The sequence below is a fragment of the Lithobates pipiens genome, unplaced genomic scaffold (genome assembly GCF_037356315.1).
Source record: "Lithobates pipiens isolate NorthernLeopardFrog02 unplaced genomic scaffold, aLitPip1_a1.2 Scaffold_8, whole genome shotgun sequence".
Classification (NCBI taxonomy): domain Eukaryota; kingdom Metazoa; phylum Chordata; class Amphibia; order Anura; family Ranidae; genus Lithobates; species Lithobates pipiens.
In genome coordinates this window covers 493,404,306-493,548,484 of record NW_027507903.1, presented here as the reverse complement: position 1 = coordinate 493,548,484, position 144,179 = coordinate 493,404,306, and the positions used below count along the sequence as shown (strand labels likewise).

At 43.5% G+C, this 144,179-nt stretch overlaps 1 protein-coding gene across 1 annotated transcript; it reads left to right on the top strand.

Annotated features, from left to right (window-relative positions):
• The first annotated feature begins 61,940 nt into the window (after positions 1–61,940).
• Positions 61,941–127,773, top strand: LOC143960472 (estradiol 17 beta-dehydrogenase 5-like). The gene is made up of 9 exons (XM_077469116.1): positions 61,941–62,162; positions 67,892–68,059; positions 83,742–83,858; positions 86,309–86,386; positions 88,342–88,464; positions 94,570–94,679; positions 110,917–111,082; positions 113,590–113,672; positions 127,468–127,773. The coding sequence occupies exons 1-9, from the start codon at positions 62,076–62,078 to the stop codon at positions 127,508–127,510; spliced, it is 975 nt and encodes a 324-aa protein (XP_077325242.1). The 5' UTR covers positions 61,941–62,075; the 3' UTR covers positions 127,511–127,773.
• Positions 127,774–144,179: the final 16,406 nt, after the last annotated feature.

The window sequence follows — 144,179 nt, the reverse complement described above, 5'->3', positions numbered from 1 at the left end:
CATCAAAGCTTGACATTCTTTTTGACAACCATGGGTTGTTATCAGCACTTTGTTCAAAAGCCTGCATCGCTAAAGGTATGGCGGGAGGCATTGCATATGCGCTTATTCAATTATGTATTTTTTATGGAAGGCCTTTAAAATTCAGTAGGTCAATGCTAAACTGCACACTGCATCTATGACAACAGCATTTTTGTGTAGTAGAAGAGTCCAGGTGTTTAACTGGACTTCCTGCAGTTAAACACCTACCAATTAAAAATATTTGACACATCCTTAAAGTGGTTGTATACTCATTTTTTTAACTTTTACCTACAGGAAAGCCTATAATAAGGCTTACCTGTAGGTAAAAAAAAATCTCCTAAACCTGTACGGTTTAGGAGATATTCCCCTTGGTATGCGCCGCTGACTGCAGTGGCGCATGCGCACAAGGAAATTCTCGTGTGAAAATCCGGCAGTGGCCGACCGGCCCGGATGAAATCTCCCGCGCGCATGCGCGGGAGTGACGATATCGCGGCTCGGGCCACTCACAGCGCCGGAGCCGCGATACCTGGAAGAAACGCCGAGGGAGCTGACATGGATCGGGCCAGATGTCGGGGCCTCGTTCTAAGGTAAGTATTTCATAATGAGCTAGTATGTGGTTGCTTTGCAGGTGGTAAAAAAAAATTTTTTGCGGGTTTACTACCGCTTTAAACAAAAAAAATGACATTATGACAGTAAAAAAAAATATGAAGTAAAAGATGAGGTTGTGTTGAGTAAACAAATACCAAAAATGTCTTAATATTATTGTGAATGATTGATTGGGTATCAACTTAATATTTTTAAACTTTTTTTCTCTAAACTTAATGATGTAACAGAGGATGACTTCATAATGATCACAAAAAAATCAATTTTCTTCATCAATTTAGGCCAATATGTATTCTGTTACATATTTTTTGGGGGAAAAACATCCCAATAAGTGTATATTGGTTGATTTAACAAAAGTTATAGCATCTACAAATGACGGGATATATTTATGGAATTTTTCTTTAAAAAAAATTCTAGTAATGGCGGCATTTAGCGACTTATAGCGGGACTGCGATAATGCAGCGGACAAATCAGACACTAACTGACACTTTTGACACTATTTAGAGACCAGTGACACTAATACAGTGATCAGTGCTAAAAAATTGTACTAATGACACTAGCTGGGAAGGGGTTAACATCAGGGGCGATCAAAAGCTTAACTATGTGCCTAGCCAGTGCTTGTGTACTGTGTGGAATGTGCTTTCACTAGGGAAGGCAGAGATCCTAGTCCCTGTTTTGCAGGAACACCAGATCCATGCCTTCCCTACTGACAGAACTGCAATCTGCCTTGTTTTCATAGGTAGAACACGATTCTGTCTCTCTGCCTAATGATCGGCAGGTGGCGACAGACATCTAGTCTACGATATCCGCAGATCAACACCTGCTGTGTATAATCACAGCGGGTCACCGGTGGCACGCATGTGCTCCCCAGAACAGGAAGTGCAGGATCATGTACTAGGTATAATGATCCCGTGCAGCAGGGCTGCTATGTAATTTATGCACTCGGCAAATGGTTAATGCTGAACTCTGGGCATGTATAGATAAACAAATCTCTTTAATTCAGGTATACTGTATATATTTTATTTGAAAAATTAATAAAACCTTATTTTAGTTAAAAAAAAAAAATTAATCAGCAAAATCACACTTAAGCCCCGTACACACGAGCGGACTTTTCAACATCCAAAGTCCGACGGACTGATTCCGTCAGACTATTCGATCGTGTGTGGGCTGCAACGGACTTTTGACTCGCCAAAGTCTGAAGGACTTTAGAATATGGAACATGCTTCAAATTTTTCCGAAGGAACTCCGCCGGACCCGGTCCCTTCGAAAAATTTGCTCGTGTGTATGCTATTCCGACGGACTAAAACCGACGCTAGGGCAGCTATTGGCTACTGGCTATGAACTTCCTTATTCGAATCCAGTCGTACGTCATCACGTTCGAATCCGTCGGAGTTTAGTGTGATTGTGTGTGGCCAAGTCCGCTCAGCCGAAAAGTCTGTCAGAACTCTGTAGGAACTCCGGCAGAACTCCGACAGAACTCCTTCGGAAGTCTGTCGGACATAAGTCCTCTTGTGTGTACGGGGCTTTAGACTGTGTTCACACTATAGCATTTCATGAACGTGCACAAAATTGCTGATTTTGCACACATTTAAAAAACAAGTGTCACACTTGCCATGCTATTTGTTGTTAATGGCACCAAAAACAGAGGTGCTTTATTTGCGCAAGAAACACAACAAAACTCACAGTGGAAAAACACATGAAGCTCAAAAAGGTGTGTGAGCTACTTTGCCACATTTGTCGCACATAGGGCAGCCCATTGAAATTAATGGGCTGTCCTATGCATGTGGTAATACAATGCACAAAAACGCGTTTATGAAACGTGATGTAAATGCAGCCTTGAAAGGCAGTTGTACAGTTGTAAGATGTAAGAGACCACAATAATTATTTTTAATTCTTTATTTTGGATGTTTGCACTTGGACAGTAAAACAGTAATTATAATGCATAGCAGGTAGAATCAAAGACCCCCCCTCCCCCAACCTTAATCGGTCACTGATACATTTCTCATTATAGTACAGCACAGTAAGATATCTGAACTGCAGAGCTTTCATCTTCCTTTAGTTTGAATGTAAACAATTGCAATTTTTTTTCATTAAAATTTTTGTTCAACCTTTGTTGCATTTAAGATCTTGTACAGCCGTTTACCGCTCACTTACATGCACTACAGCGATGTCTGCATGGCATTTTCCAGGACAGGTTTCCTGATGGTGAGAACAGTACACTGTGCCTACACAATGTACATGGGTTGGACAAAAATATGGAAAAACCAGGGAAAAGAACAAAATCGTAGCCTAATATGGTTTTGGGCCACCTTTGGCATTCAAGATGGCCTGAATTCTCCTAGGATTTGCGAAATTTTAATCTTGGATGGGGTATAATGGAATCTGATACCACTCTTCCTTGTCAAAAGATTTTATTGAGTGTACAAAGGAATACATAACAAATATAATGAGTAAATATATTGTAGTAAAGGTAAGATGCTAAAATTACTAGTTAATAATAAATGATAATATAGCATGTAAATAGAGATAATTGGGTATAACCTAGATTACTGTAGGTATTGAAGCGCTATGGAGGAGTTGTTAGAGAGTACGTGTAATTCTTAAATTATAATTGTGTCCACAGCATAGGCTGTGTCAGAGATATCTGAAGAGGTATATACTCTATTAGGAAAAAGAGCTTCAAAATCAGAAAGGGAGTAAGGAAGAAGAGAAAGGAGAGAGGGAGTGAAACATAGAAGAGAGGGGTCCACAGGGTTGGTTTGAGAAATGATCTGATATAGAAGCAGTAAGATGAATCCCTAGATATGGTATTGATTCTTCCGCCCAGGTAAACAGAAGTCCTACATTTTCTGAATTTAGTTCCAGGTTAGATAGGGATATATTTAATGCCAAGCATTTTCTAGGATTAATTAATAGGCCAGAAAAAGCAGTGAACCTATTGAGGATGGGAAAAAGATTAGTGCCTGAGACCTGTGGGGATGATAGAAATAGGAGGATATTGTCTGCAAATAAACAAAGTTTATGCTGATATCCTCCTAATTCATCCTTGTCTTGTGCCTCTTTCTATATTGAAGGAGTCAGATTTATAACCTGCATACTTAGTGTATGCTTTTGGTTTATTATACAATACAGTGATCCAAGTTATAAAGTTAGGGCCAAAATCCCATTTCTGAAGTGAGTATTGTAAATAGGGCCAGGAGATGAAATCAAAGGCTTTTTTAATATATAGAGATATAAATCATGAAGGAATGCGGCAGGTTTTAGCAATGTGTGCCAAAAGGATCGATCTACGTACATTATCGCCTGCTTGGCATGTAGGCATGATGCCTACTTGATAATGATGTATAAGATTTCCTATTATTCCATTGAGGCGGGCCACTCGAATTTTTGCTAATAGTTTGATATCCAAGTTTAACAAGGAAATGGGGCGGTAGTTAATACAGGATGTGTCATCAAAATGAGGCTTAGGAATCATACAAATAGTTGCCATCAATGATTCCTGTCTGAAGGATTTACCTTCTAGTAAGACATTAAAAGCTTTGGCCAAAATAGGGGAGAGGATCTCTGAAAAAGTATGATAGTATAAAGTAGAATAACCATCAGGGCCTGGTCTTTTGTTTAGTTTTAATTCGTTGATTGCTATTGTTACATCGTTCACAGTGATGGGTGCTTTAAAAATATGTCTTTTGGGTGTCAGACATCTCAGGTAGGGTGATAGCTGAGAAGGAGGCATCAGCCTCAATGGTATTACATTTATTTGTTTCCGAATATAGGGAGGTTAGGTGTGAGTGGAATTTATGGACAATTTTAGTAGGATTACAAGTATATGTGTCATTAGACGATTTAAGTCTAATCGGCTTAAAAGATTTGTTTAATGACTTAAGTGTGCGTCGCCAGAAAAGTACCAAACTTATTGGATTTCATGTAGAAGGCATGTCAAGAACGGTTTAAGTATTTATCCGCAGATTCTGTGAGGAATAAGTCATATTCCAGATGGGCATTTTCTAGGCGACTTTTGGTAAATGGCGTTGGATTATCTAGAAAAGCTATAAAGGAAGAGTTAAATTCAGTCTGATACCACTCTTAATGCAAAAGTCATTCCAGTTCTCGCAAAGATGCCAGAGGAGGAAAACAAGCCTGAATCTTGTTATCTAAAATTGGCCATAGCGGCTCTAGGATATTGAGGTCCAGAGACTGCGGTGCCAAGGGAAGGTGCAAAGACTTCTTCCGTCTGCATGCTCGTCAAACCACGATTTGACAAGACCAGGTGTGTGAATCAGAACATTATTATCTTGGTAAATGGCGCTGTCTTTGGGAAACAATGTCTGCACCATGGGGTGCACATGGTCAGCCAAAATTTGTAACGGCAAGGAAACAAAAGAATGTGAGGAAAGGGGGGATAACCTGTTTTAAATGTAATTTGAAAAAAATAAATACATCATTTCTCCTTTAAGAGCAATGGGCGGAAATGACATTTGACGTCGCTTCCGCCAGTCAATGCTATGGAGCCGAGTGGGGGCCATCTTCCCCTCACTCGACAGGCAGCCAAACAGGAAAGAGGATGCAATTGTCTCAGGCCCCTCTCCCGATAAATGTGATCTTACAGCGAATCTGCCGCAGAGACCACTTTTATCTCAAAGCGGACCGTCCCTTGAAGAAGAGGACACAAGCTATCTGCTACCACAACTACGGTATTCCTCTTCAAACAGTCGACATATAATGGTCCGTAAGGGGTTAAGTAGGTCATCAGTCACCAGAGGGATGTTTAAAGAGCGCCCCACTGATTTTGGCTGATTGTTTACAGTTTTAAAGTATTAATTGTTTATATTTGTGAAAACCAATAAACAAGGCCGTGGTAGTATTAATCCAGTTTGGTGTGCCCAGTGTTCTTTGTATGTTTGGAGTTTATGGCGCCAACCAGCCCACGTTACATCATTTCTGCTTTCAATGCAAAACATATCATCACTTTCACACCTGCAAATCATGTAGTCAGACATCCGCACCTGACAAAACTCATTTCGGGGAGGTGGCAAACTGATTTCAGGGAGGCAGCGCGGCACTTCACTCCGTCCCCCCAATTTAACACAACTAGAGGATGATTGAATGAAATGGAATCTGTATACACAGATTTACTTCTTCTGATATATATTAAAGGAACACTCTAACCATCATGACCACTTCAGTGATTTGAAGTGGTCAAGGTGGTAGGAGTCAGTATGTGGGATGCCATGAATATACTAAGGTGGTCTAATGATCAGCTTCTGTCTAACAGGGAGGGCTACACAGAGATCAAAATTTGGCTGATCCCTGCTAAACTGAATTTTAATTTGTGTGTACCCAACTTTACCTAATTCTTTACTTCAGCTGGCTTCTTCCAGCCCTGACTGGTTCCCCACAGCCGCCTATGTATGTTTTACTGACTATGGTCACACCCCGGCACCCTTATCATACCATACTCTATTATGGAACATTTCACCACAGCAGACGGCCTGACAATGGGAGACTTGGGATGTCTGTGTAGTGTTTCCATAATTTTTCCTCAACCCCTATGTGTTGATATGCCTGCATGTTTCTAATGGAAGACCATGTAACAGGGTGACAATGCAGGAGCACAGCTGGTAGACATGGATAGAGTGTGATAAAGAGAAAAACTCACCCAAGCTCAACCGCTATATAGTATAGTTGGTATGTAGAGTAGTCAGTGCTCTGACTAATTGAGCTCACAAAAGATCCATAGAAAGTACAGGCTGTACAGGCAACTCGACAGCTTCTCCTTAGAAAATATTTATTAAAGCATTACAGCAATAACATCATTCAAAACGTTGATGCGTTTCGGCCTTAGGCCTTCATCAAAAGCATGATGTTGCTTTTGATGAAGGCTTAAGGCTGAAACGCGTCAGTATTTTTGGATGATGTTATTGCTGTAATGCTTTAATGAATATCTTCTATGGAGAAGCTGTCGAGTTGCTGGCCTGTACTTTCTATGGATCTTTACAGAGTGTCATCACCCTACAACAGGAAGTGCCTGAATAATGACCTTTTATACAGTATCACAGGGGAATTTGTTTGTTTAATAAAAGCTGCAGATTTAAAAAGATTGAACTATTACTGTTGAAATTACTTTAATTTTAAAGTTTATATGAATATAACAGATTGGGTTTATGGTGGTGATGATGTGATATTGTATTTGATGGTAACGTGCAAGATGGGGATAAGGAGACACTGCAGGAGTTCAACCTAGGGTAAAATATTCAACAATGACCCAGTGTATCAACAGCAAGTCAGTGTAGGTACATCAAGTTCCCCTCTACTTAGGGGTTTACTTCATACCTCCCAACTTTTTGAGATGGGAACGAGGGACACCTATTAGCAAAAGTATGTAGGCATAGGACACACCCAATGCCACGTCCCCTTAAGACTGGGTTCACACCATCTCCGCATCTGTCGCACAGCAGGGTCCGGTGCTGGTCCACCATTTCAGGTCCAATTTCAGCCCGAATTTTGGGCTGAATTCGGACCTGAAACGAACCAAAAAAGCACAATTTTTTCGTGTAAAACGCATCGGACCTGCTGCGGAGATATGTAAACTGGCTCCATAGAGAGCCAGTCGCATTCTCCTGCTATGCAAATTGGATGCGGGAAAATCTGCATCCAATTTGCATATGTTTGAAGCCAACCTAAAGGAGACTTATACAAAAAAAGGATTAGTTAAACCCTAGTTTTTGTGCTATAAACAAAAAAAGAGTGGCAATTTTGAAAAAAAACGCATTATTTTTAACATTTTGCTATAATAAATATCCCCCAAAAATATCTAAAAAAAATAATGTTTTCCTCAGTTTAGGCCGATACGTATTCTTCTACATATTTTTGGTAAAAAAAAAAAATGCAATAAGCATATATTGATTGGTTTGCGCAAAAGTTATAGCGTCTACAAAATAGGAGATAGATTTATGGCATTTTTACTAGTAATGGCAGCGATCAGCGATTTTTATTGTCGTACAATTTTGACACATTTTTGGGACCATTGGCATTAATACAGTGATCAGTGCGATTAAAATTGCATTGATTACTGTAAAAATGTCACTGGCAGTGAAGGGGTTAACACTAGGGGGCGGGGGAGGGGTTAATATGTATCCTAGTTTGTGTTCTAACTGAAGGGGGGATGGGGTGCAGGGAAACTAACAGATCGCTGTCCATACTCTGTATGAACAGACGATCTGTCAGTTCACTGCTCAGAGAACCGGAAACTGTGTGTTTATACACACAGCTGCTGGTTCTCCGTGTGCCCAGAGTGATGTCGGGAGCCCAGCGGCGATCGAGACCGCCGGGCACTCGCATCGGCACAGGGAGCGCGCACGTGCGCCTCAGGTGGCGCGCAAGCTCCCCCTAGTGGCCGTTTATGCTACTGACGTAGCATAGCAGCGATTCGTGCAGCCGAGCCATGCTGACGCAGTACAACTGCGGCGGCTGGTCGGTTAGTGGTTAAAGGCTAACACCACCTTTTCAACATGTTACTTATTACACTGATATATAAGGTATAAAGCCCCTTTCACACGGGCAGATAGAATTCAGCTTTTAGCTGCTGACAGATCAAGTTATCTACTGCATGCTTGTTTACATTGGCATTTCCCCTTTTTTCCTTTCCGTGAGACGATCTTGGGTATTCCCATGGACTCGATGACCCACGATCACGCTCACGAAGCTCCTGGCAGGCACACGCCGGGGCACACGCCCGCCTCTTAACCACTTAAGCCCCGGACCATTTTGCTGGCCAAAGATCAGAGCACTTTTTGCGATTCGGCACTGCGTCGTATTAACTAACAATTGCGCGGTCATGCGATGTGGCTCCCAAACAAAATTGCCGTCTTTTTTTTCCCACAAATAGAGCTTTCTTTTGGTGGTATTTGATCATCTCTGTAGTTTTCATTTTTTGCGCTATAAACAAAAAAACAGTGACAATTTTGAATAAAAAAAATATGTTTCGCTTTTTGCTATAATAAATATCCCTCAAAAATATATAAAAAAACTTTTTTTTCCTAAGTTTAGGCCGATACGTATTCTTCTACATATTTTTGGTAAAAATAAATGCAATAAGCGTTTATTGATTAGTTTGCGCAAAAGTTATAGCGTCTACAAAATAGGGGATAGTTTTAAGGCATTTTTATTAATATTTTTTTTTTTACTAGTAATGGCGGCGATCAACGATTTTTATCATGACTGCAACATTATGGCAGACACGTCGGATAATTTTAGCGTGATTTTGGGACCATTCACATTTATACAGCGATCAGTGCGATTAAAATTGCATTGATTACTGTGTAAATGTGATTGGCAGTGAAGGGTTTAACACAAGGTGGCACTGTAGGGGTTAAGTGTGTCCTAGGCATGTGTTCTAAATGTAGGAGGGATGGGCTAGCTGTGACACATCACTGATCATAGCTCCCAATCACAGGGAGCTATGATCAGTGACACTATCACTAGGCAGAACGGGGAGATGCTTCTTTACATTAGCAACTCCCCATTCCTCCTCTCCGTGAGACAATCGTGGGACCCGCGATCCTACTCACAGAGCTCCCGGGTGGCGTGTGCATAGCTGGCGGTGCGCACGCGAAGGGACTTACAGGTACGTCCATTTGCGCAGCCGTGCCATTCTGCCAACTTACATCAGCGTGTGCTGGTTGGGAACCGGTAAAGGGCAATGTACAGGTACGTGATTCTGCTTATGTGCCCTTTTGCCGTAGTATATCTGCGTGAGGTGGTCTGGAAGCGGTTAAAGGCTAATGCTACCTTTTCAACATGTTACTTATTACACTGATATTTAAGGTGTAAGGCCCCTTTCACACGGGCGGATAGAATTAAGCTTTTAGCTGCGAATAGATCAAGTTATCTACCACAGCTAAACTAAAAAAATGCTTTCCTATGGCCCCATTCACACACTGCATTTAGCAACGGTTTCATTACATGGGGTTTGGTGCGGTTAGAAAAAATTTATTTGACTGCGTCCAGGACCGATTTATTGCAGCTATCTGCACATAGCTGCAGGTAATCGCAGTGTACTATTTCACCTGCAGATAGCAGCAGCAAAAAGGAAAGAGAAACAAGAGGAAGCACATCAGAAATGGCAGGAATGTTCCAATGCAGCTGCAAGTAAACACAGCTAATCGCAATGTACAACTGCAAGTAAACGCTGTGCCAGGATTCTCTGAATTTCAAAAGAATTTCAAAAGAAGCGAAACATGTTTTTAACAGCAGCAGAACAGCCGCCCATGTGAAAGGGGCATGTTGCTTACTGCAAAAATATGCTACCTGCTAAAATATATGCATTTATTATATGCATTTATTATTTTTTTAAAGGTGAACTTAGCCTTCAAGCATTTGCTTGGATGTAATATGTTTATTTCCTATGATCTATCTAGTAACGATATTTTCCCTGAAATACTTCATTCAGGAAATTCAGCATTATGTCCAGTAGATGGTGCTGACAGTCATAGGAAATAAACGTTTTAAACTTCACAGGGATAATTCATGATAATTCATGATGGCTGTGCTTCTTTTAAATTTAAATAGACCCCTAAGTTTCGCTACTAAAAATCAAAACAGATTTTGCACAGGGATCTATGCATTTTTCTTTTCAAAGCGACTGGGTTTCAGGCATACCAAAAGACTAAACAGTGTATCAATTAAAATGTTCACAAACACTGAGATCTATACTGTACAGTCATTTGTTCTGTAGGACATACTGTTCATCTAGTACAATGCTGGCAGTGTAGGCATTGTACTTTAATGACCTTTGAGTCATAAAGGTATTCGTGAGAGAAGAACATGTACATTTCCTGGTTGCTCTCATAGTTAACTGACCAGTTGCACCTGGTTTGTCGGGTTAGATCAAATCTATTACTACGAGAACAGTTTGTCCTAATTCACCACTGGCACCCAACCACACGTGTTTGAGCAAGAACTGTGTGTGTACTATACATAGCAGATAACATTGCAACACTGCTTTCAGGAATAATACAGCTAGATAATTGGATAATTTTGCATTGTGGTGGAAGAATTGTTTACACTTAAAATCCCTGCATATAAACTGACCATCAAAAAATGTAGATTGCAGTTGACCGCGGAAGGTACTGTAGTCCAATTTCATGATTGCAGTAAGTGGATTTTGGGGGAAAATGCATTGGTAGCCATGACAATTTAGCTAAACATCCCTGTCCGCTAGATGATTGGTTGGCTTTGCCTGCAAGCTGCTAGAAATTAGAGGCCAGTGCTGTAGCAAATAGGATTAAAGCAAATCTTTAGATACTATAACTTATTTTGTTACATAAACTACCTACTGGTTTATAGATAAGGCATACCCAGTATATGAATGCCCCCTTTGTTAAAGTCAGGGCTTTTTTTCAGTGGGAACATGGGAGAATGCAGTTCTGGCACCTTTAGCACTAAATATATGTAATGGCAAGAGGTGCTTTGGTATGCTGGCGGGTCTACAGTATTGATGTTGGCTGCTGGGGGATCTACTGTTGAGACAAGGGGGTGACTCAGAAGGCGGGGTTACCTGCACCTATTCTCTGATAAGAAAAAGTCTTGGTTAAAGTGGACCTGTAACTTGCCACCCCCCAATTCTAGAGGTCCCACCTCTTGCACCATTTACACTTTTAAAAATACTGTATATATGCCTTTATTTCCAGAGATCTTTTGTCTGGTCACGTGACATTGTGGGTCCTCTTTCTCCAGTAGTGATCAGGTTCAAGATACTGAAGAGCTCCTCTTGTGAGTCGAGGCTGATGGGATGATGTATACCCTAGTTGTGGGGTTTATGACAGCCTGGGCTCACAGGAAGTGGGTTTAAAAATGACTAGCACTAAAGGACATTTTGGAGAGTGGACATTTTACTTTTTTATTTTTTTAACTATACATTTTTTTTTTGTTTCACAAAGTTTTAACTTTACATTTTTATTACATTTTAAATTGACAAATTCCAACATTGTTGACATAGGTTTTTTTTTTATAACTCGTGGTAACATTGCTTAGTCCATTGTTTAAACAAACAATAGAGAACAAAGAAGAAGAATACAAGGTAGTGTCAGTACTCTTGCTTATCAATTTGTGCCTACTCCTAATGGGAACTAACTGTAAGCAGACATTGATCATCAAGATCTTAAAGCCAACATTGAAGAAGGAGGAAGAAGATCTACAGTGTCTTAAAAAAGTATTTATACCCCTTGAAATTTTCCACATTTTGTCATGTTACAATCAAAAACATAAATGTGTTTTATTTGGATTAATTGTGAAGTGGCCGGAAAATGATAAATGGTTTCCAATTTTTTTTACAAATAAATATCTGAAAAGTGTGGCGTGCATTTGTATTCAGGCCCCCTGAGTCCATACTTTGCAGAACCACCTTTTCGCTGCAATTATAGCTGCAAGTCTTTTTGGGTATGTCTCTACCAGCTTTGCTCATCTAGAAAGTATGTTCAGGGTGATGTGCAATGTTGGTTTTCCACAACACATAACGTTTTGCTTTTAGGCCAAAAAGTTACATTTTGGTCCCATCTGATCAGAGTGCCTTCTACCAAATGTTTTCTGTGTCCCCCACATGGCTTCTTACAAACTGCAAACAGGACTTCTTTTGGCTTTCTTTCAACAATGGCTTTCTTCTTGTCACTCTTCCATGAAGGCCAGATTTTTGGAGTGCACGACTAATAGTTGTCCTGTGGGCAGATTCTCCCACCTGAGCTGTGGATCTCTGCAGCTCCTCCAGAGTTACCATGGGCCTCTTGCAGGGCTGGACTGGGACAAAAATTTGGCCCTGGACTTCATCCAGACCGGCCCACTTTAATTTTGCAAACACGCAAAAAACAGTATATAAACTGTACGCAATTGCGCAAAAAAGCCCCTAGAGAGCCCCCTTTACATCAGGGTCCCCAGAGAGCCCCCCCTTACATCAGGGTCCCCAGAGAGCCCCCCTTACATCAGGGTCCCCAGAGAGCCTCCCCTTACATCAGGGTCCCCAGAGAGCCTCCCCTTACATCAGGGTCCCCAGAGAGCCTCCCCTTACATCAGGGTCCCCATATAGCCTTCCCCTTACATCAGGGTCCCCAGAGAGCCCCTCTTACATCAGAGTCCCCAGAGATCCTCCGCCTTACATCAGGGTCCCTAGAGAGCCAACCCCTTAGATCCGGGTCCACAGAGAGCCTCTTTCTTACATCAGGTTCCCCAGAGAGCCCCTCCTTACATCAGGGTCACCAGAAACAGGGCAGGTAGTGGGCCTGGACCCTGTGGTTGGGGACTCCTGGACTGACTCGGGGCTATGGGCCCCAGATTCGGGGCTATAGCCCCAAAAGTCCCCCCCCAGCGATGCCACTGGCTGTCACTTAAACCGGCCCACTGAGCCATCGGCCCACCGGGAAACTCCCTATAGTCCCTATGGCCAGTACATGCCTGGCCTCTTGTCTGCTTCTGTGATTAATGTTCTCCTTGACTAGTCTGCCAGTTTAGGTGGACGGCCATGTCTTGGTAGATTTGCAGTTGTGCCATATTCTTTCCATTTTTGGATGATAGATTGAACAGTGCTTTGTAAGATGTTCAAAGCTTGGGATATTTTTTTATAACCTAACCCTGCTTTAAAATTCTCTATTACTTTATCCCTGACTTGTCTGGTGTGTTCCTTGGCCTTCATGATGCTGTTTGTTCACTAAGGTTCTCCAACAAACCTCCAAGGGCTTCACAGAACAGCTGTATTTATACTGCGATTAAATTACACACAGGTGTACTCTATATACTAAATAGGTGACTTCTGAAGGCAATTGGTTCCACTAGATTTTAGTTAGGGGTATCAGAGTAAAGGAAGCTGAATACAAATGCACGCCCCACTTTTCAGAAAAAAATTTTTTGTTAAAAAAATTGAAAAACATTTATCATTTTCCTTCCACTTCACAATTATGTGTCACTTTGTCTTGATTTATCACATAAAAACCCAATAAAATATATTTATGTTTTTAGTTAGTAGTTAGTAACTAAACGGGGTATGAATACTTTTCAATGTTACATAGTTACATAGTCAGGTTGAAAAAAGACACAAGTCCATCCAGTTCAACCACAAAAAAAAAAAAATATCATACAATCCTATATACCCTATTCTACCGTATACCCACAGTTGATTCAGAGGAAGGCGAAAAACCCCAGCAGAGCCTGATCCAATTTGCTAAAGCAGGGGAAATCAGATTTTCCCCGGATCAACTTTACCTATAACTGTTAGTACCCAGTTATATTATGTACATTTAGGAAATAATCCAGGCTTTTCTTAAAGCAATCTACTGAGCTGGCCAGGACCACCTCTGCAGGGAGTCTATTCCACATTTTCACAGCTCTTACTGTGAAGAAACCTTTCCGTATTTGGAGATGAAATCTCTTTTCCTCTAGACGTAAAGAGTGCCCCTTGTCCTCTTTGTTGACTGTAAAGTCAATAATTCAACATCAAGTATCACTATATGGACCCCTTATATATTTGTACATGTTGATCATACCCCCCCTAAATCTCCTCTTATCAAGAGTGAATAAGCTTGGCATTGCCTGCTATTATTGAGCTTATGATCTACCAAAACCCCCAGATCCTTCTCCACTATGGATCCCCCCAGCTGTACTACCCCTAGTATATATGATGCATGCATAGTCTTAGCACCCAAGTGCATAACTTCACATTTATCAACATTAAACCTCATCTGCCACATAGTCGCCCAATTAGACAGAGCATTGAGGTCGGCTTGTAAATTGGAGACATCCTCTAAGGACGTTATTCCACTGCCTAGCTTGGTGTCATCTGCAAAGACGGAAATGTTACGTTTGATCCCAGACCCAATATAATTTATAAAAATATTAAAAAGTAAGGGTCCCAGCACTGAACCTTGGGGTTCACCACTGATAACCTTAGACCATTCAGAGTAAGAATCATTAACCACTACTCCCTAAATTCTGTCTTTTAGACAGTTTACTATCCATTTACAAACTGATATTTCCAAACCTGTAGACTTTACCTTACACATGAGCCGTGTGTGCGGAACTGCATTGAACGCTTTTGAAAAATCCAAGTATATCACGTCCACCGTCACCCCTATGTCCAAGGTTTAAATCAAGTTTGTCTGACAACTTCTGTCTTTCATGAATCCATGCTGTCTGTTGCTTAAAATATTTTTTTCCTGCAAGAACTCGTCTGTGTGGTCTTTTATTAATCTCTCCAGTATCTTCCCAACTATAGAAGTTAAACTAACAGGTCTATAGTTACTTGGTAAAGACTTTGTTCACTTTTTAAATATAGGCACCACATTGGCCTCTTGCCAATCCAGTGGTACTATTCCTGTCATTAATGAGTCCCTAAAAATGAGATACAATGGCTTTGAAATTACAGAGCTCAATTCTTTTAGGATCCGTGGGTGGATGCCATCAGGTCCAGGTGCTTTATCCACCTTTATTTTGTCTAAATATTTCTGGACCATATCACTTTTGACCCATTGTGGATTTGGGGCCATGTCACTACCACCCCCATTATCGACATGAGCTCCCCCATGCTCCTTTGTATACACAGAGCTGAAGAAAGTATTTAATAAATTAGCCTTCTCTTTGTCCCCAGTCACCCACTCTAGATTATTTTGTAAACGGCCTACATGCTCAGACTTGACCTTTTTACTATTAATATATTTGAAGAATTTTTTGGGGTTTGTCCTACTATCTTTTTCAATCTGTCTTTCGTTTTGAATTTTTGCATCCTTGATTTCCCTTTTACATATTCTGTTATATTCTTTGTAACATTTAAATGACAATAGTGTTCCTAGAATACATATTGTGCTAGAATCTCATTTTTACAATAATCTTAATTCCATCTGGTGATAAAGTCATACACACATTTTGTTTAAATAGTTAGAAGCTCTCAGGCTATTTAACTAAGTTTGCAATGTTTTTTTAATGATTGTAGAGTAGTTTGCTAATAAAAGTTTGTATTGTGCTTGGGTGTTCAGTGATAGTCTAGTGATGAGTAGAAATTTGTTAAGTTAGGAGTTTTGGTATTTCCACATGCTGGATATAGTAAGTTTTGCAGCTATTAGTATATGTGCTACAACTGTTCTATAATTTACTGGATATACCTCAAGATTTATCCCCAATAGTGACATGCCATAGCGGGAGTAAGTTCTAACAAGTTACCAGTAAGGGCAGCTATAAAAAAGGAAAAAGAATTTCAAAAACTGAGTAGGTTTTTGCAGGACTATAAGGTATGGTATAAATTACCTGATGGTTCATTATACCTCCAACACATAGGGGATACGGATGGGTAAATCTTTGATATTTTATATGGGGTCAAGTACCACCTGAATTTTTGTGAGTTATCCCAGTGTTCAATACATGAGGAGGCTTTACCATTAATCATTATACTGTAGCTTTTTGCCATTGATCCTTTGAAAAGTTCTGTGAAAGATCTTTTTTTCAATTTGATCATGTTAGGATTTTCGTCTTCTGTAAGAGAGGAGGATAGAATATTATAGAATAAGGTAATATCTTTCTTTCTTTGGTTGTTGTGGTGTGTAAAAAATTGCTATATTTCCCATAGGGTCGAGATCTTTTAATCGAGAACAACTGTTAATTTTACCCATCACTTTGTTTTTTAAATGAATAGGTAGGCACATATATATGCGATAAACTTAAGTGATCTATTCTTCTACTGATAGTGGAATCCTACAATAGTCTAATACTCTTATAGGCATTGAAATTTGAGTATATACAATGCCACATTTTATTGTGCATTTTTTAACAAAGGAGGCATTTCATTATTTTTTTTATGAGCTGGTTTTTCACTTTAATTTGCAAAGCACAATAAAAAAAAAAATTGGGCTTGTTTTGTAAGTAAAACATGAACTACAACTGAATGGGAGTAGGATGGGGAGGCCACAGCTCACAGCTGTGGTTCATGCTTCCCCAACAAAACCTGGCTTCTCAGAATTGCAAGTCACTTTCCAAATTATCTAAGGTCATGCATGCACCTGGAGAAGCCTTTTTAATATATAAATATAAACCATAAATATCTGCGCTTACCAAAAAATACTGAAAATAACCACAAGCAGCTGAAATGATATCAACTGATATAATGTGCATACAAAAAAATATTATGACTGATAATTCCTCAAAAATATTAAAATCCAACCATCATGCCCAATTACATTGATCCAATTGTGTGCATAGAATGTCAAACAATTATTATTCCATACATGCTAATAACCTGTGTAAACACCTAGAAATCCTACCCTACAAGTGCTACAGTGATTGAAGTGTTCAAAAGAAAAAGTGTAACAAATTCATATAATACTATATAAAAAGCTTCAATTGTTCCATGACTTTGTTTTGTTTTACAAGTTGTGAACCAATCAGTGTGATGACATGAACCAGTCATCCCAGGAAAAAGTTCACAAATCAATCATTCAGTAATCCTCGCACCCAAAACAGACTCTTTGGTAATTTCCTCAGCTTATGTTTCAATAATTGTTATTGTAGGTTTACAATACAGAAAGAAAAAACAAACAAGGTTCTCATCTTTTCGGTACATCAGTACAACAAGTTCAATGCACAAGTCAGTTGTCCGCTTGGTTATTTCCTAAGACACTCTTTCGGTAACATATCAAGTTGTACAGTTCTTTCCAGTGCCTATTACAGTTAGCCTGCGGGGTTAGTGATGACTACCAGTCCATATCCAACTATGAATCATAACTCCAACGTGGAGTAAAACATCGATAGTCTACACTTTTAACGCCTCCACCCGCCGGGAAGACCCCACCCCCCTCCCTCCAAGGGTGACCCTGGGTCCCCCCCCCCCCGGGCGATAGCCGACCACCATCCTCTGCGCGGTTCTTAACCTGCCAAGAATTAATATACAATATTGCAACTGATCGTGCTTCGATTGAGACCAATAAGAAATGAGTATTGAAGCAAACAAAAAGGGAAGGGAGAATAGTAAGAAAGATCAGAGAAGGGAGAGGAATGGGGAAGGGTGGGAGGGTAAAAGGGTTTGAGGAGCTGTGGCCCCGTTGTGCAAGGCCCATACCGCTGGAATATAGTTACTCAATATGTGCCCTGGAATCGTTAGTCAGGTAAGCAATCCATGGGTCCCATATTCTATGGAGCAACCCCATCTTGTCCTGTGACAGTGCTGACAACCTCTCATTTATCATCAACCATGACATTTTATGTTTGAGCTGTGCAATCGGCAGGGCGGCGGATCTCCAGTTCCTTGCTATGGTAATTTTAGCAGATATAAATATAAATGTAAGGAGTCTCCTTTGGGACTTAGAGGCCTCTACCACCCTGCCGCCCAAGAGGGCTTGTTTAGCTGATTTAAATTTCCTCACCTTAAAGTGTTTCTTCAATCTAAAAAAAAGTATTAAAAGTAAATGGCTACAAATACAGTAGCTGCTGAAATTGAATAATAGGGCACTTACCTTTCAAGGGATCCTGAGCAGTCCTCACTCAGGCTCTTCAGCCATCTTTGGGTCCAGGCACCACCATGTTTACTTTGGGAAGCCAGCTGCGATTGCTTCACAGCCATCTTCCCATTGCGCATTCGCAAGCTGTCTTGTGATCTTTGTGAACGGTCCCGCAGCTTTCTGGGACCTGTGAAATATCCAAAAAGAGTAAAAATCAATAATTGGTGTTGCGCTCTAGATAGAAACTAAAATAACAGTGAGATAGAGAAGGTATTGTAAAATCAAAGTAGATAAAAGGTGGACGCATCTGAGATCAAGTCCTAAATTCTAATCAAGCAATAATGTAAACATCCTGAATACATTCATATATATAAAGTGCAATTGATAAAAGTGACAAAAGTAACATATATAAAGATATGAAAAAAAGGCTATGGTGGTACCTCATACTATATAGAATTTACAAAACAAAGAACCAACATGATGGATTATCATGGTACCAATGAGGAATATATGCACATAATGCTTTTCAATCATTTTATTTTAACAACAGTAGATACATAAAAAAATTATAAAACCACTAGGATGTTCTCATGAGGTTCGTAGATAATATTTTTTCAGATAATGTCAGTAAAGATGGTTGACGCATTTCACATACCAGCTTCTTCAGAACCATCTACTTTTGACTTATAATCAGAGAACCTTAAACTGGAAACATGGGAGAAATAAATATTATTAAAGATGGAAACGTGCTAAATAGGGCAAAAAAAATTTAATATATGTAATGATCTTCATTCATTGATACAGTAACCCATATACAAAACATGGATCATTGTAACTTAAATATTATGAACCCAAGACAGTTCAATCTATAAATCGGAAGCGATGTGCCCAAAAATGGGAGGAGTGAGTGGTGTCCAGGAGACGCAGGACCCTGACTAGTACACAAAAAGAAGGGGGTGGTGGTAACAGCCACTGTGGAGGATGCAGAGCGCTCCCAAGCCCAAATATCACTGTTTTAATCCAATGTGATTAAAAAGGGTAAATGGAAAGCTTCAGCTGCACCAATAACAGTGCTATGGTAAAAAGAAAACAACAAAGAGATGATAGAAAGTCAGCATAACATTGCCCCAATAGGGACAAGCAGCCACATATTACCATATAACTATTATAACAGCTCAAATGGACTTACCATTGATAAACCTCCACTCCAAAATACACTCCGCTTACCAGACCTGAGACCTTACACTGACTAAATAGTCAGTTTAGCACCAAACAGGCATCACAATCAGTAACCATCATGTGCAACATCTGTGGTGGCATCAATGAGGGAGTCTTGTTAACCCTCACAATCTATCCCCAACAGGGCGGGCACCACAGCGCAAGCACCATCTCCTTCCCGGCCAAAATCAAAACAAAAACAACGCGCATGCGCAGACATGTCCGACCGGCCCCACATCACTGACACAGGTGGGCCGCAAACATACATCAAGCCAAGCGCTGTGCCATCCCATTGCACTATACAAGCCAGTCTCAACCTAACCTACATATCAACCCCTGGAGGGACCTACTCAGCCATACTGAATCAGACTTCCCGCGTATCCAGCTCACACCCACAGTCCCATCCATAGGAGACCCTAGAGAAAAAAATATAAATAAAAGATGATTACAATACGGTAAATGTATTCTTTTATTAGGCCAGCACATGTTTCTATAAATCTCCCATGCATTCCATATATTAAAAACATTAACCATACATTATTTACAATAAGTAAAAGCATGATAGGAGACAGACATTACAACCTATACAGGCAGGAATCATGAACAGCGGATAATCTCCTCATTACTATCAAAGATATGGCCAATAGCTTAATGACTCGTTGTGACCGGGTGCTCGAATAGCATTTAAATTGAAGATCCATTTTGCTTCACGTTGAAGCAGTTTTTTGGTCAATGTTTCCACCCCGTGGGTGTTCTCTGACCCTTTCAAGGGCTGTGAAACAGACCATCGAAGTATCATTTTCATGCTTTAGCGCAACATGTCAACCTATGGGCGTATATAGCAATTTTTCCCTAATATAGTATATGTGGTCGTATACTCGTCTCTAGAAATTTCTGAAAGTTTTATCGATGTAAAACGAACCAGAAAAAGCAATATAAACATATAGTCTGCATAAAATTTCATGTTATATATTTCTCCATGTGGCAAGGTATATGATGAGCCTTCTAGCATCCAGTCGCAATACTCACAATTGTTACATCTTAAAAAAAGTGGAAAATTGCTAATGTATTTGTTGATGATGCGGTCACCTGTCAAAAAGTGCCACTGCCTCCCAGTCGTATTATCTCATGATTGCTAGAATATGTTGTTATTATTCTTACAGTATACTTTTGCTGCTCCTTATGCCTTTTTTTGACAAAACAGTAATATTTGTCTATCCTTGTCAAGAGCCTTTTTAAAGGTCTTTTTAAGGATCGTTTTACTATAGCCCTTCTTAGTTAGTCTCAATCTTAACAATTTGGATTCAGCTCTGAAGGACTCCTCTGTCGAGCAGTTTCTCCTTAAATGCAAATATTGTGAGTAGGGATGAGCTTCGTGTTCGAGTCGAACGTACGTTCGACTCGAACATTGGCTGTTCGTCCGTTCGGTGAAATCCGAACACTTGGTCTGTTCGCGTCAAAATTCGCGTGGCACTCACGGCCCACAATGCACTGCGATGGCGCAGTGCATTGCTGGCTCATGATTGGCCAAGCATGCACTGTGACCCCGCATGCTTGGCCAATCGCAGCGCCAGCAGCGAGGAGAGCCATGATTGGCCACAGGCAGGATGCCTGTGGCCAATCATAGCTCAGGCTGTGTAGTGCACGCCCCACACTATATAAGGCCGCCATTGAGTCGGCCTCGTGTAGTGTGTTGGCATATGAAGCAGTGGGTGTTCTGTGTACCTTCAACACAGTACACACCGATCGTTTTTGGCTGATTTCCTATCTTGCTGTTGTGTAGTGGTTATTGTCTGTGCCCTGACCGCAGTATACACCACTATATTCACCTCACCTATATAGCTAGTGATCTATCTTTAATAATAGAGCTTGCAGTCAGTAGTGTTAGGAGATAGTGCGTGCTGTCTGCGTGCTCTGTACCCAGTACATACCGCTATAATCCACCTACATAGCTGTTCTCTATTTGAGCCCAATTGCCATCTGCAGGAGTTATTGGAAGTTGTGTGTGCCTCCAGCACAGCACAGTATACATCTGTATATACCCCTTTATCTCTGCTGTTTTCTGGTTATTGTCTGCATGCCCTGACCGCAGTATACACCGCGATATTCACCTCACCTATATAGCTAGTGATCTATCTTTAATAATAGAGCTTGCAGTCAGTAGTGTTAGGAGATAGTGCGTGCTGTCTGCGTGCTCTGTACCCAGTACATACCGCTATAATCCACCTACATAGCTGTTCTCTATTTGAGCCCAATTGCCATCTGCAGGAGTTATTGGAAGTTGTGTGTGCCTCCAGCACAGCACAGTATACATCTGTATATACCCCTTTATCTCTGCTGTTTTCTGGTTATTGTCTGCGTGCCCTGACCGCAGTATACACCGCGATATTCACCTCACCTATATAGCTAGTGATCTATCTTTAATAATAGAGCTTGCAGTCAGTAGTGTTAGGAGATAGTGCGTGCTGTCTGCGTGCTCTGTACCCAGTAAATACCGCTATAATCCACCTACATAGCTGTTCTCTATTTGAGCCCAATTGCCATCTGCAGGAGTTATTGGAAGTTGTGTGTGCCTCCAGCACAGCACAGTATACATCTGTATATACCCCTTTATCTCTGCTGTTTTCTGGTTATAGTCTGCGTGCCCTGACTGCAGTATACACTGCGATATTCACCTCACCTATATAGCTAGTGATCTATCTTTAATAATAGAGCTTGCAGTCAGTAGTGTTAGGAGATAGTGCGTGCTGTCTGCGTGCTCTGTACCCAGTACATACCGCTATAATCCACCTACATAGCTGTTCTCTATTTGAGCCCAATTGCCATCTGCAGGAGTTATTGGAAGTTGTGTGTGCCTCCAGCACAGCACAGTATACATCTGTATATACCCCTTTATCTCTGGTGTTCTATAAAAAAGGCATCTGCAGGAGTTAGTGGGTGTTGTGTGCCTCCAGCACAATATAAACTACCCAACTACTGTTTTACCCAACTCCCTTCAGGCCATTACCATGTCTGGAAGGCCAGCAAGGAGAGGCAGACAGGCGCGAGCCGATAAAAGAGGGCAAGCAGGCTCTGTGTCTAGAGACAACAGTGCTGGTCGTGGACGCGGTGCATTGTCATCAGCACGTGGCCATGGGACATGCTTGTCCTTCTTTTCGGCAGCTGGACATGTTGAACCGCAACATGCCAACGACTTGGTAGAGTGGATGACCAAGCCCTCTTCATCCTCCTCATCCTCTCTCACCCAGTCTCAGGGTAGTAGCAAAGCAGTTGCCAACGCATCGTCTTCCCTCCTCTCAATGTCATCATCAGTGACTCCTTCCCTAGACCCACCACGTCCTCCTGAGGAGTCTCCTGAACTCTTTGAGCACAGTGTTGGGTACATGCTCCCGGAGGATGCCCAGTGTTTGGTGGGCTCTGATGATGACACTCAGCTAGAGGAAGGCAGTAGCGTGAGCGCAGAGAGAGGGGATGCTCAAGAAGGACAGCAATCTGGCAGTCATGTTCCACAAGCTGCAGCATACTGCCAGGTTTGCTACAGCGATGAAGAGGGAGGGGATGATGAGGGCACTGACTCCACGTGGGTGCCTGGAAGGAGGGAGGAGGAGGAGGAGGAGGAGGCACATGTCCAACGAGGCAGGATGCCCTCCGGGGGCCAGCTTAGGGGCAGCACACCGACTGAATCACACCGCAGAGCTCCGCCTGTGCAGAGCGCTGCATCTGCGCGTTATTCTAAAAGTTCTTTGGTGTGGGCCTTTTTTGAGACGAGTGCATCAGATCGCACCGCTGCTATTTGCAACATATGTCTCAAGCGTATCTCACGTGGCCAAAACATCAGCCGCTTGGGCACCACATGCTTGACCAGACATATGTTGACCTGCCATGCAGCTCGTTGGCAAGCGTACCTCAAAGACCCACACCAAAGAACAAAGCGGACCTCTCCTTGCTCCTCATCAGCTGGCATCTCCAACCCCACTAGACCTTCAGTCCTCTCTGAAACCTGCTCTGAGAGGAATGAAGGTGTAGAATTAGGTGTGTCACAGCCAAGTGCTTCCGGGAACTCTGCTAGTGGTACACCCACGTCCGATTATAGCAGGCAAATGTCCCTGCCCCAGCTGCTGGACCGGCGGAAGAAGTTTACTCCCAGCCATCCACATGCCCAGCGGTTGAATGCTAGCTTGGCTAAATTGCTAGCACTTCAACTGCTGCCTTTTCAGTTGGTAGACTCGGCCCCCTTCCGTGAGTTTGTACAATGTGCGGTTCCTCAGTGGCAGGTCCCCAAACGCCACTTTTTCTCACGGAAGGCGATTCCGGCTCTCTACCGGCATGTGGAAGGCAATGTCCTTGCCTCGCTGGACAGGGCGGTCAGCGGTAAGGTGCATATTACCGCTGACTCATGGTCCAGCAGGCATGGACAGGGACGTTACCTGTCTTTCACGGCCCATTGGGTCACTCTGGCTGCTGGGAAGGATGCAGGACAAGGTGCAGTAGTGTTGGAGGTTGTTCCGCCACCACGCCTCCAAAATGCTACTATTGGTTGTGACACACCTCTCTCCTCCACCCCCTCCTCTTCTTCTTCCTCCATGGCCTCTTCCAGTGCTCTGTCCTCAGAACCAGCGGTGCTCCGTAGGCGTTCCAGGGGCTACGCAAGTACGCAAGCAAAACGATGCCATGCCGTGCTTGCGCTGGTTTGTTTGGGGGACAGGAGCCACACTGGGGCGGATGTTTTGTCAGCTCTGCAGGGGCAGGCCAAGAGGTGGTTGACGCCACGCCATCTTAAGCCAGGAATGGTGGTTTGCGACAATGGCACCAACCTCCTCTCCGCCCTCCGACAGGGACAACTGACCCATGTGCCCTGTGTAGCTCACGTCCTTAACCTGGTGGTGCAGCGGTTCTTGGGCAGGTACCCCGGCTTACAGGATGTCCTGAAGCAGGCCAGGAAAGTCTGTGTGCATTTCCGCCGATCATTTAATGCCTGTGCTCGGCTGGCTGAGCTCCAAAAGAAGTTGAACCTGCCCAAGAACCGCCTTATATGTGACATGCCCACCAGATGGAACTCAACATTGGCCATGCTGCAGCGGCTGCACACGCAGCAGAGGGCCATCAATGAGTACCTGTGCGACTACGGCACCAGGACAGGGTCAGGGGAGCTTGGTTTTTTCTCACCACGCCAGTGGGGCATGATCAGGGATGCATGCACTGTCCTGTCACCGTTTGAGGAGGCCACAAGGATGGTGAGCAGTGACAGTGCATGCATCAGTGACACTGTACCTCTTGTCCACCTCTTGGAGCAAAAGAAAAAATATGTGTAGCGCTTCAATATTACTGAATATAATCAACATAAAATAATTAATGTGTAATCAACATAAATTGTAGAGTGATACAAAAATTCATATAGTTAATAATTTGAGAAAAAGAGTCCATAGGATGGGCACCAGTTTCACAATGGAGCTGATATAGAGATGACTGGACCGTCATAAAACAAAAACAGGTCACTGGGCAAGTATATTCATGTAGGCCAGCTTGTCTGTAAACGTCAAAAGAAGGTAGATAAATACTTCTTACCAGCTCTGTTGGACTCACAAAGTCATATGACAATTGAGTCTGAAAAGGCTTGAGGTCTCACTCTGGGACCAGAGAATATATGGAAGGAGGTCCGTTGGACTGGTGGAGGAACTTCAAACAGCAGTGTACTCAATGGCGTGTTTCGCAAACTGGAACATCGAGGTAGTTTGGAATCCAGCTCAGACACGGTCCAATACTCCAATCGCCCCAAATGGGGAGAGAAATGTTTGAGGGTTTAAACCACACAGAAGGGAGAAAAGAAAAAAGAGCTCCACATGGTGCGGGTCAAATGATATAAAATACGGATTTATTGAAGTCAAAAAGTTATAAATGACTTGGTGATCACAGAAATAAAATGAAGTAAAGTTAAAAGCAATGTAGGGTGCCAACAGCTAGCTAACACCTCTTGGAGCATACGCTGCGTGGAATAATGGACAGGGCACTTGAGGCAGAACAGAGGCAGGAAGAGGAGGACTTCCTTGCCTCTCAAGGCCCCCTTTTTCCAGACAGTGTTCCTGCTGTGCCACCCATCACACAGGAAGAGGATGAGGAGGAGGAAGAGGAGGAAGAGGAGGAGGAGGATGATTGTGTCAGCATGGAGGTGGAGGCTGGCACTCAGCATCAGCATCAGCAGCAGCAGTCTTATAGGGATGATTTACAGTCCCAAGAAACACGTGGACTTGTACGTGGCTCGGAGGAGGTAGCTGCGGATCATGTTGTCCTTAGTGACCCAGAGGACTCCGGACCGAATGCCTCAGCTAACCTACGCTGCATGGCCTCCCTGATCCTGCAAAGCCTGCGGAAGGATCCTCGTATTCTTCAGATCAAGGAGAGGGACCATTACTGGCTGGCCACTCTCCTTGATCCACGGTACAAGGGTAAGGTTGCCGACCTTATCTTGCCATCGCAGAGGGAGCAGAGGATGAGACATCTCCGGGAGGCCTTGCAGAAAGGTCTGTGCAACGTGTTCCCAGAGACTGGGAGGTTACAAACTCCTGGTCCTGGACAACGTTTTGCTGAGGCATCAGTCAGAAGGAGCGGTGGAGAAGGTGGCCGTCTGACTGATGCTTTCAGACAATTTTTTAGTCCGCAGCCCCAAGGTATGATTGGTTCCAGCACCCATCGCCAGCGTCTGATTTACATGGTGCAGGAATACCTAGGGGCAAGGTCAGACTTGGACACCTTTCCCACCGAAAATCCTCTGGCTTACTGGGTCTTGAGGATGGATCACTGGCCAGAGCTTGCACAGTATGCAATTGAGCTACTGGCCTGTCCTGCATCCAGCGTTCTTTCGGAACGCACCTTCAGTGCTGCTGGTGGCTTTGTTACCGATCACAGGGTGCACCTGTCCACCGAATCAGTTGATCGACTGACCTTCATCAAGATGAATCAGTCTTGGATCACCCACAGCTACCAAGCACCTGAAGCTGATGTAACCCGAATAATTTTTTTTGAAATACCACATCCCTTCAAGAATGCCTATGCTGATGCTGAGTGACTGTCCTGTTATGTTGATTGTCTATCCTCTTCCTCCTCCGCTGATATGTTGGAAGAACATTTTTGGTTCTGGGTGATGCCAGCAGCCCAATTTTTCTGCCCCTGTTTAACAGGGGCGTTTAAGTACAATTTTTGATGCAATGCTTTGCAGCAGGGCTAATTCCTGCAATAAAACTAGAGTATATGGCAGAGGTTGCAGTGTGGTGGCACCAGCACCAGTGCCTAAGGCCCAATTTTTCTGCCCCTGTTTAACAGGGGCGTTTAAGTACAATTTTTGATGCAATGCTTTGCAGCAGGGCTAATTCCTGCAATAAAACTAGAGTATATGGCAGAGGTTGCAGTGTGGTGGCACCAGCACCAGTGCCTAAGGCCCAATTTTTCTGCCCCTGTTTAACAGGGGCGTTTAAGTAAAATTTTTGATGCAATGCTTTGCAGCAGGGCTAATTCCTGCAATAAAACTAGAGTATATGGCAGAGGTTGCAGTGTGGTGGCACCAGCAGCAGTGCCTAAGGCCAAATTTTTCTGCCCCTGTTTAACAGGGACATGTAATTACAATTCTTGATATAATATTTCACAGGAGGGCCCCTTCCTGTGCCCACCCAGAGTAACGGCGAGGACTTATAGTGTTGTGGCACCAGCACCACAACCACCAAAGGTCAATTTTTCTACCACTGTTCAACAATGGCATGTAATTACAATTCTTGATATAATCGTTCACAGCAGGGCGCTCCAGCGCCCACCAAGAGTCACTTTGAGGGCTTACAATGTTGTGGCAAAACCAACACCTTGTTCCGCCATTTCTGCAGAGCATATAGGGCAGGCCCCTACTTTCAAACATCCAACTTACAAACATCTCCTACTTGCAAACGCAAGGAGACAGCAGCAAGTGAGATGAAAAAAGATGGACGACAAAACAAATTATACAGGGGTGATAACCCTTCCCTATGTTTTCCAAAAAGCTTAAAAATAGTTTTTTTGACTGGAGCTACACTTTAAAAATGTACCAGTTGAAAATTACAAACAGATTCAACTTAACACAACAAACCTACACAGTCCCTGTCTTGTTTGCACCGCCTGTATACTGCTGTTCTGAGTATATAGGGCCTGGGGGCCACACGCATTTCCTTTTTTTAATATGGGTACAGGGTTCCCCTTAATATGCGTACAAGACCCAAATATTCTGGTAATGGGCAGGGAGGGCTACCCATGCCATTTTTCTGAATGATTTTCAACCATATTGCAGGAACCAGATATAACATTAAAACCGCAAGCAGTTTTAAATGGTGTTATTTCCGTTTAATGTCATTTTGTGCAGGGACTGTTCTAAACACGGGAAACACGTGGCACTTCACAGGCATACTACAGACACCCCCCAGGCACCATATTTAAAGGAATATTTCACCTTTTTTTTCACTTTAATCGTCAGTAAAATCAGTGCTCCCGCCAAAACGGCCATTTTTAAAAACATTTTAGGCATTGACCCATGTCCCCTGGGGCCGGAGCCAGGTCCCCAAACCCTTTTTAGGACAGTTTCTTGCATATTAGCCGTTAAAATTAGCACTTTCCATTTCGAACGTTCGAGTCCCATAGACTTCAATGGGGTTCTAACGTTCGTAACGAACGTGGGGTCCGTTCGAAAGTTCTGGTGCGAACCGAACCGGGGGGTGTTCGGCTCATCCCTAATTGTGAGTAAGGGATGCTTCTAATCAATGGCTGGGGATGGGAGCTAGCTGCAAGGAGTAAGGTATTTCCAGCAGTTGCTTTCCGAAATAACGAGGTATCTATAGTTCCATCTTCCTGTTTAATAAAAATACAAAAATGCTAAGGACTTAAGGTCATATTCCATTGTAAATTTGAGGTTGAAGATATTTTTCAGCCAACCTACTCATGAATATTTCCAAATCCTCTACATTCCCACTCCAAACCATGAAAATGTCATCAATATATCTGTGCCAGCATATAATGCTGGCCAGATACATCAATAAAGAACTGTTCGAAAACAGAGTATGCTCCCACCACCCCAGGTACAGGTTGGCGTACGATGAGGCACAACACGTCCCCATCACCACCCCCTGGACCTGGAGTTAGTGGGAGCCGTTGAATGAAAAAACATTTTTCAGAAAAATATGTTGCAATATTTGTATAATGAAAGCATTATATGGTCCTGCCAATCTATCACCTTCACTAATGAAGCTCTCTACTACTGAAAGGCCTAAGGAATGAGGTATACTACCGTAGAGTGCCTCTACATCGATAGAGACCAAGAGGCTATTAGCCAGAATCTTTTTCTTATAAAGCATCCTTAGCAAGGCCATTGTATTTTGAAAATAAGATGGCAATTGGGTGACATGGGGTCGTAGAAAGGCATCACCCAGAGGGCTTCCTTTCTCACTTTTTGCTCTAATGCCCGAAATTATCGGGTGCCCAGGTGGTTTCAAAGGATTCTTGTGTGTTTTGGGCAAGGAGTAAAGTGTGGAATTCTTGGATGAGTAATCCGTAAGGCCTCAAATACTTCTTTATCGATAATCCCATCATTATAGGCTCCAGTAATGATTATATCATAATCATTATTGAAGGTTTGAATATTCTCCATAAGGATTAAAGAATACCATTCCTTTGTAGCTAGGCTATCAAGACACATTTGTCGATAATTTTCCTTATACATTACCACAACATTACCTCCTTTGTCGGCCATTTTGATGGTAATCGCTCTATTGTCCTGTAATTGAAGAATGGCCTGATGTTGTTGAAATGTAATATTATTTTCCCTATTGGATTTAAAATCCAATTTTTTTCACATCCATCATGACCTGTTGTAAGAATTTCCATATATTATGGTTAGTTTTCAATGGGGAAAGTTTGTAGATTTCTTACGAATCTTTGGGATTTCCTTGGGGGGAGCTGCTTGAGGAGACACCCCCATACACGTTGGAGGACCCTCCTCCACAGAAACACTCAAAGAGTCTTCATTTTCATCCAGTATGTCCATTAGGCCCTTGAGGGCCATGAAATCTCTGAAGTAAACCCCTTCCACTGCTCACGCTCCAAAAACTCCTTAGACGTCTGGCAAATAGATTCAGATCTTTGACTACTTCAAAGCTGTCAGTAGAGGCAGCTGGACAAGGCTGAGCACTTCTAACTCAACCTGAGATAGAGTTTTACTAGACAGGTTTATCACCTGTAACTGATTCTCTATTTGATTTTGTACACATATTTGTCCAGATTGTGAGAGATCATTTGTTTGTTGGGAGGATCTTGACTTGGGGGAAACAATTGAAAATCCTTCTCCTTTGCAATTTTTGGAATCGTACCCAAATTCCAGGGGGGGTGTTGGGATGTATATAAGTAGATAATGATGGGGACAACAATGTCCTATTTCCTCCAGTTAATATATCAGATCCTGATGTTCCTCTTTGAGCTTCCTCGGAAACTCACCTCTCAATGTGTTTTCTATGGATAGATCAGTTTCATAATTCCTATCATCTACATAGTCTTTACTTTTCTTGTCCCTGCCACCTGCATTGGAGTTCCCACTGGTTGTTTGTCTTTTCCAGGAACCTCTTTGTCTTCCTCTTCCTTTGGGGGGCTGTGAAAATTGGGAAAGACGTGAAGAATGTGAGACAATAGATGAATCAGAATCAGTTCCATCTCTTACGTCCCCATCACTTATATTTTTATTTTTATTACCACCTTGATTGGTAGTCCCATTTCTTCCTCTCTGTTGTGGCCATTTATATGCGTACTTTCCATTAAACACCATTATGTCTCTCTCATTGATGCCGCCCCAGATGTTGCACATGATGGTTACTGATTGTGATGCCTGTTTGGCGTCAAACTGACTATTTAGTCAGTGTAAGGTCTCTGGTTTGGTAAGGGGTGTGTATTTTGAAGTGGAGGTGTATCAATGGTAAGTCCGTTTGAGCTGTTATAATAGTTATATGGTGATATGTGGCCGCTTGTCCCTATTGGGGCAGCGTGATGCTGAATTTCTATCATATCTTTGCTGTTTTCTTTTTATTGATTCTTTTTTGATTTATAGAAACATGTGCTGGCTGAATGAAAGAATAACTTTATTGAAATCATCTATTATCTATATTTGTTTTTTTCTAGGGTCTACTATGGATGGGACTGTGGGTGTGAGCTGGATACCTGGGAAGTCTGATTCAGTATGGCTGAGTAGGTCAGATTCCACCTGGCATGGGAGGGGGGGTGGTTCGAGGTGGAAGCGCCCGGGGGATCTTTCCTGCCCTTTTTCCCTTTCTTTACTTTCTAGTTTGTGGAAATTCCTCCAGGGATTGATCATTGTTGCCAACCACCCGTATTTTTACGGGCAGCCCGTAAAAACAGGGTGCTTTTTACCCACCCGTAAATGTCCCTAAAAAGTGCCAGTAAAAATGGCGGTGACCAGCTCAGCTTGGAGCTGCGCAAATCCCAGAGATGCCTGAGAGCCAGCTGCCAAGATGATCCGATCAGCACCTCTGAGAATTTCACCGCATACCACTGCCTAACAATCAGCATTACTGTAACCAGCCCTCCTCCTGCAGCTTGCCACATTTGACAAGTAGATACAGCCGTCGGCCAGCCGAAAGTGTGTGGTTGTGCTGTATTGAGGTGGGCAGGAGTCTGCTCTGCTCTGCTCTGTTCCCTGCACTTTACATTACCAGGCATCACCCTCACTTGTTCTCCTGGCCATACTGTGACAGAGGAGAGGCACGGCTGTGGGCTGCATGTTCTAGAGAGCCTGCTTCTCTTCTGTCAGGACCGGAGCTGCTGTGAGTCTGATTCTGTTTGACAAGGAGTGAGCCAGAGCAGGCTCTCTGTAATGTCCCCCCCCCCTTTTCCGGTCAGCAGAATGAGCGCGGAGATCAAGGACACACAGACAGGGCTGTGTGCATTCTTTCCTCACCCTTCTACCAGCAGTGGGGGGTGGTGATTAATAAAGCAGCAGCAGTACTGAGCAGTTTGCAGAGGGGGACACAGAGTTGCAGGTAATCATTGTGCAGTAACCCCTAGCAACTGAATGATGGACAGTAACCGAATAGTGCTGGGCAGTAATATATAGTAACCGAATAGTGCTGGGCAGTAATGTATAGTAACTGAATGGTGGACAGTATTGTATAGTAACCAAATGTGGGAGCAGTCTCTCTCTCTCTCTCTCTCTCTCTCTCTCTCTCTCTCTCTCTCTCTCTCTCTCTCTCTCTCTCTCTCTCTCTCTCTCTCTCTCTCTCTCTCTCTCTCTCTCTCTCTCTCTCTCTCTCTCTCTCTCTCTCTCTCTCTCTCTCTCTCTCTCTCTCTCTCTCTCTCTCTCTCTCTCTCGGGAAATGAGGGGAAATCTCTGGAGTTTGACATAGGTGACAAAATACTGATGGGTTACAGTAATCTGCCTTGCTATACTGAAAATAAGAAATATGTGTTTTGACTTAATATCTACCTTAACCACTTTCAGACCGGACCATTTTGCTGGTCAATGACCAGAGGTCTTTTTACAATTTGGCACTGCGCTGCTTTAACTGGTAATTGCGCCGTCATGCAATGTTGTACCCAAACAAAATTTGCGTCCTTTTTTTCCCACAAATAGAGCTTTCTTTTAAAGGTATTTGACTGACTCTGCGATTTTTATTTTTTTTGCGATATAAACGTAAAAAGACCGCAAATTTTGAAAAAATATGATATTTTCTACTTTTTGTTATTAGAAAAATCCAATAAACTCAATTTTAGTCATACATTTAGGCCAAAATGTATTCAGCCACCTGTCTTTGGTAAAAAAAAAAGTCAATAACTGTATATTTATTGGTTTGCGCAAAAGTTGTCACATCTACAAACTAAGGTACATTTTCTGGAATTTACGCAGCTTTTAGTTTATGACTGCCTATCTCATTTCTTGAGATGCTAAAATGGCACGGCAGTACAAAACCCCCCCAAATGACCCCATTTTGGAAAGTAGACACCCTAAGGAAATTGATAAGAGGCATGTTGAGCCCATTGAATATTTTATTTTTTTGCTTGAAGCGATTGAATAATGACAAAAAAAAAATTTATTATTTTTTTTACACAAAGTTGTCACTAAATGATATATTGCTCACACATGCCATGGTTATATGTGGAATTGTACCCCAAAATACATTCTGCTGCTTCTCCTGAGTACGGGGATACCACATGTGGTCGACTTTTTGGAAGCCTAGCCGCGTACGGGGCCCCGAAAGCCAAGCACCGCCTTCAGGATTTCTAAGGGCATACATTTGTAATTTCACTCCTCACTACCTATCACAGTTTTGAAGGCCATAAAATACCAAGATGGCACAAAACACCCACAAATGACCCCATTTTAGAAAGTAGACACCCCAAGCTATTTGCTGAGAGGCATTTTGAGTCCATGCAATATTTTATATTTTGCCACAAGTTGCGGGAAAATTACAAACTTTATTTATTTTTCACAAAGTTGTCACTAAATGATATATTGCTCACACATGCTATGGGCATATGTGAAATGACACCCCAAAATAAATTCTGCTGCTTCTCCTGAGTACAGGGATACCACATGTGTGGGACTTTTTGGGAGCCTAGCCGCGTACGGGGCCCCGAAATCCTAGCACCGCCTTCAGGCTTTCTAAGGGCGTACATTTTTGATTTCACTCCTCACTACCTATTACAGTTTTGAAGGCCATAAAATGCCAAGATGGCACAAAACCCCCACAAATGACCCCATTTTAGAAAGTAGACACCCCAAGCTATTTACTGAGAGGCATGTTGAGTCCATGGAATATTTTATATTTTGCCACAAGTTGCGGGAAAATTACAAACTTTTATTTTTTTTTTTTTTTTTTCACAAAGTTGTCACTAAATGATATATTGCTCACACATGCCATGGGCATATGTGAAATGACACCCCAAAATAAATTTTGCTGCTTCTCCTGAGTACGGGGATACCACATGTGTGGGATTTTTTGGGAGCCTAGCTGCGTACGGGGCCCCGAAAGCCAAGAACCGCCTTCAGGCTTTCTAAGGGCGTAAATTTTTGATTTCACTCCTCACCACCTATTACAGTTTTGAAGGCCATAAAATGCCAAGATGGCACAAAACCCCCCCAAATGACCCCATTTTAGAAAGTAGACACCCCAAGCTATTTGCTGAGAGGCATGTTGAGTCCATGGAATATTTTATATTTTGCCACAAGTTGCGGGAATATTACAAACTTTTTTTTTTTTGCACAAAGTTGTCACTAAATGATATATTGCTCACACATGCTATGGGCATAAGTCAAATTACACCCCAAAATAAATTCTGCTGCTTCTCTTGAGTACGGGGATACCACATGTGTGGGACTTTTTGGGAGCCTAGCCACGTACGGGGCCCAGAAAACCAAGCACCGCCTTCAGGATTTCTAAGGCCGCGTACACACGGGCGGATTGTCTGCCCAACTAAGTTCGTCAGACAATCCGACAGACAGTCCGTTCAACTTTTGAATGAACGGACTTGACCACACACGATGAACAGACAGTCCGCTGAAAGCTTGCGCAATGACGTGTACAGCACGTACGACGGGACTAGAAATACGACGTCCAATACACTGCAATGCAACCTTCGGCGTGTAAATCCTTTCTGAGCATGCGCCATACTTAGTCCGTCCAACTTGCCTACACACGAGCGGACTGTCCGCTGAAACCAAGTTTGGACGGACAAAATTAAGGAAATTCTGAAAGACTTAGTCCGTCAGACTGTCCGCTGAAAAAGTCCGCTGAAGCCCACACACGAGCGGATTGTCCGCTGAAACACGGTTCAGCGGACTAAGTTGGGCAGACAATCCGCCCGTGTGTACGCGGCCTTAGGGTGTAAATTTTTGATTTCACTCCTCACTACCTATTACAGTTTTGAAGGCCATAAAATGCCAAAATAACACAAAACCCCCCCAAATGACCCCATTTTGGAAAGTAGACACCCCTAAATTTAGGGGTACACTAGTGAGACTCACAGGTAAAAAAGCACCTAGGCTGTCAGCGACTGTATCAAAACGCTACAAAAAAACTGTTAGCGATCGCAGGGATCAGGCCTGACCCTGCGAACGCTGCAGTTATGTGTGTTGTGTTTTGTAAGTGACAGTGATCGATCGATACTGCACTTGGGTGGGCTGGGCTGGGCTTGGCGGAGGGGCTAAACGCAGGTGCTAGCAGGCATCTGGGCTGATCCCGCTAACAATGCGTTTTGGGAAACCTAAACTGCTGGCTACGCTAATATAGATCTGATCAGATACTATATTACTAAGGGAGGTGTATGCTTTGCGCGTGGGTGTTAGCGGTACTGGCACTAACCTGACGCTGCCTGGGGCGACGCAGACCTTATCTGACCCTCGAACTTATATCACCCGCCGGGTGATCAGGGGGTTAAACTTTTATTAGGTAATAAATGGCGGGTGCCCTGAAACTATAAAAAAATAACTAATCAACCAGCGTCACCTGTAACAGTTATATGGTGATCACTGGTGAAAGGGTTAACTAGGGGGCAATCAGGGGGCTTTATGCGGTAGTATATGGGGGTCCCTGGCGCTATAAAAAGCTGTGGCGAACCTAAATACCTACCTGCCTAACTAGCGTCACCTGTGACACTAATACAGCGATCAGAAAAACGATTGCTTATTAGGCTTGGTTCATACTGGAGCGATGCGGGAACGCTGCGAATGCGCGGAGGGTTCCCGCATCGCATGCCTCCCGGCGGCAGTTCACACTGCCCTATGCGAACTGCAGGGAGTGTCAGTGAAATGATAATGACACCCCCAGATCAGTTCGCATATCACAGTGCGATCTGCAAACTCGGACAGGAATCGGATCGCATGGTGTGAACACCCATGCGATCCGATTCTGCTGCGGACCAAAAAAAGGGTCCCGTGTGAGTTTGCGGCGGGTGCGATGCGAATTCAGCCATACTATCTGTATGGCTGAACTCGCATCGCACAGAGATCGGATGTGATTTGCACTGCAGTGCGGTTGCGAATCACATCCGTTCTCATAAACCGCTGCAATGTGAACCCAGCCTTAGTGACACTGGGGTGATCACGGGGTTAAACCTTTATTGGGGGGGTTAGGGGGGTACCCTAGAGCTAAAGGGGGCTAACCCTAACTGCCCTAACAGTTATTACAGTCACAAATGACACCAATGCAATAAAAAAAAATGCAATTGGTGTCACTGTGACTGGGGGTGCAGGGGTGATTGGGGGGGTGATCGGGGGGTAAAGGGGGGGTGAAAGTGTGCCTGGCGTGTTCTACTGTATAGTGTAGTGTTTGTGCAACTCACCGATCCTCTCTCCTCGGTGCCGAAACGAAAAATACCGACACGGAGGAGAGATTACATCACTTCCTCTGCCTGTGTTTACATTACAGGAGAGGAAGTGATGTCATGCTGCAATTCCATTCGTCAGGAGCGATCGCGAGGGGGTGGCCATGAATGAATGGCCGCCCCCTCATCCCGGATCGCTCCTGCACGGAATCCGACCGCCGCTGGCACCGGGGGGGAGCCCGATCGGGCCCCCCACCCGCAGGAAGGCAGGGACGTACATGTACGCCCATATGCCTGCCCGTGCCATTCTGTCTACGTACATCGTCGTGCGGCGGTCGGCAAGTGGTTAAATCACATTGCTAATTGCACATGTAACTTGTTTGTTGCCTAAATTCTGAATGTCACACTTAAAACTGTAATTTTTTAATTGCCAGTAAAAACTTGGCTGTGCCAGTAAATTTTGGGTGTCGTGCCAGCAAATTTCAATCCGGTAGGTTGGCAACACTGGGATTGATATGTAGGTTAGGTTGAGACTGGCTTGTATAGAGAAATGGGATGGCGCAGCGCTCGGCTTGATGTATGTTTGCGGCCGACCTGTGTCAGTGACTTGGGGCCGGTTGGACTTGTCTGCGAATGCGCGTTATTTTTGTTTCGATTTTGGCCGGGAAGGAGATGGCGCTTGCGCTATGGTGCCCACCCTGTTGGGGATAGATTCTGAGGGTTAACAAGACTCCCTCATTGATGCCACCCCAGATGTTGCACATGATGGTTACTGATAGTGATGCCCGTTTGGTGCCAAACTGACTATTTAGACAGCGTAAGGTCTCAGGTCTGGTAAGCGTTATGTATTTTGGAGTGAAGGTGTATCAATTGTAAGTCCACTTGAGCTGTTATAATAGTTATATGGTAATATGTGGCCGCTTGATTCTCTTGGGGCAGTGTGATGCTGAATTTTTATAATCTCTTTGTTGTTTTCTTTTTACCATAGCGCTGTTATTGGTGCAGCTGAAGCTTTCCATTTACCCAATTTAATCACATTGAATTAAAACAGTGATATTTGAGTTTATGAGCAGTCTACATCCTCCACAGTGGCTGTTACCACCACCCCCCTTCTCATGTGTGGAGTGTGTGGGTTCATATATACAGGTACATTGCTTTTTGCAGTTGTTTCATTCCTTTCTCTTCTCATTATTCTATGACCTGGAATTCAGATTCAATTGCTAATGGAACTTTATCTGATAATTATATAGGTGTCTATTATGCAACATAAGAAAGTCTTATCTCCTATACAAGTGGGAACTTCTTATTAGCTGTTGCTAAGGCTTTATTTGAGACAAATTTTAGCAAATACACCTAAATAAATAATTATTTTTTATCTTTTTTATCTCTATTTCTTAATAATGATGCCTAGTAACTGTGTAGTGCTGGGACAATGTTTTGATTGGAGAATTACTTTGATTATTTTTATGTAGGGGTTATACTGGTCAGGGTCCTGCATCTCCTGGACACCACTCTCTCCTCCCATTTTTGGGCACATTGCTTCTGATTTAGAGATTGAACTGTCTTGGATTCATAATATGTAGGTTACAATGATCCATGCTTTGTATATGGGCTACCGTGTCAATGAAAGAAGATCATTACATATATTTAATGTTTTTTGGCCTATTTAGCACATGTTTCCATCTTTAATGATATTTATTTCTCCCATGTTTCCGGTTTAAGGTTCTCTAATCATAAGTCAAAAGTAAATGGTTCTGAAGAAGCTGTTATGTGAAACGCAGCAACAATCTTTACTGACATTATCTGAAAAAAATATTATCTACGAACCACAAGAGAACATCATATTGGTTTTATAATTTTTTTAATGTATCTACTGTTGTTAAAATAAAATTATTGAAAAGCATTATGTGCATATATTCCTCATTGGTACTGTGATAATCCATCATATTGGTTCTTTGTTTTGTAAATGACAAAAGTATCATATAATCTTCAGACTGAATGGATAAAGTGCACACAATTAAAATTGGCCAAAAAGAAGACTCTTTAAGTGAATATAAAAGTGCTCCAAGAAGATAGTGTCCATATAGACGAGTAAACTGAATCTGTGAAGTGCTGTTCCTGTTAACACTCTGTGCGGAGAGTACTCACATTAAAACATATAAAAACAAACACATCACCACGAGCGGGGAGCTCGCAACCTGACATCACTTCCGGTGCCTATCTGTTCCAACGCATAGTGTCATGGCCATCCAAGAATATCCAAGAAGGCTGTCAAAACTGTCAAAAACAGATACCCACTCCCCCCTCGAAAAAAAATAACTGCCAAAAGTTACAGAGGTGTGGGGGGGGGGGGGGGACGACAAATGGAACTTCCACTTTGGAGGAAGTTCCGCTTTCAGATGTTGACCACTTCATTTAATAAGCTGGCCAATGACAATCTTAAATCGAAAAAATGTGTTTCTCCTCCATACACAGATCTCCATTTACTGTAGATGGTTCCTATATACAGCCAGACGATATCATAAAAGGGACAAGGCAAGAATTAGAATTGTGTAAAGCTCTTTATTTGTATTAAAAACACACTTGCATGCTAATGTGGTAAGGTTTGCACTGAGCATAAAGCATATAAGGATCAATTCACTAACAGTTAAACAGCGGCAAATAAAATGCAGTAAAATAATGCATGCTGTAAATTAGTTGTGAGTGTGCACTTGTAGGGTAGGATTTCTAGTTTGTTTGTTTGTTTTTTGCATGGATTATTAGCGTGTATAGAATAATACTTTCTTTATATATTGTCAGATGGTTTTTGTACTTTGCTTTAAGGTGACTTATATAGCAGATGTGAAAACTCAGACTAAAAATTTGCTTTTAGCTTCTTGGCCGTTGGCTGCAAATTCTTTTTTTTCTATTGGTTGACATCAATCAATAAGTCACTAGGGATGGGCTTTATGTTCGGGTCGAACATGAGTTCAACTCAAAAATTGGCTGTTCACCTGTTCGCCGAATAGCGAACAATCTGGGGTGTTTGCGGCAAATTCGAAAGCTGCGGAACACCCATTAAAAGTCTATGGGAGAAATCAAAAGTGCTCATTTTAAAGGTTAATATGCAAGTTATTGTCATAAAAAGTATTTGGGGACCGGGTCCTGCCCCAGGGGACATGTGTCAATGCAAACAAAAGTTTTAAAAACTGATGTTTTTTCAGGAGCGGTGATTTTAATAACACACGATCGGAAAAAGTCAGATCGGATTTTGTTGTCGGAAACTTTTAGATCCAGCTCTCAAACTTTTTCCGTCGGAGAGCCCACACACGATCAAATTTTCCAACAACGTAATCCGGTCGGACTTTTTCCATCTGAATTTCCGACCGTGTGTATAGGGCATTTGAATGACAATTACTCAGGCATGCAACACTGTATACCCAAATTACATTGTTATAATTTTTTTGAGACAGCTGGAGCTTTCTTTTGGTGGTATTTTATTTATTTTTGCTATATTACTAAAGAAAATACCAAAAAATTTTTTCTTCTGTGTTATAAAATGTTGCAAATAAATGTCTTCATAAATGTATGGGCAGAATGTATTCTGCTACATTTCTTTGGTAAAAATAACCCATATCACTGTATACTATTTCGTCTCTATGAAAGTTATAGATTCTACAAACTATGGTATATATATTATATATATATATATATATATATATATATATATATATATATATATATATATATATATATATATATATATATACACACACACACACAGTATCTCACAAAAGTATCTACACCCCTCACATTTTTGTAAATATTTTATTATATCTTTTCATGTGACAACACTGCAGAAATTACACTTTGTTACAATGTAAAGTAGTGAGTCTACAGCTTGTATAACAGTGTAAATGTGTTGTGCCCTCAAAATAGCTCAACTCACAGCCATTAATGTCCAAACCGCTGGCAACCAAAGTACATGCTCTGCTTCAGTATGTCACAGTGTATGTTGGCATGGTTCCCTCAATGAACTGTAGCTCCCAAGTGCTGGCAACTCCTTGACCAGACCATGACACTCACACCACCATGCTTGATTGTAGTCAAGACACTTTGTACTCCTCACCTAGTTGCCACCACATACGCTTGACATCATCTGAACCAAATAAGTTTATCTTGGTTTATCTTGGTGTATCCAAATAAGTTTATCTTGGTCTCATCAGACCACAGGACATATAATTCCAATAATCCATGTCCTTAGTCTGCTTGTCTTCAGCAAACTGTTTGCGGGCTTTCTTGTGCATCATCTTTAGAAGAGGCTTCCTTCTAGGATGACAGCCATGCACACCAATTTGATGCAGTGTGTAGCGTATGGTCTGAGCACTGACAGGCTGACAAGCTGACAACCTCTGTATTTGACGCTGAGCACGTGAACTCAACTTTTTTGGTTGACCATGGCGAGGCCTCTTCTGAGTCGAAACTGTCCTCTTAAACTGCTGTATGGTCTTAGCCACCATGCTGCAGCTCAGTTTCAGGGTCTTGGCAATATTCCAATAGCCTAGGCCATCATTATCTAGAGCAAAAATTATTTTCTCTTTAGAACTTCAGAGAGTTCTTTACCATGAAGTGCCATGTTGAACTCCCAATAACCAGTATGAGAGAGTGAGAGTGATAATACCAAATTTAAAACACCTGGTCCACATTTACACCTGAGACCTTGTAACACTAACGAGTCACATGACACTGGGGAGGGAAAATGGCTAACTGGGCCCAATTTGGACATTTTCACTTAGGGTAATACTCACTTTTGTTGCCAGTGGTTTAGACATTAATGGCTGTGTTGTAATTTTTGTTGCCAAATTTCTTCGGAACATGATAAAAGTAAATAAAAGAAAGTTATTGCTCACACACAGCATTGTCATGCTTACAACTACATCCCTAAACACATTCTACTACTCCTCCTGAGTAAGGCGATACCACGTGTGAGACTTTGTCACAGCTTAGCCACATAGAGAGGCTCAACATACAAGGAGCACCGCTAGGTGTTCTAGGGGCACAAATGACACATCTCCCTACTGCCTATCACATTTTATGAGGCCCTAAAACACCAGGACAGGGGAACACCCACAAAAATTACCACATTTTCCAAACACCCCAATGTATTTTTAACCATGTGCTTACTGGGCACTTAAACCCCCCTCATGCCCAGACCAATTTTCAGGTTTCAGCGCTGATGCACTTTGAATGACAATTGCGCGGGCATACAACACTGTACCCAAATGAAATTTTTATCATTTTTTTCCCACAAATAGAGCTTTCTTTTGGTGGTATTTAATTACAGCTGGGAGTTTTATTTTTTGCTAAACAAACAAAAAAAGATGCAAAAAAAAAAATCATGTTTAATAGTTTGTTATAAAATTTTGCAAACAGGTCATTTTTCTCCTTCATTGAAGTGCGCTGATGAGGCGGCACTGATAGGCTGCACTGGTGGGCACTGATAGGCTGCATTGGTGGGCACTGATAGGCTGCATTGGTGGGCACTGATAGGCATAGTTAAGGCGGCACTAATAGGCACAGATAAGGCGGCACCGATGGGCACAGATAAGGCGGCACTGATGGGCAAAGATGGGCACAGATAAGATGGAACGGATGGGTGGCACAGATGGGTGGTACGGATGGGTGGCACTAAGGGGCACTGATAGGTACCACTGATAGATGGGACTGATGGGCACTTATAGGTGGCACTGATAGGTGGCTCTGATAGGTGGCACTGCTGGGCACTGATGGGCGGCACTGCTGGGCACTGATGGGCACTGGTAGATGACACTGATGGGCACAGATATGTGGCACTGGGGTGCAGCACCTTTGTTGAGGCAGATTGTGGGCACTGCTGGGTGGCACTGTGGGCACTGCTGGGTGGCACTGACAGGGGGGACACATTTTTTATTGATGTGGCAAAGCAGGGGGCAGGTGGGCACTGGCAGGGGGCAGGTGGGCACTGGCAGGGCTGGCCGTGATCAGGACTGATGTCCCGACCACGGCCGCCAGTGATCGGCTCTTTTTTTTTTCTCCTCGCGCTGACAGCGCGAGGAGGAATAATTGCCGATTACCGGCTCCGTTGTATCACATGATCAGCTGTCATTGGCTGACAGCTGATCACGTGATAAGGGGTCGGGATCGACCCCTTGCTCAGATCAGTGATCAGGCGAGTCTCAGGGGGTGCGCAGGCCGCTCGTGCACGGGACGACATCAATAGACGTAGTCCCGGCAAAGGAGATCCGCGCTGTAGCCGTCATTCGGCTATAGCGCGGGTCTCAAATGGTTAAGACAAAAAGAGTCTTTTGAAAATGTCTTTTTTGCCACACGTTTTTGTAAAATGTGGAAAGAAAATTAAAATATTTTTATTTTTTTTTACACAAAGTTTTCAATCAATAAGATATTTTCAATACACAGCATAGGGATACTTAAAATTATACCTCAAAACACATTCTGCTACTCCTCCTGAGTAAGAGTACTTTTTTAACAGCTCAGCCACATAGAGTGACCTCACATCGAATGAGCATCTTTAGGCATTCTAGAGGCATAAATTACACATCTAATTTTTTGACTATCACATTTCTGAAAGCCCTGGAACACCAGGATAGTGGAAATACCCACAAAATGATCACATTTTGGAAAACAAACGTCCCAACATATTTTCTAAGAGGAGCTGTTGCAGAGCTTTCTGGCACGGAAGCCAGTGCTGGGACAGCGTGGTATGAGAGGGAGTATGAGGGCAAAGAGCAGAGGACTGAATCCCCCCACCCCGAGAGCGGCAGCGTGATGGACCGGACTCCCCTGACCGGACCGCCCCCCCCACGCCCGTGAGTTGCAGCAGGTGACCCAAGAACCTACAGCAGCGGCAGAGCGGGGCATTGCAATGGTGGAGAGGGAGTGCTAGGGACATGCTCACCCCACAGACGTGGACAGTGACGGAGGGAGGACATCCAGCAGGAGCAGAAGGCTGACAGGGAGAGACGGGGGTAAGTGAATTGCAGACCGCGTATTGTGAGTACCTGAGTATTGGGAGTATTGGGAGTGCCTGAGTATTGTGTGTGTATTGCGAGTACCTGAGTACTGTGTGTATTGTAAGAACCTCAGCATTGTGTGTGTATTGTGAGTACCTGAGTATTGTGTGTATTTTGAGTATGTGAGTATTGTGTGTGTTGTGAGTACCTGAGAATTGTGTGTATATTTTGAGTAACTGAGTATTGTGTGTGTATTGTGAGTACCCGTGTATTGTGAGTCTCTGAGTAGTGTGAGTATCTGAGTAGTGTGTGTGTATTGTTAGTACCTGAGTATTGTGTGTTTATTGTGAGTATCTGAGTATTGTGTTTGTATATTGTGAGTACCTGAACATTGTGTGTGAGTGAGTACCTGGGTATTGTGAGTGCCTGGGTACCTGTGTATTGAGAGTATTATGAGTGCACAAGTGCTGTGAGTGCACCTGGACTGTGAGTGCATGTAGACTGTGAGTTCACAAGTGCTGTGAGGGCATGTGGACTGTAAGTGCACGTGGGCTGTGAGCGCACGTGGACTGTGAGTGTTGCGAGTACCTGTGTATTGTCTTGTTAAGAACCTGTGTATTGTTGAGTAATATGCCACGTACAGACGTTTCGACAACAAAATCTCGAATTTTTTTCTGACGGATGTTGGCTCAAACTTGTCTTGCATACACAAATGTTGTCGGAAATTACGAACGTCAAGAACACAGTGACGTACAAGACTTATGACGAGCCGAGAAAAATTAAGTTCAATAGCCAGTGCGGCTTTTCTGCTTGATTCCAAACATGTGTGGAATTTTGTGCATCAGAACTGTCTACACACGCTCTGAATTTCCAACAAAAAAGTTTTGTTCTCAGAAAATTTGAGAACCAGATGTCCGATGGAGCATACACATGGTTCGATTTTCCAACAACAAGCTCACATAGAACATTTGTTGTCGGAAATTGAGGGGACTCAATTCTTAGAGAGACAGAGAGGGCAATCTGTCACAAAGACCTGAATCTCCGAACTGTATGTTGTCTACCGGGCACTCGGGTTCGGCACATCACGGATCTGGTGGACAGATTACTGGGGGCATGGGAAGACCCAACTGTCATGGTGCACATTGGCATAAAGTGATAAAGTCATAGGAAGATGGAGTGTCCTAAAGAACAATTTTAGGGACTTAGGAGCTAAATTGAGGAAAAGGACCTCCAAGGTAGTATTCTCAGAAATACTACCGGTACCTCAAGCCACACCAGAAAGGCAGAGGGAGATTAGAGAAGTAAACAAGTGGATGAGGAGCTGGTGTAGAAAGGAGGGGTTTGGGTTCCTGGACAACTGGGGCGACTTCTCAGTCGGTTATCAGCTCTATAGAAGAGACAGATTGCACCCTTAACGGGAAAGGTGCAGATCTGCTGGGAGTGAGGATGGCCGAAAAGTTAGAGGGGCTTTTAAAACTAGGCAACGGGGGGGGGGGGGGGGGGTCCAGAGGTAAAGATAGTGAGTGTGGAACATATTCCAGAGGTTAGTATTGTGGGCATTAGTGGTAAGTTACCTAAGCCCGAGGTAAGTATAGTAACAAGTCCTATTTGCAATCCCAGAGCACCCAATAAGTATATAGTATGTGACTAGTCTAAACTACGTGGCATGTTCACCAATGCCAGGAGTCTGGCGGACAAGATGGGAGAACTAGAGCTACTGTTGTACGAGGAGGATTTTGATTTTGTAGGAATTACAGAGACTTGGTTCGACAGCTGTCATGATTGGCTGGCAACCATTCAAGGGTATTCCCTATATCGCAGGGATAAAGAGGGTAAAAAAGGGGGAGTGGTGTGTCTGTATATAAAAAATGATGTACAAGTGAATGTGAGAGATGACATCACTAAGGGAGTAAGGGAGGAGGTGGAATCTTTATGGGTATAGCTACAAGGGGAGGAAACTAAGGGGACTGGGAGTATGCTATAGGCCCCCTAACCAGAGGCAGGAGGCAGAGGTGGAACTCCTATCACAATTTGGATTAGCGGCAAGTATAGAAAGTGTCGGTATAATGGGGGATTTTAATTATCCTGGGTGGATGGCACTGCGCATTCATCTAAGGCTCGCCAATTCCTAAATGTCTTGCAGGACAATTTCATTGGTCAGATGGTAAATGCACAGGTCAGTTCTTTTCAGTATAGATCACACAAATAGGAAACATAAGGAGAATACAAAGACGCTGAATTTCAAAAGAGCCAACTTCCCTAAACTACGATCCTTGCCAGAAGATAATAATTGGGATAAATTCTTAGGAACAAAGAACATAGAGGAAAAATGGGTATGCTTTAAGATCATATTAAATAAGGGCATTAGCCGTGGGTGTGGTTTTGGCAATGCAATAGAGCAGACGTGTCTCTCCTGAGCTCCGGCGCCAGCATAGAATTAATAGCCTTCACCGACACACCGACACCGCATCCACCCTGTACGAGCATGGGGAAGAGAAGGGGCAAGCCCCTGTCCAAAAAAGGCACCTTGACTGGCTCGATTAAGCCATTTTTGTCCATGAAACCAGACGAAGTGGAGGACCCAGACGGCCTAGGCCGCTCGCCGCATGGCACACTCTCGGGGACAAGCTCCGCCTCCCGACACAGGCCTGACCGTAGACACTGCTTGCCTGACTCATCAGCTGGATCGGAGGGAGAGGAAAGCACCCTTAGACACGCCGGGTTCACAGCCTTGGTGAATGACCTGCCAACTAAGACGGACCTGGCCTCCATGCTCCTGAGCCTCAAGCAGGTCATTACGTACTAGAAGAAATTGCTCTGACGAGAAAAGTTTCCAAGCCGAAGCTAATGAATTGCAAACTCATCTGTTGGAAAGAGGATACTCTAAAACCTCGCTTAAATAAGCCTATAAAAAATCTTAAGAAAAAACACGACATGAACTCTTAGGCCGCGTACACACGGGCGGACTGTTCGCCCAACCTTGTCCGCTGAACAGTGTTTGGGCGGACAGTCCGCCCGTGTGTGGGCTTTCAGCGGACAGTTTCAGCGGACAGTTGGACGGACAAAGTCTTTCGGAAATTCCGAAAAACTGTCCGCTGAAACTGTGTTTGAGCGAACAGTCCGCCCGTGTGTAGGCTACTTTCGAAATGAGCAAACTGTTCCCGCTCGGAAAGTCCGCCCATTTCGAGCGCGTGTACAGGTAGGCGGGGCCCGCGACGGAGACGTCGCGGGCTCCGCCGCCTGGAATGGGCTTAAAGGGGAACCCCAACGCCGAAAAAAATCGGCGTGGGGGTTCCCCCAAAGTCCACACCAGACCCTTGTCCGAGCACGCTACCCGGCCGGCCAGGAAAGGGGGGCGAGCGAGCGCGCCCCCCCTCCTGAGCCGTACCAGGCCGCGTGCCCTCAACATGGGGGGGTGCCTTGGGGAAGGGGGGGCCGCGCGGCCCCCCCACCCCAAAGCACCTTGTCCCCATGTTGATGAGGACAAGGGCCTCTTCCCGACAACCCTGGCCGTTGGTTGTCGGGGTCTGCGGGCGAGGGGCTTATCGGAATCCGGGAGCCCCCTTTAAGAAGGGGGCCCCCGGATACCGGCCCCCCACCCTATGTGAATGAGTATGGGGTACAATGTACCCCTACCCATTCACCTGTGAAATAAAGTACAAAAAAAAACACAACACAGGGAAAAAATATTTTATTGCACAGCTCCGGGGGTCTTCCGTCTTCGGGGGTCTTCTCGCCGGACTCCTCCGCTATCTGTGTGTAGCTCTTTTACTAGCGGAGGAGTCCGGCTTTCTTCCTCCCCGCCGCCGGCCTCTTCTTCCGACTTCGGGGGTCTTGTCTCCCTCTTCGGTTCTTCTGCCGGGCCACCGCGCCTTCTTCTAGCTCTTTTACAGGCGGTGGCCCGGTCTTCTGTTGCCGCTGCCTTCCGTTCTTCTGTCGCCGCCTTCGGTTCTTCTGCCGGGCCACCGCGCCTTCTTGTAGCTCTTTTACAGGCGGTGGCCCGGTCTTCTGTCGCCGCTGTCGTCGCCGCCGCCTTCCGTTCTTGTTCTTCTTCTTGTTCTTCTTCTTCTTCTCCTGGAGATGTTGACTCGACGAGCTCTCCGGCCGGAATGCCAGAGCCGCGCTGTGCGGTCACTTATATAGTGACAATGGGGCGGGGTCACATGGTATATGTCACATGGGTTGGTCACATGGGTTGATGTCACATGGGGACTATGACATCGTAAGGGGGCGGGGTCACCATGTGACCAACCCATGTGACATATACCATGTGACACCGCCCCATTGTCACTATATAAGTGGCAGCGGAGCGTGTCCCTGGCATTCCGGCCGGAGAGCTCGTCGAGTCAACATCTCCAGGAGAAGAAGAACAAGAAGAACAAGAACGGAAGGCGGCGGCGGCGACGACAGCGGCGACAGAAGACCGGGCCACCGCCTGTAAAAGAGCTACAAGAAGGCGCGGTGGCCCGGCAGAAGAACCGAAGGCGGCGACAGAAGAACGGAAGGCAGCGGCGACAGAAGACCGGGCCACCGCCTGTAAAAGAGCTAGAAGAAGGCGCGGTGGCCCGGCAGAAGAACCGAAGAGGGGGACAAGACCCCCGAAGTCGGGAGAAGAGGCCGGCGGCGGGGAGGAAGAAAGCCGGACTCCTCCGCTAGTAAAAGAGCTACACACAGATAGCGGAGGAGTCCGGCGAGAAGACCCCCGAAGACGGAAGACCCCCGGAGCTGTGCAATAAAATATTTTTTCCCTGTGTTGTGTTTTTTTTTGTACTTTAATTCACAGGTGAATGGGTAGGGGTACATTGTACCCCATACTCATTCACATAGGGTGGGGGGCCGGTATCCGGGGGCCCCCTTCTTAAAGGGGGCTCCCGGATTCCGATAAGCCCCCCGCCCGCAGACCCCGACAACCAACGGCCAGGGTTGTCGGGAAGAGGCCCTTGTCCTCATCAACATGGGGAGAAGGTGCTTTGGGGTGGGGGGGCCGCGCGGCCCCCCCTTCCCCAAGGCACCCCCCCATGTTGAGGGCACGCGGCCTGGTACGGCTCAGGAGGGGGGGCGCGCTCGCTCGCCCCCCTTTCCTGGCCGGCCGGGTAGCGTGCTCGGACAAGGGTCTGGTGTGGACTTTGGGGGAACCCCCACGCCGATTTTTTTTTCGGCGTTGGGGTTCCCCTTTAAGCCCATTCCAGGCGGCGGAGCCCGCGACGTCTCCTTCGCGGGCCCCGCCTACCTGTACACGCGCTCGAAATGGGCGGATTTGCCTCCGCCTTACGTGGGCGAGTCCGTTCATTTCAAAAGTTGAGCGGACTGTTTGGCAAACAGTTCGTTGAAACAGTCCGCTCGTGTGTGGGCAAGTCCGCTCATGCAAATTTTGAGCGGACTGTTTGCCGAAACTGTTTGCCGAACAAGGTTGGGCGAACAGTCCGCGCGTGCGTACGCGGCCTTAGCCCTTGTACACACGGTCGGAGATTCCGACAACCAAATCCGTCGGATTTTGTCCGTCGGATTTTGTCCGAAACTGTTGTATACACACGGTCGGACGAAGTTGTCGGAAATTCCGATCGTTCAGAACGTGATGACGTTATTTCGTTAAGACAGGACTACGTTCACGCTAGTAGCCAATAGCTTTGATGTAGGAATTTGATCTGAGCATGCGTGGCACTTTGTCCGATCGGAATTCTCTACACATGATCAGAGTATGTCCGATCGGAGCATTTTGTCGGAAAATATTTCCGGCAAGTTGGAAAATTTGGTCCGATGGATATTCCGACAGAAACAGTCCGATGCAGACCACACACAGTCGGAATATCCGACAAAACGCTCCGATCGTGTGTACAAGGGCTAATACTCTCATAGGCAAAAAATTGATAGCCAAAAAGAAAATGCTACTAGAATTATAATATCATATTCTAATCAGCGCAATAAAATTTGCAATATAGTGCAAAAATATTGGCATCTTCTGTCCATGGATTCCAATCTGGGCAGATTTGTGTCAACAAAACCACTTATCACCTTCAGACGTGCTACTGCAATAAGAGACTGTATTGTTCGGAGTGAATTTAAGGGGAAGAATCGTAGTGATCCCTGTACAGTCAAGGGTACATATACGTGTGGGGGGTGTACCTTTTTTCGGTACATACAGGTGGCATCCACATGTGTATTGCCAAATGGGAGACTTTTTAAAGCAACCCACTTTGCCAATTGTAAGACTAAGGAGGTGGTATACGTATTATTATGTCACTGTAATTCCTTTTATGTAGGGAAAACTAAGGTAGAATTACGATCTCGAATGTCTAAACATATTTGCAATATGAAGAAAGCCATCCCAGATCTCCCATTGGGAAGACATGTTTTTTCCCTGCACAATAGCATCTTTACCAGGGTTAGATTTATAATTCTTGATAGAGTGCACCCAAATGTAAGAGGGGGGGACTGGAACAAGGTCATATTGCAAAGGGAAAATGCTGTCTTTTTGGCTCCGTTCACACCTAGGCTTTTCTGCCCGTTTTTCTGCTCTAAGCCTCAGCTCTAAAAATTCCAAAGACAAATCCCATTCATTTCAATGGCCCCTGTTCTCATCTGAGCGTTCTGTCGCCTATACTGAAATGGATTTTTCAATTGCAAGCTACAGTTTTTCCAGGTTTAAATGAAGCAGTGAATTATAGACCCTTTTTGGAGGGGTTTGTATCAGGGGGTATGGAAAAGTGGACACGTAAATATCAAATGTACTTTTCCATATATATTTTATAAAAATGTATAATTTTGCATATTTGTTGTTATTTTATTTACCCAAGGAGTTCGAAAGGCTGGGCATGCATGCATCTACTGTATGTGCCCGAGATGCCCAGTTTTTTGCAATTCATTTTTGTGGATACAACTGTTTATTTATTTATTGAATAATTGGATTTTATCTATAAAAAAACTATCAACTATTTTATTTATTTTTTGTCTCTAGGGGTGGAATTTTGGGAACTATTGGGTCTATCTTTGGTGCGATCTCGGCATGAGCAGGCCACTCTGGATACAGAAATATGGATATGGCAGTGTGTGCTAAAATCGATATGATTTTCTGCCCGTTTGGGCCTTCTCTGTGGTTTGCCCGCTTTTTGGGCATGTGTCGGCCTGGCGTTTGGGCTGTAGGTTCTCCAGACACGTCCAATTGCTAGCCTATGTGCACGATGACGTAGCTGTCAGCTTGTTGTGTTGACACTGTGTCAGCGCAGCAAGCACGAGAGTGCAGCTGTCAGCCTGTTGTGTTGACGCTATGCAGTATGGGAGATGTGGTCCGTCCATCGTTCCGCCTCCCTCCTGCCATCATTGGCATATTGGAGGCTTACTGCGCACGCATGTCGGTGGGAGCGTGACGCATGACGTCATTCCTCTCACGTCGCCATTTTGGATATGGGTAGGGGGTGGCGCCGTGCGCCGTGCAACCGGGGGAACGCTTTTGTTTAGCAGAATGGGAGGGGCAGGTGACTATTATCAGTTGCACCTGCTGGGAGGAGGTAATTTGGCTGTCCTGAACCACATAAAAGAGCAGGTAATTTAGCCATTCATAGTGCGGTGGTCTGTGATGGGGCAACACATTGGCGGTGTGGACTGAGGTAAAGACAACACAAATTAATTTTTCTTGTTTGGAAATTCTTGCGTGTCAATATTGATTATAAGACCATCATTGATTTTGTCTCTATGTTTTACTAAGACAATTGATCTGTCTTTTACAGACAGGGGACTTTTTTATGATAAGCGCATTATCCAATTGCGTTGGAGGTTTATCCACTGTTTGAATCTGTAAATGCGCTGGATCACGAAAAATATATGTGTATACTCATTCAGCATTTTGAGAGGTTTTCAAATCCCTTCTCAGTGTATGTGCCCCTCTATATGATGACCTCATCTTTTTTGATACACAGTACCACTTTAAAGGTATTTTCTTTTATTTATTTTTTTAGAGATATTTACAATATTATATATACCAAAATCAGGATATATTGTATATATTAGATGTAGTGGAATATTTTTATTCACACATATATCCTTCTCTTTCCTCATTTCCAGCTATCTGCTATCGTGGTCCCGGTTCGCATCTAGAGGACCCTCGGACCCATCCACCCCTCACAGTAGACAGTCTTCTTTTCCTTTTTTATTAATTTTTATTCTTTATGTATCCCGAGTTGCAATAATTTATTTTGCTTAATTGCTGTCATCAGCCAGCTTTTTGCATGGTCTACATCTGGTGCTTTAGATGTGCATGTATAATTGCAATGCAGGCATGCCTCCTCTTCGTTCTCCCCCCCCCCCCCCCCCCCTCTGTATTGGTAATGTGTATACATGTGTCTCTTCTTTTACTTTTTAGATTGCTTTTTCAAAAACAAACGTGCATAACGAATTATCCCTCAAGAAGGAGTATAATAATACTCCGTAACGCGTAGGCTACATCGAATGCACACAATTTATCAATCTGTTTCATATATGTATTTTTAAATGCATGTGTTCATTACGATTCAGTTCGAGAACACAATGCCTTTAGAAAGATAATATGTACACATTATTTCAAATAACATGATCGTATGAAGGAAACAACATTCTATGTTTTGAATATTTATTGTTATTTTTTTCTTTTTTGATACATTGTTAAAATAAAAATAATTTATACTTTTTTACAATTATTTGTAAGTCTCACAGTTCATGCCTATAAAGTCCCGCCCTTTTGAGGGGAAAACTTTAGATATTTTCTAACTTTGGGATGTTGGATATATACAGCGGAATATATTGAATACCTTCAATTTTTTGATTTTATCGTCATTAAGAAGGAGGTATCCATGGTTTGCTCCGATCTGTCCCAGGTCCTGATTAGAGTTGAGGAAACTGAACAGCGGCTGGATCACCACGCGACCATCATCAGAACGCTGCAGACAACCACCCGACAACTTGCCATAGCACATAGGATGGCCTTCTACAAAATAGAGGACCAGGAAAACCGCAACAGGCGCAATAACATCAGGATCAGAGGCCTTCCTAAAGCAACGGGGGATGATGACCTCCTCCCCTCCATCCAAGGTATTTTTAATGGGCTCCTGAGCCGGGCTGCGGATAATCCCTTGAAAACTGACAAAATTCACAGGGCCCTGCGTCCCCGCAATCTCACTGCTGATACCCCGTGGGATGTAATATGCAGAGTGCATCACTATCATTGAAAAGGAACTCATAATACAGAAGGCCAGGGAAGAAGCTCCATTGGATTTTGATGGGGCCATACTTACCTTCTTCCCGGACCTTGCAAGAGAAACTTTAGACAGGCGTAGGGCCCTATACCCCCTTACAGAAATTCTGTGTGCGGCCTCTATCAAGTACAGGTGGGGCTTCCCCGCAGCTTTAATTGCAAATGCAGACGGCAAAACGGCCGCTCTCTGATTTCTGGAGGATTTGGAGAAATTCTGCCTAGACTTCAACATATCCCCCCCAGAACTCCCTGGATGGCAGGATGTTATCCTGCCCTTGCCGAGTATTTCCGAGCCAAAATGGCGGAAGGTGGACCGCAAACAATGTTCCTCCCCTCCTGGAGCTTCTCCTCACCCAGGCTGAGCCCCAGATCAGTTACACCAAGACTTGCTTCCCCACCTCCGGCCGGAGATGGAGCACCTCGACTAGCAAGTATAATGTGTCTGTCATAGTACTGAGATGGTTTCCTTAGTTAGTTAATGTCACTCTATTGACAATGTTCATTAAGCTATCCACAGTTTGCCTATACTTTGAACTGCGGCAGGCTCTGATCTATATCCCAGGTCTCCTGCTCAGTAACTTGGGGTTTGTGTTCTGCCTGAATGCTGTGCTTGGTGACAAAGTGATGTTTATTGTTTAATGTTAATTTTTCGTTTAGTTTATTTATGTGGGTCTAATTTCCCACTTTACCTACTGATAGGAGATATTGTATGATGCCGGCGCCGGGGCACCTGGACACTGCTCGAACCCCTTGCGTGGATCGTGTCTGGGTGCCCAGGCTCCCCTGTCCTTTATGTAAGGGGTGCTGTTTGGTGCGGCATTCCTGTGCCCCTGCTCCTTGGTGGGCTGCGGGTGTAGAGGTGCTGGGCCTTATATGCACCCTTCTTTCACACTGCAAATATATGCGTGCACATGTAGCCGCCCCCCTCAGATGGCTCGCGATGTGTTTGCTATATGTTTCTAACCTCTCTAACCTTTCCTTTTCTTTCTTTTCTCTCTCCCCCCCTATGCTCCCATCTTTCCCTCTCCCCTTCTAACCCCCCATCCCACCCTTGCCCTGCCTGCCTCTGGTCCATATCTTTATGACACCCGTGTTCGCGATTCCTCTCCTCGAATTCCCATGGCCTCAGTAAACTTGCTCTCTTTCAATGTTAGAGGTCTTCACACCCCTTGGAAGAGGCACAATCTATACAGGGAACTAGGTTGCCTGCGGGGAGATGTGATCTTCCTACAGGAGACCTATCTTATGCAAATGACTTCAGTGAAACTATACTCACAGCAGAATCCCACATGGTATTATAGTCTTTCGGATGTTCACAAGGCTAAAGGGGTGGCCATTGGACTCTCTATGCTAAGCAACCCAGACTCTAGGTAGCATGCCCTGTACCCTGGCTACCCTATACTCCCCTAACTGTGACCAAGCGAGCTTCATAGCATCCACACTTAAAACATTAAGAGACTTCTCTCGTGGGTGCGCTCTCCTCTCTGGTGATTTTAATGTGCCCATGGAACCGGTTCTGGACACTTCCAGATACATTCGCAAACAACTGCATGACGCGCAACTAATTGATGCCTGGAGGATTATGCACCCACGGGACCGAGACTTCACCCACTATTCTCAGGTCCACCAAACTTACTCCCGAATTGATCTATCCCTCATTGACTACCAACACCTACCATTACTCGTGAAATCGACCCTAGAAACCTCCCTCATATCAGACCAGATGCCAATTATACTTACTATAAAGATACTGTCCTTGCCACTTCATCCCATAAATTGGAAACTGAATGAAGAGCTTATTACTGAGGAAATTGACAAAAAAATGATAGGAGAAGAATTAGTGCTTTATTTTAAAGATAACTCGAACCCTGAGATTTCTCCGGGGACACTGTGGGAGGCCCACAAGGCTCATATCCGGGGTAGGATCCAGGAAAAAAAGAGAACGCACACACCAACAGACCAAATTACTTAATGAGATTAAGCAGCTAGAACAGCAACACAAAGCTAAACAATCACTGGCACTTTTCCACACCCTAGCCGAGAGAAGGGAAGAGCTGAAAACTTTTATGCATATAGACCGGAAACAACAAACTCGTTTGGTGGCCCAAAGCTTCTACGAATGGAGAAACAAGCAAAGCAGGTTGTTGGCACGTTCCTTGTAACAACGGAAATCTGCCTCATTTATAGCAAAAATCAAAAACTCTACGGCAATTATGGTACATGATACGCCAAAAATAGCCAAAGAGTTTAGACAGTTTTGCCAATACCTCTACCATGTTCAACATTCTGTCACTGATAGGGAGATTAAGTCGAAACTCATTAGTGATTACTTAGACCATGCTAACCTAACCATGCTCCCACCTGAGGTTCTAGCCTCGTTAGAGGGTGAGCTTACCACTGCGGAACTGCTCACTGCCCTAAAAGCCATGGCCAATAGCAAGGCACCGGGATCGGACATGTTCACGGTAGCCTATTACCGATCCTACCCGGATATATTAATACCTCACTTGACTACTTATGCCAACGTGACCTCTGACGGTGGTAAGCTCCGGCCGGAGACCATTCATGCACATATCACCGTCATACCCAAAACCGGGAAAGACCTCAGTAACTGTGGAAGCTATCGTCCCATTTCACTATTGAATATTGCCAAAATATATGCTAAAGCTATTGCAAACAGACTTCTCCCCCTGATCCCACAGTGGATATCAAAGGATCAAACAGGTTTCATTCCGGGAAGGGAAGCCCGAGATAACGCCCTTCGCACCCTCTCATTGATAAAACATGTGCGCAGAACCTCCCAGCCCACCCTTTTATTTTCTTCCGATGCTGAGAAAGCGTTTGATAGGGTGGACTGAGAGTTTCTCATGGCAACATTGTCCCACCTGGGAATTAATGCTCCTCTTATCTCCCAAATCTCTGCGCTCTATAACCATCCCACAGCTCAATTGCGAATAAACGGCACGCTAAGCGACCCCTTCACCCTACACAATGGCACACGCCAGGGCTGCCCCCTCTCCCCAATCCTATTTGCACTCTCTTTAGAATCCTTCCTTTCCATCATCAGACAAAACCCGAGTATACACCGAATAGTTATAGGCCATGCGGAACACAAATATGCTGCATATGCAGATGATATTTTGCTCTAAATACAGCAAACTCTAATAACCCTTCCTAACCTAATGTCTGAGTTTTCAACATATAGCACCATCTCTAATTTTAAAATCAACATGACAAAATCAGAAATCCTGAATATATCTATCCCCACGGGTACCGCAACACACTTGCAACAGACCTTCACCTTTAGTTGGCAGGTGAGGAAAATTAAGTATTTAGGCATTTTTCTCACACCAAATCCAGCCGCTTTATTTCGCACAAATTTTATACCCTTCCTCAACACAATTAGATTAGATATACAGAAATGGTCTCAGCTTGCTCACTCATGGTTGGGGAGAATTGGGGTGGTTAAGATGAACAAGCTGCCTAGGGTATTGTTCTTGCTCCAAATGATACCGCATGGAATCCTGTTTTTTTTACACTACTAAATTCCTTAATTGGTAAGTATTTATGGAATAGGAAAAACCCAGACTTTGTAGGTCCCTACTTATTAGATCTAAAAGAGAAGGGGGCCTGGCCCTACCAGACTTTAGGGTGTATTTCAATAATATTGGCTAGACTCTCTGACTGGAAATATTGCAAAGACACCAAACTATGGGTAACCTTGAAAACGGAGCTCAGTGGGACTGATCTCCCAACCCAAATGTGGATACCAAGGAAATATCTGCTGACACATCTCCACTAACGCACTCCTCTCTTATGGCTTGGGACTCTTTGTGTAAGGCACATGGTTGGCCATATAATCTTCCATTAATGTCTTTGACTGGCCATAATTATTTTCCACCAGGAAACATGGACTCTGGGTCTCACTCTTGGCACCTGGGGACCAAAACCCTTCTACATCAGGTCATTGGCCCCTCAGGCGTACTACCGCTGTCTACCATATTAAATGACTCTCCCATCTCTAACATGGATCAATGGAGGCACCGGCAACTAATGGCTTTTGTCAATTCACTCCCGAAACCCCTGCGATCTCTCACTGACCTGACACCTTTGGAAACCGCATTCAAAGATATTCAACCAATAGAGAAGCCTATCTCTTATTTTTATCATGCTCTGCTATCGCTATCCTCTACTAAAACCCCTATGTTTATCCGCAACTGGGAAGTGGGAACATGATCTTCAAAAATAGTTAAAACCGGACCAAAAAACCAACACATTCTCGCACTGGCCCACACTTCTTCCGGTGCATCTAAAATGGCAGAGGTGAGCTATAAAATTTTGACTAGATGGCCCTATACTCCTGTGCTGCTGCACAACACTTTCCCACAAATCTCACCTTTGTGTTGGAGAGACTGTGGAGAGAGAGCAACCCACGCCCACATCTGGTGGTTTTGCCCAAGGATACGGCCATTCTGACTTACTGTTCTATACTGGATCAAAGAAATTCAAGGCTGGGAAGTCCCTAATGACCCATGGTTTGTCTTATTTCACTGTACAGGTAAACCAGCGGGACCCTACAAAAGATCAGTGATACCACATCTTCTCAATGCCGCAAAAAACCCTTATTCCACAATTTTGGAAGACAAAACCATTCCGACACTACGTCAATAGTTGCTGAAGGTAGACAACATCTGTTATATGGAGGACATGACCCTCTCTCTTTGGGGAAATTCTGATCTTGCAAAAAAAATATGGTCCTGCTGGTTTGCTTTCAAACATACCACCGCATATGCGGAAATTATGTCTCAACCTGTGTAATTCATAGATTAATAAAAAGCATTGTCTGATGTGATTGGGCCGAGGCAGATACATCTCCTGCCCACCCTCCCCACATCCTTTCCTCACCCTACCTACCCCCTCTCTCCTCCTCTGCTCATTCTTCTCTCTCTTCTTTACTCTATATTTACTATAATGTGAAAGAGCCATACTTTATTTACAGACAACCACAAAGACGGTGTCAATGTGTATACTCTTAAAATAGAGACCATATAGTTGATCCTGCTGTACTGTTTTATGTAATTTTTATGGGGATTCAATAATATGTATAAATACTGATCAAACAAAAAAAAATAAGGGCAATAGCCAGTACATCCCAATGGGAAATAATTTTAAAAGAGCTAATAAAAGTCCTGGGTGTATTAACTCCAATGTAAAAATGCATATAAAAGCAAAGGGGAAAGCTGGGGATCATAATCAGCATTCCAACTTTACAAAGAATGCAAATAATATAGAACACGAAAGGCACATAATGGAGGAGAGTAAAAAAATATCCCAAGAAATTATTTAGTACATAAATAATAAGAAAGGGAGATCATATCATATTTATTCCCATAAAGGATGATGAAGGGAATCTGGTTACTAAGAATGGAGAGATGGCGAAGGTATTGGATTTATTCTTCTCCTCAGTCTTCACGAGGGAATCGAGGGGGCTTTAGTAACCAAAACTGCAATGCTTAACCTCATGACATGTCACAGGAAGCACCCTCATGGCTAACAGAGGACAGAATTAAAATTAGACTTGGGAAACTTAACATTAATAAGTCACTGGGACCAGATGGCTTGCACCCGAGGGTCCTTAAGGAACTCAGTCAAGTGATTGCCAGACCATTGTTCCTAATTTTCTTTTTTACGAACAGTCTACTGACTGGAATGGTACCAGCTTATTGGAGAAAAGCCAATGTAACACCAATATTTAAAAAAAAGCCAAGATACATCCCTGGGAATTACAGACCAGTTAGCCTAACATCAATTGTATGCAAGATTTGCATGGATTCATGAAGAATCGTTCTTGTCAAACCAATCTATTAACCTTCTATGAGGAGGTGAGCTGCCATCTAGATAAAGGAGGGCATGTAGACAGGGTGTATCTGAATTTTGCAAAAACATTTGATACAGTTCCCCATAAACGCTTACTGTACAAAGTAAAGTCTGTTGTCATGGACCATAGTGTGAGCACATGGATTGAAAACTGGCTATGGGGTGAGTTCAGAGGGTAGTGATAAACGGGGAGTACTCAGAATGGTCCGGGGTGTGAAGTAGGGTCCCCCAGGGTTCTGTCCTAGGACTAATCCTATTTCATTTATTCATAAACAACCTGGAGGATGGGATAAACAGCTCAATCTCTGTATTTGCGGATGATACTAAGCTAAGCAGGGCAATAACTTCTCCGCAGGATGTTGAAACTTTGCAAGAAGATATGAACAAATGAATGGGGTGGGCAACTAAATGGCAAATAAGGTTTAATGTAGAAACATGTAAAATAATGCATTTGGGTGGCAAAAATATGAATGCAATCTACTCACTGGAGAGAAATCCTCTGGGGGAATCTAGGATGGAAAAGGACCTGGGGCCCTAGTAGATGACAGGCTCAGCAATGACATGCAATGCCAAGCTTCTGCAAGCAAAGCAAGCAGAATATTGGCATGTATTAAAAAGGGGTTTAACTCCAGAGATAAAACAATAATTCTCCCACTCTGTCCAGTTTTGGAGAGAGTCCAGAAAAGGGCAACAAAATAAATAAAGGGACTGGAGGACCTTAGTTATGAGGAAAGTTTACAAGCACTGAACTTGTTCGCTCTGGAGAAGAGACGCTTGAGTGGTGATATGATTTCAATGTACAAATACCGTACCGGTGACCCCACAATGGGGATAAAGCTTTTCTGTGAAAGGGAATTTAATAAGACATGCAGACATTCACTAAAATTAGAAGAAAAGTGGTTTAACCTTAAACTGCGTACTTTACTGTAAGAGCGGTTAGGATGTGGAATTCTCTTCCACAGGCAGTGGTTTCAGCCGGGAGCATTAATAATTTAAAAAAAACTATTAGATAGGCACCTGAATGAAGACAACATACAGGAATATACAATGTGATACTGATATAGAATCACACACATAGGTTGGACTTGATATCTTTTTTCAACCTCGCCTACTATGTAACTATGTAACATAAAGAGTCTTTTGAAAATGTGCTTTTTTTGCAAAAAGTTTTTGGAAAATGTAGAAAGAGCAGGCCAGAGTTGGTACAGAAAGCAGACAGAGATATGGTCAGCAAATATCCAAAGCATTAGTTTAGAAAGCAGACCAGGACATGGGTCAGGGCCAAGGTCAGCACAGCAATATTGTGGTGAAGTACTGTAGCGACGAAAGCAGCCTCCTATACAGAGGCCAGCCTGAGAAGGGCAAAGGGGACAATAGTTTTAGGTGTAAAGCCTAATTATGTTTTTGGAGCATACATGACTTTTTTTGGAGGTCTTCGGCCTGTAGTAGGAGGGGTGATATCAAGTAAGTGCCTTTCGTGCATCTTGCTCAATGTATAAGAGTGAATGAGATCAGGTTTCCTGATAATGTGAGAAGGTGATGGGTCATTGTGTGGACTTCTGATAAATAATGTAGGATTTGTACAGGGCCAAGTGGAAAAGGTAGATGGATACTTTTTTATATCAATGGATAGATCTTCTGGTGGCTAAGTACAAATCTAAGGGGGGTCGGAGATTCGCTGTCCAAGGACCTCGGCTATGGAATGCTCTACCAATCAACATCCCACTGGAAGAAAACCACCTGGCTTTTAGGAAAAAACTCAACACCTTCCTCTTCTAGCTGATCACCAAAGCTCGTCACAGCGCCTTGAGGCGATTTAGTTCGCGTTGTGTGCTATATAAATATTTTATTCATTCATTCAAGTAGGGCTTCTTGATTTTCCACTGAGGCGTTCTTGTGGATACAGGAAAGAATGTACACATCTCATTTGCCTCTCCATTTCAGGGCCCCTATTCATCTTGGTGGCAATCAGTTGTTGTGGGAAGCCCTGGGTCAAACTGTGCCACATGTTACAGTTTGCTAGCAATAAAGGTGAAAAATGTCAGATGAGGTGCCTACACATCCCACAATCCTCTGCTGCCAGTGAATAGCTTTTCCAGAAATTCAGAAAGTGATATGACTATCTCCTGGTTGAGCACTAGAGGGAAAGTACTCTTTGTATAGCATTAAAAGAAGTGTATCTGAACAAAGATAGTAAAACAGCCAGCACCTGGCTACATGAGGATGGCCACTCTTGCAGTGTTCCATTGGTTAGAAGCTTGAAAATGTGATATCTTGATTGGTTAGAAGCTTGAAAAAAAGTAATATCTTTTTGCAAATACAAGCGAGGCTCTTTTGTGTAAGTGTGTCTCCTGTATGTCTCCTGTATGTTTCCTTCTGAGTCGATAGCCATGCAGACTAATTTGGTGCTGTGTGCGGACTATGGTCTGAGCACTGACAGGCTGACCCCCCCACCCCTTCAACCTTTGCAGAAATGCTGGCAGCATTCACACTTCTATTTCCCAAAGACAACCTCCTGATATGACACTGAACACGTGCAGTCAACTTCTTTGGTTGACCAAGGCGGGCCTGTTCTGAGTTCTGAGTGGAACATGTTCTGTTAAACTGCTGTATTATCTTGGCCACCATTCTGTAGCTCAGTTTCAGGGTCTTGGCAATCTTTTTATAGCCTAGGCCATCTTTATGTAGAACAACCATTCTTTTCAGATCCTCAGAGAGTGCTTTGCCATGAGGTGGCATGTTGAACTTCCAGTGGCCAGTATGAGAGAGTGAGAGCGATAAAACCAAATTTAACACACCTGCTTCCCATTCACACCTGAGACCTTAACACTAATGAGTCACATGACACTGGGGAGGGAAAAATATGTAATTGGGCCTAATTTGGACATTTTCACTTAGGAGTGTACTCACTTTTATTGCCAGAGGTTTAGACAATAATGACTGTGTGTTAAGTTATTTTGAGGGGACAGCTAATTTACACTGTTATACAAGCTGTACGCTCACTACTTTCCATTGTAGCAAAGTTTTGTTCTGAACTGCGGTATATATACTATATGGACTGCATTATATACTCTGCTGAAATATTGGGCCTTGGGTGTTGGTGGTGCAGAACACTGTAACTCCTCATAGTTACTCTTGTTGGGTGCAGGAACGGTCCCTGCTGTTAAATATTATTTCATAGTGGCCTGTGAGCATCTGCCTCTCTTTGGAGGCCTTCCGGACGTGATGGGTATTTTTTTTTAACACCGCACTACACTGTATACTGTGAACACCACCCAAAGTGTATTTAAAACTGTACACACTGTGATATCTACTGTGTACACCACCTGCACTGTATTTGAAACTGTACACCGCCAAATGCACTGTATACATAGGCTATGCTGAATGCAGAGTACATTAATATATATCACCGTCCACTACACGGGCATTTTGTAAGCAGCCTTATATAGTGTGGGGCATGGACTTAGTCCCCCTGAGCCATGAATGGCCAAAGGCACCCCACATTTGGCCAATTATGGCTCTCACTCAGGGACGTGGTGTGATTGGCCAAAGCATGCAGGTCAGGCGTATGCTTTGGTTAATCATCATACAGCAATGCACTGCGGTCTTGCAGTGCATTATGGGATGCTCGAATTTGCTGCGAACACCCCATAAAATTCACTGTTCGGCAGACAGGTGAACACCTGATGTTTGAGTCGAACTTACAATCGACTCAAGCTCGAAGCTTATCGCTAGTGACAACACAGGAGCACAACTGGGGGGACAGTGGCAGAGCATTGTCATTTGGGTTGCCACCTCATCCCTTTAAACCCAAACACATATGAATTCCACAAGTTCTGTGGCTAATTAAAATCACTTGTTGCCTTATCTTATCATTAAATTTGCCTCAGAACCTGTGTAATTCATATGTGTTCGGGCTTAAAGGGATGAGGTGGCAACCCTAAGTCACCCTATACCTGCAAATACCAGACAAGAAACATCAAGGCAGGATCAGCAACTATTATTTTATTTAAAGCTGCATATTTAAAATGACTTTTAAAATGGAATGTCAATGTTGAAGCTTGTGTGATGTTTTACATTAATTTTAATGATGAGTCAACAGCTTTGAATCTCTCTCGGTTGCTGCCTAGTGAACCTTTGTAGTTGCTTTATAAGTAACTCAGGTGTGTCCTAGTGGCAGAACACCAAACTAAATGCAAATAGGTGTTCTCTAAGCGCTCAGCAGCAAGGAGGCTGTACTTCAATCAGCCTACTCCGTCATGGACAAAATAAAAGCAAAAATGCAGTGTCGTCTTACAGCAAGTCAAAGTCCCTGCAGGTGACAGGTGTAAGGATCTGCCAGAAGAAGCCCAAACTATGGAACTGACTCCCGATTCCTGCATACTCCTGAATGATGGCCACAAAATGCCAGTCATTGGATATGGCACCTATGCACCCCAAGAGGTAGGTATGCTATTCCTGGTAGTATTTTCTTCTCATTTACAGTTCTTTATATATTTGTTGCTATATAATTACCAAAAGTGTTCAGAATTTGTAGTCAGCTCTATAAATGATTGCCTAGCTTGTTTTCAAACACTAGCATAAAATTATATGTGATGTTTCTGATAGAATGTGGGTGCCATTATGAGTTAATGGAACCACAGATCTCCTGCAAAAGTAGTTAGATTTAGTTCACATCTGTGTTTTTCTCTGGAAAGCAATCAACAGTGGATCCTCAAATTGAATGAGTCAGGTTTGTCCCTGGTACCTTAATGCAGGTTATGACAGGGGGTATCATTTTGCCACGGTGTTGTGTACAACCCCCTCCAGCTCCATTTGAAGGTTAAAGGGGGTAGTAAATCTACGTCTCATCTGCCCCCAACTGCAAATATAAATGAGCCCTAAGACTGGGTTCACACTTATGCGAATTGGAAGTGGTTTAACCCACATATAATTTATATCACAGAAGACTGTGACCGGCTCTGAATGAAGCCAGTTCACACAGCTCCAGGGCGGCCACAGTCTGCATTGGAAAAGGATACTTTGTGTCTTTGGCTCCGCTTTATGTGCGAATTCAGGGAAAAAGTCAGACCTGATTTGCACGTAAATTGGTGTACAGGGATGCACCAGACCCCCTGCTGGGACCCGCAGCCTCATCAGTGTGAACCCAGCCCTAAAGTGTAACTATAATCACTTCTCCTCTCTTCTTCAAAAAAACTGGCATCTTTGCTTGGCCTTCTGCCTGAGTTCGGGAACATTGGTCATCTTGATTGGCTGGGTCAGTATGATGTACATTTAAAATAAGATTGTGCACAGGCAAAGACAACTTTCATCCAAAAGTCAAACATTTTCTAATTTTGATTCAGTTTGGAAAAAATGTGTGAATCCTGGGAGAAAGTTGTGTGGCAAAAAAAATATAAATAGATCCAATAATATGTTTCTTCTGCAATAAAAAGCATTCCTGCTTGCAATTTGTTTATTCTAAGTATAGTATCACTATTAGTGTGTGTTTTTTTTTTTTTTTTTTCATTTTAACTGTCTGTGTCCTATCATAGGGATTCTCTGAGCTTCCCAGAGATACAACCGAATTTAAAATAAAAGCTCAAAAGTGCTTCTTAAAAAGATGTCACCAGACTAGGGGTCCCCAATGGATGATTTCCCCTCACCTCCTGTTCCTATTCACGTGACAATGCTAGCATTTTGGAATTCCCATACCTTTCAGTAACAGAGACAGTGGTCCCCAGGACAAATACAGAGTCAGATCTTCCTAGCGGAGACAAAGACAGCAAAAAAAAAAAAAAAAAAACTTGACAGGGGTCAATGCTTTATGCTTTCCACACATTTCAATATGTTTTATACGGATGGGCAGGCTGGACCTTTATTATTTTTATTTTTTTCAATTTCTTCATTTTAGCTTTTGATACCAAGCATTATCCTACCTGTGTCAATAGGGTGTCAAATGCACCTTTCAATAAATTCTGAATTATCTTAGAAGCATCTAATACACACCTTTACAGTAGTGAGCAACGCACATAAGAGACCCACACTTAAAAAAGGTCAGGGGCACTTTCAGCCTATTAAGAATGAATGTTGAGTTAATGATATGTTAATGCAATGGTTAGCCAAAATGGGCTCTTATAGTGATTCAGTGGCTTCTGTAAATGTAGCATAATGATACTTACAGTATATGTTTCACTGCTGGTGAATGTGATTTGCGTTTTCTGTGACAGAGCTAGACTGGCTGCTCAAATCTTTCAGATCCAATGCTGCCATATGTGTTAGATGCCTTCTTTAGATGCTGAGTACTGTGGTTCTACTTGCCACCACTGCACTAATATGAAGGATCAGAGCCTCTGCAAGCTTGAATGCACTAAAAACCTTTTTGGCACTTGCACTTTATTAGGTTTAAATTTATATTGTCTTTCTATTTCACATGGAACACTTATCATTCATTTATTATTTAGCATAGTAGATTCATTACACATTGTCTTTTTATGTATGTATTTAATGATTATTTCTGCATGAATATGATCTAGCACATGTAGCACTTTATAGTCAACACTCTAGTACTTTAATTTTGGAGAGCAGCACTATATATTGATTTTTTTATTATATTTTTGTTGGGTGGTATTTGACCCGGTTGGTGCTTGCTGCAACCAAACACCTTATTTTTTTTTAGTTCAGATAGCGTGGGAATACCTATTGTATTTATGAAATATCACATAATGTGATGAACACTTTATGGACACTTTATTTTTTTTATTGTTTCACATTTATTTTTACATGCTTTGAGAAGCACCGTTGTGTCAAATAGGTGCACTGTTGTGTGTTTAATATTTGGTATATAATCAGTTTTTTTTTACCTAGCGCAGCTATAAATATATGATTCACAAGTCTCTCTCTAAGTGGGTCGCCTGATAATATTTCTGTATGTCGGGTACTACAATACTGCCGCGTTGTTTTGGTAAGGACCTAATACTAGGTCTCCTGTGGGCCCATATCAAGCTGATAAACAAGGCTTTTGTTTGTTTGAAAAAAATCAGAGGGGATATTAATCAGCAGAGCCTTAAATAGGTATGTTAGTTTGGGTAGGATGGAAATTTTAATAGTGTTGCACCTCCCAAACCAGAAAAAAAGAGCCCTGTTTCCCTTTGTGAAGTATGTTTTGACTTTTACCGAGCAGGGGTGGAAAGTTTTTAAAGGGATTGTAAAGTAATTATTATTATTATTATTATTTTTAATAACAAACATGTTATACTTACCTCCACCTGCTCTTCTGGGGAACCTCGGCGGATGTCTCTGCTTCCTCCCGCAGGTACTTCTCGCATTCATGCAAGCTCCCTCGCATGGTGAGAAGCACCTGCGGGCGCGCTCCCGTGATACAGCCAGCGGCTATAGCCGCTGGCTGTATCACACGGCCCGCCCCCCCCGGCGCGCCACATCATTGGATGTGATTGACAGCAGCGCGAGCCAATGGCTGCGCTGCTTTCAATACATCCACCCCAGCCAATCCGCGCCCAGGCTGAGCGGCGAAGAGGACGTTCGGGGCGAGCGCGGGACTTTCGAGGGGTCAGGTAAGTAAAACGGGGGGACTGGGGGCGCCGTCACTGTGAGATGTTTTTTCACCTTAATGCATAGAATGCATTAAGGTGAAAAAACATTTACCTTTACAACCCCTTTAAGGCATAGGTCTGTTTAGTTGTGGAGGGATAAGTGTGCCCAAGTATTTCAAGGCTGACAAGGTCCACCTAAATTTAAAATTAGAATGCAGAGCGAAAACTTGGGGCAAGATCATGGTGATACCCATCGCCTCCTATTTGGGCAGATTTATTTTCAGATTGGAGAAAGCACCATATGTTTCAAATTTGCTAAGGAAGTTTGGTATAGATATAGTGGGGTGAGAGAGCAGGACAAGTATGCCGTCTGCGTAAGAAGAAACCTTGTGTTGGGTGTCCCCAAGCTGGATGCCTGAGATGTTAGTGTTACCTCTAACTTTGCAAAGGGTTCCAAAGAGAGGTTGCAACGGGGCATCCTTGTATGATGCACATGTATCTTTTACTGAAAATTTGCTCTTGATATTGTGTGACTTATTAGCATAAATATTGAAACTACCACCATTTTATTGTCTGGGGTCTCTGCTTTCAGAAACAATTTGAGGGATTTATCTAATCTTTAGGCCTAAAACGATTTTTTATTTAGTTACAAAATAAAGGCAAAAGGGTTAAAAAGTTGCTCTTATAGAGCCTAGTACTGATGTAGTATATTTGTCCTGCTGTTTTGTGTTTTGGGGTATCCTGCAACTCCTAGAACCCTCTCTCCACTTTTGAGCACTACAATAAATAGTAAAGAAATACCCTAGAGATAGGAGCTTGATTGTCAGTGACCTGTTGGGTCTATCTACTGTATCTACAGCCATAGGATACATAGGGTAACCCAATTATTTCCAGTGTTGCCTGGCTTTTAAAAAGGATGTTCTAACATGTCCTCAGCACAGGACATTGTGTTAGGGAATGTTAGTAAACAGTTGCCAGGCGTTAAATGTGTTTGTGTTTTTTTTTTTTAGATTATATTATATATATATATATATATATATATATATATATATATATATATACATACATATATATATATATATACATACATATATATATACATACATATATATATACATACATTTTCGTGTTTGATTAATCGTTTTTTTTTAAATGGATTAATCGACTAATTTCAATTAATTATAACTCACATACAGATCCAACTACTTTTAGCTGATCTCCTTGCATTGCAACTCTGCATTAGTCAGTGTTAAAAGTGGTATACACTATATACAATCACCCAACACTAGTTAGTTTCCACAATCCATGACTTAACTTCACAGTTCACACAAATACGTTTTAAATTCAAACTGTAGCACTGAGGTCATTTTTTTATTAAACTTTAAGAAAAACTTAGAAAGTTAGTTTAACTTTAATTATAAAACGTATCTAGTATATTGACTGTCAGTTACTTTATAGTAGGCAAGTAGGCATCATTTTAGCCAGTCACGCAGACATACCAGAGTGTTTACATTTTGTTTTGTTTTTTACAACAATGTTAAAAACGGAGGTTATCAAATTTGGCTACACTTAGCTCACTGAATGATCCCAGTTAACCACATCCATATTTACCATCACTGTCCAGGCTGTCTGGTGACGTCACGGACATTGACGTCACCGGACTCCTCCCCCTTTCCCTTCGTTAGCAGACAGAGGCACTTGGGGAAGGGGGGAGGAGTGTGGTGATGTCGATGTCTGTGACATCATCGGATCTCTGACAGAACTCCCTGAAGACCCGGAAGCCGGCGGAGAGGTGAGTACTGATCCAAAAAATTAACGATTATTCGAGGAATTCATCTTTAATTTTACCAGCCCTAATTTTACATATATATATATATATATATATATATATATATATATATATATATATATATATATATATATATATATATATATATATATATATATATATATATATATATGGGAATCCCAAGTGATTTTTAAATAGTAGGAAATTGCTCAATACTGAACTATTACATCTGAGTTCTATAAGTTATGGTTTTTCTTAACCTTTTGAAGCTTTACGAACCTCCCAAATCCAGAATTTATGAACTGGAAATTCCTTTGAAGTTAGTGGAAATCCAAACCAGGGCCAAAAAAGGTCATAGTGCAGAGCAGCAGAATAGTTTGGGAAGCTCCTGACAGTACTGCCTGACCGGATGATGAGGCCAAAAGACATCTTGAGCCACTTGCTTAAAGTGTGCCGCCGGGTAAGGGGTGCTGTCACTCATAAACACAGAAGTGAAGGGCCAATGCCAAAACAAAGGGCCAGCATTGGAGGTGGTAGAATGGAGTTCCGTCAAGTTCCATTTAAAAAAAAAAAAGCTTTGGGTTTATCATTTGAAGAATGATGGCTACACAGAACTCCGAATGATAACTATGAATCTGACAGTTTGCGTCTCAGGTCAGTGACCATCTGACAAAATGTTAAGGCTGGGTCCAAAGCTGAAGGCATAATGGCACTGGAGTACTGTACCTGATAGGATACTGTAGAAATGGCTTACTGGCACTTAAAAAACAATTAAGTGGTTCACTGACATTTGGGACAACACCATGAAATGTGTTATTTTGACAATTGTTTTTTTTTTTTAACCCCCCCAGGTTTCTAAGAGCTTGGCAGAAGAAAGTGTAGGAATTGCCCTTGAAGTTGGCTTTCGTCACATTGACTGTGCATTTATTTATGGTAATGAAGTAGAGGTGGGCCGAGCCATCAGAGAAAAGATTGCAGGAGGAACACTGAAAAGAGAGGACATCTTCTACACTGGGAAGGTGACTGTACATTTATTATGGGGTTTTTCCAAAAATGGCTAACTCAAGAACATACAGAAAATTAGCAAAAACTGAAACGTACAAATTTATATTTGCAGAAATTTCTAAAAAAATATATATAGCTTCTTATATAGTCATCCGCACATCAGAAAACAAGCTAGGAGTGGGATGCCCACAAATTTAAACCAATAAACATTTTTTTTTAATTACTTTATTTTATATAAAATATCAATAAAATGATAAACAAGATACTTTATTGTGGTACTTTCCACCCTGCACGTGAATATACTACATTAAAATACAGTTCCAATCACACAAATATTACATTCACTCTGCAGTATGATGACGAACATGTGCGGAGCAAAGTTCCCTGAACCATCACATTGTACATGATGCTGCTTACCACAAAAGCATCATGTAGCCCCTAAGGTACCACCGAAATACCTAGCGGCGCAATGTCAAGTGTACAGTGCCGGAGTTAAACCCCTGTCCTACATGGCACCACAACTAAAACAAACCATGCAACATTTCAAAAATAATTCAATAAGCAATGGGTGTGATTGGGGATAACAGAGGGGGAAAGAGTTCACAAACCCAAAGCTATATTGAAAAGGACAAAGACACACAAGGGAAAGTGGGTGAAGGGCAAATCTTCAGACATGCTCTTCCTCAAAGTCCATGAGATTATAGTCTCTGAGAAGACTGTGGACCAGTCTGTGACAATGGACATCATCTCTGGCTGGTGGATGAGGCACTTTCTGGCACACCATACCGCATCCTCCCAGGCACCATCAATGTGCTCCTGTGTAAATGTCCCACAGAACAGTCCATTCAGGACACCAAGTGTGTGATGGCTGTCTGCAGTACAAAGTGAGGTCTGGTTCCAAGGCCCTCAACAGGTCCTATGCAAAAGGGCACTCCCTGAAAATATGCGGAGCAGTTTCCAACTTGATGATGCAAATGGGGCAGTCCCTGTATCTCCACGGGTTTCTGGCATGCATAAATGTCCTTCGTGGCAACCCCACCTTGGATTGCCTTCAATGCCAAATCTTTGTGCCTGTGTTTGAGTCTATTTGATGAAACATTCCTCCAGACTACCTTGCAAGTGGCTAGGGGTAGGCATGGAAACATCTCCACAGTGTCCCTGGCTCTAATTAACTCATAGATAGCCTTTGGTTTCTACAAGTTGGGCTTGACTCCATGTAGCCCCTGCTGCTTGATAAGCTTAAAAGTAATACCTAGGAGTGCACCAGATGTAGGGGATAAAAGTGTCCCATATAATGGACCTCCAACGAGGCAGGAGGAAAACATGGGACCATTGTTCTTTCAAGTAAAGTTGCCGGTACAGTTGCAGGCAAAGAACACCCTGCATACACCCTTTAGTAGTGATTTCAGGCACTCCCTTACCGCCTATGAGGGGCTCCTTGAACATGACCACCCACCTTACCCTGTCCATTTTGGAAAAGTAAAACACTGCCCTGGTGATGGCTTTGCAGGTGATGACCCGAGGGGGGGCAGGCCTGGGCGAGGTACTGCAACACAACAACCTAGCTTCAGAGAACCATTGTCTTTTCTTCGAAGGTAAATTCTGAGGCTCCATAGTCCAAACTTCTATTTCATCTTAGTCTCTCCACCCAAGACTTAGGGCTGAGCCCTCAGCTCCGAAACCAGACTTCCAGAATTTTGATGAAGTCCACCTTGATGCAGAATGGATGGAAGTTTATGGTTGTCCCTTTAAAGTGTTGCTAAACCCAAGACCCTGCATTCACTGTATCTGGTCTCCCACCATGCACAGAAAATGGGAATGCAACAGTTTTATTAAATAAAAACTGCTAAATACCTTTTTTTTTTCATCAACCTTCTTGTGACTATCAGTGTCTGGTTAAAGCTTGTAGGAGGAGTTTTCATGCTGCTCTGACTGTCCTATAGGGCTGCAGGACCCCTGAGCCTCTGTCTGGACAGTGCCGACTGGACCTGTGCTCTCCCAAGAAAAAAAAATAAATTCTCTAGCAATACACACCAAACTGAGCATGTACAGAGTGACTCCAAAGGCTCTGCTTTATCAGGGGATGGATAGGGGACAGTGGAAGAAGGGAAAGATCAGAGAATACAGGATCAAATGGCCTTTTTACACAATGCAGTGGATTAACCCCTTAGGTTTTACACTTTAACAACTTCAATACCAGGCACTTATGCACCTTCCTACCCAGAATAATTTTCAGCTCAGTCATGCTACACTGTATCTAAAGAACATTTTTATCATTTTTTTATTCTCACAAATATAGCTTTCTTTTGGTGGTATTTAATCACTGCTGTTTTTTTTTATTTTTTGTGAAAATTTCGAAAAAAAACCCTTTTTTTTAGTTTCTATTGTGAAATTTAGCAAAGTCTTCTTTTTTCTTCATAAATTTTGGCCAAAATGTATACTACTACATATCTTTGGTAAAAATAACCCAAATTGGTGGATATTATTTAGTCTGTGTAAAAGTTAGTCTACAAGCTATGGTGCCAATCACTGAAAATTGATCACATCTGATCACACCTAGGTACTTAATGGCCTATCTCAATTCTTGAGACCCTAACAAGCTAGGAAAGTACAAATAACCCACAAATGACAACTTTTTGGAAAGCAGACAGTCCAAGGTATTTAGTAAGAGGCATTGTGAGTTTTTTGAAGTTGTAATTTTTCCCACAATTCTTGGGAAAATGAAGAGATTATTATTATTTTTTTTTTTTTTTTTACACAAACTTGTCATATTAACAGGCTATTTCTCACATACAGCATATGCATACTTGCAATGACACCACAAAATACATTCGGCTACTCCTCATGAATATGGTTATACCAGAGACTTTTACACAGCCTGGCCACCTACAGAGGTCTAACATTGAAGTAGCACCTTCAGGCGTTCTACGAGCATAAATTGCACATCTCATTTCTCAACCACTTATTACAATTTTGAAGGCCCTGGAGAACCAGGACAATGGAATTGCCCACAAAATGACCCCATTTTGGAAAAAAAAACACCCCAATATATAACATAAGAGGCATAATGAGTCTTTTGAATGGTTTGTCTTTTCCATAAGTTTTGGGATAATGTGGGAAAAATAAAAATACGTTTTTTTTCTACAAAAAGTTGTCCATTTATAAAGATATTTTTATCACATAGCATGTACATTGCAAAAATGACACCCCAAAATACATTCTGCTACTCCTTCTGAGTATGGCAATACCACATGTGTGACACTTTTACGCAGCCTGGCCACATACAGAGGTCCAACATCCAAGTAGCACCTCCAGGTGTTCTAGTAGAATAAATTACACATATAATTTTTTGACTACCAATCACATTTTTGAAGGCCCTTCATATTTCTAACACACAGGTACATACCAAATAGCAAAAGATTACCTGTGGTTTTAGAAGTGCAGTGGTTCACAGAAGAGAGCATTGGTCCAGGCAGCAGGCAGGGATGTGGTCAGCGACAGCAAAAGCTATTGTCCAGGCAGCAGCCAGGAATACTGTCCATAGTTCGTACAGGCAGAGATACTGTCAGCACAGCCAAAGTACAGCCAAAGCATTGGTCCAGGTAGCAGGCAGATATGTCCAAGCAGAAATACTGTCCATAGTCAGTAGAGGCAGCAGGTGAATATATGGTCAACACAGCCAAAGTATTGGTCTAATCAGCAGGAAGAAAGATGGTCCATAATGTCCTGGGTCATTACAGGTAGCAATATGCTCAACACAGCAAAAGTACTGGTCCAGGCTGCAGGAAGGACCATCAAGCTTAGGGCCAGGGGTAGAGGCCTCTCCCACCCAAATCTCCTTGAAGCCCCTTGATCAACAGGCCCTGTTCTTGGAGCACAGAAAACCAAAAACCTCTACTCCTCTTTCTCTACTCAGAATGCTATTCTGAAGCCCCTCACACATGTGCGACCCCTGTGTTCTAAAGTAGAAGGGCAAAATATCAGTCCAAGTGGCAGGCAAAAATATGGTCGATCAACAGGCCGAGGTCTGTGCACGTGGAAGTCAGAAACGTGGTTTAAAACAACAGGCAGAGGCATCGTCAGTAAACAGGCTGAGGTTGGTGCACATGGAAGTCAGAAATGTGGTTTAAATCAGCAGGCAAAGACATCATGAATAAACAGTCCAGGGTCAGTTAATTAACATGGAAGGTAGAAACATGTTTGCAGGAAAATGATCCACACGGGTATTTGAAATGGGGAAATGGCAGTCTGTTAATAAGGGGAACTAATATCTAATGGATGTTTGATAATTTTTGAAGCAATCTCCGATGCACAGTCCAGGTTGGGAGGGACATTGGGGGCAGTAATAGCTTGAATCTCTTCTAACTCCTCCTCTGCTGCATACAAGGCATTTTGTAAGGGTAGGGAGAGTTAGGGGTTAAGGTCTAGGCACACTTTATTATACTAGAAACTGCTTGCAAAGATATATACAGTGCCTTGCAAAAGTATTCTGCCCCCTTGAACGCTTCAACCTTTTGCCACATTTCAGGCTTCAAACATAAAGATATAAAATTTAAATTTTTTGTGAAGAATCACCAACAAGTGGGACACAATTGTGAAGTGGAACAAAATCTATTGGATTTTTGAAACTTTTTTAACTAATAAAAAAATGAAAAGTGGGGAGTGCAAAATTATTTGGCGCCCTTGCGTTAATACTTTGTAGAGCCCCCTTTTGCTGCGATTACAGCTGCAAGTCGCTTGGGGTATGTCTCTATCAATTTTGCACATCGAGAGACTGAAATTCTTGCCCATTCTTCCTTGCAAAACAGCTCGAGCTCAGTGAGGTTGGATGGAGAGCGTTTGTGAACAGCAGTTTTCAGCTCTTTCGATCAGATTCTCGATTGGATTCAGGTCTGGACTTTGACTTGGCCATTCTAACATCTGGATACGTTTATTTGTGAACCATTCCTTTGTAGATTTTGCTGTATGTTTGGGATCATTGTCTTGTTGGAAGATAAATCTCCGTCCCAGTTTCAGGTCTTTTGCAGACTCCAACAGGTTTTCCTCCAGAATGGTCCTGTATTTGGCTGCATCCATCTTCCCCTCAATTTTAACCATCTTCCCTGTCCCTGCTGAAGAAAAGCAGGCCCAAACCATGATGCTGCCACCACCATGTTTGACAGTGGGGATGGTGTGTTGAGGGTGATGAGCTGTGTTGCTTTTATGCCAAACATATCGTTTTGCATTGTGGGCAAAAAGTTCGATTTTGGTTTCATTTGACCAGAGCACCTTCTTCCACATGTTTGGTGTGTCTCCCAGGAGACTTTTTATGGATATCTTTGAGAAATGGCTTTCTTCTTGACACTCTTCCATAAAGGCCAGATTTGTGCAGTGTACGACTGATTGTTGTCCTATGGACAGACTCTCCCACCTCAGCTGTAGTTCTCTGCAGTTCATCCAGAGTGATCATGGGCCTCTTGGCTGCATCTCTGATCAGTCTTCTCCTTGTCTGAGCTGAAAGTTTAGAGGGACGGCCAGGTCTTGGTAGATTTGCAGTGGTCTAATACTCCTTCCATTTCAAAATGTTCGCTTGCACAGTGCTCCTTGGGATGTTTAAAGCTTGGGAAATCTTTTTGTATCCAAATCCGGCTTTAAACTTCTCCACAACAGTATTACGGACCTGCCTGGTGTGTTCCTTGGTCTTCATGATGCTCTCTGCGCTTTCAACAGAACCCTGAGACTATCACAGAGCAGGTGCATTTATACAGAGACTTGATTACACACAGGTGGATTCTATTTATCACCATCAGTCATTTAGGACAACATTGCATCATTCAGAGATCCTCGCTGAACTTCTGGAGTGAGTTTGCTGCACTGAAAGTAAAGGGGCCGAATAATTTTGCACGCACCACTTTTCAGTTTTTTATTTGCTAAAAAGGTTTAAAATATCCAATAGATTTCGTTCCACTTCACAATTGTGTCCCACTTGTTGGTGATTCTTCACAAAAAATTACAATTTTATATCTTTATGTTTGAAGCCTGAAATGTGACAAAAGGTTGAAAAGTTCAAGGGGGCCGAATACTTTCGCAAAGGCACCAGGGGCGGACTGACAACTCATGGGGCCCCCGGGCAATAGGAGATTATTGGGCCCCCGGGCAATAGAAGAACAATGGGGCCCCCGGGCAATAGGAGATTATGGGGCCACACAGTATACACACATACAGTATACACACACAGACACACCGTATACACACAGAATACACGGGCAGTGCCCGAGTGCCCCAATGGTCAGTCCACCCCTGAAAGGCACTGTACATAAAAATATAGCTTCACCTGCAAAGCTTTTGCAAGATACTTTTGAAGTGCAGAATCGCTCGGAAAACAGGATGCATTTGTGGTCAGAGCTAACATTTAGAATTTTAAGGAAATAGAACATTGTACTTTTGGCGTCTTTTTCCGAATTCTGTGGGGGAATAATGTTATAGGGAAAATGTTGCTCATGAAGTCGACTTCATCAGACTTTATCAGAACGAATGCTTCCTCTGGCATGTCCTTGTTGGTAAATCAAGGCAGTGACAAAGTCTTCAATATACTTGAGGTAGGTGATTTGTTGGTTTTCAATAGATTTTTGGAAGCAGACAAACAAATTAAACATAATAGTGCAAGTATAAGGGTAAATGGCGCTACCTATATAATGAAAGGCGACAGAACCTGTTCACTTGTTAGGTGCTATGTGCTTCTATAGTGACTAATAAAAGTGCATATACCAATAGTACAATCCTAATAAATTACCAATGTGCTTATACCAGTGGTGCAAACCTCACAAGGTTGCCAAATAAATATGAACTTGATATAAATAAATATTTAAAAGTGATACATAAACAGTGATAGTCCAATAACAAAAATGCAAGTATATAAAAAATTTTTTTTTTTAAAATGTATATATATAAAAATAGTCCAAAAAGTGTAAGACAGATATTAAATAAGATATTAAATAATAATTAAATAATAAAAAATTGTTCAAATTATATTAAACAACCCCAAAAAATTTGCATGCCAAGTCCAAAAAATACATCAAAAAAATCAATCCAACCAAAGCCTTATGTGATAATTAACGTGGTGATGATAAACACAGGAACAAAATCCAGGTGACTTTTAAGTGCTCCCCAATCACCAGTTCCAATAACCCCTATAGGGTTATCTCGCATAGCATATGGGCTTGATGTACCAATACTATTTCCCAAGATAGATCATGCAGCCAGGCTCCACCCTTTCCAACCAGTATAAAGCTCTTATGGACTTTCATAGGATATCCCGCAGCTGGACCGAATTAAGTATGCAAAAGATCTCTCCCCAAGCCCAGGTCAACCAGTTGTGCTCCTCTCCTTAGGCTCGGTTCACACAGGGGGCGATGCGAGGCGACACGACTTGCCTCGCCGCGACCTGCCGCGACCTCAGCGGCGACTTGCAAATGACTTCTGTATAGAAGTCAATGCAAGTTGCCCCGAGGTCGCCCAAAAGTAGTACAGGAACCTTTTTTCTGAGTCGGAGCGACTCGAGTCGCTCCTCTTAGAACGGTTCCATTGTACAGAACAGGGGCGACTTGTCAGGTCGCGGCACGGCAAGTCGTGTCGCCTCGTGTCGCCCCCTGTGTGAACCGGCCCTAATGCTCTCTCCAATATCCAATACAGATAAGGTTTTCATGCAAAAAATTAGATATGGGCTCCCATAGTGTAGTATTTAAATAAGGAGATGTTTTATGCCAAAATTAAACAGTAAAAAAAAGAGACAAAAAAAGTAAAAGTAAAAAATAAAAACAAATGTTCCATACTATGGAAACTCCTCACAAAGTCCTACAACTATGGAAGAAATTACAGCTTCAGACCCGTGGGATGTCTCAATTGAAGTGTGCGCTCCAGCTGCGTTCCACAGGCTCACTGACCGCTATCACACTCGGAAATTATGTCAGTGCGTGACTCCGCCTTACATACGTTTTGTTATCAAAGTCTTCTGAGGCGGTGCCATGTTACTGATCTAACGTCCTTAAATAGGCCAGCGACCGTGCAAGGCCCACCCCTAAAAATATATATATAATGAACTATGTTAATATCGAAAACATGTACTTGCAAAAAAAATGTAAAACAAAAGTATAAAACGAGGGGCTTGTTAATGTCATATTGACCCCATAAATAAACTTAACCATGCATCGCCGCTACCTCATATCAGAGGAAGCAGTACAGATATGTCCATTAACATCAAAAGTAGTGTATATATATATATATATATATATATATATATATATATATATATATATATATATATATATATATATATATCTATCTAAATACAAGGAACAATAATGATAGACTGGGTACATGAGTATAAATAGCATACCTCTGTATGCATACTCCCCCTAGTGGTAAATAAACGAGAGGGTTTTATAAGTGCCAAAGATGCTTACCCTCCAGAGCTAGTAAAAAAACAGCCAAGGAAAAGGGAAACATTCAAATCCAAGACTGACCATAAGGAGTACCAAATAAAAGATCTAATTACCCGTTACAGTACTCATGTCACCTACGTGATCGAATGCCCCTGCCACCTCCAATATGTGGGTAGAACCACTCGTCCCTTATATGTTTGAATAAGAGAGCATATTAATAATATCAAAAAAGGATTCCCTAAGCACAATCTTTCCCGGCACTTTGATGAGGTGCATCACAGGGATCCATCTGGCCTCTTATTCTATTGATACAGTTAAAGAACATTGGAGAGGTGGTAATAAAACAATTTAAATCTCACAAAACGAAATGAGTTGAACCTATCGATTGGGTTCTCTTGCCCCTAGGGGCCTGAACCTGGACATAGGTCTGAACTGCTTCCTTGCTAACCCTTGAGTGGTGCCTATAGCTGGGGGGCCACTGTAGCTGGGTGCTATTTATTTATTTATTGATGGCACCATGCACATTAATGTACAATTCCCCACTAGTGAGTAACATGCATGTTACGCTTTGAAACAGCTGTTACACTTAGTAGGTAATTTCTGACTGTGGGGATGGCAATGCTATTGATGGATATAGATCTCTGGGTATTATGGTATTAAATTAACTTGTTTTATTTTTCTAATGTACTTACTTATTAGGTGTTCGCATTAGCTTTTCCATTAGAATGTAGGGTGTAGTTTATTATTAATATTTTGTGCTATATCTCTGAATGGAGCACGGATGATTTTATAGGGTAATATCAGGTTTGTACCTCCTACCTGATTATTCTTATGGCAATTACTACTATTTACCACTAGGGGGAGTATGTACATAGAGGTATACTGCTTATCAATACTACCCCGCTTTGGGACTGCTATAATTATACTTATTCATTCTGTCATCAGTTTCCTTGTATTCAGATTATATATATATATATATATATATATATATATATATATATATATATATATATATAATTTCTGATGTGAATGTACATATCTGTACTGTTTCCTCGGTAGCGGCGGTGCAGGGTTAAGTTTATCTAGGGGGTCACTATGACATTAATAAGCCACCCATTTTTTTTTTTACTTTTATTTAAAAAAAAATTATATTAGCATAGTTTATTATATATATTTTCATAAGGGGTGGGTCCTGCACGGCCGCTGGCATATGAGCTTTTCATTAGAATGTAGGGTGTAGTTTATTATTAATTTTTTGTGTTATATCACTGATGGTTTTACCGGGTATAACAGGTTTGTACCTCTACCCGATTATTCTTGTGGCCGTTACTACTATTTACCACTAGATGGAGTATGCATACAGAGGTATGCTATTTATACTCATATACCCAGTTTATCCTCAGTGTTCCTTGTATTCATATATAGATATATATACACTACTTCTGATGTTAATGGACATATCTGTACTGTTTCCTCTGATATGGGGTAGTGGCAGTGCAGGGTTACCTTTATTTATGGGGTCAATATGACATTAACAAGCCCCCCGTTTTATACTTTTATTTAAAATTTTTTTGCAAGTACATGTATTCGATATTAACATAGTTCATTATATATATTTTATAAGGGGTGGGTCTTGCACGGCCGCCGGCCTACATAAGGACGTTAGAGCAGTAACATGGCACTGCCTCAGAAGACGTTTTATAATTAAATGTGCGTAAGGTGGAATTACGCACTGACGTAATTTCCAAGTGTGATAGCGGTCAGTGAGCCTGTGGACCGCAGCTGGAGCGCACGCTACAAGTGAGACATGCCACGGGTCTGAAGCTGTCATGTCTCCCATAGTTGTAGGACTTTGTGAGGAGTTTCCATAGTATGGAACATTTATTTTTATTTTTTACTTTTTTTACTGTTTTAATTTTGGAATAAAAACATTTCCTTATTTAAATACTACACTATGGGAGCTTTTTGCATGAAAACCTTATCTATACTGGATATTGGAGAGAGCAATAGGAGAGGAGTACAGCTGGTTGATCTGGGCTCTTTTGCACACCTAATTCGGTCCAGCTGCGGGTTAGCCTTGGAAAGTCCATAGGAGCTAGATACTGCTTGGAAAGGTTGGAGCATGGTTGCATGATCTATCTTGGGAAACAGTTTCGGTACATCCAGCCTATACCCATGTAGGGGTTATTGGAGCTGGTGAGTGGGAACCCAAGAAGGGGAGCACTTAAAAGTCACCTGGATTTTGTTCTTGTGTTTATCAAGCACTTAATTATCACATAAGACTTTGGTTGGATTGAATTTTTTTTTTAATGTATTTTTTGGACTTGGCACGCTATTTTTTTTGGGTTGTTTTATATAATTGTAACTATTTTTTTATTATTTAATATTTGTCTTACACTTTTTGGACTATTTTTATATATACATTTTTTTTTTATATATATATTTGCATTTTTTTTTTATTGGAGTATCCTGGTTTATGTATCATTTTTAAACATTTATTTATATCAAGTTCATATTTATTTGGCAACCTAGTGAGGTTTGCACCACTGGTATATGCACATTGGTAATTTTATTAGGACTGCACTATTGGTATATGCACTTTTATTAGTCACTATAGAGGCACATAGCACCTAATGACAAGTGAACAGGGTCTGTCGCTTTCATTGTATAGGTAGCGTCATTTACCCTTATACTTGCACTATTATCATTCTAGTCCCTTACTGGGGACCTAGCAGGGTAGGCTGCACACCTTATTTCCCCTTTGGCCTAAGCGCAGATACATTAATTATTTTATTAAACAATTTAAACATGGCCATATGAAATGCAACTTTCTTATACCAGTAACGGGACTTCCGGTTTGACAAATAAGGTTGTAGCATCTGATCGTTTAAATCCACCCCCCAACCATGAAAAGATTGTACTCATGGACACATTCAAGCTTTACAACGGGGACCGCGTCTTCTCTGGATCTCCACCAAGATGTCATTGTGGATAGTAGAGAGGATGTCGACATCTTTCTTGTCTCTCCACATCATGGCCAACTGGTATGATAATTGTCCACATATAAATGGTATCCTTTATCCAACAGAGGGTATGCCAGCTCCTAGACAATTTTCCCACTGGTTCCACTGTTCTCATACCTGGCTCGCTTACTTGCTTGAAGTGCACTCGGCCATTAAAATGTATAAGGGATTCATCCACACAAATGTTTTGATCTGGGATAAATACTACAGCAAATCACTGGGAAAAATAATTTATTTTGTATAATTTGTCATGATTGGGGTGATCTCAGGGAGAGCATTGCAAATTATCATTAAAATGTAGGAAACCCATAATCACGTTGTAGTGTGTCCTAGACATGACAGCGGAATATATTGGCATGGAGTTTATTCTTTTTTTGTAAGCCCCATATTGAACGCAAGGCCCAAAAACTATTTCAATTCATTCAGTGTGAGATGTTGCCACTGGAACATGCGGGCCTAGGGCGAATTGGGGTTGGCAGTAATAAATTGCTCTGCATACAGATTGGTTTGATCCACCATATTCTGCAGCAGGAAAAATAAATAATAAAAATCCAATTGTGAAAAATTTGTAGTGTTGGGCTGCACACCTGGTTGTGCAGTGAAAGGGAAAATTTTAGCGGATCCTGAGTTGGCAGGCAACCATAAGAGGTGTGCCAGGGCATCGGGAAGGTGGGACTAGGCCTGGATTCTTTGGGTTGGGTGTGCAATTCCAGTACTGGTACTGGGGTCTGGTGCTGCTGGTAGGCAGGTCTTCTGATCTTGGTCCTGTTCTCCTTATTTTAGAAGGGACGGTTTCCTTTGCTGACACGGGCCTGTGCGATGGTACTGATGGCAGTACTTCTGCCAGGCCTGTGCAATGGTACTGATGGCAGTACTAATGGCCCGCCTGTGTGGCGGTACGATGGTGGGCCCATATGACAGATCTAGATAGGCTGTGTGATAGATCCAGAGATCTCTGACAGTTCTATGGTGACAGGTTCTCTTTATTGGGGGGGGCGGGGGGCGTGTTGTGCACAGTAAAAATGTACAGTAACTGACACACTGATCTCTCTCACTGATCCCTACTCTGTCCTCACATGATTTGTGTGTGAGGAGAGAGCAGGGATCAGATAGTAACCACTCAGATTGTTTACATTTGTTAATGACTGTGATTGGACACAGTTGGTCATGTGGTAAACAGTCAATTCAATTCACTGTTTGCCGTGAACGGGAACGTGCTATGTCCGAGGGACAAGAGACGTCCTCGATCGCAGTGCTGCACGCCCCCGCAGCTTATCCTGTTGAACGTCATGACACCCAGTCAGCATAACGCAACCACTTCCCGGCCATCATTATGCTATAGGCTGGGCGAGAAGTGGTTAAGCTTGTTCAAAGTCCTCGTAGTTCTGGATGAGTGAGTTGATGGAGCGCTGATCAGCACAGAACACCGTCACGCCTTCCATTTAGAGTGAGCACTTGACTTCCCTTATGTCTGGATCCGGGGCTGTAATCCCATGATCTCTGGATTCCATTTGATCCATTCGGCAAATCACTCTTTACAACAAACAAAAAGCAGAGATAAAAGAGGGCAGCATTGCCTGACCCCAGGGAGATATGACAAGGGACCAGTTTTCCAGCCATTCACAACCTACCACAAATGTCATGGTACATTAGGTCAACATACAAACAAAACATTTCCCCAAGACTAAGCCTGCACAGGGCTCTGCACATAAACCAATGGGAGACACTGTCAAAGGCCTTTTTCAAGACTGAGAAGGGCTGTATGCACATGGCAGTCTTTGATGTATTGGACAGTTTTCTGCAGAAGCACATGCCTTTCCACAACTCTGCGATCACGAATGCTAAAACTCTGATATGGGCAGATCTGTCCAATGACAGTCTTTAGTCTGTTGGCCAGTTCCTTGGTGAGGATCTTGTAGTCCACCTTCGAGAGAGATGGGACGCCAATTTTTTAGCTCCCGTCTCTCCCCTTGTGCTTACACAAGATCTTGATTATACCCTCCCTGAGCGAAGGAAACATTCTGACCTCCACTGCCATAACCTCATACAGCTTGAGCCGGCCTGGGATCCCACAGTGCAACATAGAGCTCCACTGGGAGATTCTTGCAGTTCAGGGTCCTGCCCTGCCTAAAGGATCTGATGGCAGAGTGCATCTCCTCCAACGTCAAGGGAGATTTGTTGGCTGATGAACCTGCAGGATCAATAGTGTTACTAATACCTGACAAGAACCTGTTGGCTGCTGCAGTGTTTGTTTCTTTTGGGGAATAGAGGTTGGTCTAATATTTGCTAACCATTCGCATCACAGCCTTCTTCCTCTTCCAGAGTGTTCGAATCTCATTGTGCATCTCCAACAAAGGTGTATGTATGCCCTGAGTGGAGTTTACACTTCTCACCTTTTCCAAAATTCTCCACCTTGGAATGGAAGGCGATGCGCCTGGATTCCTCCCCAGTGTCCATTCAGGCACTTCTTGGTGTCCTGCCTCATGTCCCAGCCACAGTGTTGAAGGTCCTGCAAGGACTGCAACTGATGCTTCAGTCTGAGTTTCCTCTTTCAACACACACTTGCTGGCATACCCTTGCCTAAATAAAGCTGTACTGACATGTCTTTCTTCCCAGCAGAGTGATATCTACATGCTTCAGGACTGCGCCTACACTCCTCTGTCCTCCCAGTGGACCCATGGTCCCTCCTACTGGTCTGGGGGTGGGGACTGTAAGTCTGCAGGGGTAGCCATTTTTGTCAGGTGTGGATGTCCCACGGTGACTCTGTTTAGGAGCTCGTCTGCGGCCAACATTAGGTTGTAGACCAGGGGTCTCAAACTGGTGGCCCTCCAGCTGTTGCGAAACTACAAGTCCCATGAGGCTTTGCAAGGCTGACAGTTTTAAGCATGATTCCCACACTCAGAGGCATGATGGGGCTTGTAGTTTTGCAACAGCTGGAGGGCCGCCAGTTTGAGACCCCTGTTGTAGACTGTTCATGGGCAGGAGCTTTTCCAGACCCTGTGGACCAAACTGGATGCCCTGGACGTCTCTTGGTGCTACCTCGATGTATCTGTGCATTCCAGGATTAACTTTGTGTTCGTTCCCAGGGCAGTCAGCTTAACTCAACGATGCTTACATCGCCTAGCAGGAGGAGAAGAGATTTTTCATAAAGTTGAGCAACTGGTGGGAGTTTGGGAAAGTCAAGTTCCTCACATTAATGGAAAAGATGGATCTCTCTCTTTCTTTCCGCGCGTGCTCTCTCTCGCGCGCGCGTGCTCTCTCTCGCGCGTTCTCTCATGCTCTCGCTCTCTCTCTCTTGCGCGCTCTCTCTCTCGCGCGCGCTCTCTCTCTCACTCTTGCGCTCTCTCTCACGAGCTCTCTCTCTTGCGCAATCTCATTCTCTTGCTCTTGCGCGCTCCCTCCCTCTCTCGCATGCTCTCTCTCTCGCACGCTCTCTCTCTCTCGCGCTCTTGCTCTCTCTCGCGCTCTCGATCTCTCTTTCTCGCGCTCTCTTGCGCGCTTTCTCTCGTGCGCGCGTACTCTTGTGCTCTCTCGCGCGCACGCTCTCTCTCTTGCGCGCTCTCGTTCTCGCGCTCTCTCTCACGCTCTCGCGATCTCTCTCACGCTCTCTCTCTTGCGTGCGCACGCGAGAGAGCGCGCCTCTCTCTCTTGCGTGCGCACGCGAGAGAGCGCGCCTCTCTCTCTCACGCTCTTGCTGTCTCTCTCTCGCGTGCACTCTCTTGCGCTCTTGCTCTCTCTCTCTCGTGTGCACGCTCTCTCTCTCTCTCGTGCGCTCTCTCTCTCGCACGTGCTCTCTCTCCTGCTCTCCTGCTCTTGCTCTCTCTCTCTCGCGCGTGGGCTCGCGCTCTCGCTCTCTTGCATGCTCTCTCTCGCGTGCGGGCTCACGCTCTCGCTCTCTTTCTCTTGTTCTGTACACCAGCTCTGCCCATTATAAGGGGTTCTGATGATCCCTGTTCTGAAATCCTGGGCCTGCACCCATTATGGGGAGCATTCTCTATCCCTGTACTAAGTTCTGGGGTCTGCACACTTGCTGTGCCCATTATGAGGACTCTTTTAGTCATTGCAATGAGTTCTGAGGTTTGCACAACAGTTTTAATTTTTGTGTTATGAGGAATTTAGCAGGATCAGCTGGGACACAGAAAGGTAGACGGGAACATCCAAAACTGTCCCAAAGCACCCCAATTATTGCAAATGTTATGTTAGTGCTATTATATTACTTTATTATATATCTTCAACTTTTTTTTTTTCTTTAGCTCTGGTTGACTGACCATACGCCTGAGAGAGTACGACCCGCAATTGAAAGATCCCTGCGAGATCTTCAGCTAGATTATATGGATCTATTCCTTATACACAATCCCATGGAACTGAAGGTACTATTTAAAAAAATAAAAAATAAAAACACAACTTTTATGTTCCCTCTCCTGGGAGCTCCAAACATTATTTGCCTGTAAGATTCTTCCATCTGATCACATCCTTTTCTGTATATGATGCTGTAAACTAACATTGAATTATTATTATTTATTTATGTAAATATTCAGTCTTTCATTGTATCTGTCCGTGGACCACTAATGGGCCCGTGGACCCCTAATGGACAGGCTGCCACTGCTTACAAGCTTCCCCCTAACTCCATTAGTCAAGTAGTTTGAAAGCAAAGTCATTCTTGAAGATACACTTACAGAGACTCTATCAAGGAAAAAAAATGTAGGACCTACTATAGCCACAAGGTACAACAATTCTGCAGAACTGTTACTTCTAGGGTGTGTTGCCTGAACTGCGGAGGCTGCTGTGAGATGTGCAATTAATAATCCACCCCCGCTCATGTATTTTTTATTTTATTTTCCCCCCATTAACTTTTTGTTGGCGCTGGGCAAAATTCACTCTGCTAGTAAATCCAGCATTGTCTTACCAAAGCCAAGTCCCATGATACTAATCTTTGTTGTGATGTTATCAGGTGCAAGATGCCTCTTCCTGTTTTAGGCAGCAGGCCCCCTGAGGAAATGCCGCCAGGCCTGCCCTATTCCAGCTTTAGATTAATTGAATGGTGCTGGTGGTCACAACACAGAAACTGCACTGACCCACATCCCTAATTATAAATGAATAACCAGAAAATTCCTCTAGATGGGAGTTTAAAAGGGAGCAGTGAGTAACTAGATCACAGGGAAGTAGAAAAATATGTAAAGTTTTAATTTGTTCAAAGTTAAAACAAAGAGAATAAATTTAATGTACAACACATAAAATATGCCAGATGCAGATACATACATATGCAATTATTAACAACCACCATTGATCTTTTGAGAAATGGTGAAAACCGAGATACCCAACGTTTTGAGTTTGCGATAGGATAGGGGGTGCAACAGGACATGAATACATCTATAATTGGCAAAAGAAAAGGTACATACATACATACATACATACATACATAGTACCAATATATTATACATATTTAGACATGCATGAAACATTAATTTATTTTTTTATTTTTTTCAATTTCACTTTTTATTGGCCGTATAAATTGCATAAACATTCAGTGTTTTTTTTAATAACAGAAGTCTATGGCTCAATGCACATAACCCACAGCTGCACTAACCACTGCAAAACAGATATATCCATATATACTGTGAATTTAGTAGTAAACTTACCTTTAATAACAGTCTTCCATTCTGGTATCGCTGGCTGTTGCTGTCCCAGGCAGAGTGCATTTGGCATCACTCTGCCTGTGACAGGAGCAGGCGCTATACAGGAAGCATTGGCTCCGCAGCCACTTGCTTCCACTACCAGCGGCTTCATTCACAAAACTGCTACTCTGGGATGGCAGGTCAGCAACCTGTGATCTGGGCTTGCCAACCTGCCATCTTAGAGCAGGAGGTCGAGGGCCACATCAGAAGGCTCCGCGGGCCACATGTGGTCCCCGGGCCACTGGTTGGGCACCCCTGGCTTAAAGATTCTTATCTCTGCTTCTTCTTTCCCTGTGCTTTGAGAACTGGATAAAGCTTATTGGTCTGTTGCAATTCACCCTGTCTGCAGTCTTCACTGTGACTGTAGACAAGGACTAAGAACAATATGGATGACATCTGCTCTATATACCTGTTTGATTCAATGTCTTCACTGTCAGAAGCCAGAAATGGATGATTTCTGCGCAGCAGTGCACTTGTGTAATAATTTTCTTATTTTGGTAGGCACTGCCACCCCTAGGCTTGTCCACTTTCCACATCTGTGGGCTTGTCTCTCTTTACTGAAAGCACAGACAGACTGAATGTAAACAAAGCAAATGTACAGATCTTTCATAACAGCTTAAAGAGTCTGTATAAAAAATACATCAGCAGCTACAAATACTGTAGCTGCTGACCTTTTAATAAAACGACACTCAGCTGTTCAGAGATCCTGCGATGTTGGCACCCCTAGCTGATTCGTCAATCAGCTCCAGGTGCAGCCTGTTTCCTACTACGCATTCAGGAGTCACACTGCGCTTTCTGAATGGGACCCCTGTGTGTGCGTGTCCCAGAAGGCGGGGGGGGGGGCGGAAATGACATAGATTGCTGTGCGATGATCTTACCAAGAAGTGGGAGCGGGTACCTGTCAAAACCAGGTACCCGCTCAAACCCCCCCCAAAAAAATGCCAAATGTGGGGGGGGGGGGGGGGATGTGCAAACAAGAGGAGCATCCCCTTTTGAAATGAATGGCAGGACAAACGCAAAGTGCTACATTTTAAAGAATCTCTGTATACGTATATTTAAACAGATGATACATTTTACATACACAATACCCTTATGAACGTTTTCCATATCACTAATAAACATGTTTTGTTTCTTCCACATAACAGCCTGGCGATGACCCTTATCCAATGGATGAGAATGGAAAAGTCATCTATCACAACACAGACATTCGTGACACTTGGAAGGTACAAAGCTAGTTCACGAACTTGAGGAAAGTTTACAATAAACAATGAAAGAGGAAGTAAACCCTTCCAAACAACTTGGACCTATAGGTAAGCCTAGATTAAGGCTTACCTGTAGGTCCAAGCAATATCTCCTAAACCTATATGGTTTAGGAGATATTTGCCCGAAAATGGGCACCGCTGTCTACGGCGCATGCGCCGTAGACAGCGGCGCGCATGCGCACTAAATGCGGCAAATCCAAGAATGGATTTGCCAAATTTGTCGACTCCCGTGCGCATGCGCGGGAGTGACGTCATCGCGGCCTCGCCGTATGACAGCGGCGGAGCTGCGAGGCGCGACTCCCGTGCGCATGCGCGGGAGTGACGTCATCGCGGCTTCGCCGCTGTCATTGGTCGGAGCTGCGAGACGCCACCAGCAAGATGGACGCGGCGGACTACAGGGATCAGCGGCGACTTCGCTGGCTCCTGTGTCAGGTAAGTGACACATAATGAGCTACTATGCGATGCATAGTAGTCCATTATGCTTTACCTTTGCAGGGAAAAAAAGAGGAAGTAAACCCATCAGGGTTTACTTCCTCTTGAAGCAAACTGCATAAACCTGTTTCAAACTGCATAAACCTGTCTGGCAATTATCAGTGTAATGTATAGAAAACATGACCTAGTTTTTTCACTATACGGATGATGAAACCGCTGTATGCAGTTTAGAATAAATGGCCCTATAATAAGCTGTATCTGTGCCGTGAACTAGTCGCCCTGGATGAACCATGTGACATTGTCCCTGGAACAGGACGTCCAGAACATTCAGTCCTAAGATACTGTTTCAGCAACGTTTTACTATGTTTAGTAAGTGAAATACTTTATCCTCCTTATTTTCACTTCTCACAAATAGATTTTAACATCACCAGAAATGGCTCCATGTTAAAGCGGAGGTCCACCCTAAAGTGGACCTTACGCTCATTGGAATCCTCCCCCCCTCCGGCGCCATAATTGGCACCTTTCAGGGGGGAGGGGGGTGCAGGTACCTGTACAGTACAGGTATCTGCACCCACTTCCGGCGTAGATTCTGCAGAAGGTACGCCCCTTTCCGCAGAATCGACGCCCCTTTCCGAAAGTCCCCCGCTGCCTGCTGGGAAACACACGGATCCCAGAGACAGCGGGGACCATCCTTATTGTGCAGCGCGACTCGCGCATGCGCCGTAGGGAACCGGGAAATTAAGCCGAAAGGCTCCACTTCCTGATTCCCATACCCAAGATGGCGACGGCAGCACCCGAGAGACGATCGAGAGATCAGCTTCGGGTGCCGACATTGCGGGCGCGCTGGGCGGGTAAGTGTCATTATTTTAAAAGTCAGCAGCTGCAGTATTTGTAGCTGCTGGCTTTTAAAAAAAAAAAAACGGCGGACTCCCGGCAGACTCCCGCTTTAAGCTTTGCTCAATGCAAACTATTAGGTATTGCTGAACTCTGGACAGAGCAGATACATTATTGCAGCTCCCTGGCTATTCGGGTCTCAGGAGCTGATTCCTGATTGGCTGGGAGGAAAATTGGGAAGACAATAGCAAATATTAAATTGCTATTGTCACACAAGTGGGCGGGCTCGGGGCGCTTTTTTTTTAAGCCAATTAGTTTGGCTCTAATCATGTACTTCAAAAAAAAAAAACCTCCTTGGAATCCATGCGTCCAGTGCCCCACATGTACATTAGGGGCTGGGCACGTGGATTAGGGGGGTGGCGCCCCATATGGATGGGCCGCCACTGATTACATGCATGTGGTACCTTCAGCTGTAAAAAAAAAACGCATTTTAAAAGCATACATTTTTATAGTTAACATTTAACAAGCAAGGTGTACAAATAAAATACCCCCACAGTAATGTGCTTTAGTGATTGACTACCAAAATATTAAAAAGCGCTTTGGCCACTCACATCTATTAATGTGTATATTATATATCTTTTTCATTTGAGGTGATGGAAGACTGTAAGGCAGCCGGTCTAACCAAATCAATTGGAGTATCAAGCTTTAACCGGCGGCAGCTAGAACTCATACTTAATATGCCTGACCTGCGATACAAACCAGTCTGCAACCAGGTAACTGACACAAATAACATATATTCTCCAACAGCATGTGACGCCACAAAAAACAGAAACAAACTAGTAATTCAAGTTTTGCCTGTACTCTTGTCTCATGCCAGTCAGTCATCACAGGGTATGTTGATTCTAGGCCATTCCAGGTCAGAAGTGGTCGGAAGGGTGAGGTATAAAGGGTGGGGCAAAACTGAGAATGGAATACAAATTTTGCAAAAGGGTGGAAGATATATAAAGTTTTCTCATAACCTTCATAGAGGCTTTGTGTAAATATGTGAATTCCTTCATGGCTGATAAAAAAAAAAATGTAACAAAAGTAGGTTAAAGGCTGATCATGTTTTGTTAACCACTTCAGCCTCAGAAGATTTTCCCCTTAATGATCAGGCCATTTTTTGCAATACGACACTGTGTTACTTTAACTGAATATTGCGTGGCTGTGCGGCGCTGTACCCAAACTAAATTGACGCCTTTTTTTTCCCCAACAAATAGAGCTTTATGGTGGTATCTGATCACCTCTGCAGTTTTGATTTTGTGCTATAAACAAAAAAAGAGCGACAATTTTGAAAAAAAAATATTTTTTTACTAAGATATCTCCATTCCCAGTTGATGCTTTTTTACAAGGAAACCGGTCGGTAGGAGAGCTTTCTGTGATGTCACCACACACCAGCAGGCAATGTGAATACATTTTATTTATTTTTTTGCTGCTGAGTTTTTTTTTTTATTATCCTTTTAAATGTGCTTGGAAAAGTTTTTATCTTTGGAATAAACTCCTAAAGAATTTACCGCACATGAGTTCCCCTCTGTTTTTTTACTTTTATAAAACCTGAATGGAACCTCTGAGCTGAGCTGATAAAATAAAGAATCGCTTTATTCTTTTGCTAAAACACGAAAAAAAACACTATGGAAATAGTTGTGAGGCCTGTGGCTCACCATCCAGGAAAACAGCCGGCCCGTGATTGAGGAGAAACACAGACAGGTGTGCATGCAGATTACTGGAGAGCTGGAGACCACAAGTTGAATCCTTCAGTCACTTTTGCGAGACCGACTTCCGTAATTAGAAATCCATCAGATCTGGTAAGAAGCCATCTGGCTGCTTGTTTTGTCCCCCGCAAAGATCAATGTGCAATATCTGATATACCTGTGTAGGATGAATATTGTTAGGTGTGACCTCAACAAGTCACCTATTTGTCAGGTTATGTTACCGTTTCCCAATTGTTAGTTAGAGTTCTTATCCAAGCAAAGAGACACGGAGGTATTATTCAGTATTTCTGCTCAGAAGTCCGTCGTTAACTCTGACTGTCTCTGACTGACTCTGGCTCTGAGGCTTCTTTATTACATCTTTTATAGACAGAAAAGGGCAAACATCAGCAAATGTAAAAAAACAACATTTTCAAAGAAAAGACAATTCTCCGGGTGTTATCAGCTGATAAGACAATCTTCTGGGCGTAGACTGCTTTTTAGGGCTGATGCGGCCTCTCCTTATGCGTACGTGACTAAAGATGACGAGTCCTTATTTTACAGAGAAGGATAGAGAAATACAAGTATTTAGTAAGACATACGGTCAACCATATTTTGTTTAGACACCCCTTAATCCTTACAATATGATACGGCCAGAGTCTGTAGGATCACACCAGCTATTTTCATCTCCCTGTTCTATAATTAAATATTTTATTTTTTTGGACTTTTTTTGAGTTTTATCATTATACATACACATTTTTATATGCACTTGTATGTTGAATTGTTGATTATCTCTTTTTGTCTGTAGGTTGGTGTGTTTCACAAGTTTTTTCACTGTCATTATTTCACATGCAACATATATGACTCAATTCACATTTATTATTTTTTTAATTTTTTTTTCCACATGGTCTTTTCAATTTTTATATAGATTTTTTGAATTCTTACAGATAAATTATTTTTTGTATTTTTATCACGATTTTTATAAAATTGCATTAATTATTTCAAGGGTGTTTTTATACACACATGTTCACTATTTGTATTTGCGCAACTTTTTGTGTTTAGTATAAATAATGTCACATTTAAAAAAAAGAGAGAAAAAAATGAATTTCTTCATCAGTTTAGGCCAATATGTATTCTTCTACATATTTTTGGTAAAAAAAATCATAATAGACATATATTGGTTTGCGAAGCAGTTATAGCATCCACAAACTAGGGGATAGATTTATGGCATTTTTATTCATAAATATTTTATATATATATATATATATATAATGAATGAGTGACTAGCGCTACCTATGCAAATTCAATTGCCTCAGGGTGCTTTTTGCCGCCGGTATTCATCTGTGGTATCGTGCGGTCTTTTACCCTGTAGGGTTCTGATGCGCTTGCAAACACATACTAGACCAAATTTTTTAGACAGGATCTAATTAACCAACCAGCATGTCTTTGGAGTGTGGGAGCAGGGGCGTACCAACAGGTCGGTGAGCCGGCGTCTGCCAGGGGCACAGGCCAAGGGACCAGGCGCAACATTGGAGGGAGGTGAAATCCCACACCAGTTTGTGTCAGTGTGTCCACTGCGATCCGGCCACCATGTTGCGGCAGCTGGCACCCTGTGATTGGGCGAAATGTGGTCATGTGCTGCGACGGAGCTGGCCAGTCCTTGAAAGCGGGCGGCGCATGCACGAAGGCTGCTCCTGGAGTCCTGCTCGTGCTTCTGTAAGCCGCCGCCGTCTTCTCCTCCACCCTTCCTCCTGACTGCACTGGATCTGGAAGTGCAGCGGGACTGCACCTGGGACTGGGGTCTGGGAATCATTCCCTGTCAGCAGTGTGGCAGCATACAGTGAGTGATCGATGGAGAACAAAAAAAAGGAGGTGAGTGTGTGTGAGCCTGTGAGGGAGGCCATCTCAGATGGGAGCAGCCGCCGGTCAGCGGCAGTTAGGGAGAGCATGCAAGGAGTTAAATGATGAATCCTGCTAGGTATCTGGCATATCGAATGCCCTGAGGGATGGAGTGGGTCTGTGGGTGCTGCATTCATGGCATTTTCTCAACAAAAATGAAGTTAGTCTGAAGTTATTCAAAGGGTGCATGTTGGCTCTGGTATATGTAAAGAACCAGGGTCTGTATAGCACACTGGGGTATGAAGTAACACATCTACAAAGTATTAACTCAGCAAGACAAGGAGAAGGAGTGTAGCTGCTAAGAGTAACCAAGTACAAGTTCAAGACACCAAACAGCCACTCGTTAGGCGTGGTACCTGGTATAGGTGACAGGTCCTCCGGTAGTAAGGAGATCGATGTCTGGCTGCCTCCCCATTGGTAAGTATCCAATAGGAACCGGATCCAAACCCACGTAATGTAGTTCCATGACCTGGTCACAAGGTATGCAAACAAAGTAGTTAACAAGTTTACGTGTGTAGTAACATAGGGAACTTTTCACAGGAACTCTGTACTTAAATTACTGCACATAGTGAAGGCTTGTCTCTAAGTCAGGGAACTGCCTTAACCACTTGCCGACCAGCCCCTCTCATTATACTGCAGCAGGTTGGCACAATAACATGAACCGCCGTAGCTGCACGTCAGCTCCTTTAAGTGGGCTAGCAAGCGCATGCTCACTGCACTGCGGGGGTGCCAATGCATGTGGTTATGGGCACGAGAGCCAGATAAGGAATGTGTGTGTGTGTGTGTGTGTGTGTGTGTAAACCAATCCCTGTTCTGTGAGGAGAGGCAGGTTGTGAGTTCCTACTAGCTAGGAACAACGATCTGTCATCTCCTCTAGTCAGTCCCATCCCCCTAGAGTTAGAACACACACTAGGGAACACAGTTAACCCCTTGATCGCTCCCAGTGACATTGACACAGTAATCGGTGCACTTGTTTTTGTAACACTGATCAGTGTATAATTGTCAATGGTTCCAAAAATATGTCAGAAGTGTCCGATCTGTTCGCCATAATGTCACAGTCCTGATAAAAATCCCCAATCACCACCATTACTAGTAAAAATAATAATAAAAATGCCAAAAATCTTTCCCCTATTTTGTAGACACTATAACTTTTGCGCAAACCAATCAATATACACTTATTGCATTTTTTTTTATTTTTTTTATTTTTTATTACCAAAAATATATAGAATACATATCGGCCTAAACTGAGGAAAAAAAATTGCTTTAAAAAAAAAAGAAAAAAAAATTGGGGATATTTATTATAAGAAAAAGTAAAAAAAAAAAAAAAATATATATATATATATATATATATATATATATATATATATATATATATATATATATATATATATATATATATAATATTTAGAATTGTGTTTTTTCGTTTTTTTTTTTATAGCACAAAAAATAAAGACCACAGAGCTGATCAAACACCACCACAAGAAAGCTCTATTTGTGGAAAAAAAATGACGTAAATTTTTTTGGGTACAGCTTCGCACAACCAGGCAATTGTCAGTTAAAGCAACGCAGTGCCGTATCACAAACAATGGCATGCTCATTGAGCAGCCAAATCTTCCGGGGCTGTAGTGGTTAGTTTTTTATTCTTCACATAACTGCAGTCTCTCCCTGGTCCTGGGCATTGTTGGCCTTGCTCCACCTGAAGGGTACCCCCGCATGCAGGGCAATTAAAGGGCCCACCCACAGGTTGACATCTGTCTGCCTTCAATCATGACAAGACTGTCTATGTATCCCACAACCAGTCAAAGCAGAGAACATTGTTACAGGATCATCCAGGTCACTCTGAGATTTTCCAAAAACTTTGCTGGTCAAAATTTGGTTTTGGTATGTCTCATTCTCAGTACAAGGACATTTCCTATCAGACAGTCGGGGGTTAAATTGTGCATTGGAAGGAGTTTAATTTGCCAAGAAAGCTTCTGGCACCAAAGTGGCTGGGAGAGAGGGGTGGAGAGCAAAGAGAGAAGTGCAGAGGAACATGTGAAAGGGGGTGCCCCAAGATGGCAACGCACATTTTGTTTCTTTGGGTGCTAAGCAGAGAATGCGGGAAGAAGCACAACTTTAAGGCATCTAGACTGGCTGGCCGAGTTGCGGGAGCATGAGGGAACTGGAGAACCCAGCAACCATTGGTAAGAGTGCAACCATGGTGTAGCCTACACTGGAGATGCTAGCAGCAGCAGTAATTCTGGTGCATTGCAGAGTGGAAGAGGCAGAGAGCTCCATGGGGAAAGGTGAGCCATTTGGGGAAGCAAGGGAAACCGCATATCAGAACCTAGGTCATAGGAGTTTGGCAATGAACCTAGTGATGATGATTACTGAATGTTGCACTGAAGGGTCGCAGCCCAAGTAGTTCTAATGTACCCTGAAGAAGTAGAGCAGGATTGGGACCGTTCACTGTTGCAGGGAGCTGGGAACTTACACCTGAGCCAATTGTATGGAGAACATGGGGTAGAAATGTCACTAATTTGCACCCTTTGCCAGAACCTTGGCCCAGGGTAAGCCGTTCATTGAGAAGGCTGTGAATCCTTATGTTGCTTAAGGGAGAGAAGATGCAATCAAATTACCCAGGCTCTCTAGGCTGCTGTTGGGGAAGATCCAGCTGTTGCCTGTGACCCTAAGGAGGTACTCTCAATCAGCTTTAACTATTAATCCTTATGCTGCTATCATTAATAAATGGATAGGAAGGTATATTACATGCACTTGTGTTAAGCTTTTTCTTTACATATCTTCAGTTGATTTCTGGTCTAGGCCAAAATGATGTAATACATCCCAGGAGTCTTCGTGGGCATTTTCTTTCTTTCATCTGGAGGAGGGGCTTTCTCATACCTGCATGACTGAGCTAAGGGCAGATGGATTACAGGAAGTAAAAGCTACATGAATCATCTGCACTTATTCAAGATGGCCACAGCTAGAATTCATGGGGGGTGTTTTTTAAAGCGATTTTTCAACTAAATAAAACATGGAGACATAGATGGATAGGTGAGTTTGCTTTGAATATAAAAAAATGACGTAAAATAACATTTTGGTTTGTGGTACTCCAATACAGTGGAGTTCTATTTTATTATGATTTTAGAAATATGAACTCTAAATAATTAAATTATAGAATATAAACTGATGACATTTACCTGTTGCAAATAATATTGTAGGGGAATATCAAAAGTAAAAATGTTATACTTCTACTTTTAATGTCCTCTGCAGGTGGAGTGCCACATCTTCTTCAACCAGACAAAACTGCTAGGATTCTGCAAGTCACATGACATTGTATTGGTGGCGTTCGCTGTCTTGGGATCCAGTCGGGATGCAGGCTGGTAAATATTGTTGTGCTGGTAGAATTCTACTATACCATACACTTATAAGGCCGCGTACACACGGGCGGACTGTCTGACGGACTTGTTTCAGCGGACAGTCCGCTCGTGTGTGGGCTTCAGCAGACTTTTTCAGCGGACAGTCTGGCGGACTAAGTCTTTCGGAATTTCCGTAATATTGTCCGTCCAACTTTGGTTTCAGTGGACAGTCCGCTCGTGTGTAGGCAAGTTGGACGGACTAAGTATGGCGCATGCTCAGAAAGGATTTACACGGCCGAAGGTTGCATTGCAGTGTATTGGACGTCGTATTTCTAGTCCCGTCGTACGTGCTGTACACGTCATCGCGCAAGCTTTCAGCGGACTGTCTGTTCATCGTGTGTGGTCAAGTCCGTTCATTCAAAAGTAGGACGGACTGTCTGTCGGATTGTCTGACGGACTTAGTTGGCCAGACAGTCCGCCCGTGTGTACGCGGCCTAAGTCTTGTGTTCTTTTATAGCTAAGGTGTTTGTGTAGTGTTTGATTCCTTGGTCTACAATATAGACATAAATCCAGTATGTAAAATGTATGAACGCGTTAGCTCAGCTGTTCACAACAGAACCCAGAGCAGGCTTTTACCAGCTACTGTGCTACCAGCAGTTCAGAAAACTTTAAGTTCCAATGCACCAGCAGTCACACTTCAAATTTAGAATTTAGAAAGGAGGTACAACTCAGAGTTTGCTGTTGCTTAGCTGCCAACTGTCCTGCATTTGCAATAGGCTGCCCCAACATGTTCTTGTCCCCAGGCTGAATCCCGAAAATCAGAGATGTGTATACAGGTGCCTATAAAGGGTCTGTGTTCCTGCGTTTACTGTCTGTGTTCATGTCCTCAAGTTAGTTGAGCTAGCCAGGTGTCAAATGTTTGTATGCTTTCCTGTGTCCTCAAGTTGACCTGAGAACTAGGGGTAACTAGGTTGTAGATGTAGCACCCTGGAGTTTAGGCAGGGTTGCTCCTCACAAATTTACTTGCCAGGAGTAGTTATCCTGGTTGATTGCTAGAGATCCGTGGATTTCTCCCTAAGTTTGGCCTTGTTGCACTTTTCTCTTCTACCACTAGGTGGTCAGGTACTTTGTTGGTACTAGATATGAGAAGGGCAAACCATGGTCAGGTTATGGGTATATGGGGTATCTCAGCCAATGGGCAGGGGTTTTCTTGAATCCCTTGGGCTGCTGGGTGGGCCTATATATTCAGGTGAGGTCAGGTGATCTGTTTTCTGTACCACCTGGACGGCTGTCCTGGGTGGACGTGTGTCATATTGCCCGGGCTGCTAGGCTAGAGATTGGGCCTATCCTGGGGGCATCTGGCTGCTAGGCTGTCTGAGGGCCTATCCAGAAGCAAGAGAGCAGTGCAGGGTTGGGATTGCGGCTGGCAATCCAACCAGAAGTGACGATTCTGCCGGCCGGATAACCTGTCGTGGTCGGAGGAAGAGTGGAAGCTGTCGCCAGTAAGGGACTATCTGCTATTACCAGGGACCACAGTGAGTAACTGAAGCAAGTACCGGAGCTGCATTCTTACCAACCGGGGATGGTGAAGAATCTGGAAATGTCAGTGGGTATCAAGCCAGGGACCCAGTCAGCGGAGGTAACACTTGCAGAGCAGCCTTGTGTTTCCAGCTAGGGACCGAGCAGGCCAGCGTGGGTAAAGTTTGAGAGGTATCTAGAGTGCCAAGCTAGGGACCCAGCAGAGAAGCAAGGGTGATGCTTGAGTTGAGGAAGATGCAACCATGAAGATTGGAGGAGCTCAAGGGATTCAGTAGCAGTGAATCAGTGGGTCTAGTGAGAGACCGGGAGCTCAGTGTATTGGCGAAGTTGTACTAAAGGTGAAAGAACTGTTGCAATTTGTGTTAGGAACTGTTAAAGACGGTTGCCATAGGAGTGGCATCTTGCTGGATGCCTTTCCCTGCATTGCTGTCCTCTTATCAAAGTCTGACAATTAATCTTGCAACTACCTAAGGGTGTCCTGGCCCTAACCCCCCCCCCCCCCCCCCAAAAAAAATACAAAAAGGACTGTTAAGAGAAATAAAACCTCTTTTGCATCCAAGAAGTGTCTGGTGCCCCAATAACTTTAACCATCTTACACCCACTATGCCTCACAACCCACCACATGCAGAAGTATGTCAGCTATCCCTGGCCCTAGAGGTTCTCATCAGACCAAAGGAGGCCTGGGATCTAGTTACATAAGGCTTAATGTTTTCCCGCCATTTTTGGCAAGTAAACCACCTCTACAGGACAAGGGCTGCCTCTAAGCCCTTGGAAGGGATCCTGGGGATATACTGCCACAATGTAGCTGTTTACACTGCAAGGGCGGGGAGGAGGTTGATAGGAGCCTAATTGGGGTTCCTGGAAAGAGTTTTGAGCCTGGAGGCCCCTATGGACTTGTAGCTGTTAATCATGGACTTACTGCCTTTTATAGATTACTGCCAATCATGGACTCTAAGGGACTTGTAGTGCCTTCTGTGGAGTATCGCCTTCTGTATAATGTATGCACACTCTATAGGATGTTAGAACAGGAATTTGTGCTCAAACTGCTTTTTGAGAACTGTACTGTATTCCGCAACTATCTCAGTAAAGGATCTTGTTTGTTTACTTGCTTTGCCTGGTCAGAAGTCTCTCAAAGGGGTGCATGCGCAGCGTATTAAAGAGGAAGTAAACCCTTTCAAACCACTTTGACCTACAGGTAAGCCTAGATTAAGGCTTACCTGTAGGTCCAAGCAATATCTCCTAAACCTATATGGTTTAGGAGATATTTGCCCGAAAATGTGGGTATTAAGGATGTCATGGAAGCATCCCCTAAAGATGGATGCTCCTGAATGTCTCCACCTCTGCTGTGGATCAAATGGTGCCTTCTGTTCTGCCTCTCCAATCTGAAAGTGTGATCTTCGTAACTTACAGTTGTGTTGAGATGTCGATAACCCCAATCTTATCTGGATATCTTCCCACAATGAACATCAGATAGGTAAAAAGAACATAATGTGATCCAGTCCATGAGACATGTGCTGAGATGCATTACTAGGAAATGAACAAAGGGTGGAGCTAACTATACAGGAAAAGCTGAGATACAGGAAGGGGAGGAACCAGGGACAGAATAATACATATAACATTTTAAAGGCATATCACAAAGCATGTGAAACATGACACTTCCTGTTGACATCTACAATTTCTATTAATAAAAAACTTTAGTCCAAGTCCAAATATAAGCAATGAAGATTCTTTCCAAGAACGCCTGCAAAACAAGAGGGAAGGGAAGAAAAAGAGAAACAATGCAAACGCTAACATACTTGCAGGTGTTGGTCTGGAAGGTCCAGGTTGTGACAAGGAAATATCCATCTTCAGAGGGAAAGGTAGCAACATACATCAATCCTTCTTACCCCCTTTGAAAAAGAGAGTGGTCTGGATACTGCCACTTAATGACACAACTCCATCCCTGAATACATATAATACAAGAAAAAAGTTAGCCCATGGGACTTTAAAAGAGTTGATCATAGAGGTCATAACAAATGAGTAGAATTAATTAATAAGAATTTATTGAAAATTCCGAAAGCATATTCATAGATGAGCATAAAAACATCATGAGGCATATATATATATATATATAGCTTACAGTCAAAAACTACAGTTTGTTATAATACTGGAGATACATATACATCTTTTTTACTCGACGCGTTTCACGAGCACTGCTTGCTTCCTCCAGGAGTTGATGTATGTACAAGACATCTAGAAAATAGTAAGTATCGATAAGCTATAACATTCAGTGATGATTGAGGTTAGAAGAGAAGCATGTGGCCTCTGTGAGGCACCCCATGCTCTCATTATTATTATTATTATTATTATTATTATTCAGGATTTATATAGCGCCAGCAATTTATGCAGCTCTTTAAAATATAAAAAGTAGACAATACAGTTACAATACAATAAAATACAAGAGGATTAAGAGGGCCCTGCTCAGAAGGGCTTACAATCTAATTTAATTATCATTATGGTCAATTGGTCCAAAGGACTGATCCCCAAGGATGACAATGGAAAATGCTCCAACCTGGAGCTGAAGAGGCATGACCCACAGCAACCAAACAAGGGCCTGGAGGAGGGCAGACATGGTGAAGAGGGAGGATGAAACAAGTGCATATCCTGAATTGCACCATTGGCTATATATGTAATGACAGCTGTAATGAAGATGTATATGTATCTGAATCAATTGACAATAAACTCGATAGTAACCAACGAGTATACAACATGCAAAATATTGCTGTTGTATGGTAGAGTCCATGAAATTAAAGACGTGGATGCAAACAGGGAAGAAAAAGGATAGTGAAAAGGACATAAGAAGAATGTGAAAATGGGAGAAAAAAGATGGAAATAGAAAGGAAGAATGAAAAAAGAGAGAAATAGAGGATGTGTCCCTTGGTGTGCCTCATTACCACATGCAGCTTAACAATCATACTAGAAGTAAAATGTATATCTAAATCTGTTGATAATCACCATAATGGTGGTCTAGAAGTATAATGGTATAAGTATCTTCATAGTGCCCATGTTGTAAACTGAGGTGGAACAAGAGCACAGATAAGGGTGCACAAAGAGCCAGAGTGAGGTAAGAAATCGGAAAAGTGGAAAAAATATATTGGCAAAGAAGTCCTGCTGGTTGATAAGAGTATTGTGGAGTGTAAATATGCAAGTCACAGATTGTATGTGCAAGTGCAGTGAAGTAAGATATCGTCATAAATAACTGTGGTGTGCTTACCCTTATGTAGGACCTCTCACGTGCGGGAGAACAATCCAAATGAGGAAAAGGGTGCCAAGTCAGAGCCCCCAACCTAAATCCCAGAGCGGAAGCCCCTAATGCCATACATAACATGGCTATGGTACGAGCCCCTGCTGCACCCGCACGCATGTGGGAATACGCAAGCGCGAGCACCTCCAGCCAAAGAGATGACACACTGCACACCAAATGTGTCATATTTGCGGAAGTCCCATGATGGGTGCAGAAGCATGGTGCCGATGTACTGGTGGACCTGCCCATCCATGGAGTGGAGGGGACAGCAGGGGAGAGACCCCCCCCATTTCCCGGAAAGAAATAACAAACCACGATCACCTCCCTTTTGAATCAAGTTGATTACTTGTGAGACTTGTTTCCTTCTTTGGGCAAAAGAAGCACTAGTTGATTTATAGGCCTGAAGTAAAAGAGTGCAGAACCTTCTTTCATTACTTAAACTTCTATTTTCTGTACTTTTCCGGTGTTACTTAGCATAGTCTTTGTAATAAGACCCATAGGCCAATGACTGCAATGAGAATCTGTCTCTTTCAAGAGAACTATGTCTTCCACTTGTAGGTTGGGTTTGCTAGTTTGAAATTTACTGCAATTTTGAAGGTTAGAAAGGAATTTAATATTCCAGTAATTCCAAAATTCTATAGCGAAATGTTGAGCCTGTTTCCATTGATGCTTGTAAACAATGAACACTGAAGTTCCTCTATCCCAATTTTTTGGGGGAGAAGAGTGGTTGGAGTGAGCAATACTGCGGATCTGAGGACACAGAGACCAAAGGCCTTGCACTGATTATAGCAGACACCTCTGCAAGAAGAGTAGCTAAAATGTCATGGGTAAGCTGGGAAGTTTTCTGGTCCAATAGCATAGAGTCCAGGATTTCCTTGCAAGTCCAATCATGTGTTCCCATGTGAGAGGAATGAGGGGGGTTGAATTCCCATTTATACTTGTTGTCATACAAGAAGTTCACAATCTTTTCTGCTCCTGTATAATTAGTCCCACAGTCAGATCTAAGTAACTTTACAAGTCCTCGCACAGATATAAATCTTCTGAAGGCATTAATAAAACAGGAAAAGTCCATTGATTCTATCACTTCGATGTGCACTCCACGAATGCGCAAGCAAGTGAACAGCGCAGTCCATCACTTATTGTTAGCAACTCCACCACGATTTCTGCATGTAACAGTCCAGGGGCCAAATATGTCCATGTCAACATTAGTAAACGGAGGTTCAGTGCTTAATCTGTCAGTCGGCAGCTCTTGCATCTGCTATTGTAGGTGCTTTCCTCTTAGTTTTTGGCACTTTACACATTTGTGAAGTATGGACGATATACACCTTTTCATCCTGATGATCCAGAAACCTACAGACCTTACTGCTCCTTCTGTGAAGTGACGTCCTTGGTGCTGAACTTGGTCATGGACATGCCTAACTAACAGAGCAGTAATGTGATGACGTCCTGAAATAATGATGGGATTTTTCTCTTCTCTGAACAAATTCAACCTTCTAATGCGACCACCAACTCAAAGTAACTTGTTGTGATCAATTATTGGATTTTAATTTGTATAGAGGGCTATCCTTAGATTGAGCCCTTTTGATAAGTTAGCAATCTCTTGTGAGTATACTTCATGTTGGACACATTGGATGATAACCCTTTTTGCTTGAGAGACTTCCTCAAATGTGGGGGGGGGGGGGGGGTCTTTACAGATGTCACTCTTTTTCAGTGCTAGAGCTGTTTGCAAATTGATGAGCAACGTGAATAAGATGTACAATGACTTGTACTACAGAGGCCCACTTAAAAAAGCGTTCAAAGTGGTGAGGACTCAGCCTTACCGTTGGTTTCACAGAGATGTTGAGTGCGATGGTAACAGCTCTGATTTCCTTATCAGATTCTGGATGAACCAGTTCAAAGTTAGAATCTGTAGAACTTGAGATGAGTTTCATTCAAGAGTTCTGGTGGGGATAGCCATGATGTGTCCAGAAATGCAGTAGTAGGTACTGCACGACTGCCACGATCAGCAAAGTTGATGTTAATGGGAACATAGTGCCATTGTTCAGGTGTAGAGAACTTCCTAATGCGTTCCAATCTGTTATTTGGTAGTCTCTTTCTTGCAGTACGAAATGGTAGAGGTGCTGCCCAACTGTTGGAATCATCTTGGTAGAATTCTTTACTCATGGTTTTCAAGAATACTTTGTCTTCCATGGTAGCTACCAACTCATTGTCTTTAGTGGAACACTGTGTTGCCAATGTCATCCCAGAAATTAAGGGCTTTCTTATCTTGTATGATATGCCGTAGAGCACTTTTTTTTTTTAAACAGTTTTTCTTTCACATTATATTGATGTGTCCATTGTGTAGAACAAGTAGTGTTCTGACTCAACTACAAGGCAATAACTTTATCTTCAGCTTCACAAAGAGCTTACATAACCTGGTGATCTATTTATCCCTTGCATCAATTCAGACAGCTTAACTCAATGAATAAACTCACTGTATGGAAAAACATGTCGATCAATAATCGAATGCTCTGTTTCATGATGGATATTCATAGGTAGAAAAACGTTGACGTTGTAAGCCACATGTAAAGATGTTATAGCAATGAGGTATACTGTGCATGATGAATCAGAGAGAGGAAGGGGAGGAGAATATAGAGAACTACTGTGATGGAGAGAGTTCAGATAAACAGAAGGGAACACAGCTTAAGCAGTTCCCAACCAGCAAACGCCGATGTACGTCGGCAGAATGGCACGGGCAGGCATATTGGCGTACAGGTACATCCAATCTTTAATGCCGCCCTGCCATCGTGAGTGCGACGGTGGTGGCACGCTCGTGTGCTGGTCATGACCCCCGTGAGTCCGGTCACGGGTCCCGCGCACCCGCGATCGTCTAACGGGGCGGCTGAACAGAGAGATGCCGTTGTAAACAGCATCTCCCCGTTCTGCCTAGCAACTAGTGATGCTGATCTCTGCTCGTTGTGATTGCAGCAGAGATCAGTGTTCACTAAATGAAAGCCCAGCCCCCAACAGTTAGTAACACACCCCTAGGAACACTTAACCCCTACACTGCCACCCACTGGTTAACCCCTTCGCTGCCAGTGTCATTTACACAGGAATCACTGCATTTATATAGCAGTGATTGCTGTATAAATGACAATGGTCCCAAAAATGTGTCGAAAATGTCCGATGTGTCTGCCATAATGTTGCAGTGACAATAAAAAAAAAATAAAAAAAAAATCGCTGATCGCCGCCATTACTAGTAAAAAAAAAAAATTATTAATAAAAATGCCATAAAACTATCCCCTTTTTTGTAAACGCTATAACTTTTGCGCAAACCAATCAATAATCGCTTATTGCGATTTTTTTTTTTTTTTTTACCAAAATATGTAGAATACATATCGGCCTAAACTGAGGGAAAAAAATGTTTTTTTTTTGAGGGGGGGGGGGGGGATATTATAACAAAAAGTAAAAAATAATGAGTTTTTTTCAAAATTGTCGCTCTATTTTTGTTAATAGTGCAAAAATAAAAAAGGTCTATTTGTGGGGAAAAATGAAGTCAATTTTGTTTGGGAGTCACGTCGCATGACCGTGCAATTGTCAGTTAAATCGACGCAGTGCCGAATTGCAAAAAGTGGCCTGGTCTTTGGCCAGCAAAATGGTCTGGGGCTGAAGTGGTTAAAGACACAGAGCATAATAATTCACATAGTGTAACACAACAAGTAGTCCATCCGTTTGACAGGACGTGTATTTTTAAAGGAAGCAACTGAGTAAGACCTTCTGCCTTGGTCTCGACAGACATTGCCTATGATGATCCAGCCTCGATCCAGACACTGAGGATATGATGCATCATGTGGACTGTTTGATTTGCTGACGAACCTTGTGCACCCTTAAGATGTCTCAGCCGAGTAACAGCAGGATATTAGCACTTTCGTTGAGGGCTGGTATTTTGTCGGCTATGTCCTTCAAGTGAGAATGGTGAAAGGCAGCTTCAGGAGTAGGGATCTCCTCTTTGTTGCTTGGAATCTGGTTGCACTCTGAAGGGGGGCAAGAATATTTCCACACTGTCATTCAGGGGAGCAACTACAAGACCGCTGGCTCTCCTACCTAAGCTTTCTGTAGTGCCGATACAAGTGCTTAGGGTATGAGGTAGAGCATCTCCTGTTACGGTATGTTCAAAAACTGTGTTCTTGCAAGAGATCTGTTGCTTTGCTCATCCAGAATAGTATACAGTCCTATAGCCTTTTCAGATTGGCCTTTTGGGGTATACACGAACCAAGCATATATATTTTTTTTTTCGAGAACTGTAGCAGGTGCAGGTAGTCCTTTTCACTAACATTGAACCTCTATGGTCTATGTGCGCTATACGTGTGCTCACAGGTCTTGAAGAGGGTGAACTGAGAGGGTTACAGTCACCATAGGAGAAACTTGGGCCTTTTTTAGTGTCTCCAATTCTTTTGATGAATTTGCAGAGGTAGGAAAAAGGAGGAAAGACAACTTGATGATTTTCCTTATACTTTGATAGAGGCGCTGCCCATTGTTCTTGAATGCCATATGGTAGCTTGAGAACAATAGGGTTGATGCCACAAGCGGTGTCAAGGTAACTGAGACCAGGTAAGTTGATGTCTGCCTTAGCAAGTTGAAGCTCTAATAGAACATCGCTGAGTTATTGAAACTTTAGATTGTCTCTAGAAGAAACCTTTGGGAAGCTTTGCAACCTTTGAATAAGGCATCTTCAATGGATTCTGGGCTGCCAAAGGTATATTTCAAGTCTGTCCCAAGCAGTGTTAAGGCCTGCAGCGGGGTTGTGGCTACAAAATGCTTTGAGCCTCTTGATGCGTTCAGTAGACTGAGAACCTAGCCATCCGATGAGCAGATCTAATTCCTCTGTGACATTGATATCTAGGTCACTCATTGCAGCCCTAAAGATGGATTTCCAGCCTCTGCAATTTTCAGGCTTTTCATCAAACTTGGTGAAGCCTGTCTTAGTGAGCTCTCTGCGGAGCATGTACTTGGCAAACTGTGACATGTCCGTGTTCTCAGACTTTAGATGCATGACTGCAGGTGGAACAGAGTTAGTTGTGATGGCTGGTGCATTGACATTAAGTGACTTGGGAACATATGTTGACGCAAAGGCACTCAGCGCTGGAATTGTGTTTGCTAGGAGGTACTTGGTAAGTGCCAAAGTAAGGTGGACAGTCTGCTATATGCATACAAGTGTATGCTGCTTGCTGAGATGCTACAGTCTGATGTACTGGAAGATATAAAGGCAAATTGTCCTGAGGTACAGTAGATGCAGAGAAGAGACTTTGAGTGCTTTGGTTGCTGTGACGGGGAGTTGACGTTCTGCAGAGGTATGTGAAGAATCTGAGGCTGAGATACAACTGAGTGTCTGCAGCTGTTGTCTCTTTCGCTTTCACTAGTAGCTTGTTCGAACACCCTTAATGGCTGTGGCATGCTCACATTGTTTGTTTTTTGAAAACATCAATTTCTGCTTTCTGGCGTGCAGCTTCAACTTCTTTCTCTGCTTAACTTTTCTACCACTGTAAACCCCTTCTCATCTGTCCCACTACTGTAACCCCCTGCTCTTCTGCCTAGTACTGTACGGTGCTCTTATTTTTCACCACTGAACACCCTTCTCATCTCTCCCACCACTGTACCTTCTGCCAAACCACTGTATCCCCCTGAATATCTGCCCCATTCTTCTTCTGTCCCACCGCTGAACCCCTTCTCATCAATCCTACCACTGTAACCCCCTTTCTCATCTGCCCCACCACTGTACCTCCTACTTTATCTGTCTCACCAATATAACCCCCTGTTCATCTGTCCTACCAATGTACCTCCTTTCTCCTTTGCCCTGCCACTGTACTCCCTGCATAACTGCCCTACCTCTGTACCCCCCTACTCTTCTGCCTCACCAGTGTAAACCCCCGCTCATCCATACCACCACTATAACTACTATGACCCCATTCTCATCTGGCCCATCACTGAACCCCCCCCCCGCTCCTCTGTCCTACCACTGTATCCCCCTTCTCATCAGGCACAACATTGAACCCCCCCCGCTCCTCTGCCCCATTACTGTAACGCACTTGCTCCTCTGTTCCACCACTGAACCCCATTATCTCTTCCACCACTGTACCTTCCCGCACATCTGCCCCACCCTCATACCCCCCTGCTCTTCTGTCCCACTGCTAAAACCCTGCTGCTTATCTGCCCCACCATTGTACCCTCCTAGTCATCTGCTCCACTGCTGTACCCTCTTCTCATCTATTATGCGCAGTATGCAGAGAGGTGCAAGGAAGCAGAGATGAGACACATCTACATGTCCTGACACACCCATCCCCGCTGATCCACCTTTTGCATCCAGCTCACATGATTTTATGTGATGTATGGTATGTCAAAAGATGGGGATTGTGAATCTGACTTATGCGCACGCATAGACATAAGATGCCCATAACAGATAAGGCACACTCTTCGCATAGCAGCACAACACCATGCCGACACATCCCGGCGCCACATAAAGCCCAGGGGCCATGTTCGTACACTTGTTCGCTCACAAAGAAACTATAAACACCATAAACAAAACAGAGTTAAACAAAGGAAAAAGAACTCAAGACTGAAAAGCATACACACCCTACAATCATAGTGAATAGAGAGCACATACTAGCCAAATAAAAACACACATGAACACTTACGAAAATAGATACATAAACATAAAGAGAGGTTTTTTTTTTTTTTACATATTATAATTAAAGCTTCCATTAGTGAGAAATACAATATATTTAAACATATAACTCGATGTAATCATATGCCATACATTGCTGTATATTACGTGGTATCTCATGTATCCATATCTGGGATCCTAACTATAATGAATATTAATCACTATAAGTGAGGAGCAAGCTAGTACTTACAAAAATAATATATATTTACTTCACCGGGGACAAAGAGGAGAGAGGGAAAAGAAACTCAATGTGGGAAAAGTGAAACACTGGGTGTCTCTCTTAATACTTCTCCTACCACTACTCTTGCGACTTCTAGGACTGAACTAGAGACCAGACTGCAGATTGTTAACTGCGCTAAATCATTTTCTTTTTCGAGACCTGCGAGTACAGTCTCATTAGGAGCAATTCAAAAAGATTCAAAAAAATGACTCATTGATCACATTTTTCCTAGCATTAAAACTCAAATCTGTGACTCTAATTCGGCTCCTTTGATATCCTCCAATCCTATTACTGACTCGCCAGCATTGGATTCTGGCGAACTGAGTGTAGACCAGGGGCGGACTGACAACTCATGGGGCCCCCGGGCAATAGGAAATTATGGGGTCCCCAGGCAATCAGAGATTATGGGACCATACCGTATACAATCACACAGTATACACTGGGGCCCCCTAGTGGCCTGGGGCCCTCGGGCAGTGCCCGAGTTGGCGAATGGTCAGTCCGCCCCTGGTGTAGACCAGCATAGATTGGAGGTTATCAACCTGTCATCTTATACTCTAAGTACAACTGAACATGAGCTATTACAATTAGGTTTGAGCTTCTGTCCGAATTCTTTAGCACATAAGTTTGAGATCATTTAAAGATCTCTATTTGCTAGGAAACTCACCTACAAATTTTATGTTCGATGATGACAGACTAACTAAACAAACTGAAATCACACATCAAGAGATATGGAAAGATTTCTCTGTGGCAGAATTCAGAGCTTTAAAAAACAACGTGGTTCTTCTATTAGAGGAAAATGACTCTAGTGAAATATCTGATGATATTCCTGAATCTGACGAGACTATAGGCCTTCGAGTCCAGATGACACAATATCATAACGATATTAAGTCATTAACCAATGAGGTAAAGAAAAAATCTAGCCAATTTCCGTCCTTGCATACTAATTCTAATATTTGGACTTTTTAAAATCAAACTACAAAGGAAATAGAATCATCAATTTTTCATAAATCTACTAATCAGCATCTGAGTTCAGCCCATAAAGCTGCACTTGAGGGTCTCAGCAAAAATTTTCACCTGGTGATCAACCCCTCGGACAAGGGAAGTAATGTGGTTGTCATGAACGAGCTTCAATACAGGAATATGTGTTGGGACATCCTGAAAAATAGATCTTGGTCTAAACCCATATCTGAGAATATTATTACTCAGTTTAAGCAGCAATGCAATGACACCATACAGTCCGCCTTTGCCGACGGCTTGATCACCAGGGAGATCTTTGAAGGTATTCAAGTTCCACACCCTAGAACACCGACTTTTTTTTTATTCGCTCTCAAAAACACATACAATTTTTAAAAAATCTACCAGGACATCCCATAGTTTCAGGGATAGGATTCAAAACAGAGATAGTAGATTTGTTGATCAATATCTACGCCCACATGTTATCACACTACTCTCCTATATTTATGATACCCTGGATCTTTTGAGAACTCTAGATGGTCTCACTATACCTCCTGGTTGAACTTTAGTAAGCATCGATGTAGAGGCCTTGTATTCATCGATCTCGCATACCTTTGAGATGCAGGTTATTGCCAGATTTCTAACTTAAAGAGGTCCAAAATCAGTAGGTCTCAGTGGCTTTGTGCTTCAATTACTTTCTCATATTCTTACAAAAAATATTTTTTCTTTCGATGAGTCCCACTTCCTCCAAGTGCAGGGGGTCGCTATGGGCACATACTGGGAGCCTTCATATGCAAACCTGTACCTGGGTGGGTGGGAACAGAATTTGTTTTTGGTTGAGGAACATGCAGATATTTTTTCGTTCATGCTTCAGTGGTTCCGCTACATAGATGACATTTTGTTGCTATGGGCGGGACCACCAAGAGCTCTGGATGACTTTATGGCTATATTAAGCTATAATGACTACAACTTAAAATTTACAATGCAATCCAGCCAGACTTCTATTGCTTATCTTGACATCACTATCAATATTGACTTGGATGGCAGGATCAACACATCACTCTACCGAAAACCCACAGCGGGTAATACAATCTTACACGCATCCAGTGCACATCCTCAATCACTGATCCAAAGCATACCTTTCAGTCAGTATTTGCGTTTAAAATGTAATTGTTCAAGTGATGTTAATTTTAAGAAGAGAGCTGATGGCCTCTATACATGGCTATTGGTGAGAGGCTATAGCAAAACAAGTCTCAAGAAAGCATATAAAAAAAAGCAGTGGCTAGACCTAGGAATACATTTTCTCTAAACCTAAAAAAACAGAGTCCAATCTAGTTAGGTTTATAACCACTTACTCTGATCAACATCAGATGATACGTTCAATGATGGAAAAACATTGGCGCATTTTGCTAATGGACAATGTAGTGAAGAAATACATAGGACCAAAACCTGAGATTACTTTTTGGCGTTCTTGCTCAGTAAGGGATCGGTTGGTACGGAGCCATTATTGTAAGACAGAGGAGGGATCTCACCAGTAACCTGGCCTGTTTAGATGTGGCACCTGTGATTTTTGTGATTTACTTGTGACAGACCCTTTTCCTCTTCCGAATGGCCAAACTCATCTCTTGTGACATCACATGCCAAACGAGAGGTGTCATATATATTCTACTCTGTCAATACAGAGCCTTTTATATAGGCAAAACTATCAGGCCATTCTGAAAGAGGATGAAGGACCATGTATATTATGCCACTAGTGGCCTTTTAAACACCACCATGGGCCATCATATAGCATTCAAGCACCACTATGAACCATGGGTATTCAAATTTGCCACCCTTGAGAGTATATATGAAGACCCTTCGAGGGGGCAACTTTGACCAGAAAGTTCTTCAAAAAGAAACCCAATGGGTTTATAGCCTATGGGCCACCCATTATCCTGGTCTGAATGATATGATGCGCTTTAGACCCTTTCTATAAGAATCAGTATTAACCTGTACGTTCCTGTGAGCCTAACGCATGTCTGTTTTTCACTTCTCCCACATTGAGTTTCTTTTCCCTCTCCCCTCTTTGTCCCCATTGAAGTAAATATAAATATATATTATTTGTGTAAGTATTAGCTTGCGCCTCACTTATAGTGATTAATATTCATTACAGCTAGGATCCCAGATATGGATACATGAGATACCATGTAATATACAGCAATGAATAGTGTATGATTACATCATTGAGTTATATGTTTAAATCTATTGGATTTCTCACTAATGGAAGCTTTAATTATAAATATGTAAAAAAAAAAAGAAAATCTCTTTATGTTTATGTATCTATTTTCCTAAGTGTTCATGTGTGTTTTTATTTGGCTAGCATGTGCTCTCTATTCACTACGATTGTAGGGTGTGTATGCTTTTCAGGCTTGATGTGAGACTGTTTGTTTGTTTCTTTTTCCTTTGTTTAACTATATATTTTTGCTTATGCTTGCTTCCCTGCTTTCTGGATAGTTGAGCACATGCTTTTTAAATGTGACGTACAATGCAAAGTTTATGTATATATGCTTTGTTTTTTGAATTTTAACTGATGTATCTCATTTCAGATAGTGAGATTTATTGTTGTTTTTCTCTTGCTACGTCTTTGAACCTTTTTCTGTGTCCTGAGGAAGCCTTTATGTTGAAACATGTATACGTGACGCAGAAGGGCTCAATGTACAAATTATATGATTTTTATATTGTTTTGATATCTGTTATGATATTGTATTTTTCAATAAAATAAAAAAAAAATTTCTACTTTCCTATTTGCTTTCATGCCTTAAAAGTCCGACCTGTTGATATCTATTTGGTATCTTCCTTGTTTTCCCTTGATACATTATGGATGCGGCATTGTGGGTGCTCCCTCCTTCCTATTTCTCATATGCCACAATTGCAACACACTGGGTTTATTTTGTGACTTTGGATTGTATGGATGAGGATCCAAGAGGCAAGGACTTTAACATATTAAATAGTTGGGACTGAAGGCTGTTGGATGCAATCTTTAAAAGCAACTTGAGCCCTTGGTTACATAACCTTTATTTGATCTACCACCCTCTTTATGGATTTTTCTATGGACTGTCGTTATTCAGATATGGCATAGCAGTATACAGAATACCTATTCTGCATTCCTTAGATATATTTGGATGTCCTTTTTCTAGATATTTGGGTATGCAGAACTACTAACAAGGTTTTAGAACAAATTTTTAATTTAAAGGATTTTATGTATTTAAAGTATAAGTATCTGTACCATTCATGTATGACTGTATGTTAGCAGCAGCTGCTCTAATCATTTGAGGGCTAACAGACTGGATGACCGCACTATTTGTCTTTTGTCCACTGCTCATGTGTGGGCCTTCACCACAATACGATACATGATCACTACGATGATAAAGGTGTGGTGGGGGACTATAAGAGGAGCAGTGAGCTCCCATCAATTACAGCAGGAGGTTCCCCCTTTGGAGAATCTTTGCACATTTTAATGTCCTACTTAATTTTGGCTATTCTGAGTATGAATGTCGTTGAAAACTAACCTGGGTGTCTGTTCTAGGGTTGATCAAGATAGCCCATATGTTCTGGAAGACCCCACCTTGATTGCTGTGGCTAAGAAATATAGCCGAACTCCAGCTCAAGTGGCCATAAGGCACCTCCTTCAGAGAGAAACTGTAGTCCTTGCTAAGAGCTTTAACCCGAAGAGGATTAAAGAGAACTTTCAGGTACTGTGTGAGTTCCCTAAACGTCTCTGAGGACAGAAATAATGGGGGCTGTGATTTCTGACTTTTATTTGTTTTAAGCTGTACAATAAGGACCCTCATCCCAATTCTGACTTCACTGCCTAATGAATATTTTGGATATTTAGGCAAGCATGCTGGGAATTCAGACTTCACTGGGAGAGTTCTTGTTTCAGGTTGATGACTCACTAGGTAGACAATAGAGGATGAGAGTGACAACCTTCAGTCACAAGGCATCAAAACCCCAGTAACCAGCTATAAGTGGTATGCTCTTAGTTCTTTTAAGGAAAAAAGTTTGAAGATTCTTAACTTTCATATTCTGATTGGCTACCATCTTGTTCAACCCTGCGGCAGCTCTATATTGCCCCAAAAGCCTGTTTTGTAAAAAAAAACTTCTCTTACATGTACTAAGTTTTATATAACATGGAGGTCACTAGCGCTGTTTGGTCTATACAGGCCTGAAAGGTTAACACCTAATACCGCAGATGTTTTTAGTGAACCTATATGTACCTCAATGTGTTCAACTAAAAGTGCTGCCTTAAGTGGTGCCTACAAGTAACTTCAGTAATCTTTTACTGTTTGTCTGTTTGTCAAGCCCCCACCCACAAGCTAAATTTTGCCTTTCCCTGTTGAAATGGAGCAATTTTCAAGGCTAATAGGCATGGGGAGCTTGGTACTGCCATGAGTGACATTTTAACAAAGCAAAACCATTTTTATAAAATGGGCAACATGGGGCAAAAATGTATTCTTACATTTACATGCTTGGTAGATGCAAAGGAACAGTGGAGGTGTTGCAAAACAGTAAAGTTTTCATCAGCAAAACCACATTCTGCAATGACATATTTCAAATGTGTATTTTTTTTATATTTAGTTTGGCTTAAATACAGCAGTGCACCCCAATCTCCTTCATTTCAACTTGGAAATGCGACCAAAACCCTGTAACAATATGCCCCTGCATTGGGCTGATGTGCATTCTCGCAAATTTGCTAGCACCCGGTTTTCATAGTTTTCATACAACATCTTCGCATCCCAGAAGTGTGGGAAGCTCTGTGAAAAAAACACATACACCGTTTTATCACCGTAGTGCATGTGGACAGGTACAGGCTGTAAGGAGGCTGTAGTACTGTACATCTGGTGTACTGAGATATAACAAAGTATGAAAAATGGTAGAAACCATTCCCCCCCCCCCCCCCCCCCCCAATTTTCTAAGATATTCAGAATTGTTCTATCTACATGACATTCAGTAAGGGTTCAGGTCTACAATAGCAAATGTCGATACCTACATGCCTTAAACTAATTCTTCCTAATGCAATTTTGTAAGCCACATTCCATATTGCAGATGTAGCCGGCTGCCACCAGATGTGTTGTCCTCTAACACTATCCCTTACTTAGCAGACTACCAGCCATCCATTGCAATGACTTGCAGGGACAGTTTTATGTGCACTACATTACAGAAGGGCCCCAACAATAGCTGACTAATATTGACAATTAGGCTGCCATACAGTATATCATTACATTTTCTTTCCTTCAATCGCGGGTTGATGGAAAGAAATCCCTCGTGCTGCGCTATTGTATTCTGACAGCTAAATGTTTCCCCGCTGTCACCCAAGCCGTTTTCTCCACTTGTCTTTGATCCCCAGCGCCAGCATCTTAGCTTGCAGCTTCACAGTGCACTCACTGCGAATGCGCAAGCTGCACTGTGCATTGTGAATGCTCCCTCAGTCTTCTGGGACCTGTGGCATATCCCAGAAGACTGTGGGGAGGGAGGGGGATAGGAGAACTTCTGCTTGGATCGTCTAGTGGTGGGTGGAAGTAGGAGCAGGTTCCTTTCAAAACCAGGTACTGGCTCCCCCCTAAAAAAGAAAAAAAAAGTGCAATTTCTTAAAAAGGAGCTGGGGGAGGAGGTCTTAAAGCGGAACTTCCCCTTTTGGGTGAAGCTCTGCCTTTAAGCAGGTGTGTCATTGGGGACTGAGCAGTTTAAGTTGTCATGGCAGAACAAAGGACCCATTAAAACCAAGCAGCTTCTCCAAGAGTAGGGCTGCACAGATAATAAATCTTGTCAATATGTCTGCTGTGACCTTACACATTCATGGTGAGGTTGCTGGCTTAGCCAAAAGCCCAATTTTTAGCCCTTCTAATCCAGTTGACTCTGGTTTAAAGTGCATTATAGTTACTAGTTTGGATTAACGCATTCTTTTTCTTGGTTACTGTTTTGAATTTCCATTTTATTTTGTTGGGCCTGCAAACCTCAAACATGCAGGATTCACCACCATCCCATGATAACTGCAAACCTGAACCTCATCCCTATACAGGAGGAGGTAGAATTTGGCCTTAGGTTGGGCAGAAGTTGGTCTTTTTCTTTCAAAGAAATTAATTATTTAAGGTACCTAAAAGCACTGTTTGGTATATCTCCACAGGCATACTTTAGAGGAACAGCTTATTATTGTAAACATTTTGATTCCAGCATGCCATCTTTTCACTTTGCTTTGCAGGTATTTGACTTTGAGTTAAGTGATGAAGACATGAAAACTCTGAACGAGCTTGACAGAAACATGCGCTATGTTGATGGCAGCCGGTGAGTATATAATTACCGGTAGTTAGTGCTGTATATGTCCCAGTATAGATGGCCTTTTAGATAACAGGAACCTCAGTACAAAGATCTGATCTGATCTCCTCAAGTATGCTAATAGTAAATCTGTGTTCATCTAAGGTTAACTTTAACCATTTGCTGACCAGAATATATATATATATATATATATATATATATATATATATATATATATATATATATATTTATATATAATGTTGCAGTTTGCAAGTGATTTATTGGGATTATGGCTGAAGCTATCAGCCAAAACCGCTATTTTTTGTTTCAGCCAGGGGCTGGCTCTCTCATGGAAGCAGTCTGAGTAGCTGGTTGAGTGCTTTCAGATGGGCCGGGAGGGGGATGTCACACCACCGAAACCCCCCCCCCCGAGACGATCTGACGATGTGGCTGGATGGTCAGAGATAATAAAACAGTAGATCATGTTGGATTGCCTCCATGGCGTTCGAGGATGACGTCATGGTCTACTTCCACTCTGGACCAGAAGTGACGCCATTTGTTTTTTTTAAAGCAAAACAAACTTTGTTAGAACATTATTTTTCTAAGAATTTTCATTCAAAATTCCACCTAACTAGTTAAAATTGAGATATATATTTACCCATTTTTAGGCCACTTCAGAATCTGGTCAGCTGATCCCTTCTGTCAGCCAGCATTGGCTGCAGGGGGGAGAGAGCATGCTCTACAGTGGGTGGGAATTCCAGGAGCAGAACCAACCATAGGCTCCCATATCCCATCCATTGTTGGTGCTTCCTCCTTTCCCCTTCACATGACTGAACTGGAGCAGAATGAAAATAGGTAATTAAATACGTCTTTTCTACGCAAGTTAGTCAGCATAGGTGTTAGATGGGGGCAGTTGATATTTTTAAGACTAATTAAAGTGGAGGGCCACCCTGAAAAAAAAAAAGACATTAAAAATTTGAAAAAAATCTGAAAAAATGAAAAAAATTCTTTTTTTTAACTTACCAGAAATGCCTGTTGCCAGGCACATCATCCTAATCTGCCTCTTCCTCCTCCGCGGAGATCTTCTTTCTTCTCTCCTCGTCGCATTGTCTTCTGGGTAATGGGTCAAGAACACAGCGCGTCCCATTCACAAAGCGCTGCGCGACTCGTGCATGCGCAGTAGGAAACGGGCATCGCTGGCGCCCTGGACAGGTAAGTACTTATTAAAAGTCAGCAGCTACAGTGTTTGCAGTTGCTGACTTTTAATTTTTATTTTTTTTTAACCGGCCCTCCTCTTTAAGTTTAGGCTGAAATTTTACTTTGTAGAGAGAAATAGATGATTTGCGGTTCATAATCCTTTCTGCCAATAGTGGTTAATCTACAAGTCTCTGCATACAGTGATTTAATTATATAAAATAAAAATGTTTAATGCTAAACTAAATCCACATTGTGGTGAGTGGGCTTTAAAATTTATAAAAAAATAAATAAAGAATTTTTTATTTTTTTTTCTAATTTCTGTATGCAGAGAAGGGGGAGGGGCTTCAATTTATCCTGGCAACAAGGCATGCCAAGAACGTACACGGAGCTGTGCATGCCTTGCTCAGTGTACATTCAGGAGAAATCTAGCTGGTAGGCAGAAGATGAGCTTTATTGCAGAAGAGACATAAGAAGTTTCTTGTGTAATACAAGCATTTTGTTTAAAGGGTTTATTTATGACTTAAAGTGTCTGTTTCCCCAACACTTCATATTCCTGATATGTGCCTGCTGTACCATGTACTTGTATGAGAAAGGATCCTGTTCTTTGTATTGCTTCCTTTATGAAATTCCTGGTGTTCCTGCCAGGACCTCTGGTTTCCTATTAAAACTGACCACACTAAGCAGGAGAGCACACTGTAGTCAGTTCTATAGCTATGTGCTCTCCATTGGTCAGACTTGTCCTGACAAGCCCCCCCCCCCCCAGCCCCCACTGCACAGCCATTCACTGGGAAGCCCAGTATACTGCTGCTTCTCCTCCCCCCAGCTCGAATGCAGCTGAGACTGACAGAATTGTGATCACTTCTAAAAAAGGTATTTATAATGTGTTTTTATTTTTATTTTTTTATATATATATCTAATCAAAAATGTTTTACCTTTCATATCTATTTTAAACTTAATGGGTTGTTTAACAGGATGATTGTTTACAATCACTCTTTAAGAGCAAGTCACGACTTTAAAGGGATTGTAAAGTAATTTTTTTTTTCTTAAAATGACAAACATGTTATACTTACCTCCACTGTGCAGCTTGTTTTGCACAGAGTGGCCCCGAACCTGCTCTTCTGGGGTCCCTCGGCGGCTGTCTCTGCTTCTTCCCACAGGTACTTCTCACGTTCATGCAAGCTCCCTCGCATGGTGAGAAGCACCTGCAGGCGCGCTCCCGTGATACAGCCGGCGGCTATAGATATATGTATCACACGGCCCTGCCCCCCCCCCCGGCGCGCCGCGTCATTGGGTGTGATTGACAGCAGCGCGAGCCAATGGCTGCGCTGCCTTCAATCTATCCACTCCAGCCAATCAGCGGTGAAGGGGAAGTCGGGGGTGAGCGCGGGAATTTCGAGGGGTGAGGTAAGTAAAACGGGGGGGCTGGGGGCGCCGGTACTGTGAGATGTTTTTTCACCTTAATGCATAGAATTTTACCTTTACAACCCCTTTAAGCTTAGACGTGTTGGGTGCTTAGTGGCTGGTCACCCTGCACCAGTTCTGTCACATGGGTGGAAGCAAACTGAGTAATATGCTTCTCATACCCACAAGTACAAGATATTTTTATATGTTCCCGGGTGGCCAAACAGAGAGACAGGGTAGTAGAGGAAAGCTGTATATACGCCGCTGGTGGGACTGTTACTTTGCCCTGCCTAGGGATTGTGTTAATGGGTCAGTACTTTCAAAACTCATATTTGGTTATTGTTCTGGTGAGAAATATACATGTAATACTTTGTCTCAAGTTGCTATGTCCGACCTGCTCCCCCTCCTCATACTGCAAATTCAACAATAGCTTGGAAGGGCACAGAGCAGTTTCCTGAGACAATCTGCAGCAAGAGGAATGTAGCAAAACAGGTGGAGAGACACATAACTTGTCCCTTTGTATTCTTGTCTTGGGAAAATTCTCACATCAAAGACCAGCTGCAGTTACAATGGATCAGTCCCCTTCCAAGCTGTTGTAGGATTAAAATTTGTAACTAGATTTAGGAAGCACCTAACTACAGGGGACAAAATACTATGTGTATTTTGTCCCATAGTGTCAGGGCTGGGTTCTCAGCTCTTCCTTCCCTGTGCTCAGGTTGCTCAGCTGTCGGTTAATTGCCAGTACTCATCGTCCCACAGTGGCTCACCTGTTAATCATCTCCTGCTCGTCAGTCAAGCCCACAGCCAGCTCCCTCTGGCTATTTAAACTGCCTGGTTCATTTCGTCAATGCCTTAGCCTTGGTCAACATATCTAGAGACTATCTGTTGATTTCCAGTTGAAGACTTGCCTGGTTGACATTTCTTCTGGTTCCTGATCCTGTCTGCTGCCTCTGACGATGCTGATTTCTGGCTTCCTGATTTCCTGGCTTGTTCTGACTACCTGATTTTGGCTACCGAACCCTGGCTATGTTTTGACTACATTTACCAGTTGTACTATTTTATTAAAAGGTGTGATTTTTTTTTTTTTTTTTTTTTACTGCATTTTCTGTCTGTCTGTTTCATGCTTCTTGACAGTAGATGAAGGCCATGAATTCAGAAGATGTACGCAATCCACCTAGTGGTAAAAAAAAATGTCCAGGTTGAATGAGCAGGATCACCAACTGGATCAGTTTGCCATAGCGTTACAGATGCTACTGATTCCTACTGCTCACCTGGATCTTCCCACTGTGGCTGTTCTGGTACAACCTGTGTTGCAGGCCATCCCTTCTATTGCTCGTCTCTGTGCAGGCACCTGCCTTGAATATTACTTCTGTAAGAGCTATGTCTGGTTCCGCGCCACTTCCTCAGCGATTTGGGGGTGATCCAGTTAAATGCAGAGGGTTCCTCAACCAGGTTGGGATATACTTTGAGATGCTACCCCAGGCGTTCCTCACAGACAGAAGCAAAGTAGGCTTCATTATTTCTTTGCTTTCTGACAGAGCCTTGGCCTGGGCAAACCCTCTATGGGAGACGCAATAAAAACATTGTCCTGAGTTACCCAGAGTCTCTGGCTTACTTTTAAAAGGGTATTTGACGTTCCTGCACACTACACTTCTGCTGCCAAGAGCCTCTTGTCCATCAAAGTATGAGAACTGTTGCCGATTTCGCCATTGAATTCCATACTCTGGCAGCAGAGGCCACTTGGGACAGAGGCTGCTTTTCTCATGGTCTCTCAGATACCATCAAAGATGAGATAGCAGCCAGAGACATACCTACAGATCTGGAGACGTTGATCATGTTTGTCGTTCTCCTTGACTCCAGACTCCGAGAGAGACCTTTGTTTAAGGAGCGCTTGCGGAAGCTTCCTGTACATTTGCCTCCGAGCTTTGCAGTCCCACCCATGCCTCCTGGTCCTGAGTCTGCCAGTGAAGTAGAACCCATGCAGTTGGCCTTCACGCAATTTCATAGACAGTGCCTTTGCGTCTAAGCACTCGATTGCAGCTTCGTGCCACTCCACTTGCCATTAAGGCTATTGATGGGAGACCTCTACAGCCTGCCCATGTGACTCGTGAGACTACTCTTTTGACCATGTCCGTAGGGGCTCTTCACCACGAGATAAATCTGGATACACACTATACAACTTTTTTTTGATTTCCTTTAGATTTACCTTCAACTATGAAGTGCAAGGGCCTGTCTTATTGCATACAAATTGAAAATGTTTAGGACTGACCTCATATTATATGGTACTGGAAAATCTAAATGAAAAATTCTAAAGAGAATTTTATAGTGTGTATCTAGCTTAATCCAATTTCAAGTAATTCCCTCTCCTCATTATCCGGTGGTTATTGGTTATCCTTGGTTACAGAGGCACAACCCCTCTTTTGATTGGCTTTGTGCTGAGGTTCTTTCCTGGTTGCCACAATTCAGTTTTCAGAAAGTGGCTAAGGTTTTTGTGCACCTCTTCCCTCTCTCCTCCTTGCCAGAAGAGTACAGTGAATTTAGCGATGTCTTTGATAAGGGTCAAGCCGGTAGTTTGCCTCCACATCGGTCATATGATTGCACAATTGAACTTCAACCTGGTGCTATGCCCCCCGGTGGCTGGGTTTACCCTGTAACGAAGGACAATGTTGCTGAAGCACTTTCTCGAGGATTTGCGGATGAATCCTCGTAACGAAGGACAATGTTGCTGAAGCACTTTCTCGAGGATTCATCCGCAAATCCTCATCTCCTGCTGGTGCTGGCTTCTTTGTGAGAAAGAAGAGTGGTGAACTGAGACCTTGTATTGGTTTTATAGGGGTCTTAATCGCATCACAAGTAAGAACACCTACCCGATTCCGTTAATTATGGAATTATTTGACTGCCTCAAGGGAGCAACGGTTTTCATAAAGCTCGATCTGAGAGGAGTATACAATCTTGTGAGGATCAAGGAGGGCAACGAATGGAAAACTGCATTTAACACCAGGACAGGACATTACAAATATATTGTAATGCTGTTTGGGCTATGTGACGCTCCTGCAGTATTTCAGGAGTTCATCAGCGATGTCCTCCAAGATATGTTGCAGCAATGCATGGTGGTTTATCTCAAGGATGTTCTCATATATTCTAAATCCCTAGAGAGCCACCACACAGATGTCTCCGTGTGCTACAGAGGTTAAGAGATAATAACCTGTATTGTAAGTTGGAGAAGTGCGAGTTCCATCATGAACAGGTTAAAATTCCTGGGTTATGACATTACTACTTCCAGTTTTTTGATGGACCCAGAGAAATGATCTGCAGTTCTACAGTGGCCTTGACCCATAGGTCTACCTCAGTTACAACATTTTCTTGGCTTTGCCAATTATTATTGGAAATGTATTCAAAACTTCTCTTCTCTGGTCAAAACCCTGATATAAACAGAAAGGATGGTAACCCACAGAACTGGTCTCCAGATTCTATTAGAGCCTTTGAGTCTCTCAAGCCTGCCTTTGTTTCAGCTCTTGTACTGGCACATCCTGATCCTACGCTACCCTTCATTCTTGAGGTTGATGCATCTGAGACTGGAGTGGGCGCCCTTCTGTCTCAACATCCTACCTCTGATAGTGTTATGCATCCTTGTGGCTACTTTTCTAAGAAATTGTCTCCTGCAGAATTCAGTTCTGAGGACAGAGAATTGTTAGCTATCATTTTAGCGCTTAAAAAATGGAGGCATCTCCTCGAAGGTACCACTGTGTCGTTTCTCATTTTGATTGTTCATAAGAATCTCACATTCTTGTCTGAGGCTAAATGCTTATCTCCCAACTGCACCAACTTTGACCTTTTCATAATAAAACCGTATATTGAAAAGTGTTAACCTTGTCTCTAAAGCTCTTAATGCAAGCTATAAACAAACCTGCCTCTTAAAAGAGCGCTAGTCTTTTAGAGTAAGACCTCTGGGCAGACCTGTCTGTGGCGGCAGTGTGTGTTGCAGACACTTATTCTGAAATCATAATTGGTATTGCTAAATTACTGGAAGTCCTGACCCTTCCTAAACAAACGTCAGTGGTGGCGGTTAAAGGGTTAATTGTGTAATTAGCCCAGTGACAATCACTCTTAGGCTGTTGGCACCTAGATTGTGGTCCCGCAAGCTGGAAAATCTTTGTGCTAGATGCTGCTGAGATTGGCATTGTTATGTAAGTGACAGTGTGGTGTGAGGTTGGCCGGTCCTTTGTCGCGAGGGGGGCAGGGATCTGACATGCGCATTCGTCACAAATACTACTTCCGGAGTGTCCCAGTTTATGGCAAATTATGGTTTCCAACCATCCATGTTGCCTGGCTCCTTTCTTTCTCAAAGAATTCCTGCGTTGGAGGAGCATCTCCGCTATCTTCATTCCACTTGGGTGCAGGTCCAAGAGTCCTTGGAACGTGCTAGTGAGAAGTGCAGACTCAATTCTGACCACTGATGCCTACCTGTGCATTCCTACCAGGTCGGGGAGAGGGTCTGGCTGTCATCTAATAACCTCTGACTCCGTGTTCCCTCACTGAAACTGGCACCGCAAGTTATTGAGCGTTATACCTTCCTTCTAACATGTGTATTTCAAATGGTTTTTCATGTCTCCTTATTAAAATCTTTGGTGTGCAACCACTTCACCACCTCAGTACCATGTCTCTGCCCAGAGCAGGTCAAGAACCATGAGGAGTATGAGATACAATCAATCATTGACTCTTGCAGGTTCTGTGGGCACATACAATACCTCGTTCATTGGAAATGTTCGGAGGAATGCTCTTGGGTCTCATCCTCAGATGTAAATGCGCCTATCCTCCATGCCTTCCATAGACTGTTTCCCCTCAAACCTGGCGGTCTGGTCCTGGGAGTGGCCCCAGCTGGGCTTTCCACTATGAGAAAGATGCTCAGTCATTGACGAAGGCCCCTCTGGGTCGGCCTAGAGGGGACCACTCCGGGAGCTGCTTTAGCATAAAGGAGAGTACTGAGCGGGAGGATCACAGAAGAAAGTTGGTATTATGACCTTAGTTAATCTAGGACTGATACTGATGTAATACGATATGCTACCAAATGTCTCCCACGATGTGCCAAATGTATTTTTCGATGTTATAGAGAACTGGGTGACTTTTGTTTTTTACAGTCTGCCTCTGTATTACCTGCAATCCGTAAATAAAGAATAAAAAAAAAAAAAACCTGGCGGTCCTCTGAGGGGTCATTCAGGAGGGGTTACTGTCAGGGCTGAGCTTTCAGCCCTTCCTTCTCTGTGCTCAGGTTGCTCCACTGACGGTTAATTGCCAGTACTCATCGTTCCACAGTGGCTCACCCATTGATCATCTCCTGCATATCAGTGAAGCCCACAGCCAGCCCCTTCTGGCTATTTTAACTGCCTGGTTCATTTCTTCAATGCCTTCGTCTTGGTCAATATATCTAGAGATTCTCTGCTGTGTTTCTGCTGAAGAATTGCCTGGCTGACGTCCCTTCTAGATCCTGATCCTGTCTGCTGCCTCTGACTACGCTGATCGCAGGCTTGCTGATTTATTAACTTGTTCTGACTATCCGATTTGGCTACCAAACCCTATCTATGTTTGGACTAAGTTTACCAGTTGTACAATTTTTACCATTTTATTAAAAGGTGTGATTTTTCTGCATTTTCTGTCTCCATATGTTTTATGGTTCCACGAGGCAGGCAGAACGATTTGAAAAAATTGGAATGATAGTTTTTTTTAGTAATGTTAAAGGGTCCCCATACTGAGAGAGTTATGTAGGAAGCTTGGTATGTGCCAGATAGGTGCCCAAGCCCCTGTCCTTCCCAATGTGACTTCCAAATGGCATGATAAGTCGCACCCCATTGCCAGCAACTGAAGCATTCAGATTTTGAATCTTTTTATGCACTACCTTTTACATATTTTTATTGCGACTTGCATAGACTTCTGTTAAATGTACTAACGACTTTAGCACGATTTCAATGCCACACCTGTGTGAACCAGGGCTAAACCCAATCTTCAGTTTCAAAATTTGCAATAGATAGCTTTTTAATCTAATCCTACTATGCACACTCATAATATTAGAGACCATGCATAGTATTTATTATAAAGAGGGGCCACTGATGGGGCAGGAACTGTCAGACCCTGAGAGTTCTCTCCGCTCTAATTTTCACTCTGACACAATAAGAAAAGATATTTCTCTTTCGTTCATCGACGGACACGGCGCCTCCTTAATCTTGACCATTGGGTTATGTCGCCTCTACAGGAGTAGGACTAGGCAGAACAAAAAACATCTGGCTACGCCCATGGGCTGTCCTCGGTCAGTATATAACCCCCTCCCTGCTGTAGGTATTCAGTTTTTTTTTTCTGTCTAATCAGGAGTAAGTACCTAGCTCCTTGCTGGGATCTTTTTGGTCCTAGCAAATTTTACTTTTCTTTTTTTCCATGCGTTTTCTCCTGGGAGATCTGCAATCAACTGCTGGGCTAGGCGACGGGCTGGATAAACTAGATCCAGTGGTCGCTCCAGTCCAGCCAGCAGGCACGTGCAGACTGCAGCTGTGTGCTAGGTCGGCCATGACATAGCCTCAATGGACGGAGGCTGGCCCTCGATTTAAACGTCTCGCCTTTGGTGGCAAGGAGTTCTGTCTGGAGGGTCACCTGCACCATGGATCGGTAAGTACAGTTCCCCCTTTTGTGCGATCTGGGGCGGACGCGGGTACCCGCCAGGGATGGTCAGACCTGCCTGCAGGATCCCTCCTCCCATCCTAAAGTCCCCTGGTTAAACTGGACTTCCCCCTCCCCCCACGGATTGGTGGGAGTCCCAGGGCAGACAGCAGAGGCCCCTGGGGGTCTCCCCTGCCATTTCCCTTCTGGGTGGTGTGTGTCCTGCCCTGGCGGTATGAGAGGGTTCCAGTGCAGAGGGTGCAGCGGAGACCCTTAGTTGCATGCCCCGCTGTGTGTGCAGTGTGAGGTAGTGTACAGTTTGAGGGTCCCAGTGCAGAGGGCACATCGGTGTCCCCTTATATGTTCATCCTGCCTGGTGGTACAGTACCTTTTTTGGAAGGGTGTCCCCTTACAGAGGGTGCAGCAATGTGAAAGGCACAGAGAGAATCCTGGCAGCATGCTTCAGCATGTCAAATTACAGAAGTCCATTTTTGGATGGTCTGATTACATCACAGTCTTGGTATGGCTGGTTTGTGACTGGCGGCCATGTTTGTTTAGCCGATGAGGTCACTGTGGCCATTTTTCCTTTGGTCTGGCTGGTGGCCATGTTTGTGTAGCTGATGATGCCATGGCTACACAAACTGGGTCTGAATTGCGGTGCTCCTCCGTTTGGTAGGGTAAGTCTTTGGGGCTCCCTCTTTGCTGATAGATACCCTGGCCATTTGGGTGTCCCTTAGTGGTGCCAAAGTTCCTTTGTACTACAGGGTCTTCTTCCTTATGGAGCCTCAGGGTCACATCTCACCCACTGATCCCCTCTTGGAGGTGGCAGGTCCCTCGGACCCCCAGCTTCCCATGGTTGCGCTGACGGCCATCCTTGAGTCATTAGTATCCCGGGTGGAAGTAGCGTGTGGGCAAAGACCTAGGAGGAAGCGTCCTCCGCCTTCCCCTGCTCAGTCTGTCTCATCTGATTCTGAGCCTGAGGCCGCCATGAATGTGGCCTGTCCAGGGGGGTTTAATATCTCGCCCCCTGACCCATCTGATAGTGAGGATGAGTCCTCTGCGGTCACAGCAGCAAGTGAAAAAGCGCTGGTGGACGCACTTGTTACTGCGGTGTGGGAGACTCTAAAAATGGGGGATGTGGCTGACAGGGCCACAGACGCAGCTGTGTCCTTTGGTACACATAAGCAGTGATGTAAATAACAGAGTTAAAGTAAATGGCGTTACTTAACGCTGTAACTTTAGAGGATAACAAGTAATCTAACTGATTACTCTTCCCCTCATGGTAACGCCGTTCCCATTACTTGGTCAGCGTTACCGCAATTACATCTACCGCCACTAGGGCGCAATGGATCGTCACCCGGCGCGATCCGCGGAGTGCTCCGCGGCCAAGGCCTTAGGAAAGGCCGCGGATTCGGCCTAGCTCCGGGCGGCGGCCATCTTGGTGCACCCGTCGCCCGTTTACAATGTAATTGCTCCTTCAAATGATGGAGCGATCACTTGTAAACAAACCGGCGTCATGATGATGCTAGTTCCTCTCTCCCCTCTCTGTACAGATCTGTATAGTGGAGGGGAGAGATCGGATGGGCTGGATCTGTAGTGCCCACAGCACTGCTCTGTGACAATTGCAGTCACAGCCATCCCTCCATACCCTGCCATACCCAGCCAATACTCTGCCATACCCAGCCAATACTCTGCCATACCCAGCCAATACTCGGTAATACCCAACCATGTGGATATTACAGTGGGGGAGATGACGTGGATATTACAGTGGGGGAGATGACATGGGTATTACAGTGAGGGAGATTGTGGATATTACAGTGGGGGAGATGAGGGGGCCCCTTGCTTACAGTAATACTAGACCCGCCCCTTAGAATATTAAAAAGAAAGTCACAGTTACTTTGCTGAGTAACTAATTACGTTTCCAATGTAGTAACTGAGTTACTAACGCAATTACTTTTTGGGTGAAGTCATTTGTAACTTAACTAATTACTTTTTTAAAGTAAGATGACCAACACTGCACATAAGTCACCTCGCACACCTAGGGTGTTTCATTATCTGCCTTATTTTGATAGGTTTACCAATAAGGAATGGGAACAACCAAAATCATCCTTTGTGATCCCCAAAAGTTTATCAAATATGCTACACCTTTGAAGAATCAATTTTAAAAAAAGTGGAATACCCCACCAGTGGTGGACCCTCCTGTTTCCAGGTTAAATAGCACAACCATCATCCCAGTAAAGGAATCCCCATCCTTTAAGGACCCGAATGACAGGAAAGCGGAGGCTGTGACACGCAGCATGTTTACTATGGCTGGGACAGGATTGCGTCCAGTCTTGGCCTCTGCCCTCGTGTCACAGACCTTAAGTGAATGGGCCAAGCTTTTGCACCCGGATCTGGGTAGTGAGCTGCTTATGTTGATTTAGCGATCAGTTGGTCCATGGGCTACAGTTTATTTGTGATGCAGCCTTGGATGCAGCTCCTGTGCTGTCCAAGCTTTCTATTTCAGTGGTGGTGATTAGACATGTGCTGTGGCTTAAGAATTGGTCGGCAGATCAAGCCTCTAAAAAAACTATCATTGATCTGCCCTTTCAAGGTGACTGCCTGTTTGGGGCTACCCTGGATGACATCATTAAGGGTGTCACAGGGGGAAAAGAGTACCTGCCTGCCTCAATCTAGGAAAGGGAAGGAGCCTCGTTGCAGATGGGGGGCCTTCCTTCTCAGCCCTTAAAAAAATCTTCTGGGCTCCTGGGATGGCAGATAAAGGAAACAAATCTCTCAAATCTTCCCCGGGAAGTTTCAAGCAATCTTGGTCTGGTAAGCCTAGAGCAGGCTTCTCTGGATCCACGGACAAGACTCCTTCAGCATGAAGGTCTGCCCTCACCCATTGCTGTGGTGGGGGGACATCTTAACAGGTTTCCAGATTCAAGGACCTTCTTCGTGATCATCGGGGGAGTCCACAAATTGAACCTTTTGGGGTTACCAAAGAAGGGGGACAGAATTTGTCCACTTCGGAGGGCCCTGTGTCTCCTTGTGTGGGTATTATTCCCATAAAGGGTCGGGTGACATACAAACTACCCAAGGTCCCCTCTAGCCCTGTCCAGGAAATTGGGCTACCCGGATCTGAGCCTGGAGTGAATGCTGACCATGTTAGTAGTTTTTCTTTTTAAACGTAGGCCCCTTCAGCAGGTTCAGTTAAATCGGAAGTAACTGAGGCTCATGGCAATCCCATGAGATCCTCTGGTAGACATCGCAGTCACTGTAGTGTAGTGTAGTGTGCCAACCCCTTCTTCTTCTACGATGCCTGCGAAGGACCAAGGGCGAAAGTCTTCCAGTGGCCATAAATGTCCCTTGGAAGCTACCTCTAAAAGAGGACCAGTTGTACCGAGGGCTGAGCGTCCATCCTGCTTTACAGTAACTGGTTTTAATGGCCTAGCCATTGAAAGCCAGGTACTGAGAGATAGAGAAAAAAATGTAGCGCTAAACAAACATTAGACTCAAAAATTTATTTTGAGTGAGTATAAGTGACCTATACTCAAAAAAGGGAAAGCTATTGCACTAATTATAAAATGGGTGCAAACCACACTATGTGCAGAGTATAATCCCTGGTGCTATATAGATACAGCAGTGCATAAACCATGTAGTAACTGTGGAGTCACATGACGTGGATCCTGAAAAGTAAACTATTGACAGTTCATCAATCTGTACAAAAGTCCACTTATATGGAGAGAGAGTAACCAATCTTCTCAAATAGACTTTGAATCAAGGTACCAAGGAGACATGCCACGACAATCTGTTGGTCTGTAGAAATATCTGTAGATGCAACATTCTGAAGGTATAAGATGGATACGCTTACCAAAACAGTTGGACCCGCATGCCATACGACAATGGGTCTAAAGAGCTTGTAATCCCAAAGGATTGTACTCCAGCCTCTGGAAGGAAGGGTCACGATATGGAATCCTCTTGAGAGCGTCCACGGTCACGAATGAAGATAGGTGGATCGGATAATTACCAACCAGTGATTCCCATACTCAAGGGTGGCGGTACCTCAGGAACCCAATGTATCCCACTTCCAATTCAGAGGTTCATGCAGGTAGCATATAACAGGAAAAAGAAAAAGAGAGGGCTCCAGATAGTGTAGGTCAAAAAAAACCGATTGGTTTTAATAAAAAATACATATTATACAAATATATAAAGTGATCACAAAAATGGTCAAGATTAAGGAGGTGCTGTGTCCGTCAATGAACGAAAGAGAAAATGGGATTTATGTACTCACCGTAAAATCCATTTCTCTGAGTTCACCCTCTTACTTAGAGCAGGGAGGGGGTTATATACTGACTGAGGACAGCCCATGGGCCTAGTCCTACTCCTGCAGAGGTGATATAACCCAATGGTCAAGATTATGGACTGTGTCAGTTGATGAACTCAGAGAAATGGATTTTACGGTGAGTACAAAAATCCCATTATTCGTGTGAGGGAAATACAAACTCTTAAGTAAACCTGCACACTTCTAATAATGTACCTTTCTTATTTGTGTATAAGTCCAATGATATGGTTTATCTAAGCTGTTAAATTGCTTTCGTAGATGGTTTGACCACCCGAAATGTCCTTTCCACGATGAGTATTGAAAGGCCATATTTTGGAATTGCATGACCTCACTTACTCCTGGTGATCCTTGAAGATATACTCCGCCCATTACTCTACTGATGTGTTTCATTGTATTTTTTCTGGAAACCTTAATTTGCTGTATTGTTAAAAGAACATGTGCATAAGGCTGATGTCCCTCTCTGCACTGCATCGGTAACAAAACTGTGATTTAATCCTTTAAGACTCTTTTAAATTTATATATTTTTATACATGCTTGCAAAATAAAAATAAAAATAATTCAAAATAGTGTGTATTTTATTTTAGATTTGTTTTGTTTTTTGTAGAAACCTCTGTTTGCTAGCTTTTTCAATGGTAAGATTTTTTCTAAGGTACTCCATGGACACTAAATAGAAGCTAAAACTGAACTGCAAGTACCCTAAAACAACATTCTAAATGAACTTTGTGCATCTGGTGATCTCCTAAATTCTGGGTGCATGCTATACAAGGGACTGTGAATTCTGCAGCTAAAGAAAAACACTTTTTTTTTTTTATAAAGTGGTACATAAAAAGTTGAAGTGCGCTTATCTTGAAAGGCTAAATTCACCTTTGTTCACCTTCCCTTTTTTTTTTCCAGCTCCCCTATGTACCAATATAGCATTCACATACTACTTTTGCAAAAATATCAAAGGTTTCCATTCATTCTACACACACTTACCTTACTGTCCTGATGGATGTTTCCAAATATGTATCCATTACTTCTGTCTTACGATTATTATTTTTTGCTTAGAATAAAGATAACACTTACCTGCAAAATAATCCAGCAATGTCCCCTCTGTAGACAGCGTCCATCTTCAAGCCCCTTCTGGGCCGTGGACTCCGGCTCTGTGATTCGTCTGAGCCGCGTGATGTCACTCCTGTGCATGCACACAGTAACGGCACACAAAAGGGAAGAAACAGCATGGAGATTTGTTTCTTCCCCGCTCATGCGCTCTTCACTTTATCGGCACACTACAAGTGAAATATCTCTTAAACGGCGCACGTCATGCAGCCCCTCCTTCCTTCTCCTCCAAGTCTCACTTTTCTTTCACTCATGGTTAGTGTTTGGCTGAAGCCATTTTATCAATCAACTGTGTTTACTCTTTTTACATCATGATGGCCTGATAACATGTATTCAAGCTGACACAAAGGGGTTTGAATGGCTATTAAAAGGTAACTAGCCTCACCTGTGATCTGTTTGCTTGTGATTAGTGTGTGTGTGTGTGTGTGTATATAAAAGGTCAATGTCAGAAACCATGAATGAGACTGAGACAGAAGTACAGTTAAATCACACTTGTACAATAATAATAAAAAAAAGTTAAACAGAGTAAACATGTGAAACAAGTGAACCAGAACAGATATTTAGACAAGCCTAAAACGTCAGGGAGCCAGAGATGAGTGTAGTAGAACAGCAAGCAGGATCTGGAGCCAGAAGGAATGTCAGCCAAGCAAGTCTTTAACAGAAAGACAGGAGAGCGCCTCTAGAGATGCAACCAAGGCAAAGGCAGAGATCTGGACTGGACAGCTTAAGTAGGCAGAACTGACGTGCAGGATATCCTCAACAGGTGAGTCACTGTGGAGAGTTAGGATAAGGCAATTAGCCAACAGCTGAGCGGCCAGCTTTGAGAAGGAAGAGCTGAGCTGACATTTGGCTCCAGATCCTGCTTGCTGTTCTACTAAGCTCATCTCTGGCTCCCTGACATTTTGGCTTGTCTGTCTAGCCGCTCCGGTTCCTGAACTCTGGCTATGTTTTGACTACGTTTACTCTGATTACTTTTTTTTACTATTATTAAACAAGTGTGATTTAAATGTACTTATGTCTCAGTCTGATTCACGGTTTCTGACAGTAGGCGAAGGCCATGAATTCAGAAAATGCAGTGAATCCACTTGTTGGTAATATTTTATTATATTAACAGGAACACAGGAGAGAGTCTCTAGAGATGTGACCAAGGCGAAGGCCGAGATCATCTGGAGTTCTTAAGTAGGCAGGACTGACTAGCAGGATATCATCAACAGGTGAGTCACTGTGGAGAGATAAGAGCTGATAATTAGCCAACAGCTGAGCAGCCAGCTTTGAGAACGAAGGGCTGAGCCCAGCACTGACAGTACCCCCTCTTCAATGACCCCCCCACTCGGAGGACCACCAGGCTTGAAGGGGAAAACATCTATAGAAATCACGAAGGAGGATAGGGGCATGTACATCCGAGGATATACTCCTGCAAAGAATACAGAAAAGCCCAATAAACTGAGGTGCGAACTTCAGAGAGGGAACATGATGTAGGAGGTTGTAAGATGACAGCCAGACCCTGTCCCCAACCTGGTAGGAAGGTGAAAGCAGGCGTCTGTGGTCAGCATGCAGTCTGTACCTATCAATAGAATGTCGCAAAGCCTCCTGGACTTGTGCCCAAGTGGAACAAAGACCGCAGAGATGCTCCTCCAATGCAGGAATACTCTGCAGAACAAATGAGTCAGGCAACATGGAAGGTTGGAAATCATAGTTCGGCATAAACGGGGACAATTGAGAAGCAGAATTCAAGGCACTATCGTGAGCAAATTCCACCCATGCTTAGAGGTCTGACCAGTTATGATAGTGTGAAATATTGCAATGCAGGAATTGCTCCAAGGACTGATAGGCTTGTTCTGCGGCCCCATTAGACTGCGAGTGATATGCAGAGGAGAAAGGAAGCTGAATTCCCAACTGTGCACAAAAGGCTAGCCAGAACTGGGACACAAACTGACTACCCCTGTCCAAGAAAATCAGTTGGGTAGCCCATGTAAGCGAAAGATCTCCCGAGCAAAAATGGAAGCCAGTTCCTTAGAAGTGGGCAACTTCTTAAGTGGAATACAATGGGACTTTTTGAGAACCGGTCAATCACCATAAGGATAACTGTGTTGCCCTGGTAGTTGGGCAACTCCACAATGAAATCCATAGACAGGTGGGTCCAGGGCCTCTCGCCATTGGATATGGGTTGTAGGAGGCCCACTGGAAGGTGTCGTGGAGTCTTACTCTGAGAACACATGGAACAGGCAGCTACGAAGGCGGTTACATCAGCATGTAGACTAGGCCACCAGAATTGTTGTAAAATGACCCAAAAGTGTTGATTCTTCCCAGGGTGTCCAACAGCCTCGGGAGAATAGTAAGTCTGGATCACGGCAGTACCGTAACCGACTCCATCTTGGAAGTGGAGGAAAATTGTTTTGACAAAGTGTCAACCCTTATACGCCCTTCTGGGAGGGAAACGTACCTTCGAGGAGATGTCTCCATTCTTTCAGGGCTAAAATGATCGCTAACAGCTCTCTGTTACCAATATCGTAATTGCACTCCGCAGGTGACAATTTTTTGGAAAAGTAGCCACAAGGATGAATAGCGCTCTCAGAGGTAGGACGCTGAGACCGAAGGGCGCCAACTCCAGTCTCAGAAGCATTCACCTCAAGGATAAAGGTAATGTAGGATCAGGATGTTCCGACACAGGAGCAGAAACAAAGGCAGCTTTTAAAATCTCAAAGGCCTTTGTGGACTCCAGAGACCAACTCAGTAGGTTACCTTCCTTTCTGGTCATACAAGTCAGGGGCTTGACCAGAGACAAGAAGTTACAAATAAACTTCCGATAATAGTTCCAATAATAGTTGGCAAAGCCAAGAAAATGCTGCAGAAGATGTAAACCCATGGGTTGGGGGCCACTGTAGGACTGCTGAAAGTTTCTCTTGGTCCATCGAAAAACCAGCAGTGGAAATTACATAACCCAGGAATTTAACCTGATTTAACGATGGAATTCGCACTTCTCCAATTTACAATAGAGATTGTTTTTTTTTTTTCGTTTTTGAAGCACACGACAGACATCTTGTGGTGGCACTCCAGGGACTTGGAAAAAAAAATGAGGATATCAGCGAGATAAACCACCACACAACTGCAATAAATCTCGGAGGACATTGTTAATAAATTCCTGGAAAACTGCAGGGGTGTTACAAAGGCCAAAAGGCATTACAAGGTACTCATATTGGTCTCAGTTCACTACTCTGCTTCACAAAGAAGAAACCAGCACCAGCAGGTGACAGGGATTTGCAGATGAAACCTTGAGAAAGTGCATCTGCAACATACTCCTCCATGGCCTTATCCTTCATGACCAACAAACCCAGGCCGCGAGGGGGTATGGCACCAGGTTGAAAGTCAATTGTGCAATCATATGACCGGTGTGAAGGCAAACTACCAGCTTGTAGAGGTGCACAGGACCTTGACTACCTTCTGGAAGCATGTCTTACTGCATTGTTGTGACCAGGAGAGAACTTCAGGATGGAGCCAATCAAAAGAGGTGTTGTGCCTCTCTAACCAAGGATAACCAATAACTAGCAGAAACTTAGGTGAGGAAATAACTTGGAATTGGATTATCTCATGGTGAAGAGCCCCTACGGACATAGACAACGGAACAGTCTCATGAGTCACATGGGCAGGTTGTAGAGGTCTTCCGTCAAGAGCCTCGATGGCAAGTGGAGTGTCAAGCGGCTGCAGTGGAATCGAGTGCTTCGATACAAAGGCAACCCCAGAATCGATTAGCCTGTATCTTGACAGATGACTCAGCCCAAGAAAGGGTAACCAAAACCAGGGGCTTATCCTTCAGGATAACTAGGGACAAAACAACGCCATCTAAGGTCTGTCCGTGACAGGACCCCAAGTCCTCCATGGACACACTCCCAAAATTGGAAGCACGGGGGCTTGGATGGAAAGGGGGCCCATCATGGTTAATTGCACCGGGGCCCTGAAGGTTCTACTTACACCTATGCTCGAGGAAGGTGCCTGCACAGGGACTGGAGCATCAGCAAGAACGACCTACAACACAGATTGTACCGGAGCAGCCACAGTGGGAGATTCAAGGTGAGCCAGGCAACTCAAGAGCGTTTGTAACGCTATGGCAAACTGATCCATGCGGTGATCCTGCTCATCCAATCTGGAAAAATTATTACCAACAAGTGGATTCACTTCATTTTCTGAATTCATGGCCTTCGTCTACTGTCAGAAACCAAGAATCAGACTGAGACAGAAGTACAATTCCTGACCAGACCAATTTTCAGCTTTCAGCGCTCTCACAGTTTGAATGACAATTACTCAGTCATGCAACACTGTACCCATATGAAACTTGCAACCTTTTTTCCACACAAATAGAGCTTTCTTTTAGTGGTATTTAATCACTAGTGTGTTTCTTATTTTTTGTGCTATAAATAAAAAAATAAAAAAAACTTACATTTTGTGAAAAAAATGCCTTTTTCTTTGTTTCTGTCATAAAATTTTGCTAATTAGTAATTTTTTCTTCATAAATTTTGGCCAAAAGTTATACTGCTACATATCTTTGGTAAAAATAACCCACATTAGTGTATATTATTTGGTCTTTGTGAAAGTTATAGAGTCTACAAACTATGGTGCCACTGTCACTGAAAATTGATCACATCTGATCAGGCCTTCAGTACATCAGGTGTATCTCATTTCTTGAGACACTAACAAGTCAAGAAAGTACAAATACCCCCCAAATGACCCCTTTCTAGAAAGTAGACATTCCAAGGTATTATGTAAGTAGTATGGAGAGTTTTTTTAAGTTGTAATTTTTTCCCACAATTCTTTGCAAAATGAAGATTTTTTTTTTTACAAAATTGTCATATTATCAGGTTATTTCTCACACACAGCATATGCATACAACAAATTACACCCCAAAATACATTCTGCTACTCTTCCCGAGTACGGCGATACCACATGTGTCAGACTTTTACACAGCATGGCCACATACAGAGCACCAACATTGAAGTGGCACTTTCAGACGTTCTACGAGCAAAAATGACACATCTCATTTCACAGCCACCTATTACACTTTTGAAGGCCCTGGAGTACCAGGACAATGGAATTGCCCATAAAGTGACCCCATTTTGGAAAGCTAACACACCCAACGTATAATCTGTGAGGCATAATGAGTCTTTTGAACTTTTCATTTTTTTCCAGAAGTTTTTGGAAAATGTGGGAAAAAATGAAAACGCTTTTTTTTGCACAAAGTTGTCAATTTATAAGATATTTCTAACACATAGCATGTATATAGCAAAAATTACACCCCAAAACACATTCTGCTACTCCTCCTGAGCATGGCGATACCACATGTGTAGGACTTTTACACAGCCTGGCCACATACAGAGGCCAAACATTGAAGTAGTACCTTCAGGCGTTCTAGGAGAATAAATGACACATCTCATTTCATTCCTACCTATCACACTTTTGAAGGTCCTGGAGCACCAGGACAGTGAAATTACCCACAAAATGACCCCATTTTGGAAAGCAAACACCCCAACGTATATTCTATGAGGAATGGGCTGCAAATAGGTACTCGGGTACTCCGACGGGCTGGTGACAGGTACTCTGTTACTCCGACGGGCTGGTAACAGGTACTCGGGTACTGCGACGGGCTGGTGACAGGTACTCGGGTACTGCGACGGGCTGGTGACAGGTACTCGGGTACTCCGATGGGCTGGTGACAGGTACTCGGGTACTCCGATGGGCTGGTGACAGGTACTCGGGTACTCCAATGGGCTATTGACAGGTACTTGGGAACTCTGATGACCTGGTGACATGTACTCGGGTACTCAGGTGGACAGTGACAGGTATTCGGGTGCTCAGATGAACTGTGACAGGTACTCGGGTACTGAGATGAACTGTGACAGGTACTCAGATGGACTGTGAACGGTACTCAGGTACTCGGGTACTCAGATGGGCTTGGACAGGTACTTAGGTACTCAGATGAACTGTGACAGGTACTCAGGTACTCATATGGACTGTGACAGGTGCTCGGATACTCAGATGAACTGTGACAGGTACTCAGGTACTCAGATAGACTGTGACATGTACTCGCATACTCAGATGAACTGTGACAGGTACTCAGATGGACTGTGACAGGTACTCGGGTACTCAGATGGGCTGTGACAGGTATGCTTGATGATGAACAGGAGCCAGGCCACCACACCGCTTCCAGTTTAGTAAAAATGGGGGCCTTCATGCTCCAGTGTTTTAACAGGGACCTCTGTATAAAAAGCATAAGGGTCAGGAACCAGTACTGGGAGGCAACGTACTTAGACCCCCGGTTCAAACACAAAATGTCGGAAATGTTACCACGGTCACAGAGGGCTGTCAGAATGGAGCACTTACAGGCCTTGCTTCGAGAAATGCTGCATTCTGCTTTTGCGTGCACTGGCAGAGGAGGAATTCCCACTTCCAGAGAAAGAGTTGTGGGTACCAACCCAACAGCGCCTGCAAGAAGAGGGCGGTTTGAAGATGTGTTGGTGACTTCTGATATGAGGTCATTCTTTCAGCCGACCCATCAACAGGTCTCATCCGGATCCAGGATCAGGGAATGCCTAGACCGGCAGGTGTCCGACTACATCGGGTTAACGGCTGATGTGGACACTCTCAGGAGTGATGAACCCCTGCACTACTGGGTGGGCAGGATTGACCTCTGGCCAGAACTTGCCCAATTTGCTATGGAACTGTTGGCTTACCCCTCGTCCAGTGTCCTGTCCGAAAGGACGTTCAGCGCAGCAGGGGGGATTGTGACCGATAAGCGCAATCGCCTAGCTCACGACAGTGTTGACTACCTCACATTTATAAAAATGAATGAGGCATGGATCTCGGAGGAATTCAACACTTGTGACCAGTAGATCATGTATATCTCTATAAACTATTTATTTAATCAAGCACACAGACCTTTTTTCTACCTTTTGGTTCACTTCCTTGTACAAAAAAAGCACACTGTACTATATGCCCGTACCCGCCTTTTTGAAGAGGTTGAGCGGTGTCATATTTTTGGGGCCCAGCAGCGAGTTGCTGGTATCAGTGCTGGTGTCAGTGCTCTATATCACGGTGCTGGTGTCAGTGCACTCTATCATGGTGCTGGTGTCAGTGATCTATATCACGGTGCTGGTGGCAGTACTCTATATCACGGTGCTGGTGTCAGTGCTCGAGATCACGGTGCTGGTGTCAGTGCTCGAGATCACGGTGCTGGTGTCAGTGCTCGAGATCACGGTGCTGGTGTCAGTGCTCGAGATCACGGTGCTGGTGTCAGTGCTCTCACGGTGCTCATGTCAGTGCTCTAGATCACGGTGCTGGTGTCAGTGCTCTAGATCACGGTGCTGGTGTCAGTGCTCTAGATCACGGTGCTGGTGTCAGTGCTCTAGATCACAGTGCTGGCGATCATCTTCTGCACCCTCTTCATAGCCTACCCTGACCTTTCCTCTGCTCCATTGCCTTCATGCGCTTCTGAGCCCTGAATTGTCAAAATTTCACATATAAAAAAAGAATGCTTGTAGTTGTCGATCCCAGATTCACTTCATACATGTGTTATGTCAGTGGACATGTGGTGGGACTATGTGTGCACAGCTAGTAATTATTTTGTGGCTGAAAATATGACCTGTAGGTTTTTAAAGTTCGCCTACCATTGAAGTCAATAGGGCCCGCCGCAAACTTTGCAGTTCGCGAACTTTCGGCCATCTCTAATTGTGATCTGGCCATCAGATAAAGGAGGTGGTATAGTGATCCTCTCCAAAAGAACAATATAACATTAGGAGGGCTCAAAATTCCTGAGCTACTAGCCCTGCCTCAAGGGTTACTAGCCACCAGTTGCCCTGCCCAACCCCTACCTTGCCCCACCCCTAATTCTGCCCCTAATCATGCCCTCATAAATTATCTCATGAAATGACACATAAATGTTTTATGCAGAATTACGTTACAAAGATAAATATTAACAACAACTTTATCAGTTCCCCTCAGCACAGCCTCACCAGTGCCCATCAATGCAGCCTCAGCTGTGCCCATTAATGCAGTGTATTCTGTGCCCATCATTGCATCTTGACCTGTGCCCAACATTGCAGCCTCATCGTGGCCATTATTGCAGCCTCACTGTGCCCACCATTGCAGCCTCACCGTGCCCACCATTGCAGCCTCACCGTGCCCACATTTCAGCCTCATCGTGCCCACATTGCAGCCTCAATATGTCCAACGTTGCAGCCTCACCATGCGCAACATTGCAGCCTCACCATGCGCAACATTGCAGCCTCACCGTGCCCAAAATTGCAGCCTCACCGTGCCCAAAATTGCAGCCTCACCATGCCCAAAATTGCAGCCTCACCATGCCCAACATTGCAGCCTCACCATGCCCAACATTGCAGCCTCACCATGCCCAAAATTGCAGCCTCACCGTGCCCCCATTGCAGCCTCACTGTACCACCATTGCAGCCTCTACATGTCCAAAATTGCAGCCTCACTGATCCCCTTGCAGGCTCACTCTGCCCCCATTGCAGCCTCACTGGGCAAACATTGCAGCCTCACCGTGGCCAAAATTGCAGCCTCACCGTGCCCCCATTGCAGCCTCACCATGCCCAACATTGCAGCCTCACTGTGCCCCTTGCAGCCTCACTGTGCCCCTTGCAGCCTCACTGTGCCCCTTGCAGCCTCACTGTGCCAACATTGCAGCCTCACTGTGCCAACATTGCAGCCTCACTGTGCCTAACATTGCAGCCTAACCGTGCCCAAAATTGCAGACTCACCATGCCCCATTGCAGCCTCACTGTCCCCCCATTGCAGCACCACCGTGCCCAACATTGCAGCCTCACCGTGCCCAACATTGCAGCCTCACTGTGCCCCTTGCAGTCTCACTGTGCCCAACATTGTGGCTGCACCGTGCCCCCATTGCAACCTCACCATGCCCCACATTGCAGCCTCACCATGCCCAACATTGCAGCCTCATTGTGCCCCCATTGCAGCCTCACTGTGCCCCCATTGCAGCCTCACTGTGCCCCCATTGCAGCCTCACCGTGCCCCCATTGCAGCCTCACCGTGCCCCCATTGCAGCCTCACCGTGCCCCCATTGCAGCCTCACCGTGCCCCCATTGCAGCCACACTGTGCCCCATTGCAGACTTTCTGTACCCAACATTGCAGCCTCGACAGGGCGGAGGAACAGAGAGAGTGGACGGATCTTGACTGGAGGAAGAGGAGAGCCACGGGATCACAGAGCGTGAATAGCACACTTTTACAGCTTACATTGAAATTGCCTCCGCTCTGCGTGCTGTCACACACAGCTTCGCCTGCTCCTGACCCCGTGCCTGTGATAGACAGAACACATCCCAGCCCTGGACTCACATTCTGTCTATCACAGGTACAGGGTCAGAAGGAGGCGGGGCTGTGTGTGACAGCGAGCAGAGCGGAAGCAATTTCAATGTAAGGTGACCTCGTAGCTCTCCTCTTCCTCCATGCTCTCTTCCACCAGGGCGATCACTGGGAGAACGGCTCCCAATCAACCCCACCCACTGGCAGTGCTGGTCCCCCCACTCCCAGGCAGCCCACGCCCGCAAGCCCTCATTTTCCACTTGTAAAATGCGAGTAGGCGAGTGGAAAATTTGAGGGCTGACGTTAGTATGCTTAAATTTCATGAGGATGAGAGTACATACAGTCGATTACCTAGCAATCCTATGTTCAAGTGTAGGAAGGCTATTGAACAAGTTGTAGACTTAGGATTAAAAAGGAATAAACTAAACAAAAAAAGAGGCCAAATTCCTCATGCCAGAATCTTGTAGTACACCAATCTTATACTTCTTACCAAAGTTTCATAAAGATAAGACTGACCCACCCCCTAGGCTGATGGTGAATGGGATAGATTCCCTTACTGCCAGAATCACACAGTATATAGACAATTACCTACAACCGGCATACAGAGCACAAGGGCCTAATTAAGAGACACAAAGCAAATGATACAAATCCTAGAAGAGATACCAAACGGAGAAGGCCCCTGGATTATGGCTACAGCAGATGTTTCTTTGCTGTATACCATAATATTCCACCATCAGGTATGTGAAGCTATTAAATGGGGCCTAAGAACATATACTACATTACCCTGTATTCAGAGAAAATACCTTGTCAAATGTCAAGATTTTTGTCTGAAGAACAGCTACTTCTGGTATAACGGGAATTACCATCATCAAAAAAACAGGAGTAGCTATGGGAGTGAAATTCACACCCAATGTAGCTGGCCTGAAGAAGAAACCATGTTTACAAATATACAAACAGAACTTTTCATTTTTAAAAGATACATTGATGACATTTTCATTTTATGGAAAGGGGAATAGAATCAGCTGGTGTATTTTCTGGAAAGATTCAACAAAGATAGAAACATCAGACTAACCTCGGATATTAGCAACAAAACTATCTTTCTTGAATCTAGACACCCGATGTGTCCGACAGCCGAACTGTCCACAAACAGGAAGCACAGAGGAGCCAGAAGTGACGTATTGCGTACCAAGAGAGTCTCGCATTACGCGTTTTGTCATACGGACATCATCGGAGGCACTCCGAAGATGTCCGTATTATGAAACGCGTAAGGCGGGACTCTCTTGGTACGCAATACGTCACCTCCGGCTCCTCCCTGCTTCCGGTGATCAAATTGGGCCCAATTAGCCTTTTTCCCTCCCTGGTGTCATGTGACGCGTTAGTATTACAAGGTCTCAGGTGTGAATGGGAAGTAGGTGTGTTAAATTTGGTGGTATCGCTCTCACTCTCTCATACTGGTCACTGGAAATTCAACATGGCACCTCATGGCAGAGAACTCTCTGAGAATCTGAAAAAAATAATTGTTGCTCTACATAAAGATGGCCTAGGCTATAAGAAGATGGCCAAGACCCTGAAACTGAACTGCAGAATGGTGGCCAAGACCATACAGCAGTTTAACAGGACATGTTCCACTCAGAACAGGCCTCGCCATGGTCGACCAAAGAAGTTGAGTGCACGTGCTTAGCGTCATATCCAGAGGTTGTCTTTGGGAAATAGATGTATGAGTGCTGCTAGCATTGCTGCAGAAGTTGAAGGGGTGGGGTTACAGCCTGTCAGTGCTCAGACCATACACTGAACACTGCATCAAATTGGTCTGCATGGCTGTCGTCCCAGAAGGAAGCCTCTTCTAAAGATGAGGCACAAGCAAGTCGGCAAACAATTTGCTGAAGACAAGTAGACTAAGGACATACTAGAACCATGTCCTGTGGTCTGATGAGACTAAGATAAAAAAAATGTGGTTCACATGGTGTCAAGCTTGTGTGGCAGCAACCAGGAGAGGAGTACAAAGACAAGTGTGTCTTGCCTACAGTCAAGCATGGTGGTGGGAGTGTCATGGTCTGGGGCTGCATGAGTGCTGCCAGCACCGGGGAGCTACAGTTCATTGAGGGATCTATAAATGCCAACATGTACTGTGACATACTGAAGCAGAGCATGATCCCCTCCTGTCATGAAAAAGTCCACCCGTTGGTGGCGCTGTTGGTCTCTTGGATTGCAGTACCAGTGTCCACCAGTGGGTGTCTAACACCCAGGGACTGTAATAAGAGGACATACCTCCTGGTGGCACTGTTGGATCCTTGGGCTGTAGTACCGGTGCCACCAGCGGGTGTACTCTGGCAGTGTGGAGCAGACAGCACCTTCTGCTCTCAGCTGTTACGTGAGGTTAATCATTGGTAGCCTTATAAATACCCGGAAAGCCCTCACATGCTTGCCTTGGTACCGCTCTCTCCATATGCCCTGACCTTGTTGCCTGTACTTGGACCTTGAGCCTGTATCTAACTGACCTGATCCCTCCTGATCCTGAGCCCATCCTGGACCTGTCCCTCTTGTCTCCTGTTACCTAAGATCCCTGCTCTGCAGCCCATCCATCCGTCCTCTCCCGCTGGTTCCCCTTCCTTACCCTATCTACTGATTCCCCGGTGTATGACCTCGGCCTGGCTTTTGTTGACGACTCTGGTATTTGCCATTTATTGTATATATTACTTGTTTGTGGTTGGTAGTGCACTGTTTGTTTTCACTTTCTTGTCATTTATAATAAACCCTTTTGTTATTTCACCTACATGCGTTTTGGGTTTTCTCTGTGCAGTCCACACAGTCTGGTCTAATAATTCCCTGATAGTATACCAAGGCCATCCCTGACCAGACGTGGCTGCATTGAAGAACCATCCTGACCTGTTAATCTGCCAATATGGATTTCAATGAAATCACGTATTATTCTCTGCTGGCAGAAGAGGATGGTGAATATTGTCGCCAGCTTCTAAAAAGGTGGACTAGTGACCAGCTGATGGAAACCATCCGATCAGCTCATTCCCTGGTGGATCAGGGCTACATGTCATTTGAGGATGTTCAGCCCTTAATCCAATTATGTGCAAAGCCAGCCCTGTCATGTTATCCCAAAGGAAGTGATGATTTTTCTCCCCCCTTCAATTCTGGCCAAGTTGAATCTCTGGTATGGTTGTTAGAAGATGATCCAGCCTTTTTCATGGAATGTTATTCCTCTTGTCCACAGCAGGTGTTGTCTGATTGCATCCATTCAGTGCAATCTCTGGTCAGTCAGGCTGTGTGTGAATCAGTGTTTGTTCAACCTGTGCTACAGGCATGGTCAGATCTCCTGCATTTAGCTAAGCCACAACATTCCAGCCCTGTCATTAATCACCTGCCTTCCCAAGTATCTATCTCCCCATTGCCTATGGCAACCTCAGCTACAGCCCAGTTTACTCCACTTCCTACCAAATACTACTATCCTATCACCAAGTGTAGCACCTATCCTGCCTTTAATCCACCTGCCTCTTCTCCGCCACCTGTAACAATCCCACAAAACTCTCCTGCCACTGTTCCTTGGTCTTCCTTCTGCCCGGATACTTTCTTTTCTTACAGCCCTGCACCTACATACAAAGCTGCAATGGCTAAGTCAAAAAAGAAACAAAAGTTCTTTCTGACCTGCACAATCCTGCCAGTAACCCAACCTGCCTCCGCACCAACCAACCCGGTCCAGCCTGCACGCATGCCAGTTGTACCCGGTGGCCCACCTAAGCCTGACGTCCCAGTTCCAGCTACCCAGCCTGACGTCCCAGTTCCAGCTACCCAGCCTGACGTCCCAGTTCCAGCTACCCAGCCAGACGTCCCAGTTCCAGCTACCCAGCCAGACGTCCCAGTTCCAGCTACCCAGCCAGACGTCCCAGTTCCAGCTACCCAGCCAGACGTCCCAGTTCCGGCTACCCAGCCAGACGTCCCAGTTCCAGCTACCCAGCCAGACGTCCCAGTTCCAGCTACCCAGCCAGACGTCCCAGTTCCTGGACCTGTCCCTCTTGTCTCCTGTTACCTAAGATCCCTGCTCTGCAGCCCATCCATCCGTCCTCTCCCTCTCCTGCTGGTTCCCCTTCTTTACCCTATCTACTGATTCCCCAGTGATGACCTCGGCCTGGCTTTTGTTGACGACTCTGGTATTTCCCATTTATTGTATATATTACTTGTTTGTGTTTGGTAGTGCACTGTTTGTTTTCACTTTCTTGTCATTTATAATAAACACTTTTGTTATTTCACCTACATGCGTTTTGGGTTTCCTCTGTGCAGTCCACACAGTCTGGTCTAATAATGCCGATACCTCCCTTCAGAGACTGGGTTGCAGGGCAGTATTCCAACATGATAACGACCCCAACACACACTTCCAAGACAACCACTGCCTTGCTAAAGAAGCTGAGGGTAAAGGTGATGGACTGGCCAAGCATGTCTCCAGACCTAATCCCTATTCAGAATCTGTGGGGCATCCTCAAACGGAGGGTGGAGGAGTGCAAGGTCTCTAAAATCCACCAGCTTCATGATGTCGTCATGGAGGAGTGAAAGAGGACTGCAGTGGCAACCTGTGAAGCTCTGGTGAACTCCATGCCCAAAAAGGTTAAGGCACCATAATGGTGGCCACACAAAATATTGACACTTTGGGCCCAATTTGGACATTTTAACTTAGGGCTGTACTCACTTTTGTTGCCAGCAGTATAGACATTAATGGCTGTGTGTTATTTTGAGAGGACAGCAAATTTACAAGCTGCACACTCACTACTTTACATTGTAGCAAAGTGTCATATCTTCAGTTTTGTCACATGAAAAGATAATAAAATGTGAGGGGTGTACTCACTTATGTGAGATACTGTATATATTTATATATAGCTTTTTTTTTTTTTTTTTGACTGATTGTAACTACACTGCCACTAACTAAATAACCTGGCTGCTTAATCTAACTCAAACTATCTCTCTGTCCACGCCAGCAACACTACACGCGGCCGCTATGTAAGCCAGCCTTATATAGTGTGGGGTGTGGACTTAGTCCCCCTGAGCCATGATTGGCCAAAGGCACCCTGCCTTCGACAAATCATGGCTCTCTCAGCAGAGTGCACTGATTGGTTAAAGCATGCAGGTCAGGTGCATGCTTTGGTCAGTGGTTATACAGCAATGCACTGTGATTTCACAGTGCATTATGGGGTGTTCTGCGGCGCTCGAATGCTCCATAATGTTCGCTGTTAGGGTGCGAACTCCCTAGCCGGGTGCATGAAATATGATGGCATTCCACAATCCTCCCTTGAACCGCCCCCACTTGCCTGATTTTGGATGTTCTTGTACCTGCTGAATTCTGTTTTTCTTTAAATTGTGACTTCCTCACAGTTTATTATTTACTTTTAACCCATAGTAGAAGATCCATAGCTCTGTACCGACCAGGTGCTTGGGATAAACAATGCAGGAGCTTGTGCGTTCCATCCTTGATGCATTGATTGTAGATGCAATGCTCTGCAGACTTCAATGCACAAATGTAATAAATGCACAATTTTTATTTTTTAATGTGGATGCACTTGTTACATTTTTTGCAAAAGGTAGAGTATGTCTTAACAGGTTACCCACGGAAATGCCTTATTGAAATAAAAATGTGTTGAAAAGTTGAGTGATATCAAATAAAAGCACATGAGTTATATAAGTAACAGTTTATCCTGTATATATAGAATCACTTTGTATTGTTTCGCCAAACCATCTGTCACAGCATAACCAGAGTCCTTGAATTTGATACACTGGGACGGATCAAAATGTTCCGTAGAATATTTTCTCAAATTGTAACACAATACATCATTTATACAGACAATGAAAAGATGTAGCCAATTACAGAGACATGCTAAAATTAGTAGGAGAAACAACAAGCAATGCGAATAGAAATGTATTTAGTGCCAAACATGCAGTAATTCATAGCAACCACATTTAATATGTATTTAAAATAAGACAAAAAAATGTTTTGGATAACATGTGGCAAGGTTTGAGCCCTCTAAGGTTTCTATTACTGTTGGTGTCCTTACTGGGGAGATTTGCCCTATTTTTCTGATGGTCACTGTCAAATGGTCACAAGTTAAAGGATAACCAAAAGTTTGTGTTTTAAAAAAAACAAACATGGCATACTTACCTCCTGTGTGCAGTTGGTTTTGCACAGAGGTTCCCTGATCCTCCTCTGCTGGGGTCCCACTGTGGTGCTCCTGGTTCCTTCTGTTCTCAAGTGCCCCTCTGGAGAGCCACTCTCTACCTCGGGGGAATTGGGTGGGTGTGCTGCAGTGTCCTGCTGCTGCGTCTATTGACATAGACAGCCGGACTCGGCCCCACTCCCCTGCTCCCATCATTCAATCTGTCCAACCAGGGCCCAAGACACCGGCTGGGGCTGGTGTGCTTGTTCTTTTCGTGGAAAGACCGGGTTCAGGTAAGTAAAAGGGGGGTCCTGGGGGGGCTGCCGCAGCACAGGAGGTTTTTCGCCTTAATGCATATAATGCATTAAGGTGAAAAAACACGAGGGTTTACAATCCCTTTA

What these genes read in the sequence shown, in the direction of transcription:
- LOC143960472 (XM_077469116.1), top strand. Translation starts at nt 62,076, where the DNA reads ATGGAACTGACTCCCGATTCCTGCATACTCCTGAATGATGGCCACAAA. An exon ending in GCACCTATGCACCCCAAGAG is followed by an intron (nt 62,163 to 67,891) that starts GTAGGTATGCTA and finishes TAACCCCCCCAG; the next exon opens with GTTTCTAAGAGCTTGGCAGA. An exon ending in ACATTCGTGACACTTGGAAG is followed by an intron (nt 86,387 to 88,341) that starts GTACAAAGCTAG and finishes TTTTCATTTGAG; the next exon opens with GTGATGGAAGACTGTAAGGC.